The sequence below is a fragment of the Sphaerodactylus townsendi genome, linkage group LG03 (assembly GCF_021028975.2).
Source record: "Sphaerodactylus townsendi isolate TG3544 linkage group LG03, MPM_Stown_v2.3, whole genome shotgun sequence".
Classification (NCBI taxonomy): domain Eukaryota; kingdom Metazoa; phylum Chordata; class Lepidosauria; order Squamata; family Sphaerodactylidae; genus Sphaerodactylus; species Sphaerodactylus townsendi.
Window position 1 is genome coordinate 67,867,042 of NC_059427.1, and position 144,179 is coordinate 68,011,220.

At 42.8% G+C, this 144,179-nt stretch overlaps 2 protein-coding genes across 4 annotated transcripts; one reads left to right on the top strand and one right to left on the bottom strand.

Moving 5' to 3' along the window:
* Positions 1-21,423: 21,423 nt before the first annotated feature.
* On the bottom strand, positions 21,424-74,123 carry HEMK1 (HemK methyltransferase family member 1). Of its 2 annotated transcripts, XM_048490823.1 has the most exons (11): positions 73,788-74,123; positions 70,280-70,732; positions 69,471-69,562; positions 60,904-60,997; positions 47,035-47,196; positions 42,142-42,206; positions 36,500-36,549; positions 34,302-34,407; positions 26,887-26,982; positions 23,020-23,133; positions 21,424-22,480 (listed from the first exon to the last, which is right to left on the bottom strand). In XM_048490823.1, the coding sequence occupies exons 2-11, from the start codon at positions 70,520-70,522 to the stop codon at positions 22,438-22,440; spliced, it is 1,065 nt and encodes a 354-aa protein (XP_048346780.1). In that variant the 5' UTR covers positions 70,523-70,732; positions 73,788-74,123; the 3' UTR covers positions 21,424-22,437. The 2 variants fall into 2 exon arrangements, with proteins under 2 accessions (XP_048346780.1, XP_048346781.1); XM_048490824.1 differs by lacking the exons at positions 34,302-34,407; positions 36,500-36,549.
* Positions 74,124-77,632: 3,509 nt separating this feature from the next.
* LG03H3orf18 (linkage group 03 C3orf18 homolog) lies at positions 77,633-91,275 on the top strand. Of its 2 annotated transcripts, XM_048491012.1 has the most exons (6): positions 77,633-77,741; positions 82,350-82,765; positions 83,634-83,659; positions 85,341-85,470; positions 86,648-86,705; positions 87,002-91,275. In XM_048491012.1, the coding sequence occupies exons 2-6, from the start codon at positions 82,532-82,534 to the stop codon at positions 87,028-87,030; spliced, it is 477 nt and encodes a 158-aa protein (XP_048346969.1). In that variant the 5' UTR covers positions 77,633-77,741; positions 82,350-82,531; the 3' UTR covers positions 87,031-91,275. The 2 variants fall into 2 exon arrangements, with proteins under 2 accessions (XP_048346969.1, XP_048346970.1); XM_048491013.1 differs by lacking the exon at positions 86,648-86,705.
* Positions 91,276-144,179: the final 52,904 nt, after the last annotated feature.

Consider the following 144,179-nt stretch of genomic DNA (forward strand, 5'->3'; position numbering starts at 1 on the left):
CCTCCATTCCTGGATTAACAATTTTGGTCTATCTGATTATTGATAGAGTTTGCCTTGATAATCAGCTCATTGCCCCATAGAATAAAACAGGAGTTGAGTGGCACTCTAAAATCTAACAATAATGCATTTGTTTTTAAGTCTTTATGAGAGATAAGCAGGGATCTTTCAGCGGCTTTTGATATTTTGTGCTTCTAGTGGATCCCACAGAGGTCGAAGAAACCCTCCTGAAGAAAACCTGTTGTTTTGAACAGGAGTCAGAAAGATTTGTCTTTCTTTTCACTTATTTATTCATCATGAGGTTTTTATATCACCCTTCCCTTAATCAGGCTCAGGGTGATTGCTGCTGACATGTTTTTTTCAAAATGAGGGGTTTTTTTTAAAACAATGTGCTTGTATTTTGAAGTGGGCATTTGGGGACAGCCTCAACTGTAATGCTTAAGGAAACAGTAGGCAAATACCACTGGGACTGTACTTAAGTGTTAAAATCAAGATTAAAAAAAGAAGTATGTTAATTTTATTGTTACCTCCATCCTACATATATACATAGCCTTGGAAGGGAACAGAAGAAGAAGAAGAAGAGTTTGGATTTATACCCCCCCCCTTTCTCTCCTGCAGGAGACTCAAAGGGGCTTACAATCTCCTTGCCCTTCCCCCCTCACAACAAACACCCTGTAAGGTAGGTGGGGCTGAGAGAGCTCCGAGAAGCTGTGACTAGCCCAAGGTCACCCAGCTGGCATGTGTGGGAGTGCGCAGGCTAATCTGAATTCCCCAGATAAGCCTCCACAGCTCAGGCGGCAGAGCAGGGAATCAAAACCGGTTCCTCCAGATTAGATACACGAGCTCTTAACCTCCTACGCCACTGCTGCTCCTACTCCTACCTGCAGTGCAAGTAGTTATAACTAGGTAAGTTTAGATCCTGGATTTAATGGTTTCATTAGGGCCTCCCTTTAGATGATAATAGATTCTTCAGATGTGAAGCTACTGCCTGGATTGGACACCTCTAAACACTCCCCCCCCCCCCCATCTCCTTTTGGTGGCCAGGAGGGACTTGGTGACTTATCAATATATTAAAATATTTCCAGAAAAAAGCAGTATAAAAAAAACAGGGCATTGATAAAAAGATATTTTAAAGATACATCAGGAGTCTCCAACCTTTTTCAGCTTGTGGGCCCTTTTGGAATTCTGATGCAGTGTGGTGCTTGCAGTTACAGAATGGCTGCTATAGGAGGCATAGCCAGCTACAAAATGGCTGCCACAGTCACACAGTGAAGATGCTTGTGCTGTAGTGGAAGCTGCTGCCAAAGCAATATTTAAAAAATCTGCCCAGCCAAACAAACTTCAGTGGCTAATCAGATGCTTTTCTGGACAGAAGCCCCACCTGGCCTTACTCATTTTCTAAAAACATTAAGGAAAGATGTTGGTGGGTGCCATGGGGATCCTGGGATACAGGATGACTTTTTAATAGAGTCTATTTTTCTTCTGATTTATTTGTATTTCTACTGTACCATCTGTATGCATAGTACATTACGAACTCCAATACAGGCAGAAGCATATATTCTAAAATTTAACATAAGGGAAGAAAATATAAAAGGAAAAGGATGAAAACTTCTAATTTCCCTTAAATTGGAAGATTTTGAAAACATGGCCCAAACACTTGGCTTCACAGAGCAATATAAGAAAGCAATATAAGAAAAAAGTGATATAAAAATATGAGAATGTAATTATAATTTTAGTTCATTGTGATAAAGCTATAGAAAGGATGTCTGAATAAAAGGCTGTTTTCATATCAAGGTCTAGAGCTCAACCCAGACAAATGGGAGGTAGAACAGGCAAAGGAATTTGCAGTTTATCCAATTTGGACTGTGGTATGCATTAGCAAGGGTGGGAGAGCTTCTGAGCCCTTCTTTCCAGGAATAATATTGTTTATTTCTGTTTTACTTTCCCTGGCTCAAATTACCAAGGTCAGGTTACAACTTGCTTGTTTCTGCCTGCCAGTGAAACCTTGGGAATATTTAAACTACAAGCCTGGGTCTATTTTTTGAATCATAAAGAATGCTGCAACATGTTTGTTTCCTTTTTCCACGTACTCAGTATATGTTTCACAGTATTTGTATTTTACAATGAGTCACTGGTGTTGAAGTGACATTTGGTAAACTGGCCTTTCCAGGTAATGCTGTGGGCTTTTTTTTGGTAATTGCACCAATCTTGCATATTCTGTAGGTGTAGCTCTCTTAGGCTTATTTCATCTGCTCAGTCCCCCAGGTGGTAATAATTTTGTGGGAAAGACAAACATGTAAATGATTCTACCTGTTTTTTCAAGTTATTCACACCATCACCCTAATGTTGTGAGATTGTACCACTTAGTAACCATTCCTATATTGCTTTCTGTGCATCTTAAAGAAGTCTTGAAAATGTAAATGCCACTTTCAGACATTATAAACAAACTTACACCATTTATGCACTATCAACTCCCCAGAGGTTGGTAGTATTTCATTCAGAATCTTTTGAACCCCAGGAGTAGTGATAGGACATAGCTATACTCATGAAACAATTTTGACAGTTTTTGGGGCATGGCTTCTGGCATTCTTTATCTTAAAAGAAGGTGGGGTCTCAAAAGAAAAAGGTCCTTGGCGAGCCGTAGACCTTTTTCTTTTGACACCCATACCTGCATTTAGACACTCAACGATGACTGCTCTTCTTTATTCAAAGCTTTACTTATACAACCGTGAGATATCAGCCCAACCATCTGCTGTTTTTGTGAATTCATACATGTCATGGCTGTAAAACTCCATAACAGTTAATTTTTCCAGGGGATCACCATAACTTCGCGGCCCTGACTTCTGCACGTTTTGGAACACATCAAGGGGGAGTAAAATGAAACTGAGGCAAGCATGGCACACTCGTGCAGGTTCAGATGCCTGGTGAACTGGAGGAAAAGAATACAGTTTGCCTGAATGGGGTAGATTCATGCTTTCGCCCATCAAAAGCACAACAGCACTGGGACCATTGCATAAGTGAAAATCACACCTGAATAATGTAGTGAATAGACTGTGTAATTGAAAACCTGCCCCAATGAGAAGTAGGCTTACCATGTGGACACGTGCTTTGCGTAAATGGCCCCAGATAGTTTTGGATGAGAACAGGTTCTCCCCGGTCACCAGTGGGAGATGTTTTTTTTTTTTTTTTGCCTTATTAAGGTTGCCATATTAAAGCTGGAAAACTCCTGGAGATTTGGGGATCAAGCCAGAAGATGACAGGGACCTCAGGGGAGTACAATACTGTAGAGTCCACCCTCCAAAGCATCGATTTTATCCAGGTGAACTGATGGCTGTAGTCTGGACATTAAGTTGCAATTCCAGGGGAACCCCAGGTCCCACCTGGAGGATGGCATTTCTAGCTTATGCAGTTGCCCCCCTGCCCCCCTGACTGCTACTTTGTAGGGGTGCCAACCTCCAGGTAGTGGCTGGAGATATCCCATTATTGCAACTGATCTCCTGGTGACAGAGATCAGTCCACCTGGACAAAATGGCCATTTGAGAAGGGGGACTCTACGGCAATATCCTGCTGAGATCCTTCCCCTTCCCTTCCCCTCCCCAAACCCTGCCCTCCTCAGGCTCCACCCCAAAATCACCAGATATTTCTCAGTGTGGAACTGGCAATCCTATTCTTTGTGCACATGTAGCCAAAATTGAAGACATCCTAGTTGACCATAATGTGCTATCTGATCTGTGTTCACAAGAGGGACATGGGGGAAGTAGTCTCTTGTAAACACATCAGGCCCCCTCTCTGAGTTTCCAGGGGTTTTTTTCAGTCTCTAGAGATAGAATAGAAAATGTTAAAGTAGTTTTTCACCCAACTGCCTCAAAAGTAAGAATTTACTAGAGACACTTCTGGAGCTCTTGTCCTGATTCAATTGTCCTGTGCTGATCGAATTCATTCTCATCTGCCCTGTTCCATAACCCTTTCCCCTCTTGTCCCTTTAGTTATTTCTTGTTTCCTGTCCTCTACACTGCCTGCAGTGACAAGCAAAAACAGGAAATGAAAATATAAGCGAGATGTATACTGATTTTGGATTGCTTTTTTTCTGTTTGTAGTATAGAATTTAGACTGGAATAGAAAAATATGTGCCCAGCCTCAATCAGACTGGAATCTGTTTTTCATCATTTATTGAAAATCTCTGTGTTGCAATTCTCTGTATGAAAATGAGTGCCTGAGAATCCCTGTGTCGGGATGTCACTTCCAGAAGTGGCATCATCACACCAGCAACATTGAGGCCTAAGCCTCATTTTAAGCCTACTAAGATCATGAGCAGCCAGGTCAATGGTGTGTGAGGCAGGGGGAGGAGCCCCCAAAAGAGGATGCCTCACCCCTGGTGGGGGACTGGCAACCCTAATTTTAGATTTAAAACAGTTATGCTACTCCCAGGGGTTGTCATTCCATTGTCAGTGCAGTCCTAGAGCACTGATTTTATTGCTATAGACCATCATTCCATTTTGGGGGCTGCCATTACTGGCCCAGAACATTCATGCTACTCCCACAGCAGTCTGTGTGGGCCTATAGACCTTTATTCAAAATCCATTCCATATTTTCATTCAACTTCCAGTTGAATTTCAGTGGAGGCCATACAACTTCAATTGGCACTCCTGGCTCCTATTATATCTAAAAGACCTTCAAATCTCTCCTGTTGTTCCAAATGGGCAGTCCTGCATTTCATTTTTGTATTATCTGCTGAAGCTAAAGAATGAAAAGCAGTCACCAATATACTTCATGTGCTTCCTCCCAAGCATGCAAGAACAAATTCTAAGTGAAGATTGCAATAGCTATGTGAAGACAGCAAGGAGAAAGTTCAGGAGAAGAGAGGGGAGGAGACAGGGAGGGATAGAGGGGTGATAGGAAGAAGGTGACCCCTCCCCAAACCTCAGCTGATTTTTCCAGACTCCCACCCTCACTTGCAGAAGCCACCACTATGAGTGGGTCTTTCAACAACTTTCATTGGTCAGCTGCTGCACGCCTAAGCCTAGTCATAACGCTGGCCCACTGTGCTGTGGGCCAGAATCAGGATAAGGCTGTTACAGCATTTTCAAATCCGTCACACCTACTTTGACCCTAAAACCAGGCCTATCCTCTTTTACAAACCACAGAAGCCCTGTTATCACCTCTCTTTGCAAAATGTCTTAAATGTACTCTGTGCAGAATGATAAATGGTACACACTGAATTCTAAACTATAACCAACAAAACAAACAATGCAGAATTGCCTGCACACATCAGGCTAATGGCTGTGAACATGAATTTTCCATTTACTCACCAGTATCATGATTTCAGATTTATAATTTTTTAAGTATCAGGCATCTTGCTGGATATGTGTTTCATTTAATGGGAGGAAGTGTGAAGAAAGGTAGGGTAATATCAGCATTTTCAATGTATGCCCCCTGGTTTTAGTATTGTGAGAAAGAGAGAAAAATTTCTCTTTGTCAACATTTTCTACCCCATGCATAATTTTATAGACTTCAATCATATCCCCCCTCAGACGTCTCCTCTCCAAACTAAAGAGTCCCAAACGCTGCAGCCTCTCCAATCCCTCAATCATCTTCGTTGCCCTTCTCTGCACTTTTTCTATCTCTTCAATATCCCTTTTGAGTTGTGGCAACCAGAACTGAACACAGTACTCCAAGTGCAGTCACACCACTGCTTTATATCAGGGCATGACAATCTTTGCAGTTTTATTCTCAATTCCTTTCCTAATTATCCCCAGCATAGAGTTTGTCTTTTTCACAGCTGCCATGCATTGAGTTGACATTCCCATGGAACTATCAACTAAGACGCCCAAATCCCTTTCCTGGTCTGTGACTGATAGCATTGACCCCTGTAGCATGTATGTAGCGTGTGAATCCGGTTGATTGTGAAAAAAGCTGGAAATAAACAATTTAAATACATAAATAAATAAAATATTATGACATTGAAAATATAAACATGAAAACTGCCTGGACACGCACACATAGGTGATAGCACAAAGAGGGGAAAAAAAGCTATCCCCGTCCCTTATTTAGAGGTCCTCATACTGTAGCTCCTAAGGCATGGCTTTATTCGGCCCAAATTTAACTTTGAGTCTAATAGTATCTTGCAGTGGTCAACACTTTGTCCCTACAAGTAAACTGGGATCAGCCTGCTGCTAAGGACTCCTCAAGACATCGTGGGAATTAAAGCTGATCTGCAAATTCTGCCCATTCACAGCTCACTTGCAGAGCTGCAATCCTTGTAGTTGAAGAGATGGAGGGAAGTGCATGGCAGATATAACCGCCCTCTCCAATACTTAGTTCCCACAGGACAGTGTTACCTGTAGGAGGCTGTGGGCCAAAGTAGACATAAAATCCATGAGGATGTCACTTCCATTTAAACATAATTTTTTTAAAAATGGAGAATCGGGCCTACAGTGCAGAGATGCCAGCCACCAGGTAGGACCTGGGGATCCCCCAGAATCATAATTCATCTCCAGACAACAGAGACCAGTTCCCCATGCTGCTTTGGTGCATGAAGTCTGTGGCATTGTACTCACTGAGGTCTCTATCGTTCTTCCACAGGCTCCACCCTGAAATCTCCAAGTGTTTCCCAATCTGGTGCTGGCAATACAGTACTAACCCCACCCCCCCAGTTGTCAGGAGGGAACTTGCAGCCTACTGCAGCATGGTGCGCTTGCCCCCCCCCCCCCCAACCTGTTTTAGCACTTGAAAAGGTGTGGTAGTAGGCAAAGAGTGCCTCAGCCTGTCATGTAACATGGTGAATCAGAATTTTACCCTTGTGGCATTTTACGACGACTTTAAAATGGCAGCAGTGCTCTCTCTCATGGTGGCCACAAGGATGCCATTCTGTCTAGTTTGGCCCTGAGAAGTAGGATGGACTGAGATGCTTAAAGATGGTCACCTCGTTTTTCAGCAGGGGTTCATATCAGCATAGCTCATAACTCGTCCTTGACAAAGTTTGCTGTTGTTTGCTCCAACTGACAGATCATGAAAATGTCCTGAAATGGCAGAATCAAAAATTGGTAATGCTTTGCTATCAACATGTCTCTGGTCAGGTTGCTGGTTGGGGTAATTTGACATTACTCTTCTCACTCAAAGTGGTGATAGCTTAAACAGCAGAGAGATCTGGGCCACTAACTTTAATTAGAACAGGCTGGCTAGAATTCAAATGTGGCTTAATATTCCTAGCATGAAGAGCTCAAGTTTGAGTTTGGACAGGTCTCTATATTTAATGTACAGTACTCTAAGTGAAGCAATCAAAACAGATCTCTAAATAGATGTGTTGCTCTGCACGTAATGAGGGGTATAGATTGCTTTCTTGGAATTGCAGGCAGACAGATTCATGGGAACAGTCATAGAAGGAGAGGGAAGCAAGATGTTGTAAACAGACTGCCGGCTATATCCTGCAAAGCTTACTTCCTTCATCCCCCCTCGCCTCCCCCCCCCCCCCACCCGTCCCACTACACACACACTTATCCTGTGGCCCAAAGGTCTGGAGGGTTATCGGAAGGTAAAATTTCAGAGATTACAGCTAATGCTAGATGATTTAATGACCAGTCAGGGAGGCAAACTGTACTTGGATTTACAATTAGGTTTGAAGGACACTGATCCATGTTCCCTAGCTCCCCCGGTAGGTTTCTTAGATTACTGCAAAGGCAAAAGGCAAAAAAAAGGCATTGCAAATAATGATTTTCTTCAAATGTATGTTGACATTTCTCAGTCTCTTCTGCAAAACTTCTACAATTCTCAGTTGTAGACTTAGCACAAAGTTAGTCACTGAATGTTCCTTCAGCTTGTTATACCATGTGACCTTGCTGTATGGCTAAGGCAGAGTTGTGCCAGGAAGAGGATGAGTCAGAGAAGAGACTGCTACAGCAGTTCCCTCAGGCACACATCTGTGACAAAGCCCCAAACTCTGCATCATACACAATTCTAGTTTCCATGCTCGACACTTGAACTCTCAAGTCCTGATTTCAATACACATGTTTTACACAGTTTTACAGAAACCAAGTGGGTTGAGGAGCTTTTAAACTGATGGGCTGATATGCCTTTGTCTAAGAATGAATCACACTAGTACAGTGGTGGCGAATGGCACGGGTGCCAGAGGTGGCACTCAGAGCCCTCTCTGTGGGCACGTCTGCACAGAGTTTGTCATGTGATAATAGTGTAATTATTGCAGGGAGATTATTAGCATTTAACCTGAGACCTAGTTTTGGGGAAGCAGTGTAGGTAACCCTGTTGAGCATTGGTAAACCCTACTGATTTTCATGGGAAGAATGAAAGCGTGATCCTTTACCTGAGAGTAAGCTCAGTTGCTGGCAATGGGGTTTGCTTCTGAGTAAACCCTCCTAGGGTCATGATTCACCCATTAGAAGCGTTGCACAGTTGCTTCAAAGCAAAGTCACCGACTACCACCAAGCTTACTCCTGAGTAACGTGCACTTCGGAGCCAACCATTTTTTCTATACTAAAACCTCAGTATTCAGGTTAAATTGCCATGTTGGCACTTTGCGATAAATAAGTGGGTTTTGGGTTGCAGTTTGGGCACTCGGTCTCAAAAAGGTTTGCCATCACTGCACTAGTATGATTTAATTGCAAGTCTATCTTACTTATACTTTCTTATCCTTTGTGATTGATTCATTCATAGTTTTTGCTTCCTTGGGCAAGAAGTGTTCAAAGGATGTTTCAGGAATGCACAGTAGAATGTGCTTTTTATTAGACAATTCCTTTAAAATACAGCTCTTTGGACAGGTGTTTATCTTCCAAAAAACCCCACCTGAAGATAGCAGCTCTCGGACTGCCTGTGAAGAGGATCTGTTCACCCACCTCACAGAGAATTGAGCCTTATGCAGTTTTGAGAAGGATTGTTCTGAGGTATTGGAACCAAAAATGCCAACAAAATCAAACATAGAAAACAGTCCTTCTAAAACTGATTGTAATGGGCATGCTGGATCTGCTGTATGCTTGGTGTGAAGTGCTCTCAAGTCACTTCTGACTCACTGTGACTCTATGAATCAATGTCCTCAAAAATACCCTATTGTTGCTCAGGTCTTGCAAGGGCCATGGTTTCCTTTATAATGTAAATCCATTTCACATTGGCTCTTCCTTTTTTTCTGCTGCTTTCAACTTTTCCTAGCAGTATTATTCCAGTGATTCTTGTCTTCTCATAGTCTCAATTTAATAATTTTAGCTTTCATGGACAATTCAGGCTTAATTTAATCGAGAACCCACCGGGGTGGGGGGGTGTCGTGTCCATGGTATCCGTAATACCCTCTTCCAGTACCACATTTCAAAGGAATCTACTTCCTGTCACCTTTCTTCATTTTCCAGCTTTCACACCCACAAAGTTATAGGGAATACTATGTAATGAACTAACTTGATCTTAGTTGCCAGTGACACATCCTTACACTTCAGAATCTTTTCAAGCTCTTTCTGGATCTGTTAGGACCTATATAATTAAAGCCCTCTAGAGCAAACTGATCCTTGGTAATCTGCCACTAAAAGGAGAAAAAGTATCCCACTTGGATACTGATGGACAGATCCAGGCCTGTCTTGGGAAGGTCTCTGTTCATGGAGCATGCATGCATGAATGTCAGAAGAAACAACAACTCTGCCTGCAAAAGAAGCCTGCAGCCCTTTTCGTGTTTCTGCAAGACTGCAGCATCTCACCTCTCCTATTCCTGGCAGAATGAATTTGGTGACAGGCTCATGTGGAGAAAGTAACACAGCAAGTCCCTCAGAATAAAGATCCAGTTTCAACAAGCTGATTCAAAGCACATGGAGACAGGCAAGTGGAGAGGGGAGGCTGGGGAAGGGAAACGGAGCTTAAAAATGAAACACAGTTTCTGGTTAATTTTACAATGATTCACAATTTTTCTCTAATAATCATATTGCCTTCGCAAAAGGTGAGCAAGCCCTTCACCCTCTCACAGTTGAAAACTGGCAGGTCTCACAACTGGCAGAAAGATGCTGATGACAAAAGGTCACCTTTTTGCTAGCCCTAGCTGATTCGGCATACAATTTGAGAATTATTCTGCCACAAGAGATAAGCAGGGACAAAGAAGCATAAAAAGTTAATCATAGAACATTAGAAGTCACAACCTGTATTTGTGCTATTGCTAGCCCTGGAGATTTGTTGACTACACAGTAGATTTCTAAGAAAAGGTGTGGATGCTAATAGACCACATGATGAACACTTACTAATTAGGCTCCAAGTCTTCAAGAAAGAGAGAATCTGCCCTCTTTGAGTTAGATGAACATTTGATCCTTGAAAGTCGATTCTGGCAATGATCTGTGTAATACAGAAGCTCCCGGCAGTGGTATTATTTAATATGCAAAGGTTTAAAACTGTTCTAGCACAACAGTCTCTCCCCCATTTGAACTGTTGCCAGGTTTGTAGTGGTTGAGCCTGTGAGCAGCAACTGGGAAATTTCTCTACGCCTGCTGCTTTCTCACCGATGCAGGAATGATAAAAGGAGAATTTATTATAATCCCTTCAGGGTGGCTTGCCTTCCATGTATTCGTACTTTTTTCACAGAGCCTCTTGAATTTTGAGGGAGCAGTTGAGAGCAAAAGCAAGCAGGATAGATCCTTAGGATCTCTCTCTCATTCAAGGCTCCCATCTGGGACTGCTTTAGGTGGAATGATGTTTCAGGGCATTCAGTTTGGGGCTCTTAGGTGTTTAGGTAAGTCTGTACAGTGCATTTAAATTAGCATTTGGTTTCCTTAATTTTGATATGAGGAAAGTTAATGTAAAACACCAGGTAGCTTCTTTCACAGATGCCTGAGGAAAGGGGGTGTAGACCTGTGGCCCTTTACAATGCTAAAGGCATCTTAAGATTTGTATTGTTGAAGGCTTTCATGGCCAGAATCAACTGGCTATTGTGGGTTTTCTGGGCTGTGTAGCTGTGGTCTAGTAATTTTTTGCTCCTAATATTTCGCTTACATCTATGGCTGGCATCTTCAGAGGCACGTCATGGTAAGATGGGGATCTCTGTGGCACAGTGACAAGCACATCTTGCCACGACATGCCTCTGAAGATGCTAGTCACAAGTGCAGGCAAAATATTAGGAGCTAAAACTGCCAGACCATGGCCACACTGCACAGAAAACCACAAAAGCCAGGTGATTCTGGCAGTGAAAACCTTCGACAGTACAGCTTAGTAGGTTCATACCATTTTGGTGCAAAATGTAGAATTAAAAGTTATAAAGTTAAAAATTGGCATTGATTGATATGACCTTTATTTTGAAGCTATATGTATACATTATATGTATACCCTATAATATATTCCAAAATTTGACTCACTGCCCAGGTAGGTGCAGTGAGCAGTCTGGAAAGGGGCCTGAAGCCCTTCTGTACAGTGCTTGTTATGTTGGGTTTACTGAAAGCATTTACACTCAGCACTCTTAACTCTGTGGCTCCCAAGATACTTTTTTTTAAAAAGCCACTTAAATAGCAATAACCTCACAGGGAGCAGACCTACAATCAGTAAGATAATCAGGGCAACCTAGAGTCAGTAATTAAAAAGACAGTTGCAACATATTGTAAAAATCCTATAAAACCAACCCCTATAAGGAAGGGTGGGGAAACAAAAAGTTCAACCAAAAGTCGTTGAGAAAAGTTTTTGACTGGCTCAGTACAAGTGCTGTTCTATGCTGGCACCCAGTGACGTAGCTATAGATTTTTTATGGGAGGGGGGTTGGGGGGCAGGTCCACGGCTCCCCAAGCCCTGCCCCCAGCCTCAGTGCTTATAAAAGCAGCTCTCCAAGGCCAGGGATGGCAGACTCACCTGCCCCACCTGCCCCCGCCCCCGCCGGCTGGGCTCCCAGCCAGCAGCCAGCAGTCCCTTCTGCCCTCCCCTCTAGGCAGAGGCGTAGCTAGGGAAAATGGAGCCCGATACAAAATCTGAGGGCCCCCCCCCCCCCACATGGGCAGCCACTGTGATGCTGGAATCCACCACAAAAACAGCATCACTTTCAATGGTGTTTAGACTAGGGAGCCCAGATTCTCCTTTAAAATCCATCTTAAAGGGAGAATCTGGGGTCCCCAATTAAAACAACATTGAAAGTGATGCTGCTGGGGTGGATTATCCCCCACCCTGAAACAGCATCACTTTCAACGTTTAAGCTGGGGACCTCAGATTCTCCCTTTAAATCCACGCCGAAGGGAATGGATTTAAAAAGAGAATATGGGGAAAATTGGGGGGTGCCTGCTGTCAGGGGTGCAATTGTTAAGCTAGCAGAACCAAACTTTCAGGGTATTTTTAGAAGACTCTCCTGATCATATCACCCAGGTTTGGTGAGGTTTGGTTCAGGGGGTCCACAGTTATGGACCCTCAAAGGTGTAGCCTCCATCTCCTATTAGCTCCCATTGAACTCCCTTTGGGAGCCCATAACTTTGGACCCCCTGAACCAAACCTCACCAAACCTGGGTGGTATCATCAGGAGAGTCTCCCAAAAAATCCCTGAAATTGTACTGCTGCTAACCTAAAAACTGCGCCCCCTACAGGCCAAAAACAGAAAAATACAAAAAAATACAAAAAAACCTCAAACGGAGGGCGGAGCTTTGGACATGTAGTGGGGGTGGGTGGGTTTGAACCTGAGGAAAAAAAACCCCTTACCTACATCACAGGGTGTTTGTTGTGAGGGGGAAGGGGAAGGAGATTGTAAGCCCCTTTGAGTCTCCTGTAGGAGAGAAAGGGGGGAATATAAATCCAAACTCTTCTTCTTCTTCATCGTCATTGCTGGCACCCCATCCATCCTTGACCACTATATGCCTTGAACAGCAATTGAAGCACATAATCAGAGGAGGGAGGCTTTGAATTTCTGCAGACTATATAGCTGTTCAAAGCACAGACTACATAGTAACCAATATGCAGTATTTCCCAATATGTCTGAATTCAGATCTTGCCGATATACTTCATTTCACTTGCAAACATCTAGCTATGCACATGCTAATGTGAATTAATGCTAAAGATCCCCCTCCCCCAGTAGTCAAGGGCATCAGGTTGGGCTTCTTACCCTGTTTCCCCGAATATAAGACATCCCCTAAAAATAAGACGTAGCAGAGGTTTTGCTGAAGTGCGAAATGTAAGGCATCCCCCGAAAGTAAGACGTAGCAAAGTTTTGTTAGGAAGCATGCCTGATGAACAGAACACAGAAAAATAAGACATCCCCTGAAAATAAGACATAGCTCATCTTTGGGAGCAAAAATTAATATAAGACACTGTCTTATTTTCGGGAAAACACAGTAGAAGCATCCAGATGACTACTCTGAAAACAGGATGCTGGACTAGATGGACCTCAATGTTCTGATCCAAAAGAGCTCTGTGGTCTTTTACAAGTTTAGATAAATTCATGTCACTCAGTAATTATGAAGTGTAAGAATTAGGAATGGAATCAGTATGTCTAGAAGCATCTGAATTTTGGATCCCATAATAAAACAATTGGGGGACTAGTACTGATTTCATGCCTTGCTTGTGGGCTTCTGGAGTCATCTGGTTGATCACTGTATGGATGAGGATGCTGCATTACTTGAAATTACCTTGGTATAGTCCAGTAGAGCTCTTCTTGAGGTCTGATAATGTGCAGGAAGGAACTGAGCACTTCCTATAGGGGAGCTTAAAACATTTTGAAAAGGAGTCTCGTGTGGCAATTTCAAGATTTCAGAGGTTTCTTGTAACACTTTTGTGGGGGTCTTCTCTGGAAATGTATAAAATATTTGCTTTCATGGGCAGTGACCAAAGTGCAGGGTATATTTTCCAACAATGCAGAAGGATCCCTGCTCAACAATGCTGGAAAGAAAGGGCTAAACATGAAATTTTTGCACACAATAACTTGGACTCTGTCTAAAGGTGCACATGCTAAATAAAAGTAATGAACAAGAATAATTGGTTTATGCCCTGCTTTTCTTAGCTGTAAGAGTCTCAGAGCAGTTTACAAACTCCTTCCCTTCCTCTCCCCACAACAGACACCTTGTGAGGTAGGTGGGGCTGAGTTCGAAGAGAACTGTGACTAGCCCAAGGTCAACCAGCAGGAATGTAGGAGCGGGGAAACAAATCCAGTTCACCAGATAAGATGCGGAAGAATGGGGAATCAAACCCAGTTCTCCAGATCGGAGTCCATCTGCTCTTAACTACTGCATCACACTGGCTCTCTCTAATGATTTCCATGTGCATTCAGTTACAACTAGTGTAACATAATTTAAAATGTTGATTTGTAGTTTGTTGTTCCAAGTATGATCCAGTTTTCTGTGCAGGCTGCAGCTCATGCTTATTAATGTTCGCAAGTAGCTTACTTTGGCCCAAAGAAAATCTCCGAACAAAAGCCATATAAAACCTTTCATGAGGACTAACCCAAAACAGTGTGTGAGTTTGTGAGTCCTCTAGAACTCACAATCAGGTTTCCCATTACAGAACAGACAGGGGAGAGTGGGAGGCAAGAGACAACTGGAATCTTTTTTTCACCATCACCCCTCCCCCAATTTACTTTTTAACTTTCAGCCTAATGAATAGTCTATTCTAAAACAAGGTAACTCAAGGCTTTTATTCGCGTAAATATTTTGGTGAATACTTTTTTTTGCTACTTGTGCTTGATAAATGGGTCAGTATACCCAGCTGTCATATTTTTATTCTGCCTTTCCTCCATGGAGCTTAGCACACAATGTTTCCTTTCTCTTCATTTCATGCTAACAACAAATCTGTGAAGCTGAGAGGGTGAACAGTCCAAGGTCACCCTGTAAACGTCATGACTAAGCAGCAATTTCAGTTCAGGCTTCCTACATACTAGTCCAGCCATGTAAGCACTGTGCTACACCGGCTCTCAGTGCTAACCCAGACATTTACCTTTTTTTTAACCTTGCTGAGACAGCTATTTCCAAAATATGGATGATGAAAAGCAGAAATCAAAACACAGAGTATGCTTTCTGCACCACTGATTTTGTGTCCCAGTACCTATTTCCTATGCTAGAAATAGGCTCAGTTCTGGAATTTATGGAAAGACTACTCAAAAGTGTATTGAGCAGGCAGCTTCCTTTGAATCAAAATGTTTGTTTGAAATCCTCAGTACATGTATATCATATAGGGCTTTCTGTATACTAAGTCTGAACCTCAGGATGTAGAAGAATGATGATTTATACCCTGCTTTTCTAAGCTGTGAGGAGTCTCAAAGCAGCTGTCAAACTCCTGCCCTTTCTCTCCCCACGACATCTTGTGAGGTAGGTGGGGCTGAGAGAGTTTGAAGAGAATTGTGACTAGCCCAACATCACCCAGCATGCGCCATGTGTAGGAGTGGGGAAACAAATCCAGTTCACCAGATTAAGGTCCACCACTCATAACCACTACACCATGCTGGTCCTCAGCATGTATTTAGAATGTAAGCAGAAGAATCGAAGCAATAAGTCATGGGCAGTAGAAGAGTGGAAATCGATGCTGCTTTAAATGGTACAATAGTAACCACACACACACCCCTACACAGACACTCCACACTGTGCCATAGAGAAAAACAATTTTACCATGACATACCTCTGAAGATGCCAGCCATAAATGAAGGTAAAAATTAGGAACTAAAACTGCCAGACCATGCCCACACAACCCGGAGAAACCCCAACAGCCAATAACCACAAATGTATAAAATGGCCTCAATCCACATCTAGCCCAAGAGACAAGTGATAACTGTTCAGATAAGCTTTTTCATCATGTTGTATTTAAAGGCAAAAACCAGGAGCAAGCAAATGTTTAGAATTTCAAATGAGTAAAGATGAGTTACACAGATCTATTACATTTTATTTCCCCACCTTATTCAAGGACCTCAGCACAGTGTACACACTTCTTCCCTCTTCCATTTGATCCTTCCAGCTAACCTGTGATATCGGTTAAGGTGGCTTGCCCAAGGTGACCCAGTGAACTTCATGGCAGAACAGGGGTTTGAATTCAACTCTTTCCTGCTGTAGTCCAACTCATTAATTAATAAACCACACTAGCTCTGTAAGGGCCAGGTAAACGGATGTCTCCAACCAAGTAAATCACCAGTACATGAACCACCATGTGGTATCACGAGGCTTACTTTATACTGCAAAGTTGACGTGGTCTGAAAGTGATTTGGCTACCATGGCTTCTCCAGAAGAATCTTGAAAATTGCAGCTTTGTGAAGAGGATGAGAATTTCTTATAATTGCTAAGCTTGTCAGCAAACTGTAATTCCCAGGGTGGCTGGTCTGGAAGACAACGTATTTGAAAATCATTTACTGTTGTGGTGCAGACAAGTCTTGAGATGAATTGTTGGTCCAACTTCCCCTTCCTAGAAACATCATCTGGTAATGAAAGCTGTTGTGGACTCCATTGTGTGAAGCTTGGACCATTCAGCCCATTACATTAACTGACCCAAGAAACAAAATTATCCAGTTAATCTAAGTTAATGACAAGTGGTTCTACTATCTCCTCATGAGAATATCCTGTTCCTTCCTAGGGCACTATGTTCTTTCCAAAGATACTGGCTGACAGAGAGTCCCTCTATGTTTGTGAGTGGAATTCTATTTCCAAGTGGATTTCTTTCTATTCTCAGAAGTGTTGTTGTTCCTTAAATAGGGGTTTGTCAAGGATAGAATGTACCACTTGAGAAAGTCATGTTCTCCTTCTTAAGAACTCTTAAGGGACATCTGTATGGGAATTAATCTTTTCCTGCATTAAACTGGAAGCATGAGATGAAGGGCACCAAAAAGTCCAGGTTGAGATGGTGTAGGAACACTGAGGACTGACATGCTGGTACTCGTAGATAGCATACATGGTGCTAATTCTACGATTATGCTTGTCTGCAGCACAGGTGGAAAAGGAATTGGTGGAAGTTGAATGTAGTTTCTGTATGCCTTGCAAGGACATTCTCCCACAAAAGCAGGGCTGTTTGGCCAGTCAAAGCAGGGCTGTGGAAGGCTATATATAGCCTCACTCTTTGTCAGAACAATTTTTTTCTGGCAAAAAAATGACCTGCTCTCCTTCATAAAACTGTGCAGGATTAGCTGATTGCTTCAGGCTGAGCAGGATTTTTTTTGAGGGGTGTGTGTGTGTTCTTTCTTTGGCTTCAGAATTTCTCTCTCTCTCTCTTTTTTGCCGAGGGAGGTTGTTGAGGTAAATAGGCCTGGATAGTCTAGTTAGGACTTAGCTAAGGGGTAGGCAGAATTAGCACAGGGTACAGGTTTCCACACAATGAGATTGACAAGCATCTTGAGGCATCAGGGGATGGAAAGAATGACTAAACCAGACACTCTGCCATGAGGAACTTTCTCAGTACTGAACATCGCTGCTGAATCCAGATGCTGGCCAACATATGGGTATGGTGTAGATCCGTGGTGGCGAACCTTTGGCACTCCAGATGTTATGGCCATGCGGGCAGGGGCTGATGGGAATTGTAGTCCATAACATCTGGAGTGCCAAAGGTTCGCCACCACTGGTGTAGATGAACAACTTCTCTCAGCACTTGTTAAGCAGAAAAGGTAAAGTAAGATAGGGTTACATTATTGTGTCAAGCTTTCAGCCAGGGTGGTTCTGGCCATGTACTGGTTAAACAGGTAGTCTCTAAGGAAACACATACAAATAATTAAAATGAAATAAATCGCAGCTAATCTGTTAGAATATTTAATTAACCTTATCTTAACCCATAAATTTGCTATCTGGAATCTTTATTGATGGCATGTGGTAGCAATGTATCTAGATCAGTATCTTCTGCTCTGGTTAACAGCAGCTTTCTAGTGTCTCAGGCAGAGGAAAGCCTTTCTCTATTCTTTCTACTTACGCCTTTTTCTGGTGATGCTAGTGACTGAATGGTGATGCTAGTGACTAAACACACTTGAAGCAAATATTTATTTCAAAGGAGACACCAATCTTGCCTTCATTCTGCTTTGAAGAATAGGAAACCTGCTTTGTGTTATCGAATGTAGTAACAATTACACTCTGGCTATATTTAGTCATGAGCAGTGATAAAAAATTATTGGTAAATTTCAGGTTTTGGTAAAGCTGAATAAAGCTGATATCCATCAGGAATTATCAGGAAGTTGCTACCCTACCACTGAGCCAAGTGGTGCTCCAGGCCTGGCTATAACAGCAGCAGAGTATGAAAGTTGCTCTGGTCCTGGAGTTTGCAGAAAAATTTCTTTTCCATCATTGTGGCCCCAATCCATGACTTTAGATATCTGCAGCTGGGAGGCAGGCCTTGCTATTAGATTCACAGATTTATAAAACACGAGTCAGGAATAATCAGGTCCTTATCACTCTATGGGATTTGAGATCTGTTAAGTCAATGGTGCAAGCTGTTTTTTCTTATTCCCTATGTTGATGGCTCCATATGGCTTTCTGTTGAAACAGCTAAACAAAACAGAGTAAGATAGGGGATCTGTTTTCTGTCTTGCTATGAATATCTTCTGAACAGCAAACTGTTGGGCATAGGTGTGCTTGAACAGATGCTATTCACCAGTGTTGCAGGGAAAATAGGACGGTGGGTGCTTAAACTGGCTAAATGAACTGCAAAGGTAGTCCAAGAACAAGACAACAGAGCAATCGGTCTAAGGAAACATGAAGATAATGTAGCTGAATTCCTGGAATTTTTAAAAGATTGCTTTGAAGTCAAACAACTGCATTCAATTCTTTGAAGAGGGGAAAGTTTCTGTACTTCCTGTTCCTAGTCATGTGAAAACAAATTGTCTCGCTTGGCATACAAAGGACCATAGAAATGTTTCTTAGAAATAACACATTTTTCTTTCCAAACCTCAGGAAAGATGAGCACATTACACAGTTCACGACTCAGGACATGACTGCCTGACTGTGATGGTGGGGGAGGGTTTATTCATACTGTCTGCAGTTACTGAGAACGAATTTGTATATGTCGAGCTATCCAAGTTTGCTTTTTCTCCCGGTAACTTCAGTACACAGTAGTTGCTAGTAAAAGCCTGCTCATCATGATGCCAATCCATTCTCAGAAATCCAAGCCAACTGGGAACAATCCCAGTTTGAATGAAGTCAGTCGCAAGCCTAACACTAACTTGAATTAGGCTGGAATTTCATTCCTAGTTTTGATTCAGAAGGAAGCGAGAGCTTTTCTAAAGCAAAATGCCTTCATCAGTAAAATATACCAGAACACTCACTGCATCATAGCTTTCCTGATGATCTTCTAAAATCTGATCATTATTGTCAGCTGCAGCTGGAACAACTATACCATCTCCTGGCATTTTGGCACAGACCACATTATTTCCAGCTTCTTTTCCAGGAAAGCTAGTCAGATGCCACCTTTTGTTCCCAAAGAAACCCCACCTCCAGCAGCCTCAGAGGAAAACAAAAGCCAGCCTTTACAAACATTATTTCAGAGGAGAAACACCCTCCCCACCTGCTGAGGCTCTGAAGAATTAAAACATTTGTCAATTGACCATATTAATTTACATGGTTATGTAGAACGAGCAGTAAAGCTCAGTGTACAAAGGGCTTGAGAAGACTGTTGATGGGTTAACGGTGCTCACCCAGGAGGCCAACCCCTCCTGCTTTTCTTCCCCCTGGGCCCTGTGTCACCAGCTTCCTCCTTGTCCCCCTCCTTTTCCCAAATGCTTGCATCAGAATGCAATGGTTAATGGCATCCATCAAGGGGGGGGGTGACCCCTCCTGTCTTTCCTCCTCCCTTGGCCCCGTGCCACCAGCTCCCTCCTCCTCCTGTACCAGGTGCCTGCTCCTCTTTCTGGATGCCTGTATTCCCATGCAACAATTAACAGGACAGTTGCAGCTGCCGACAGTTATGATCCTCCCATGGCAATGGTGGTGAACCTATGGCACCCCAGATGTTCATGAACTACAATTCCCATCAGCCCCTGCCAGCATGGCCAATGGCAGGGGCTGATGGGAATTGTAGTCCATGAACATCTGGAGTGCCATAGGTTTGCCACCACGGTCCTATGGGGAGTGGCCAATTGCCTGTGCCTGCTCCTCATCAGTCAGCTGCAGATGGTACAGTAATTGTAATTATTCAGCCGTGGGAGAGAAGGGCAAGCATGCAAGAGAGTGAGTAACTGCCACATTCCACTGTTTTGTTTGTGTTGTTTTTTACCCATTCTGTGTAAGCCCGCACTAAGCCATGTGTGAATGGCGAGTGGCTGGAAGTGAGGGGAATTAACTGGAAACAGAGAGCGAGAGAAGGTAACTGGGTGCCACAATTCAAGAAGGAAACTGACAAGCTGAAGTGTGTCTAGAGGAGTGATGGTGAACCTTTTTGAGATCATATGCCCACACTGCAACCCAAAACCCACTTATTTATCGCAAAGTGCCAATATGGCAATTTAACCTTGGTGTTTGTTTTTTTTAAATCCTAAATGCATCTCAGTTCCTCCACCCTAGGCTTGATCTGCCCAGGTGATCAGCAAAAAAACTTGGGTCTGAGCATTTCCCTGGTGTTTGGAAAGGAACACATTTTGTTTGTTCAACCCCTCGAGCAGCAGCAGCCAGCCTGCTCCAGCAGGTCCTGCATGCACCTGCCACGTGCACGCATGCCCACAGAAAGGGTTCTGAGTCTTTCCTACCACTTTCCTGAGTCTTTCACTACCACTGGTCTAGAGGAAGGTGACCAAAATAGTGAATGGTCTGAAATTCATGCTCTATGAGGAGAGACTTAGGGAGCTAGGTATGTTTAGTATGGAGAAGAAAAGGTTAAGGGGTGACACGACAGCCCGAAAAGTATACATTTTGGTAATTCTAAAGCAGTAATGTTTGGTAAGTGAACTCCAACTCTGTGCCCCCCAAAATCTTTTTAAGGAATCTCAGACTGCTCTGGACAGAAAAACTGAACAAGAGGCTTTTTAATAACAACAATAGAAACACCACTTGTTTCCACCTACCATAATGCGAGATCAGAGCATACAAGGGCATCCCTTAGGATAGTTGACTCATTGCACATTAAATGTGTAAAAACATGCACTGTACATGTTTTCTACTCTCCGAAAGCATTTCAAGGAGATTAGGTTGTGCTTTCTTCTTGTGTTAAGGAGCTGTAAAAAATGCTTCAGGTTATTCCATATAAAAAGCATATTAATGTAGGAATGTGTGTAATTACATGGAAACTAACAGCTGGAATTCTTTCTCTTACTAAACTTGAGCCTTGATTAGGTGAAGAGAAGAGTGGCAGGTCATGCTAAGGGGCAATTAACTAATCAATCTTCAAAATGCACCTCAAAATAGATTTATGTTTACAAATCCAGTATCAAATTCTTCTAAACTCAGAATAATGTTAATTGTAAAAATGCCCTTTCTAAGACTAGTTTACAGCAATCCAGAAAGTATATGCCAGAAACATAGCATGTTCTTGGAAGAGAGATGATGGCTGTTTCCATTCCAAGTATGTGGCTTGTATTCATATTCATGCACATGTGAAAATGAACAGGCAATGTAGAATGAAACCACTCATTTATTTACAATCTGCTTTGGTTCTTTCCTTCAGCAAATTCATCGCTTGCTCCTTCAGACATTCCTCCTGGTTTCTGACTCTTTCCCTCTTTTTCAACAACCACTAGATAAATCATCACAATGAAACTGACCCAAGAGTTAATGCAAATTCACCGCAATCAATTTATACAGAGATAGACATTCATTATAATGCAAAAATTATTACATGCAATGACCTAAACACTTCGTAGTGGTGACCCCAGGCACTTTGCTAACCCATGGGGCTAAACTCCACAGTCCAAGAGTTTCACCCTCACATCCCCAAAAAATCTGAAACATGTTACACACCCACTGAATTGTTCATCTTGCCCTGAACATGCATTTCTGGAAGCATTTACAATGGGTGCTCTAAAAGATCAACAGAAATAAGACTGCTTCCAGTCTTCCTATATTAAACAGAAATAAAGTCAGAAACATGGTAAGGGTAGCCTGCTTCCAGGTATGCACTTGTCAACGCTTCTTCTTCTTAACAAAGCCAGATTTGTAATTGCAAAGTTTAATTCTTCCTCCCATCCCATGCAAACATTCATTTTTTCCCTAAGGCTTACAGTAGAATGTAGTTTTGTGGATCAGACAGTGTGGGATTCATGAAGGTTGTACAGCCAAATTCAGATGTATGTCTTGAACTTGCTCTTGATGTAAAGCACTTGTTAGTAAAAGTCACTGTCAAAAATGGATACAGTTAGGCTAAAAGTAGGAGAAGTATGATAATGTGACAGCCTGATAGTCTGAAACTTTCTTGAGTACTGTCCATTACTGGCAAGGCATTGCCATCCATGAAATGTCAATCAGTTGTAGGCAGCACATGATCTGTTCATCATGAAAGAAGTGGCTGTGTGAAATTATACCCTGGTAGTGAAACAGGAAGTGAAACAGGGGCTCAAATACCTGTTTCAGCATTCAGAATGAAACAACGGACTCATCCAGCAGGACAGCAATAGCGGGAGGACAGAACTATTCATGATCTTCTCTCATATTTTTTGATATGTAAGAACCTTGGCCTGAATGGGAAGACAAAATCACAGGAGAAACTGCAAGAGCTGGAGTTCCCTTCATACGATCACTTTACCAAGCCACACTTGTTATGACAGAACAGAAATGTTACTTCAGCATAGACTACATCTCCGTTTCCCTATCATCGCCAACATGACTGCAAAGGCATTTGCACTTGCAACACATGGGAGCCGGTGGGCACGGCCACCAGAGGCCTTTTTAAATTGGTAATTGCTATTCTTCTGTAGGCAATAATGTTATAATGATCTATTGCCATTATCTACTGGCTGCTTCCAATTCTCAGCTTTCATTAAGAACATTTCTGGTACAATAAGACATGTGAAAAGTGTAACTCAAAGAGACTTTCAGTGGTGCAGCAAGGCAAAAGGCAGCTATGAGCGGCTGCTGGAAAGAAAAGGGCACCAATATGGGCAGGACCTTTGAAACGGCACACTTTCCCTTCTAATACACTTGGTTCTGAAAAAAACTACATTATAGTGTAGTTTTGATAGCAGAACAAAGAAGAATGCTAAAATAAAACTCTTACTTTCCACAGAAGTCCTTGTGGGTGGCAGATACAAAGAGGAATAAGTCAGGGTGACAATGTAGCCAGTTCTTTACCATCTCTGGGTGCCTGGGGTCAACTTCCAAAAATACACTCCTGAAAGCAAAAACAAAATGAGAAACAGCTTGATCTCAAATTCTTTAAAAATGTGGGATTAGTGGATCCACACAGACTGAAGCATTTCCTACTAATCTAATTTTTATACTGCCCTTCCTCAAGTTGGCACATGTTGCTCTCTCTTCCTCCATTTTATATTTACAAGGTTAGAATGACGAACAGTCGCTGGCTCAAGTCACCTAATAAGTTTCATGAAGAGGAGATTTGGATGCAGCTGGCTCAGTCCCAGTCTGACTAGCCATTCCAGCTGAGAGCCAGCTCAGTGCAATAGTTAGTGCTGGATCAGTCCAAAGACATGTATAGTTTAGCACTTTTCTCCATTAGCTGAGAAGCTGATAAGCAGCAGGGGTGAGCAAATAATTCAGGAAAATTCAGATTTGGGCATACTGAACCTGAAAATTTTCAGGATTCCCAAATATTTCTGAGTCCCCATGCCAATATTTTTTTTTGGGGGGGGGGGGGGGTCAGAAAAAATGGCTCCATTATAGCCTATAGGGAATCTGGTCTCTGAGTTATCCGAGCTGTGAGGCCATGGACTTTGTTCCTAACATTGGCCAGCAGCCTGGTTAGAATCTCAGAGGTGTATCACAGAGGGAAGTCTGTTACACAGTGTGTCCAGTCTGTTACACGCTGTTACACACTGGACACTGAAACAGATTTCCCTCTGTGATACACCTCTGAAGATGCCAGCCACAGATGAGGGAAACATTAGGAACAAGATCTACCAGACCACGGCCACACAGCCCGGAAAACCCACAATAGCCATTACTGCTAATCAATTTTGTCAGAACCCTGAAAGTTCTAGTACAGAAAGAGAATTCAGTTTGGACATTTTATATATTCCTAGCAATCATAATCCTTGCTTCCCAAATCATTTCTTTCAATTAACAACAAAAAAAGTCTAAAACTTTACTAGTTTTCTATCTTCCTATATTATGTTGTCTGTTCTGGGAGTACTTGGCCGTTTTCAGTCTAGAGCCTAAGGATTCATCACCTTTATTAGAACTAGTGTCAGTCAGGCAAAGAATCTCAAAACATAAATATCTAGTGCATACTGAAAGCCATCGTAATGACTATGTACCAGAACCAGTGCTTTTCGTTTTTTTTTAAAAAAAAGTGGTGTGGGAGGTGCTGGTACTTCTACATAAAGTTGCCCAGATTTCCTGCAATTCCTCCTCTTCACAGTAGATAGGACAGCCTCTTCAAAAAATTCAAGTATTAAGTACCACCACAAAAAAAACTTTACTCAAACTGATTATGATTCTCAACTAGGTCCTAGTTTATGGTAGTTTTGGAGGCTACAAAATAAACTGACAGAGAAAGAGCCAAACCCCAACAGTAAGTGCATCTCAGAATTCCACATTTTCTGCACGCAAAACACTCCCTTTGAAACAACCAGACACTCAGTCACACTAACAAACGGGTGTGGATCTCATCTGTGATGTTGGCAAAACTGTTTTTCCTCTCAATGCCTCCTCTATTTCTAAGGCAAAAACTCCAAACTAAAAAAACTAGGAAACAGTGGTTATGCTTTTGGGCTAAAAATGAAAAGTGCTAATTTAATCACTGAAGCATGAGGTCTCAAGATTTCACTTCACAGGAATGATTTCAAGTTGCTTTATTCAGGATACTTACAAAGCAGCAATATAATGGCTACAAGTTTTCCTTCTTTTTTGCTTAAAAAGAAACATTGCAATTTCTTGCAGCAGTGGCATAGGAGGTTAAGAGCTCGTGTATCTAATCTGGAGAAACTGGGTTTGATTCCCTGCTCTGCCGCCTGAGCTGTGGAGGCTTATCTGGGGAATTCAGATTAGCCTGTACACTCCCACATAAACCAGCTGGGTGACCTTGGGCTAGTCACAGCTTTCCGGAGCTCTCTCAGCCCCACCCACCTCACAGGGTGTTTGTTGTGAGGGGGGAAGGGCAAGGAGATTGTCAGCCCCTTTGAGTCTCCTGCAGGAGAAGGTTTAACACTTTCATTTGATGTTTTAGATGGTGTGTTTCTAGTCTTTGCTATACCTATTCCCACAAAAAGATGTGGAGGAATGCTCTGCTGGGTCCTAGTGCTTGCCTTCCCCCATCCCCTTCTGATTCTCCGTGAAGGCTAAAGAATCTTATTTAATCACTGGCTTCATCAAAACCATTATCCCTTGCAATGTTAAACACAGCACTTTGTTGAATGAGCATTTATAGTGCTCTGGATGGCTATCAGCGACACTTTCACTTTTGTATGGTTGCGCCCGCCATTTTGTTTCCTGTGGCAGCTCCTTCTAATCCCATTCTAACCCTCCCTAATAAAAGGAGACAGTTTAACTCACATCAACTTATATATATATAAAGAATCAATATTTTTGATACTTTGTGACTTGTTCTTTTGTTCAGTTTTCAGCAAAGTCTGATAAAATCTAGATTGTTGTAGTAATGCAATCAGATGGTGGTTGTTATTCAATCACGATGTTGATGTCATACTTTGCAAGCACCTGTCTTTTGTTTGAATGGAGATTCAGTCAAATCTGAATTTGTAATTATCTGGTTAACAAAGCATATATTTAAGAGAGACTTCTCAGACCTGTTTATCACAACTACTATAATTTCCCTTCTCGCAAGCTTTCTTGGGGACATGCAGAGCTGGTTTGAAGATGTATCCTTAACACCTGCAAGTCACACCTTCTGACATGCATGAGCTGCAGCAGGAATCAATATAATCTTTATAGAGGAGTTTTTCCTATTGCTAGAGGCTCAGGACTCCCAGAGTGATGACCATGCCTCCTTCTCCATCTTTATTTTCTTCAAAGGAACATCTTCAAAAATTTTCAACACAGTATTTTAGGATCACTTAAAAAAATAAGGAACATTGCTCCAACCCCATTTATGTTAATTCACCTTTTAAGTACTCTTTTCACATTTCCTTCTTTTCTTTCACCATTTTTTCCAGTTCTCTCATCTTTTAATTTTAGAAACACAGTGCCATCCTAAACAGAGTAATACCCTTCAAAGTCCATTCACTTCAATGGCACAGAAACACATCTAGAGACCATCAGACATACCAAGCAACGGGGGACACAGACATTTAAGGAGAAAAGCTTGCGTTGCCTTAGGCTAGAGGAAGTTCCTTAAGCCTAAAAAAGCCTTCCTGCAACTTGTGCCTCCTTCATTGGAGGAAAAGTCAAAGGTTTCAAACTTTGTTTAGCTGAGTGGTAGGACACATGACACAATATTTAATCTACAGGAAGGGTGTGTTACTAAATTTACAACCAGTAATTATTAAAAATTGGCATACAGTAATACTTTCGAAAACAAAATTCCGGGAGTAAGACTGTCAGAAAGCGTAACTCCTTTCTTCTCCCTCCAAATACCTGAAGGAGTGAAGCAGGGAAGGAGAAAGAATCTCACAGGAAAAGAGAGCTTTCCTTTTTGTGGTGTGTTCCTGACCTTGATCTTTCTTCCATCCTGCATGATGGAGGAAAGTCAAAATAAACATACAGATGAGAAGAGGTCAGGATGTCCACCTGTGGAAAGGAGGCCAGGGAAAGGAACAGAAAATGAAAGGAATCAGGAAAGACAAAAGCTGCTCTGTCTTGCATCACTCCACCTATTTCTCCCTCTAAGCTTTTTTCTGGCTGCGAAACAGGATAGTAACCCTCAGGTGGCAACATTCCCAGTTCCTGAATCCTACAACAGAGGAAGTATATGGTATCTGTAGTCCGCAAAGAAGCCAGTATGAAATCTCACCCAAAATCTTTGAGGATGTAAGGAGTCAGGTTTAGAATTTCTTTGATAATATTCAGCCCATCATGTCCTCCATCTAGGGCTCCAAGGTCCTCATGGCTAGAAACCAAAGGCAAAGTGTAGGAATTAAAATATCAGCTTCACAAACAGAAACAAAACATATATGTCACTGGAAAACCAGTGCTAAACAGAGATCCTACTAGTAACTCTGCAGGTACTCAACATGGAAAATGGACAGTACTGATAAGGAATTTTCACTCATTCCCTCCCTCAGTTACTCTGTCACCCATTAAACATTTGAGAAGGGGTGGGTGGGAGGGCAAGGCCTTTTTCATCAACTGTGTATCCTCCCTTTCTAGTACTCCCTGTAGCTATTTCATCTGGTCACAGTGTAACATTAAAATATCTGAATTTGTTTGTTTACTGTAATGTATTGATTGTGAGGTACTGTATTGTTTTAAGAGTCTGCAGCTGTTGCACTGGAATTGGTAATCAGTAGGTGTGTTATATTGAGCACAGCTGCAGAGTGATTTTAGGCTATGTGTGAGTAGCAGCTTTGAAATAAAGCACCATGTTTTGTTCCTCCGACTCCTGATTCTTTAAGACATAACATATTGGCGACGAGGATAAACTTATGACGAGTCTAGCAAGTTTTTGTGAAGCAAGGACTGTGAGTAAATTATGGCTTTTCAAGGGCAGCTGGAACAGTTTAATTTGGAGTTTCCTTTGAAGTGGCAGAGTTATGAGGCCCGATTGGAATTTTATCTTCTGGCAAATGGCATAACAGACCCAGAAAGGAAAAGAGCCGTGTTTTTGAGCCTCTGTGGTGAAGGGGTGTTTGACCTCGCCTCAGCATTGATAGCGCCAAGAGACTTATCAGCAATACCGCTTGTAGAGATACTGACTGCATTAAGGAACCATTTCATTCCCCTAACCGTCCAGAAATAGCTAGACGGAGTGTTTTTTTTATAAACGTGATCAGGAGGGGACTGAAAGCATTGCAGATTATGTTGCAGTCTTACGGCGGTTACACAACAATGTAATTTCTCCAATTTGGAAGAAATGTTAAGGGATCGCCTGGTCTGTGGCCTGAGAGGAGCACCATTGCAAAAGTTGCTGCTGGCAAAGACAGACTTGACTTTTCAAACCGCATACCAAGAAGCCTTGAATTTTGAACTTGCTGCAGCCTCTACTCGGGAGGTGCGACAAGCCAGGAGTCCGCAGAGATTGCAAACAGCTGGCAGTGGATCTGTAGACCCGGGTAATGGTGGAAATTCAGAGACTGCAGCATGGTGCAATGAAGATGGGAAGCATCTACCACAACAGAGGGGGAGGATGTTAACAGAGAAATGTATGAGTTGTGGTGGGCCCCATGAGAGAGAAAGGTGTAAATCTTAAAGAGGCACAATGTTTCCTGTTGTAAACGCTAGGGGCATATTGGGAGAGTGTGCAGAGAAAAAAGGCATCAGGGACCAAGAAGACATGTTCCCCGCCCACCTGCTACACACTCTGTGGATGCACCTTGCTGTCCCCATGTAGCTGGCTTGACTGGCCAACCCCTACATGAGCAGTGTGGATGGTGTTTATTTAGCTGATGTAAATTAACCACGCGGCAACCCGGTGATCCAGCGGTAGTTGTCGGTGACTGCGAAGATCCAGGATGTCCCTTGTGTGATGGAAGCGGATTCTGGGTCAGCATTCTCCATCGCTTCATGGGACACTTATAAAACATTTTGCCCACAGGATGATTTTGGACATTCAATCTTGCGGACTTACCACTTCACGGATTATCAAGGACATAGAGTACCTGTGGTTGGCATGTGTAATGTCCATGTGAAATATCATATGTTTGATGGATGTTTGAAATTACATTAGTGGAAGGGAAGGCGGACGAAACGGCTGGGGTTGGACTGGTTTGGGAGGTTGGGAATTGTAATTACTGGGATTCATGAGGTTAGGCAAGTTGACATGGGAGGTGCTAGTGGGAGAATTCTAAGAGCGTGTTTGCTGAGGGACTGGGGCAGTATATGGGTCCACCTATATCATTGCATCTTGATCCTTTAGTACCCCCCCAATATCGTCAAAAATCACGGTAAGGCATTCCATCGGTTTTTCTTTGCGCTCTAAAGTGGATGCAGAACTAGATCGGGTTATTGGAACAGGGAATATTGGAGCCAGTGGTAAATGCAAAATGGGAACTTCCAATTGTGACCCCCCTGAAGGCCAATGGGGATGTGCGCATTTGTGCTGCTTATAAGTGCACAATTAATAAGGCATTGCAGAAACATCCGCACTCCAGTGCCAGTTGTCAGTCAGTTGTTAGCAACATTGGCAGGGGGAAAGGTTTTTGCAAAATTAGATCTAGCGCAGGCATACCAACAGCTGGAAGTGGATGATGCCACTGCAGAAGCCTGTGGACGATAGTGACTCACAGGGGGGCATTCAGAGTAAAGCGGCTGTAATTTGGAGTGAGCGTAGCTTCTGGGATATTCCAGAGCTTGATGGAAGAAATATTAAGAAACTTGCCGGGAGTCATGCTACCCATATTTTGATGATGTCTTGACAGTGGGTGCAACTGAGGAGGAACTGATGACATCGGCATGGAAAGCACTCGCAGCGCTTCTCAGATGTAGGGGTTGCGCTGCTAAGCGCAAAAAAAAATGCGTGTTTGGAGTAGCGCAAGTAGAGCTTTTGGGATACATGGTAGATGCAAGGGGAATCCACCCATTATCAGCAGTTGCGAGGGCCATCCAGGATGCCCCCCAGCACCACAGCTCGTGCCAAGAGTTACAGGCATTTTTGGGATTACTAAACTTTTACCATTCATTTTTAAAGCCATTAAGGCCATTAATGGCGTGAGCCACCGCACCGCTTATTAGATACAAACGGGCAGTGTGGCAGTGGACAAGTCAGCATGAGAAGGCATTCCGAGATGTCAAACGACATTGTTGGTCATCAGAAAGTGTATTGGTTCATTTTGATGAGAGGGAAGCCATTAATTTTGACGCGCGATGCCTCCCCGTGATGGAGTTGGAGCAGTGTTGAGCCACTTCAATTGGAGGATATGTGGGAAGCTCCAATTCGCGTATTATTCTAGGACGCTGTCTGCCAACGGAGCTAAATTACGCGCAAATTGATAAGGAGGCATTAGCAATAGTGGCTGGGGTTAAGAAGTTTCATGATTACGCAGTATGGGCTTACCATTTATGATTGTTGGCAGACCATAAGCCGCTGTTGGGATTATTTTCCTCAGAGCGCGTGACACCACAGATATTGTCCCCTAGAATCGCTGCGGTGGGCAATGTCTCTGAAATGCATATGATTAAGGTCTTGCGGCACCAGTTGGGAAAGAAAAATTGGCCTCGCGTAGATGCGTTGAGTCGCTTGCCAGTACAAAGGGAGGAGGGAAGATCATTCCCCACTTTTGGAGGTTTTGATGTTGGAATCGCTATCAGAGCCTCCAGTGCATGCGGCAGAAATAGCAGAAAGGTCAGCTAAGGACCCAGTGCCGTCTGAAGCCTTTGAATTGGGCATGGAAGGCTTGGCCATTGGGTAAGTTAGGAGGAAAAAAAATTCAGACCATTTGAAATGAGGCAGCACGGTAGATATCTCTGGTCCACAAGGGGTGCTTACTGTGTGGGAAATAGAGTAGTGATCCCAGCAGCTTTAAGGATTATTAGGGGTGCTGGAGGTCTTACATGTAGGGCACCCCGGAATAGTGAGAATGAAGTATCAGCTGGTGAGTTATGCGTGGTGGCCAAAGATGGATAGTGAACAGAAGAATGGGTGGCCAGGTGCAGGGAGTGTCAGATAACGCCGACCTGCCCCACCTCAGGCCCCCCTACCTATCAACAATGGGAGTCCGCCAAAAGACCGTGGGTCAAGGGTACATATTGATTTTGCAGGGCCTTTCCAAGGCCAGGTGTTTCTCATCGTGAAAGTGGACTCCATTCCAAATGGCTAGTGAAGTGCCAGTAATGTCAAGGACATCACAAACAGTTATTAGGGCACTGGGCGTAAGCTATTTTTTGCAACCCATGGCCTCCCCGATAATGGCGGTATCGGATAATGGGACAGCGCTTGTATCCAAGCGCGCGAGCTTTAGGAGTATTCCTGGCCACCGGTAAGCATTCGGCCAGGTTACTTCCCCGCCCCCCCTTTCATCCTAAGCAATAATGGGCAGGCAGAAAGGATGGTGCTGCGACAACGGCGATTTACTGGTGTTTAATAGTAGAGGGGGATTGGCACCGCCGGGTTGGCTTAATTTTTTGTTAACACAGCACATAACACCGCGGCACAGCCACCGGGAGGAGTCCTGCGGAGCTGGGCTAATGAACCGGAAACTTACAACGCTAAGCTGGACCGGTCGCATCCCGGTTCAGTTGATGGTCGTCCACGGAGAGAAGATCAGGGGTTGAAAGCACCTCGGACATTTGATGGGGAGGATACGGTGTATGTCCGAGATTATGGAGCGGGTCCATGTTGGGTCCCAGCAGTTGGGAGGCAGCCGACACAGGCCCCGTCTTATAGGGTGGAAACTGAAGAGGGGCGGGTGATCCGCAGACATGTTGACCAAGTAAGGAAGAGAGTGCCAGGTCCAACAGTAGATCAGGAACCCCAGGTCCTCGAATCTAGGGCGTTAAGGGGGCAGATGGAGCTGCAGGATGAGGAAGCAGTAAATAGTCCAATTGTCCCAGAGGAACCTGGGGCGTTAAGGGCACAGATGGAGATGCAGGATAAGGAAACAGCAAAGGGTCCAATTGTTTTGCAGAACCAGGAACAAACACAGACTCAGGAGCCAGAGCGGGAGCTGAGACGATCTCAGCGAAAGAGAATCCCACCAGATTATTACAGGAGTTTCTTGAAGTCTTTCTAGCAAGGATCCGTCTATTCTATTCTCTTGAACAGTGAGTGCTTAGAAAGCCTTTGAAACCCTTAATCAATACACATTTATTACAAATTTGTTGTTGGATAAAATGAAACTCAATACACTGATTTCATTTTGTGCTGCAGTGCTTGGAAACGAATGCCTGGAAATGCCCTGATGAGATTTAAATATCTCTTGTTTCTTACACTGCAATCTTAAACAAAATTATACCCTTCAATGGTCTTAGAAAAGTATACCGTATATACTCGAGTATAATCGACCTGAATATAAGTCGAGGCACCTAATTTTACCACAAAAAACTGGGAAACTTATTGACTTGAGTATAGGTCTAGGGTGGGAAATGTAGCAGCTACTGGTAAATTTCAAAAATAAAATAGATACCAATAAAATTCATGAAGGTATCTCACTGGTTGTAAGAAAAGTTGACTAAAAGCAATCTTCATGATCAGAGGACAAACAGGATGAAGGCAAGAAGGGAGACTGCCTGGTTGCTTCATGCCAAAGACTGTGAGTACCCACAAGGCCTCCCTCAAAAATGGCTCACTAGAATTTTAAAAATGTCATTAATTGGGTGCTGGATTTTTTGCCCGTAGGGGCAAAAAATCCAAACTTCACATACACGCTACAGGGGTCAGTGCTATCAGTCACAGACCAGGAAAGGGATTTGGGCGTCTTAGTTGATAGTTCCATGGGAATGTCAACTCAATGCATGGCAGCGGTGAAAAAGGCAAACTCTATGCTGGGGATAATTAGGAAAGGAATTGAGAATAAAACTGCAAAGATTGTCATGCCCTTATATATAGTCATTGCAGCGACCAAGACACCTTTGGAGTATCAGTGTTCAGTTCTGGTCACTACATCTCAAAAAGGATATCGAAGAGATAGAAAAAGTGCAGAGAAGGGCAACGAGGATGATTGAAGGATTGGAGCACCTTCCTTATGAGGAGAGGCTGCAGCGCTTTGGGACTCTTTAGTTTGGAGAGGAGACGTCTGAGGGGGGATATGATTGAAGCTCCTTATAAAATTATGCATGGGGTAGAAAATGTTGACAGAGAGAAATTTTTCTCTCTTTCTCACAATACTAGAACCAGGGGGCATTCATTGAAAATGCTGGGGGGAAGAATTAGGACTACTAAAAGGAAACACTTCTTCACGCAACGTGTGATTGGTGTTTGGAATATGCTGCCACAGGAGGTGGTGATGGCCACTAACCTGGATAGCTTTAAAAAGGGCTTGGACAGATTTATGGAGGAGAAGTCAATCTATGGCTACCAATCTTGATCCTCTTTGATCTCAGATTGCTAATGCCTTAGCAGACCAGGTGCTCAGGAGCAGCAGCAGCAGAAGGCCATTGCTTTCACATCCTGCATGTGAGCTCCCAAAGGCACCTGGTGGGCCACTGCGAGTAGCAGAGAGCTGGACTAGATGGACTCTGGTCTGATCCAGCAGGCTAGTTCTTATGTTCTTATGTTCTTAAGCAAGGCAGTTTTTAAAGGAAGCAGATACTGTTTGCTAGCACCACCTTGTGAACAGTGTATGCTTTTATCCTTGCATATTCAGGGACATATTTTATTCAAAGGTAAGATTTAGCCATTAAAAAGATCTACAGTGTCTCTTTGTCTCCTACCACACTTGCTAAATAGCACAGAGGGTATTTCTGTCCCTAGAACTATAAGACCCTCTCTTTTCAGCTTTAATTTGTACTGCTTTACAGATAGGAATTTGCACAAAAACTCAGCTTGACCTGATTTATTAGTAACAAATCCTGACTTGCATTTTGCAGTCTTTAAAAGCTACAAGTGCAATGGAATCTCTCTCCAAGAGGATGTCATGCCTGTCAGAACAAAAATTTCAAGGGCAGAGTAATATCTAACACGGCATTCAGAGCCAATGGAGCAACTCTAATTGCAAAGACTGTGGCTTTATCGAAGCTGGAGTATTTACAAGCCTAGCTTTACATAAAAACACAAAAGGGAATGGTGAATTTAATACTCAAAGTTGGATGCAGGCAAAATGCTTCTGCCACAGCCGGTGTGATCTCCTTTCTCGGTGTGCCACAGTTCCGGCAGCCATCTTGGAATTAGCGTATATACTTGAGTATAAGCCGAGGGGGGCTTTTTCATCATTAAAAATGTGCTGAAAAAGTCGACTTATACTCGAGTATGTACGGTAATTCTTCTTAGGATTGTGCTGATAAGGGAGTGTAAACGATCCACCTAACATACTTTTATCTTCATGGCAGCAGACTATCCTGTCCATTTGTTCTCACAACGACCCTCAAAATTTAAGACAGGCTGAGACAGAATGATCAGCCTAAGACCACCCAATGGCCTTTTTGACAAATATGTGATTTGAAGTCAGGCATTATCCACTCCTATTCTAATCCTTTAACCTTTACAGCACACTGGCTCTTGGGTTTATCAGTGCTAGATCTTAATGGCTGATGGTGATGTAAGAATCCCAAAAATCTTCGAAGGGCAAGAAGGGGAAAAAGCAGCAGCAAGATTAGAAGGAAGAAGCGTTGGACTACCGAAGGATCTCTGCCGCCAAGTGACTCATGTCTTCATGGAAAATGTAAGGTGGATTACTGATTATAGTATCTACCAAACCCCAAGGCAGCAAACATTTCCAGGAACCTGCATCGAAGAAATGACAACAACATGTTTTAAGAATAATACACCTAATGTTACTCATATTAAATCTGCTGACTCTCAAGTATCATATTTCCTAGAACAGGATACATGTTCTAACCCCTCTCCCAATAAACAAGGGCAATTAAAAAATCCCATTTAGCCACTGTAAAAAATGTTTAATGAAGCTAAATGTATTGTATTGGGACGGATTTAAAAATTAGTGCAAGATATGGTAACTTGAGAATAAAGAATAGTTTATGACAACAGCTATTATTTCATATTGGTGGGAGAGGCTAGCAGCTAAGATGCCAGCTTTTAATAAAATGTTGCACACAATAAAGAGCTGATACCAAAGCTCATGTATCCATAAACATGGCTGTATTCCTAACAACACTTTCCAGGGAGCAAGCCCCACTGAATAAAATAGGATTTACTTCTGAGCTGACCTGTTTTAGATTTCTCTGGAAGGTTTTCAACAGCCAAATGGTGGCTGTATCCAACTAAGAACCTTGCAAAATGGCAAATTCTGCTAAGACTTTTCAGCTGATGAACCAGGACAGGAATCACCAGATAATGTCTACTGAATGACTTTATGTTTACCTAATTTCTACCCCACCCTACCCCACCTACCCCAGAGTGGCTTACAACAATATAACATAGATCAGATAAAAACATGGTTAATACAATAAACATTTTAAATGACTCAACAATTAAAGTCCTTAACAATGAACAATTATAGTTCTTGACAATTAAAATATAAATATACCCAGATTTAATACACCATCATTTTCCGTTCTATTTCTCCCAAATGGGGGTATAATCCAATAATTCCAGCTACATTAGATGCAATGCATTCTCCCACTAAACTCTATTTACTCAACAAAAGGGAGGGGAAAGAAACCAAGGGAAGGAGGAAAAAAGTAAAATAAAGGACATGGGGGAAAGGACATAGTGAGAGGAAGGGGGGGGGAAAGAATGGAAGAAGGAATGAGAGGGGACAAGGCAAAGAGGAAGCCAGGACATTGGTACTGCTGACTGCCTCAACCACAGACCTGGTAGAACATATCTGCCTTGCAGGTCCTGTGGAACCAAACCACATCCAGCAATGCTCTGGTCTCAGGTGGCAGAGAGTTCCACCAGGAAGGGGCCAAGTCTGAAAAAGCCCTGGCCCTGGTTGAGGCCAGCTGAATTTTTTCTGGGCTAGAGACCTCCAGAAAATCAATTCTGGAGAAGTGAAATGCCTCCAGGGATGGTATTGGGAGATGCATAGGCAGAGACACTGGAGCTTTTTCAGGCCTTCCTGCTGAAAATGTTGTGGGTGGTTATGTGGGATATGCTTCTTCCAACATCAATCCTGAGTCTTTGGAACTTGCTCCTAAAGGAAGTTCGTTTAGTTCTATCTGTGATGGCATTTGGTCCAAAGCAAATAATGTGCTCTTTAGCAAAGCATTTGTTAGCAAAGTAAATTCTTTTGTTTCAGTAATTTCTGATTTTGTTCATGGCTTCTGTCATCTCTTAAAGCAGTGGTTCTCAACTTTCCTAATGCCACGTCCCTTTAATACCATTCCTCATGTTGTGGTGACCCCCAACCCTAACATTTATCCATTTTACAGATGGAGAACACTGATGCAGAGTGTCTTAAGCGACCCCTGTCCCGACCCCCAGGTTGAGAACCACTGCCTTAAAGCTTGTAGGCTACCGTTGTTCTTTTCGTATAGATTTTAATATTTAACTGTTACTAGCTTTGCTTAGGTATTTTATATAATCAAATGGCAAGTGATACGTGATTAATAAAAATCAATGAAATTAAAAATAAATCTTTGAGGATAGCTACATGAGCTTCTTACTGGAGCTCCTATGCTTTGTCAACATGGATGCCTTGGGGTGACATCATGATGAGGGTGTTCTCAGATGCTCAGAACGTTAAGCAACATTCTTGGGGTCACAGAGTACTGATTATGATGATGGAGATTCAGAAGCCTACTGACAATGGTATGCTGCAAGGTGCTGTATGGTGTTCTATCTCCCTTTCATGTATGACAGATCCCATATCTATCATCCTGTCCTATTACAAAAGAAATATAAAGGGACTTACTTGAAGAGACATCATGATGAATAATTTTTAGCTGCTTCTGCAGCTGTAACCTATGGAGAGGAATTTTGGAACTCATCATAACCCATACAATAGGTACAAAACTGCACAAAACCAGAAGTAAAGCAATCTAAACCTAAAACCATGGACAAACTATCTTGTTTTCTTTTGTATGAACTTGAAACAAAGTAGTCTGTGCAATCAACTTATTTATTTTATTTATTTATTATCGTATTTATATACCGCCCCATCCCCTGAGGGCTCTGGGCGGTGAACAACAAAATGATGTTACATAAATAATCGTAACAATAAATAGGTAATATAAAATACATATTACAATTTGTAATATGTTACGATATGACCAGAATGTAGGTCAAGGGTTTTTTTTAAAGCAATGAACTTTGCAATTAATGCAGCACTTCCCCAATTACTCTAGAAAGTAAATCATTATTATTTCATCTACAAATATAGCACTGAAAAATATGCATCTGCTGAGAACCCAACCAAGTAATTGCTAAATGTGGATGTTGGTCCAGGTCTCACAGGTCCATTTGCCTAAACTGCTAGAGCAGTGATTCTCAACCTGGGGGTTGAGACCCCTTTGGGGTCAAACGACCCTTTCACAGGGGTCGCCTAAGACTCTCTGCATCAGTGTTCTCCATCTGTAAAATGGATAAATGTTAGGGTTGGGGGTCACCCACAACATGAGGAACTGTATTAAAGGGTCACGGCACTAGGAAGGTTGAGAACCACTGTGCTAGAGAGTGAAACCAGCTTCAGTAACACCAAGTGGTCCGCCCACTCTTGAAAAGACCATCATTAGATCCGGGGGATCTGGCCAATTACTGCCCCGTCTCGAATCTTTCGTTTCTGGGGAAGGTAATTGAGAGAGTGGTGTTGGAGCAGCTTCAGGGTTTCCTGGATGACACATCGGCTTTCGACCCCTTCCAGTCCGGCTTCCGTGCTGGGCATGGGACGGAGACAGCTCTTCTCGCCGTCACAGATACGCTCTGTATGCAGCTTGACCGAGGCGGATCGGCGCTGCTGGTTTTGTTAGACCTTACAGCAGCGTTTGATGTGGTCGACCACGACCTTTTGGCCCACCGCCTGGCCGTTTCCGGGGTGCGGGGCATTGTCCTTCAATGAATTGTCTCGTTCCTCCGGGACCGACGCCAGCAAGTGTGGTGCGGGGATCAAGCCTCCCGGAAGTGCCCACTTCATTGTGGTGTACCCCAGGGGGCGCTACTATCCCCGCTATTATTTAACATCTATATGCGACCACTTGCTCAGCTGGTACGGAGCTTTGGGCTGATCTGTCATCAGTATGCTGATGACACTCAGCTCATTCTGTTGATGGAGGGGGGAGCTGTCATGGCCCCTGCAGCTCTACAGCATTGTTTGGAGGCGGTTGCTGGTTGGTTGCGACAGAGCAGGCTGAAACTGAATCCATCGAAGACGGAGATCCTTTGGCTTGGCCGCAGGGGAGGGGTGGAGGATTTCCAGCCGCCGGAGTGGGAGGGGGCCATTTTGGCGCCGGCCTCCTCCGTCCGCAGTCTGGGGGTCCACCTGGATTCGTCTCTTTCAATGGAGACCCAGGTGGCCCTTGTAACTCGGACTGCCTTTTTCCACCTTCGTCAGGCCCGGCGGCTGGCCCCCTTCCTCTCTCAGGCGGACCTCCAGGTTAGACTATTGTAACTCGCTCTACGTGGGCCTTCCCTTGCGGTTGATTCGGAAACTGAAACTGGTCCAGCATGCGGCGGCACGCCTGCTCACAGGGGGCACCTTTCGTGATCATATCCAACCTGTGTTGCACCAGCTGCATTGGCTCCCAGTGGAATCCCGAATCATCTTCAAGGTGTGGGTTTTGACCTTTAAGGCCTTACGCGGCCTGGGACCCTCGTACCTGAGAGACCGCATTACCCCATATGCTCCTACTCGGCCTCTGCGTTCGGCAGAGGCCAATTTGCTGGTGGTTCCTGGCCCCTCAATGATGCGGCTGGCCTCCACACGAGCCAGGACCTTTATGGCCCTGGCTCCGGCCTGGTGGAACACTCTCCCTCCAGTTGTCCGGGCCCTGCGGGACCTTGGTGAATTCCGCAGGGCCTGTAAGACTGAGTTGTTCCGCCGGGCCTTTGGAGTGTCCGGTCGCTGAGGTGCGCCCCCCCCCCCGCCCTCCCCTCCTTTGCTTCACTCCTTGGGCTTTTGTTCACTATTTTATACTTTATTTGTATATTTATTGCTATTTTAAGGAAGCGTTTGGCTGCTCCCTCTCTTTTTTGGGGGTAGTTTAAAGGAATTGGGCTACGGGACGCCATCACCATCATTACTATTGTTATTGTTTCTGTCCGCTGCTTAAATGGTTTTAATTGTTTTAATGGATTTTAGTGTATTTGGTCACTATCGTGACCCTTGTTATGTTTTGCATACATAGTGTTGTATACCGCCCAGAGCCCCTTGGGGATTGGGCGGTTTATAAATCTAAAAAATAAATAAATAAATAAATAAATAAATAAATAGTAAAAGTTATATAACATCTGAAGCTCCATGTAAAGTTGCATTATACCTTTCAGTAGCCACTCTGCACTTATTGCCTCAGTTTTTTTTGCATCAAGTTGGTAGATATTTCTTAGGTATTCACATAAATTATGGATCACATCAAACAGACAGATGCAAATAAATGGACCCTCAAAGGGGTAGGGCCTATCTCCAACTGCCCCCTGAAGTGAAGTTCACCAAACCTCGGTGCTTTTACCAGGAGGGTCTCCTGAAGCCTTCCTGAAATTTTGGTGCCTCTAACTTGAAAAATGTGCAGCCTGCTTGCACACACCAAGAAATGGAGACAGGTCAGTTCAAAAGGAGAATATGGGGAAATTTCTTGGGGTGCCTGTCAGGGGTCCATTTTTTAAGACAGCAACACCAAAATTGCAGGGTGTCCTCAGGAGACTCTCTTGATGATACTACCCAGGCTTGGTGAAGTTTGGTTCAGGGGTGAAATTTTATGGACCCTCAAAGAAGTAGCCCCCATCTCCTATTAGCTCCCATTGGAAACAATGGGAGATGGTGGCACCCACTTTGGGGGTCCATAACATTGGATCCCCAGAACCAAACGTGCCCAAACCTGGGTGATATAATCAAGAGAGTCTCCTCAAGATACCCTGCAAGTTTGGTGCCACTATGTTAAAAATGCACCCTCTACAGACCAAAAACTGTAAAAACACCAAAAATACCTAAAAATTCAAATGGAACAGAATTTTACCAGATTTTTTCAGAAAATCCAAAAATATTCAGATTTACTGAATCATATATTTGGGTTTTTTGGCTTTAACAATAATTTTAAAGCCAAATAAAGCTGAATCCGCATTTTACCAATTTTTTTCAGTATTGCACGAGATTAGAGGTGACTGTGAGTGTAGGGTATGTATAACCTACTTGATGGCAGTGGTGATGAAAATCACCCTGTAAAACTGACTGAGAGACTGATACAGTCCTCACATTGTAGGCCACCCTGACCAGGTCTCTGAAGAAGAAACATAGAAATAAAATAAAATAAATAAAACCTGGCTTTAAGAAAGATACAGTTCTGCCACAACACCTACAGTTGTAGGAATCCCTCTTTTGCTTAAGACAATTCCATCAATTTCCCCCTTCCAATGCAGACCCATCCAGTGCTGATCCTGAGGGCATGCTGATCCCTCGAAACAACATTTCAGGGGACACTCTGGCCTGCAGCGAGATGGGGTAATTGGCAGAAATTGTTGCACCATCTTTAGAAAATGAAAGAACAGTTAAGTTTTCTTAACCACAGGCCACTATGTGATCTTGGCCCACTGCTTTTTGACAGTCTAAGCTTTCTCAGAGGGTTGTTGTAAGGCTAAAATGGAGCAGTAAGTTACCATTAGACTTTTGGAATATGGGCTGGTGAACAAATTACATTCTTGTAGCTGTATAATATTCTGTGGTAGCTACAGAGTATTTATTGTATGAGTGGAAGCAGAGAACAGTTGTTTGGGAAGTACTTCCATGAAAACAAGTCAGTGGCACTATGTAGGAACTAAGAGAAGGAGACACCAAGTCCTATGGGCATGCCCTAGTTCTCACTACCAGCAATCTAAGCAAAGCACAAATCCTGGATAGTAATGGAGCCCTCACAGTTCAACCATACTGCAAACCATATGCCTCTTGGAGAAATGGGTGTGGTTCTCATTTGCAGAGAATAATTTGTATCCCAGCCTTACCTACAGGGGACACTAACATTATAACATGAAGCTTTAAAGGGTGGGTGAGCCCATAACTGGCTTAGATGAGAAGATAACGTGACTTCACATGCTGGTTTTGTGGAAAACAGCCACAGGGATATAAGCTTTGGCAGTTTCTCAAGGCTGCAACCAGAAATGAAACGGTGATTTGCTAAGCGTCATGTTTGCTTCCCACCAGAAGCTCCTTAACTAATCCTGTTGTGTTAGCAGATAGGCAGACAGTATACTTGACCAGGGCATCTAAAAATGTTAATGGGTGGGTGGCTTCTGCTCCATGCAACAGCAGCATAGGCGCTGTGGGTGGGAGCCCCTGGCACCACTACCGCAGGTCACATGGGCCACCCACCTCTTCCTCCCCAGGAGTGAGGAGGTGGAGGAGCACTGCGCTGCCTGATGCCTCCTCCTGCTGTGCCCCCTGCCAATCTTCCCCTTAGTGTCCCCTGACTCTGCCATGTCCCTTCAAGCATGGCTTCCACAGCTCTTCCTCACTGAAGAAGGGCTGCAGAGGCTATGCTAGAGCAGCAGATTCCAGGTGGGTGAATTCTCAGGAGCCATGAAAACCTTGTTAGTCTCTAAGATGCTACTGAACTTGAATCTAGCTGGACACGTGAAAAAGCTATCGGCATTGTTCAAACAAATCAAGAGTCTTACCAGAATTACCTCTGTCTTGTCAGGATTTAGCTTCCATTCGTTTATTTACAGATTGGGGGAGGGGGGAGAAAGGCCATAGGGAATGCAAGAGAGCTACACCAATACATTTGCCTGCTCTAGTGGAGGGGGCAAAAGTGCCAGTGGGCAGCTGCCCCCCAGTTCTAAGGCGGCAAAACCTGGAAGTCCAGGGTATTGTGGGGTGCACCAACCCCTCTTCTCACTCTGAGGAGAGAATAGAGCTTTCAGGAAAACAGAAGGAAACTCTGTTTATGGGGGATGGATTTTCAAACATACAGGCACTACCCCTTTCTGACAATCAGTCACACTGGTACTTGGTAAAGTTTAAAACAAAACTAAATTTTATTTACAGACTGGTTTAGCTTCTCAGATGGAACAGAGAGGTTTCAAAAGCATTTTAGGTTTCACAGGTAGATGTTTCTTTCTTAGATGATACTGCACAGTTTTCAGAACAGACTTATTCACCCACAGGTGCCTCTTGAGGGAAAACTTTCCACCCGCAGTCAAGCACACTCCGCCCTTTATCACCAAAAGGGAATGGTCACTGGCTTTAGGATGGCCCCCATCACAACTAATTTTTATTTCCTGAGTCAATAAACTAGGAGTCAGTAAGATACCCTGTACAGTTGGGTTAGTTGTATTGTATACTAACTTATGCAACTGTAGCAGAGAAGTAACATTTCTTGGTTGAGGTCACTCTTGCTTCATAGATGATCTTACCTTTCAGCATTCTCCTTGGTGAGTTTCACAGCAGCTTCTAATTTATCTATGGCAATTGCCCGGCTCTAAAAAAGAAAAGAAACACAATACAGACACACCTGGTAATGCATCCATCTCCTTGATGCAATTGGAAAATACTGACAAGGGCAACTGAAGTAAGCAATGGTCATACACCGGGGGGTGGGGGTGTGTGTGGCTGGGTGGGTTTAACTTTTCAACAACTATCATCTTGCAGACAAACATGCATGTCTTTCCAGTAAGAATTCTTATATTGAAATACTTTCCTTGCACTTTCTGATAAATCTCCCCTCACATTATGCAGGGTTTGTTATATTTTCAAATGTGACCTTGACCTTTAAGCTCATGTCCCACTGCTAATAACATCATAAATACTCAAGATCATTCCAGAGATAAACCAGTGCTTGTTTAATGATCACCACATCTTGAGCTGTAAGGATTTTACATGCAGGGAGCTGATGAAAGGAAGCTCATTCAAAAAATTCCTAAGCAGCAAAACAGAAACTCCTGTGGTACCTAAAAGACTAACAAAATTTATTCCACCACAAATTATTCTGTCAGACCTCACAAAAATATAAACTGATATCAGTGGTGGGATCCAAAAATTTTAGTAACAGGTTCCCATGGTGGTGGGATTCAAACTGTGGCGTAGTGCCAATGGGGCTGGGCGGGGCACGACGGGGGCGTGGCTGGGCATTCTGGGGGCGGGGCATTCCTGGGCAGAGCTGTGGCAAGGACGCAGCCACTGCGCCAGTCCTTGGGTGGGAAACGAATGCATGCAGGCGCAGGCTGCCATGCACGCCGGTGCACCTCCTGCTAGACTGCTTCAAGTTCTGCGCGCTACTGCTGAGAGGAGGGGCATAACTAAGGCAAAAATCATGTGGCAAAATCACCAATTAGTAACCCCCTCTCGGCACACACAAATAATTAGTAACCTACTCTCGGGAACCTGTGAGAACCTGCTGGATCCCACCTCTGGCTGATATAAACTGTTACGCTTTAGATGTCACTACTGCTTTTGTTTTGCTGCTACAGACTAGCCTATCAACCCATCTGCAATTGCAAGCATCAAGGAGCTGGACACATTACTGGCTGAAAAGTGATGTCACACTCAGATGCCTCCTTCTCCACATAATCATTTCACACCTTGTGACTTGGAGTCAACAGATACATTCCTTTGTTAACACCTCTTTTCACATGGCCTCATTTGATCTGTGATGGTTACTTGTTTTCATTGAATTTCCAGTATTTTCCAAAAGCCAGTCCTTGTGTGCAATCTTTATAACTATTAGTCAAGGGTGGCACCTGTGGGGATAAACATAATCTACAAAATGGGATCAACCCGAGCTACAGTATATAATTATGCAAACCTGAGACAAGCTCCAGGTTTGCAGAAAAATCCAAACAGTTTTTTAAAAGAATTGGAAGGATAACGCCCCCCCTCACTGACACCAGTGAAATTTGAATATGTTCATATATTTAAAAAAAAAAACCTTTAAGGGCATAAAAGATCACCATTAACAGGCCCATATTCCATGTAAAAATATGTGGCAATGGCTAGCAAAGGCATGTGAACAAAGGATGCTAAAGCTGGCTCTTGTTTGGTACCCCTGCCTTCGTCTTCTCTTTCCCCACACATTTACTGTTCTGATGGGGAGTGGAGTGCTCAAGAAGAGGGGGTGGGAAGACCAACTGAACTACTGGGAGAAGTGGTGCCCCAGCTGGAGGGGGTGAATTCTTCTTCCCTCATCATTTAGTAGTCATGCAATAATTATTCTCAACATTTATGTAGCATTTTTCAGGTATGCAAAACACTTTGCACACATTATCCCCGCAGCAATCCTGCAGATCAAGTCAACTTTGCAGACAAAAGACTGTGGTGGAAATACATTAATTTGCCTGAGGTCCCAAGGTATTTTTAGGGGAGGTGAGATTTTGGCTTATGGTCTTACACTCTTAACCATTATCATGGTTTGTGAGGGGGAAATAAGTACTACAGTAACAAGGGTGTGTCTGCAAAAACAAGTTCTTAAAAGATCAACATACTTTGTGGACCACATCCTGAACAGAGATGACAGATTCCCAGGACAGAAATCCCTAGAAAACTTTTTTTCAACAGACATTACAAAATGTTTATCCCAAAATCACCTTTGATTATCCTCATACTGTTTCCAATATATAATACTTACCCAAGCTTCATGCACCACAGGATGAAGGATAAGAAATCGTAATGAAAATACCAAGGCAGTCTAACTGCATCACCAAACCCACTGTATGAGCTAAATGATAGCATTAAACCCTGAAGACTCGTCTTAGCAGTGGTGCAATCTAAGTATCTGGAAACATCTCAATCCCCATCTCCTGCTGTGGTTCAAACCTAGAGTCAAAATCCCAAAGTAGATGGCACCTTTCTTGCAGATGGGTAGTGATGCAATGAGAAGGAACAGATTTGCTGGGAGAGGAGGCTCTGGGAGGCTCTATGGTAAATCATAAACTTATAGAGTTGGAAGAGACCACAAGGGTCATCCACTCCAACCCCATGCCATGCAGGAACACACAATCAAAGCATTCCCACCATATGACCATCTAGCCTCTGTTTACAACCCTCCAATGGAGACTCTACCACCCTCTGAGGCAGCGTATTCCACTGTTGAAGAGTCCTTACCAACAGGAAGTGCTTCCTAATGTTCAAGTGGAAACTCTTTTCTGATAGAGCATTACCCCATATGTCCCTACTCGGCCTCTGCATTCAGCAGAGGCCAATCTGCTGGTGGTCCCCGGCCCCTCAATGATGCGGCTGGCCTCCACACGGGCCAGGACTTTTACAGCACTGGCCCCGGCCTGGTGGAACACCCTCCCTCCAGCTGTCTGGGCCCCGCGGGACCTTGGCGAGTTCCGCAGGGCCTATAAGACTGTGCTGTTCCACCGGGCCTTTGGAGTGTCCAGCCGCTGATATGGTGCCCCCTTACTGCTTTTGCCTTGGTGCTGTTACATCAGGGTCCTCTCATATTGAGGGGCCCGCCGTCCCTCTTTTTGGGGGTAGGCTTTAAATTGGGGTTTCTGGATGCCTCTTGTTTATTTATGTATTAACTGTTATTCGCTGTTTTATATGAGTTTTTAGGTTGTTTTATTGATGATTATGGGATGGAGCCTATGTATTTATATTTTGTGTATGACCTGCTACTGTTTGATGTTTGAATTGTGTTGTTCACTGCCTGGAGCCCTTTGGGGATCGGGCGGTATAAAAATCGAAGAAATAAATAAAAATAAAATAAATAGTTTGAATCCATTACTCAGTGTCCTAGTTCCTGGAGCAGCAGAAAATAAGCTTGCTCCCTCTTCAAAATGACATCTATCATGTCATCCCTTAACCTTCCTCTTCTCCAGACTAAACATACCCAATTCCCTAAATCTGTCCTCAAAGGGCATGGATTCCAGACCTTTTACCATTTTGGTTGCCCTTCTCTGGACATGCTCCAGCTTGCCAATGTCCTTGAATTGTGGCACCCAGAATTGGCACAATATTCCAGGGGAGGTCTGGAATATTACTATTACTCCCCTTGATCTAGACACTATACTCCTATTGATACAGCCCAGAATTGCAAAGGCTTTCTTAGTTGCCACATCACACTGTTGGCTCATGTTCAGCTTGTGGTCTACTAAGACTCCCAGATCCCTTTCACATGTGCTGTTGTCAAGCCAGGTGCTGCCCATCTTATATCTTCATGTTTCATTTTTTCTGCCTAAGTGTAATACCTTGCATTTCTTCCAGTTGAAATTCATTTTGCTAGTTTTGACCCAGCCCTCTAATTGGTCAAGGTCATTTTGAATTACTTTGTCCTGTGAGGTATTAGCTACCCCTCCTAATTTGGTGTCATCTGCAAATTTGATTAGCATGCCTTCTATTCCATCATCTAAGTCATTTATGAAGTGTGGTGTTGCCTCTGCAGAAAGCCATTAAAAAAAACAGCCTGTCAAACACAGTTATGCTATATATTTACTAACAGTAAATTTCAAAAATAGAATAATTGTTTATAACATTTGAATGCCATCTTTCTATGAAAGTTAGGATCCCAGAGGTACCAGACAATTAAAATAATTAAAAACCATTTAGAGAACAGTTAGAGAACAGATTACCTATATATCCAAAAAATTAAAGCAATGAAAGAAAACATAAACACAAACATACATGTACACAAGTAATCACAGAGAACTATAAACTTATTCAGTGTTAACTGATGTGAGAGTCTCATGCTTTATGTCAGGAGAGGGAAACTGAGTTGGAATTACATCAAAAATGAGTTTCAAAAAGTACAGTAAGGCCGATTACCCACTGCTGGAGTTCCCCGGCCTTGAAAAGCTGTGCTAGAAGTGCTCTCATTTTCCCAGGGGGAAAGTGCTCTTGCATTTCCCAGGGGAAAGCAAGCAGCATGCGCGGAGCAAACAGGAAGTGCTTTGGGACAAGATTTCTTGCCCCAATGTGCTTCCTGTCCCACCATGCGCCTCTGCGCCGGTGGGTAATCAGCCTCTTTAGAAGGGCACTTCTATAAGCTTGAGAATCCCTGCCATATTTTTTCACTGTCTTCCCAGAACACAACATTCCCACCACACAGAGCATTTCCCCACCCAATAGGATCTGCCTATAGCAGTTCTGCCAACACAAGTAATCCTGCTGAGCTAGTTCACCCTTTGAAGTTAAAATCAAGTAATTAATTGCAAATTCACATGTGAAAAACAAGTACACTATTTGGTCTTTTATATCAGGCCTCATACCACAAGCTCTTAGAAGTAGCAGTCCGTATTTTTGATTTTTTTTATTTTGTAGTGCACTACTCTTATCATGGTTTTCAGACACATAGTGATAACTTCACTCACCTGGGGCAGCTTTCTCAGGAGACTCAACACAATGGCTCCTGATCCACAGCCAATCTCCAAAATCACAGGGCCAAAAGGATCTGGGGGCTGCTGGATGTTCTTGAGGCATGCTGAAGGCAATATTTTCCTGTATTCATTATCCACGACAAGGGAAACTAGCTCCTAGGAGGCAAGACAAATTATGTGATGGGTAAACTGCCCATTGTGAGCACCATGCTAAATAACTTCAAAGAAAGCTTGCTTTTAATGGCTTACAACAAGATTCTGCACATACAAAACAGGACATTAATAAGTCAAGGATCCAAATAATGACACTAGAAGTTCTAAACAAACATTTCAAAAGGAAGATTTTAGGATTCCATGGTACAGTAAGTCAAAGGACTCTGTGGATCTTTAAAGGAAAGAAAAACCTTCTGTAAGCTCTGACCTTCTCTGAACAAGCTCCAGAAAGCTTCTCAAAAGGTCTTGGATAAAAACAAAACAAAAATTGGTACTGCTGAGATTCTCTACCAGCTGCCTAACTAGCCTAGTACTGAGCTCATCCTGTGAAGGTGCATCACAGCCATATATCTTCAGCACAGTCACAGACAGACTTTCATTTGTTTAGGAAATTGTTATGCTGTCTCTCTAGGAACTAGCCCGAGGCAGTTTATAAAATAAAAATAATACAAACAACACATTACAATATATTAATTAAAATCCAATATTTAATATGTGGCCCAGCATAAAAACAGGACACGGAGGACTTAAAAGTACAATTTCCAAACTAAAATAGTGTTTTAAAAAACAACCCCCTACTTAAAAGCCTGGATAAACAGAAATGTCTTGGCCCAGTGCCTAAAAGAAGGCAATACAGAGGCCAGATGAGACTCAAGGGGAAGGGAAGCACATTCCTCAGTCTTGCCTGGACTGAGCTTCAGTTTACTGACCCTCATCTATCCCCTTAGCATTTCCAAGCACCTGGTCAGGACTTCCACAGATACACTTGACTCATCTGCTGATGTTAAATAGCATGGGGGTCAAGATGAACCTGTGGGATCCCACAGCATAAACATCATAAGACCAACCACCACCCTCTGGGATTGGCCAGTCAAGTAATAGTGGAACAACTGCTCTTTTAACACTGGGTTTGGCAACTTCTCTTTATGTGCACAGGAGGCATCAACCCCTTCTGTGGAAACTGAACCCAAACTGTATCCGTTCCTTAAGGTTGCCAAAAGACTGGGAAAAGTGTCCTATCCCTTATTAGAGGCTTACTGGGTGATTTTACCTGGTGATATTGCTTCACCTGTTTTCAAATGTGTTGCTATGTATGTTTTAATTTGTTAGCTACTGTTGTGGCTCTTATAGGGGTCTAAATTCTGTAAAAGCAGTGGGGACCTGAGATGCTTGTGGGAGTTCCTTTTCAACTCTGGCCTTCATCCTTGCTGAGCCCTCAATTTTTTCTTGTTAAAAATAAGGGCTGTAAGCAGGATTCTCCATTGTCACTTATCCCTTCTCCTTTTTCAAGGATTAGGGGTTTTTGGTATAGGAAGCTGCAGAACTGGTAGAGAAGGTTATATCAGTTTCATCCTTTTGCCTTTTCTTTATATTCTCACAAAAACTTGGAAGGACCCGGGAAAAACTTGGAAATAGGAAACAGATTCAATGATGAGCCAGGCAGATCTCATCCATCACTAGTAATTCTCCACATGGATTCTCAAGTGGTATAGACTCGCAGAGTTGTAAGACATGCTTTTTCTGGAGAGGACAACCTGAGAAAGCTACCTCTCAGCCTATTAAATTTCACACAAAACAGGGATCACTCCTCCAAGTTCTGAAAGCAAAACATGAGACGACACTCATGACCCTCATTTTTCTAATGTTGCAGAAATAACCTAGTAACCACAGACTGAAAATAGCAAAACAAAAGAGCTGCCAGCATGTGTTTTTTTTTTTAGTTCAATTTAGGGAACCAGGCTACATATCCTGCACAACAGTAGTCTTCAGCTGGTGGGTTATGATTCATGACTGTCTGTGTCCCCAGTGTCTTGCTAGCCTTAGTGAGGTACAGGTCACATGAAGGAAAATTAGATGAATTTTAAAGGAACGGTGCCTTTTAAATTCACCTTATTTTCCTCCATCCAAGTGGCAATGACAGGGGTGAAACATTAAGATGAAATGTGTACCTGTCCTTAGAAAACCTGGCCAGAGCAACCACTGGCCAAAAACGTCTAAATGCAAACAGAACCATCAAGCCCAACAGAACCAATTCTAAGACAAGCTGACCGAAGAGAATCTAACACAACAGCACAAGTCTTTTAAAAGCTTTTAAAAACTACGCAAAACAAAATGAAGGAAAACCATTTGTAAAAAAGAACCAGAAAGAAAAAGGCTCCTTTTCTCTACTCCCAACTACAACTCCCCAGGCAAAAACAAACAAACAAAAATAGAAAAATGCCCCTGTTCTAGCTTAAGTTAGTTGGAATACTGAAACCAGTCACAACTAAATGGGTCAGTATGTTTTATGGTAATACTGGACACCTGAGATGCAATCTAGCCTCCACCTAACTCCTACTCATGAACAGCCTACAGCAGAGATTGATAACAGTTCACAAATGGGACTTGGATGAGTCTGAATGAACACAAAAATGTTTGTGTTTGGAAGATCTTGGTTAGTTTACAATGGAACAGCTATAACCTTGTTGGAAAAGCACAAAGATACCAAAAGAGGCTGATAAATTCACTGAAGAATGGATGTTCTAGAATTTTTCAAAGAAATGGTTCAATGATTAGGCATGAGTCATTCCTAGAAGAAAAGATGGGGTGATTTATTTCTAAAAAAATATTTTGCCAAGTTTACATTAACTTCTGTAAAAAGAGAAATACCAAATAAGGAGAAATCAAGGGAAAAGGAAGTACCGGGAAGCATATTAATGCCAGAAGAATAATTTTTGGAAGCCAAACCAAACAAGCATTCTGTCAAGAGGACTGCCCTCTTGTGGCCAGGCTGGATGTTATCCAAACACACACAAGCAACGCAGAAAAAGAAATGAAGGTGGACAAGTGAAGCTTACAGAATTTCAAAAAATGAAATAACCATAACCTCAGAGTTTAATGTAACTTATAGCTATCCAGTCATTTTAGTGATTCACTCAGTTTCTTCACTCAGTTCCTTCTCCTTCTCCTTCTCCTTCTCCTCCTCCCCCTCCCCCTCCTCCCCCTCCCCCTCCTCCGTATCTGATGAACTTGATACAACTACTTTAGCCAATTGTCAAAATTTTCTGTGAAAGGAAAGAATGACAAAACCAAGCCAAGCAATCAATTTAGCAAGGCTTTATGATTTTTTTAATGGACTGATGTTAAAAGAAACCTGGCTGCTATTCTTAGAAGTGTTTCTACCATAGTATATAATATACAAAACACTGGGCAAGCAAGTATTTTTAAGGCTGAATTCAGAGATCTAATCAAATCATCCTCCCACTGTAAAAACCACTTGCCCAAACCTGAATGGCTTCACTTCTCTTTCGCATGTACTCTCAAATAGGTTCTTATTCCTGTCAACAGAAAAGCATATGTTGCACAGCTTCTCACAAAGATGTCCCATGTATAGTCTAACAAATACACACTTGGCTATGTCTGCAAAATCAGACATCTCTTCCCCCAAAATCTCCTGTGGTTTGCAGGACAAGAATGATCCTGAAACCCTGGGTCTTCGCTGTTCCCTCCCCTCTCCCTATAAGCATACAACAGAGACTGATGACCAATCAGTTTAGGAAGTGTTCAAAAGTGCAGGGTGTGTCCAAAGCCATGGACACTGAGCTTCTCGCTTTTGAGTCAACCTACATTTATTTTCTAAATACTTTGGAGTTCCACTATATGTGAGATGCTAATTGGCTGTGGCATAGTCTATACCAGGGGTCTGTAACCTGCAGCTCTCCAGATGTTCATGGACTACAAATCCCATCAGCCCCTGCCAGCATGACCAATTGGCCATGCTGGCTGGGGTTGATGGAAATTGTAGTCCATGAACATCTGGAGAGCCACAGGTTGCAGACCTATGGTCTATACCAGCTAGAGGGTGCTGTGTGGTTTCCGGGCTGTATGGCCGTGTTCTAGCAGCATTCTCTCCTGACGTTTCGCCTGCATCTGTGGCTGGCATCTTCAGAGGATCTGATGTCAGATCAGATCCTCTGAAGTGATTCTGGCCGCGAAAGCCTTCGACTATACCAGCTAGAGTTTCTGAGTTGATTTAAGAGAAGACCCATCTAGAGTGCATTACAATAGTTTCAAGGTAACCATGTAGCCAGATCAGTCAAACCAAGGCAGGGAGCTATATTCAGAGCTAAGTGAAGCTGAAAAAATGGCCCCCACCATTTTGCATCTGAATTAGCTTGCTACTGCTGCAATGAAGCTGGATCTAGTATAACCCCTAAGTTCTTAACTGAGTCTCAGCTGACTCAAAAGTGAGAAGTACAATGTCCTTCCGAACACCGGCCTTCCCAATCAATGCCACATTTGTCTGGTGAGGATTTAGTTTTGACTTATTCCCACTTAACTGTTCAAACACAGGCACCTTAGGGTTGATGAAGAAACTGAAATTGTTAAAGATTTTCTATTTCTTCGTGCCATCATCAACCAAAAGGGAGACAGCAACCAAGAAATCAGAGGGAAATTGAGACTGGGAAGGGCAGCCACAGATTCTTATTTATGTGTAAGGATGGGTTGCTGGTGATCAAAGTAATTCACGGTATAGCATTCTCCATTACTATTTATGGGTATGAAAGTTGGACAATTAAGAAAATCTACAGGAAAAAACTTGATTCATTTGAAACAATGTTGGAATAGAATTTTACAGATATTGATTCATTTGAAACAATGTTGGAATAGAATTTTACAGAATTTGCCAAAAAGACAAATAAATGGGTACTATATCAAATCAAGCCCAAACTCTCCCTAGAAACTAAAGTTACTGAACTAGAAGGTACCAGGAAAAGTGGAAGGCCCAACATGAAATGGACTGACTTGATCTAGAAAGCCATGGTCCTTAATTTGCAAGACTTTGGTGGTTAAAAGGTTGTTAATGCTTGGGAGGTCATTAATTCACAGGGCCGCCTGAAGCAACATGATGGTACTTAACCCACACAGAGTCAGGTAACAGTTCAGAACCTCTATAGAATCACCACACAATTTGGATTACAAGATATAGATCTTTAAATGAAGATTAAATAGCATTGCCGGGGGGGGGGGGGGGGCACACAGGTCTCAGCCTTGAGGAACCTTACAAGACAGATTCCACATTGATAACAGCTGGTCTTCAACTGCAACCCTTTGAGTCCTGCTCGTAAGGAACCATTTCAACCAATCCAAAGCACAGCCCTTAATCCTTTTAGATATACCTCTAAGCATCTCAGTAAGATGGCACGTTTCACAATAAGTAGTCTATATAGTAATGGATTAAGTAGCTCAAGAGGGTGAATTGAGGAGGAAGAATATGTTATCTGATCCTTGTGAAGAATGAAAATAAGGAGACATGCTGAGGTTACCATTTCTTTCATCGCCTACTTTTAAATGAAATTCTTGGCAAAGTGCATGCAAGAGCAATTCTACGTTGATCTCTATGATCCTTGGGTGGTTAAAATAACTGCTCAGCTTATTGTGCAATAAGATTATATATAACTACAGAGCTGGCAATTCTGGGAAGCCACACATTCTTGCAGCATTATCTTACTAGGTACTGCTAGAACAATCTTTATTCATATTCAAGCTTCTATCCCTCAGATGGGCAGCCGAAGATAAATCCTTGTGGTTGCTGTGAGCAATTGTGTTTTCTATGTGTAACAAGAGTTCAGCAAATTGAATGGGTAATCACTAGGTGGTCAAGGAGGAATGAAATATGTGTAAGAGTACCCAGAATGACATTCATTTATCACATTACAAGTGTCAGAAGTGTTAGAACAAGAACTAGCCTGCTGGATCAGACCAGAGTCCATCTAGTCCAGCACTCTGCTACTCGCAGTGGCCCACCAGGTGCCTTTGGGAGCTCACATGCAGGAGGTGAAAGCAATGGCCTTCTGCTGCTGCTGCTCCTGAGCACCTGGTCTACTAAGGCATTTGCAATCTGAGATCAAGGCAGATCAAGATTGGTAGCCGTAGATCGACTTCTCCTCCATAAATCTGTCCAAGCCCTTTTTAAAGCTATCCAGGTTAGTGGCCATCACCACCTCCTGTGGCAGGATATTCCAAACACCAATCACACGTTGCGTGAAGAAGTGTTTCCTTTTATTAGTCCTAATTCTTCCCCCCCCAAACATTTCTTGCAATAGAATGCCCCCTGGTTCTAGTATTGTGAGAAATAGAGAAAAAATTCTCTCTGTCAACATTTTCTACCCCATGCATAATTTTATAGACTTCAATCATATCCCCCCTCAGACATTTCCTCTCCAAACTAAAGAGTCCCAAACGCTGCAGCCTCTCCTCATAGGGAAGGTGCTCCAATCCTTCAATCATCCTCATTGCCCTTCTCTGCACTTTTTCTATCTCTTCAATATCCTTTTTGAGATGTAGCGACCAAGAACTGAACACAGTACTCCAAGTGCGGTCGCACCACTTGTTGTGTGTGTGCTTTATATAAGGGCATGACAATCCTTGCAGTTTTATTGTCAACTCCTTTCCTAATGATCCCCAGCATTGAGTTTGCCTTTTTCACAGCTGCCATGCATTGAGTTGACATTCCCATGGAACTATCAACTAAGATGCCCAAATCCCTTTCCTGGTCTGTGACTGATAGTACTGACCCCTGTTATACATAACGCAGTAACTCTTACAAAATGCTGCCATCTAACATATTCATGGCTGATGTGAGATTTCAACAGAAGATTTCCAAGTTGATCTCTTAAATTTATGGTTTCAACTACACAGTATGATTCACACCCTTCCCTACACAACAAGACTGAGAGACCATGTGGAGTTGTGGTTAACTGGAAGTTGGACAGAACTTAAACTTGAACCCCAAAAATGAACGAGAGAGGTTTTTTCAGTGATCCAGAACCAAACTTGATTGACAACGTTACTATACAGATCCCCCAACACACAGACAAAATACACAGAAGTCATTAATGTTGGATGCAGCAAAGGAACTGAGAAGACCGCCCAGTAAGTGGTCAGCTAGAGAGGGATGTAAGGTGAGTGACCCCTCTGTACTTTTGTGTCTTGTCTGTCCTTAGACAGATATTCTCAGGTCTAATATCCTGCTCCTTCTCAATAGTTAACTGCAGAGACTCTTCCTAGCTAGCAAGATAGCAGCATGCTCTCTTTCCCTCTTTCCTATCCGAAATGTAGTTCCTAACAAACATTTACCATTTACCCTTTTATCAGTGTGTTAGCTGCTTCTTTGTGCGGTAAACTCCAACATTTTTGGTTATGGGCCCAGGACTTAACTGCACTGATTAAAAGAAAATGGAAACCTTTGCCCCAGGCTCAGATAGCTAGGCAACAAAGGTGTGAAGATGGCTGCTTCCTGTGGAGAGAGGTATAACATTTGAACGGAGCAGCTAACAGATGCAAATTTCTCAACATGGAGATTGGGCATGAAAGTGATTCTACAGTAGGAAATTTTATGGAGCTTTCTCTCAACACCGAAACCAGACCAGCTAGATGATGACTGGAACAAATGGAACTCAAAAGCGAAAGGTATTACCCCATGTCCCCAGGGTCTTATATTAATTTTTGCTCCAAAAGATGTATTAGGGCTTATTTTCAGGGGATGTCTTATTTTTTTCCAATAAACAACAATCTACATTTATTCCTGAACACAAAATCACAACTCCTTAGCATGCAGATCACTGAGTCCCTTACCCAAAAAATAGCAAACAGAGAGGCATTTTCCTAATTTTTTAAAAGATTTTCTTTTCTGTGAAAGCAACCCCTCAGTGCACAGACTTGCCCGCCTGTGTGGGTCTGTGTCTTGCTTTGTTGTAGACTACACAAAACACCCTGGTTTTGTTTTTGTTTTGTTTCCAGTGCAGGGCTGGCCGGGGCAACTTAGCCCCTATTTTAGACTGGTGGTTGTAACAGAAGATCAGCTGCAGGGTGTGTATTTTTGTCTTGTTTGGGGTATAGTCCCTCCCGCAGCACTGCTGCTTCTGCTGATCTGGTGTTTCCATGTTGCAGAAAGGGCTGGGAAAGGAGGGCTTCAGGTAGGCTGCAGTTTGTTGTGTTAGGCGTTATTTACATGCACAAATCGCTGTGCGTGGAGCCTGATCCCCTGTAATCCAGGCTGGAGGTTTGCAACCATCCAGGGCTGGAGAGCTGATGAAGAGGGTGGGCATAAGGTCGGCATGAGTTTGAGCACCCGGAGCTGCGTGTGGCTGAGATCTTTGGGAGGTGGTGGTGCTGGCTGCAGAGGGCTCCTCCGGCGAGTCCCGTCCCATCTTGCCCATGTGATGGTTGCGAGTGCTTTACTCCATCATTCCGCATACAACCCTCCATGCAACTTCCAGAGATGGCTTGGGGGGGGGGAGCTCCTCAAGAGTATAGTGACTTCAACTTGATAGGAGGTAAGAAGCATTTTGGCCCTCCTGCAGCCAGTCAGTATGCTGTTAGCAAAGTATATTGGGGGAGGGGGTAACAAAGAGACTTTTTGTAGCTCTGCTCATCTTTTCGAAAATGGATTTAATCCTTATCCCGGTAGACAAATGTTTTTGTTGCTGTGGAATACAATTTGACAGTTCTGTGTGGATCTCCATGTGAGGTTTAGTGCACAGCCATGGAGATGTTGTGGTAGAGACTATTTATAGGCGCTTGGCTGTGTGTGTGTGCGCGCTTGTATGCAACACACTCCAGACATGGTTTACAGAGAGTTGTGTAATTCAACTGTGCCTGTTGCCCCCTCCCTGCCTGCCAGTCTAGGGAATCTGTAACTAGGGCTTCTTTTTGGAGTAGGGCTTATATTTCAAGCATCCTCCAAAAATCCAGAAAAATCATGCTAGGGCTTATTTTCGGGGTAGGTCTTATTTTTGAGGAAACACAGTATCTTTTCAACTTTATCAGATCAATTATTGACTGAGACAGATACTTTTGAAACAGCAGCTAAGAATTGAACAGAGTTAGAAAATTTTTTAGGAAGGAAACCTTGAACAACAATTATGTTACTGCTTTACCAACTGCTTGTTGAACATTTGCCCGAAGAGGGTGATTTAAATCAGAATATCAATGAAATGCTGAAGTTAATTGGTCAGCTGAAGTTAGCCAGGAAGGTTTTGAAAGCTGATGACCTAATTCTATTACTTGTTGATTTCACTGCCAAAAAGCTATGAGAACTTGATGACCATAATTAAAAGTAAAGAAAATTTAACTTTGGCACAAGTTGTCAGTGAACTAAGAGATGACAGCACATGGCAAAAGTCTGTTCAAAGGACAAATGATTTACAAGTGTAAACTATAAGCAACAAGAGATTTTTTAAGATGCCATGTGTGACAGGCACCCACTCAACCTTCTACCACGGCAGGGAAACCACTGACTCTTAATTTTTCCAGTCGTTTCACTTCAGAGACTGAGGTGACTCAAATATGGTAGTGTGAAGAAGATAACTACTCTCCCTCAGCCCTGTTTATCTCACACTAAAAGGCGAAGGGATGCCTGTTGACTTTTATTTTCCGTTTTCCATTCTCAGATTTTCTACACTAGGAACAATAAAATAATATACTGAGGCAGGAATAAAATTAAATAAGAACAAATTTATTTAACAGGCAGAGAAGAGGGGGGAAATTATTTTTAAAACTTGGAGATGGATGGTTGAAGGAGGTTGGAGGCAAGAGAGAATATATTTACACTAATTACAAAAGTGCTTGGCACACAGATTTAAGATTACTTGGTTCAGTTTAGCTTAGATGTTAGAGAGATTGTTTGATAACATGGTTCAGTTCTCTGTATTTCAGATGTTCTCTGGCTAATGGATTTCCCTCAAACACAGAGTCCAACTCATGCTGACACTTAACACTGTGCCAGCATAAGCCTCACATAGTTGGATATCCCTTAAACTAAACATAAAACACCCTCTTCAGAGAAAACTAAAGCAAAACCCCATACAGCAGGCAATCTGGTCTCTAGGAGTCTTCTTCCCTCTTCTGGAAGATCTCTCCTGATGCTGGTTATATGTATAGGTCTCAACCTGAGCTCCTCAATAACCCCAAACCACCCAGATCTCCCAATCTGTGTATATATACTTTAAATACTGCACTCAGAGCTGTCCCAACAGTAGGGCCAGTCAGAATCTCACACTGTCTGCCACTACTTTCCTCAGAGAGGTAATGTTTTGTCACAGCATGGATAGATGTTCCTGTCAGGAACTCAAAATTCCAAAAGCCTCTCGGCTTGTTGAAACAAGGGAGATATCCTCCTGCAGTGACTCGCCCATTCAGAGTGCAGAAGGCCACAGCCAATTAGGTGTCTCCCTTGCTCCTAGGTCTTTCTGCCTCACTCTGAAGGTAAACAACATCTTACTTAGACAGAACTGCATTAAAAATTATATTTTGCAGGCAATCCATCACACCGTGCACGTAATAAAATAGATTATTTTGCAAGTCAAGCACTGAAGGTCTGCTAGGAGGGCGCCACTTGGTTCAGTTTAGCTTAGATGTTAGAGAGACTGTATTTTATTGTGCATTGCCTGTTACTATACACCTCCCAGAGCCCCCCGGGAATTGGGCAGTCTATAAAATCTAATAATAAATAAATTTGCATTTTACAGCAATGATCAATAAAAAACAATATGGTCCTTCTCAGATTAGCTGTGCTGGGACTGCAAGGCAAACAGACTCTATCAAAGAAGTTTTTTGAGGTGAAATCTGGAGAAATAAAACTGAACACATGGAATTTAGATAGTGGAAGCAGTAACCACCTTTATGGAGATAAAAACTTGTTTGAGTTTTTGGATGAGAGCAAGAAAGAATCACTCTACATTACAAATACTTTCAGATGCACTGAGGAAATTTTTCCCTCTGAAAGGTAATCAGCTTATCCCCACAAGAACTGAGTAGCTCTCGTTTTATGAGCATAGTGTGTGAGTGATGTTATATAGGTATACAAATCTTGGCCCACTTTTAATGATAAATAAATAAATAAAATACATTGGGCTCCCCCCCCCCCCCATCCTAAGGACCTTCTCAGAAAGTTGTAGAGTGCCACACTCTATTCCTTGTCAGAAATGATTTGGCATCAAAGGCTACTGAACAGTTTAAAAAGCAGCTAGAAACATTAATTAAAACTAAGTTGTTTGGTGTTTTTGCAAAAAGAAAACAGGTATTTTTTTTTAAAAAAGCAGTTATTTACAGAATGTTGTTGCTGTTTCAGTTTAAATGCTGTTACCAGATTTGGTCATGTTTCTCAGTCCCTGGAAAGAGGTTACAAGTAACTTAATTTACAAAAAGGATTAAAAACTGTCAGTTTTCCTTAGGAATTTATCATTCCAGTTAAGTCTGTCTGCCTCCTGATGGAAGAGTTACTAGAATGACTTCACTTTTAGATAGCTTGAGAGCATACATTTACCCTGAGGTAAAATCTTAGCAATTTGACTTAACACCAGGCTAAGGACAACCTACTGTATGAGTACTCCTTCTCTGCATGGATTATAATCAGGATTTTCCCTTCTGTCCTTTAGAATAATCCTTCCCCTTTTTGGGTAATGAGTGAATTACAAGCCTCACTGCCTCTTCTCTTCAGCATATCTTTCCCAAAAGATAACCAATATCCCAGTGTGTGTCTGTGTTAAACTGCTACCAGGTAATGCAGATCAGACCAGCCATGTCTAACAATTCCCCCAGAAAGCCAAGCTTTCAGGCAAGAGTAAAAGTTGTTCACTCAACCTCTGCTTTTCCAAAACTCTTCTCCAACTCTGTTTTCTGTTCAAATTAACCACCCACTGATTAACTGGCAGGCTGTCTTCCAGCCAAACAGAAGCAATCTTATGTAGTTAACTCTTTATATTCAGGCTGGATCTGCTTAATTACACTTAAGTCCTGGAATCTGTCACAGTAACAACCACTGGCACATTGTTTTTCTATTTGCTGAGCCTGCTCTGAAGTAGATGACTCCTGGGTACCTAACCAGTCCCCTTCATAAGCATGACTCTTCAGCAAGTACACCTGGACCATAAGATTGTATTGCTATTAACCATTTTCAGTGCCTTAATTTGCTCCCTTTTAATACATTTTAATAATGATGCCATTAAACCGTCATGTCTTAAATCATTTACAAGTATTCAAATAGAAGCCATTTCCTAGAACAACTTTGAAATTCATGGAAAGAGTTTAAAAGGGCTTTATTATCCCTTTCATCGCCATCCCTGGCTCAAGGGAGAAAATTACTGCATTCCAGTCTTTGCTTGAAATCTTCTTTGGAGGTCTGATTTAATCTTAACTGTTTGGCTATAACAGGGGTTTCCAGCATAGTGCCCATGGGTGCCAATATGCCCACTGGACCTTTCTAAGTGTCTGTTAAGTATGTCAAGCGAGGCTTCTGATTGGCCATTGGATTGGCAGGGCAGATCTTTAAAAATGCTGCTTTGACATCAGCTTCCACCTCAGTATAAGGATCTTCATTGTGCTACTGAAGGTAAGCTGTGTGTATCGAAGTTGTTTTAAAATATTGTGTTCATTAAAAAAAGGCATCTTGTTAAACAGATCCACCTGAAATGCTGAACGGAAGGTATTTACAGCTACACATAACTGAACTCTCTGACATTTCCTTATTGGCTCCCCACCCTGCATTGGAATGCTAGAAGTGCCTGAAGTCTCAAAAAAGGTGGGGTACCCAAACTACATAATGTAAAGCACTTAAAACATGTGGTGTTGAATTCTAAACCCACCCCCCCACCCCCAATTAAGCACTTCATTCAAGCACTTTCAGCTACTGGAAGAACTTTTAAGGGTTAATTATACAGCATTCAGAATTAATACTGGAAGAGCATGCAGCCAATTCTAGAGACTTGGGGTATACAGATATAAGTATATAAGTGGAGAGAGGGCAGAATTGCAACTGCATTTGGGGTTGAAAAGGTCCATTACTCTCTGTTGTTTATTTAAGACAACATAGTATAGAGCAGGGGTAGGGAACCTGCGGCTCTCCAGATGTTCAGGAACTACAATTCCCATCAGCCTCTGTCAGCATGGCCAATTGGCCATGCTGGTAGGGGCTGATGGGAATTGTAGTTCCTGAACATCTGGAGAGCCGCAGGTTCCCTACCCCTGGTATAGAGGATGGGAGCCAACTGTTGTTTTTTTTCCAAACAGAAAACAGCCCAAGACAGTATTGTAAGCTAAGTCAGCACGATCAGTTACTAATTAAACAAGCATATGGGCTGAGTTAGTAACACTGTGCTGTTTTTACCACCACTGACTGCAGCACACAGTTGGCATTTGCTTAAAGACTGGAGGATAGTGATATCCCAGTGCAAGGTCTCCCTGTTTGGCAATTTCACACACCCATGATCAATGGAAGCTTTGAATATGGGTTAGAATTGTAGATTTACCCAACCATAAGACAGGGCCCATTTTGATAAACTGCAGACATCCAGTCTGGAAAGCCAACAGAGTCTTGAAACCTGTGGTTCACTTTTTGTTTACTCCACAAATCAGAACCACAGAGATACAGAAAAAGATATTTCAACTTGGTTCAAGCAACAGGAAAAGCAACTGAATCCCAAAGGTTTGACTATAATACATGCTAGATAAGGGTCACCCATAAGATTCAATGTGAATAAGTAAAAAGGAATTTCCTGATTGCCATCTCACTCTGCACTTCCTTCAAATCACCGGGATGAAGAACATGGGTCTGTACTCAGCCATTACACCACACTGGAGAAGCAACTCGTTTTGCCTCTTATGTCTTACCTCTGTCTCTGGCCGAGGAATGAAAACTGGAGGTTTCATCTTGAGTGTCAGGTCCAGGAAATCCCACTCACCAAGGATATACTGGACAGGCATTCTGGAGGAGGAGGAGGAGGAAGAGAATTATACTGTGTAACCCACAAGGTCTTATGATCATACTCACTTTATCACACTTCACTGAAGCAAGGAAAACTGTACTAGCAATATCCCTTAAGGTGAAATGGAAGGGGAAGATGAAAAGTCAGTGATGTCCTAAAATTTGAAAATGTTATCTGATGTTAAATTAACTACTGAACAAATTCCTCCAAATTTCCATGGCAGAGCAGCAAACAGTCCATCGAAGAGTACACTGGGAAATCCATATGTCAGGGCTCATTAACTTCTACTTTACTGGAACCCTTCCCAGATAACTGATCAAAGTTAAGCAGTGAGGAGTCAGGTATACCTCCTTTAGGTGACATTGCTATCAACTTGGTGGAAAAAAAAATCTCCTTCCCTGTTGATAGAGGTTTAATGTGGGAAAATGAGCAGGCAAACTTTTCACAGCCTGGAGATAATTACATCAGCTGGTAAGTACCATCCTATGCCTCCATTACTGTGCCTTTTGCCTAGACTAAGGTCACATAGAGGAACTAGCCACAACCTTGGAATTACAGAACATAACACCATGCACAGCCACAGAAATAGTTCTGACATCACACTCAGAAAGAAAGAGTCCCTTGTTTCCCTAAACAAATTATATGGCAGAATGGAAGACAACTTGTTTCCATCAAGTTTCATACGTCAGACCACACAGAAGAAGAGCGGAAAAAGGGGCGTTCTGGTCATATGGACTCCTTCAGCAGACCATATGCTAGACTGTCTTTAACCTGGTTTCTTTAAGATTGCATTGGCCTGACACAGGCTTTGTTGTTGGATATAAGCAACATTTATCCCAGCCACATTGCTTGTTCAAGTCATGACTCACAAAAGGCAAGGTAGGAACAGCTACCTTATTTGAGTATCTTGAGGAATACAGACTGTTCAAGCACAAGACCGGCACACAGGCTTTTAATAATCTAATTCTAATCTGAGAAGACTAGAATTTTTGGGGAACAAAAGAGTTCACCTGAAAAAGTTATGAGGTGGATCAGCTCCCATAATTTTCAAACCATTTTAGCCTGTAATTCCAATTCAACTCGGTGAGACTCACTCCGCATATTTTCTCAGAACAGCGGTGTGCTCATTTCTTAGGATTTACTGCAGCTTTTCTTCTGAAAGTAGGGGCACTTTTATTACTCCACTTAGGAAAAGTTCTATCTGTACTCCCCTTTGCCTGTAAAGCCTGTCCATGTGACTCTTATCTTAGATACTAACATAGAAGTTATTGGTTCAATTTTTGTATCTAATTTCAGTCTCCTGTGAGGAAATCTGAAGACCAGAGGCGTAGCTAGGCCACAGTGCGCCTGGTGCACACTCTGGTTTTTTCACACACACCCCGCGGCACCCCCCTTCCCCGTGGCACCCCCCCCTTACTTTTAGGAAAGGAGCAGGCCAAAGAAGCCTGCCTGCGTTGCCTGGGAAGAAGCCTGCCTGCGTTACCTGGGAAATGTAGTTCCCACCAGGCTCAGGCAACACAGGCAGGGTTCTTCTCTGGGATGTTCCATTCCTAAAAGTAAGTGGGGTGGGGGGCACCATGGGGGGGGGTGGGGGGTGGGGGGCGCAGCGGAAGGGGGGGGCGCCGCAGGGGGATGTTTCTGCTCCCCACGTGACCAGAATCAGTGCGCCTAGTGCATTGCGCACCCCCGCCCCCTGGTGGCTTCGCCACTGCTGCAGACTGTAATTAACAGTTAACCCAACACTTACTTAGGCTAATGAATACTGGTAGGGAGATCAAGAGAAAATCCTATCTGTACAATTCATGGATCAGATTCATAGATATAGAACAGATTGCTTCACCTGACATCACAGCTGGATGGTGCAAGTGACCTCAGCCTGGCATTTGGACATATGAAGGAATTGTACAAATTCTGGCTATGACAAGATCTTAGAATGCATTATCTATGGAGGCAGGCAGCTCAAGGCCATTGCTTTCACCTCCTGCATGTGAGCTCCCAAAGACACCTGGTGGGCCACTGTGAGTAGCAGAGTGCTGGACTAGATGGACTCTGGTCTGATCCAGCAGGCTTTTTCTTATGTTCTTATGATGCTGTGAACTTCGCTTGCTTAACATCTGAGAAATAGTCAAAGACTCGGTTCTCTAAAAAGGACAGCTAAATACTCTGGACTAAACATTTAGATGTTGTAATCTGAAATGGAATGATTTAGGAGCAGAAGGGTTCTGGCATACCTATGAACATTACAGTTTCTTCTTTATGGCATGACTAAGCTTCACATGCGTTGTCTTTTAGTAATTAGCCTTCTGCCATTGACAGCAAATTCAAACCTATTACCTGCCTTGAAGAAGACTGCCTAACTAGCTTCATTTAATTCCTGAAGACTACTTCCTTGTTTCTGGGCACGACTGGAAATGCTGTTTTTGCCAATGAAACCACAGATATCTTGGCCTCTGTCTAGCTTGGAGAGTGCTTCCACCTTCGTAATCCTCGCTATCTTCTACAAGCAGTTAGACAGGTCTTGCCAGGAAGCTTCTCACCACAGAGCAGGGGCTCTTTTTTCTGGTTCTGTATCAAAAGCAGCTATTGAAAATGTACCCGGAAACAAACTGGAAGGCAGGGGAGAGATTTTATCATTGGTATGATATATTTCATGAAGGCAGAAAGCCAGCAGGGGGATGGGGGCCTTCCAGTGTTTTGCACTGAGTGTCACATGTATGACTATCTGCCACTAGGACAGAAGTCATGGGTGTGCCCTCGCTGCAATGAGCTCCTGGCACTCAAGGAACGTGTGCGTTCTCTTGAAGCCAAGGTGGCAGACCTGGAGAAGCTGAAAGAGGCAGAGAAGGTGACAGACGAGGCTTTCAGGGACCTAACAGCCGGGTCCCACTCCCAAGGTGACATCTCTTCAGATGTCATGGAGAATGAAGGCCTTGGGGATGGAGGGTGCCAGTCTGAGGTGGGGAAAGATGCTCCCTTAGATGGGATCCCTTCCTTAACTGGTGATCAGCTATCCTCTCGCACTGAGGATACCCCTACGAGGAGGTGGGGGCTCCTTTGTAGTGGGTGATTCGATCATCATTAGAAATGTAGAGAGTTGGGTTTGTAGAGGCGTGATGACCCCATGGTGACTTGCCTGCCTGAGTGCGAAGGTTCGCGGATGTCAGCGCCGCCTAGATAGGCTTTTAGACAGTGCTGGGGTGGAGTCAGCAGTTGTGGTCCACATTGGCACCAACGACATTGGGAAATGTAGCCGGGAGGTTTTGGAAGCTAAATTTAGGCTGCTAGGAAACAGGTTGAAGTCCAGGACCTCCAAGGTGGCATTCTCAGAAATGCTACCATTCCACGCGCAGGGCGAGCTAGGCAAGCGGAGATACAGGGTCTCAATGCGTGGATGAGAAGGTGGTGTAAGGCAGAGGGTTTCAGATTTGTCAGGAACTGGGGAACCTTTTGGGACAAGGCAGGCCTGTACAAAAGGAAGAGACTTCATCTTAACCAAAGAGGAACCAGGCTGCTGGCTCCAACATTAAAAAAAGGTGGCAGAACAGCTTTTAAACTGATCACTGGGGAAAGCCGACAGGAGCTGAGGTGACTTCGGTTCGAATACAGTATCTATGGGGATGCAGACAGAGAGGGAGGTTTTTCTAAATCAACCACATACAAGCGAGGAACATAGCAATGTGCATGTGACAAGGGATAGAGTCTACAAAAGACTTGAGGGTAAAGCACATAAATCCCAGGTTAAGGACAGAGACAGGGTATACAGGTGTCTCTATGCTAATAGTAGAAGCTTTCGACCTAAAATGTGGAGCTAGAGTACAGAGTTTTGAAGGAGGACTTTGATATAGTGGGCATTACAGAGACATGGTGGAATGAGGAGAACCAGTGGGATGCTGTTATACCAGGCTACAGGCTCTATAGGAAGGATAGGACAGGGCGCATTGGGGGTGGAGTTGCCCTTTACATCAAAGAGAGAATAGTATCACATAAAATAGACAATGCAAGGGGAGCTGGTTCCCCTACAGAATCACTGTGGATATCAATACCAGGTGTGAAGGACAGTTTAATATTAGGAATATATTATCGTCCCCCTGACCAAAATGCACAAGAGGATTCTGAGATGGAAAAAGAAATTAGAGAGGCCAACAAAAACAAAAATGTAGTGGTAATGGGTGATTTTAACTATCCCCATATAAACTGGAAAAATGCATGTTCAGGTCATAGTAAGGAGAGAACATTCCTGGATATGCTAAATGACTGTGGCTTAGAGCAGATGGTTGTGGAACCAACCAGGGGAGAGGTGATCCTAGATCTAATTCTATGTGGGACCCAGGACCTGGTACAGGAAGTCAGTGTTGTTGAGCTGATAGGGAACAGCGACCACAATGCTATCAGATTCAGTATCTCAGCATGCGAACAAGTGGCAACTACTAATGTAGTTACATTCGCCTTCAGAAAGGGAAATTTCTCAAAGATGAGGGGGATAGTGCGCAAAAAGCTGAAATGGAAAATCAAGAGAGTCAAAACTGTCCAGGATGCTTGGAGGTTATTTAAAAACACAGTCATAAAAGCTCAGCTGGAATGTGTTCCACAGGTTAGAAAAGGCAGCACCCAGTCCAAAAGTAAGCCACCATGGTTAACAAGAGAGGTTGAGGAAATTATCAGAAAAAAGAAAATGTCTTTTAGAAAATGGAAGTCCAGTTTGGCTGATGAAGAATATGAGAGGGAACACAAATGGTGGCAAAAGAGAAGCCAAGTTAGCTGTAAGGGGAGGCAAAAAGGATTATGAGGAACGCATGGCTGCGAACATCAAGACCAGCAACAAACAGTTCTTCAAGTACATCAAAAGCAGGAAGCCAGCAAGGGAAGCGGTAGGCCCGTTAGATGACAAAGGAACAAAGGGTGTGCTAAAAGATGGCAGGGAGATTGCAGAGAAGCTGAATGAATTCTTTGCATCTGTCTTCACCCAAGAGGAGGTGAGGAACATTCCTGCACCTGAACCAAGCTTCTTAGGAGGCGAATCCGAGGAACTAGCGAAGATAGTGGTAGACAAGGAAGAAGTTCTGGCAGCCATTGATAAACTAAATGTTACCAAATCCCCTGGCCCAGATTGCATTCACCCAAGAGTTCTTAAAGTGCTCAAGCATGAAATTGCTGATCTTCTCACTTTAATATGCAACTTATCCCTGAAATCAGGCTCCATCCCTGAAGACTGGAAGATGGCCAATGTCACACCAATCTTTTTAAAAGGATCTAGGGGGGACCCGGGAAATTACAGGCCAGTCAGTTTGACATCTGTTCCTGGTAAATTAGTAGAATCTATCATTAAAGATAAAATTATAAAACATGTAGAAAAGCAAGACCTGCTGAGAAAGAGTCAGCATGGCTTTTGCAGAGGCAAATCCTGTCTTACAAACTCACTAGAGTTCTTTGAGGGTGTAAACAGGCATGTGGACAGGGGTGAACCGGTGGACATTGTCTACTTGGATTTCCAAAAGGCTTTTGACAAAGTTCCTCACCAGAGACTGTTGAGAAAACTCAGCAATGAAGGAATAAGAGGGGAAGTCCTCCTATGGATTAAAAACTGGTTGAGAAACAGGAAACAAAGAGTGGGTGTAAATGGGAAGTTCTCACAATGGAGAGATGTCGGGAGTGGGGTCCCCCAAGGATCCGTTTTGGGACCAGTGCTCTTTAACCTATTCATAAATGACCTGGAAGTAGGGGTGGGTAGCGTGGTGGCCAAGTTTGCAGATGATACCAAATTATGTAGGGTGGTGAGAACCACAAAGGATTGCGAAGAGCTCCAAGGGGACCTTGATAAATTAGGTGAGTGGGCTCAGAAATGGCAAATGCAGTTCAATGTAGCAAAATGTAAAGTGATGCACATAGGGGCAAAAAATCCAAACTTCACATACACGCTACAGGGGTCAGTGCTATCAGTCACAGACCAGGAAAGGCATCTTAGTTGATAGTTCCATGGGAATGTCAACTCAATGCATGGCAGCTGTGAAAAAGGCAAACTCTATGCTGGGGATCATTAGAAAAGGAATTGAGAATAAAACTGCAAAGATTGTCATGCCCTTATATAAAGCAGTGGTGCGACCGCACTTGGAGTACTGTGTCCAGTTCTGGTCGCCGCATCTCAAAAAGGATATTGAGGAGATAGAAAAAGTGCAGAGAAGGGCAACAAGGATGATTGAGGGACTGGAGCACCTTCCCTATGAGGAGAGGCTGCAGCGTTTGGGACTCTTTAGTTTGGAGAGGAGGCGGCTGAGGGGGGATATGATTGAAGTCTACAAAATTATGCATGGGGTAGAAAATGTTGACAGAAAGAAATTTTTCTCTCTTTCTCACAATACTAGAACCAGGGGTTTTTCATTATTGAAAATGCTTGGGGGAAGAATTAGGACTAATAAAAGGAAACACTTCTTCACGCAACGTGTGATTCGTGTTTAGAATATGCTGCCACAGGATGCGCGGATCGCCACTAATTTCGATAGCTTTAGAAGGCGCCTGGACAGATTGATGTAGGAGAGAGCGATATATGGCTACCACTCTTGAGCCTCATTGATCTGAGATTGCAAATGCCTTAACAGACCAGGTGATCGGGAGCAACAGCCGCAGAAGGCCATTGCGTTCACATCCTACATGTGAGCTCCCAAAGGCACCTGGTGGGCCACTGCGAGTAGCAGAGAGCTGGACTAGATGGACTTTGGTCTGATCCAGCTGGCTTGTTCTTATGTTCTTATGTTCTTATTTCAGATACCTATAGAGCAATACTAAGCATGATTAAGGCTGTGTATCCAGACAAAAGCTGAGCCAAAAAATAAAGACAAAGTGGCTTCTTTTGGTTTTCTTCGGCAGAAAAAAATAGCAGTAATTTAAGGGAATTGAAAAGCAGATCCCGAAAAATGCTGATTTTTTTCCTGGCATTTTTGGGCCACTTTGGTTCCATTAGCTTTTTTAAAAATGGGAGGGGAAGCCCCTCTCCCCCTCCCTCACCTGGTAAATACTGCCTTCAAAGGTCACATGGGCTTGGAGATGGCAGGCGGCAAAAAGCTGAATTCCATCCACCCCCACTTTGCAACCAGAAACGCTGCTGGCTTGCTCCTGAACTCATGCCATCTTTTTGGTGGTGTAAGTCAATGGAAACCCTATGGAGGTCTTTCTGATGGCAGGCGGCTTCTTTTGCTGTTTTGGCTCCCCATGCTGTCAGAAAGCCCTCCTGGGAACGGTGGGACGGAGCAGCTGCAACACTGTGTCTGGGTGCCCAGCCATGTGATTGGGGCTGCCCAATCCTTTGCGTTGGGCCATGTATACAAATGTCTCATGACTTTTACATCTAAGGGGAATAAACAACTATATATCTCAAACAATTTCATACTTTTCAGCGCATTAGGTACAAAGTAGGTTTGTCTATCACCAAATAATGGACAAGGCTGGCAAAAGCAATCAGTGAAGGAGGTTACAAACCAGCTTAGCCACATGCACGGTAATGATAACAGCCACTCATGTAGTTTTTCTACCTTCTGAAATTTTAATGGGAAGATACTGCCCTCACAAATCTGCATTATTTGAATAGTGAAAATACATTAGTGGTTATGCCAAAGCCAAGATATGCATAATGCAATATACCTGCCAATAATTCAAACTTTGATCATCATCGTATCATCAAACACATCAAATAAGAAGCAGGTTGGGGCAAGAAGTTGTTTTAAGAATCAAAAAGCTCCTCTTCTTCCCAGTGGAAATCTTGTTGAGGCTTCCTTGGAGCTTCTGGACATTTTCTCAGCACCCAAGGATGCTATTGTTTTTTTTTTTTCATCATTCATCATTTAGCCTTTATTTGGCATAAAATTGTTGTTGTTTTTTGATGGGGTTACAATAAATCAACCCTGACATCCCAATGTCTAAGACTTTGCCAGATTCCACAAACTGAAGAAAATAGGACACTAACATGGACCTTTGCTTGTTTTATCTATGCTTTTAATTTTCAAAGCACAAAGGGAATTTTAATACTATGAATGCAGGAATGCATTAAAATCAGGACTAAATTCAACCATCTAATATTAAACAGCATTATTACTGTACCTTAAAGTCATGTTTTCTATTTGTCCCAAACTCAGTAATAATCAATACAAAGAATTTTGTGGTTTTAATCTAAAAGCAATCCCATCCCTCTTAAATAGTAATTCATGAAGACATGAGGGGACCATGCGGTTGGCTTGAAGGTTGCTGCTCCCCATCCCCACTTCCTCCTGGGTGGCAACCAGTGGCTCTCCAAGTGAGTCTGAGCGGTGTTTCTTCCATGATACAAATAACTGCAACCTGATTCAGCCATTTGTTATTCCCCAGGCAACGCCATACAAGCAACTGATCTAAAAGCCTAACTATTTCTCCACTTACTGATTTCCACTCTCCTGTTTCCTCTGAAGTCTTTTGAGAAAGCAAAATATGCTAGCAAAAGGGTCCTACCTTTGTAACCGTTTTGTACATAGCTGCTGGACCTGCTCCCGTTGCCCTGCTGAGAGCGGAGTCGAGATGCTGCTGGCACTCAAGCTGTGGAACTGAAGACAGAGCACATACAAATGAAAACTAAGTTCTCAAGCACTGATGGCCCACAAACAAAAATACACACATTAGCCGATCCAGCCACACATACCTATGTTTTGTCATGTAAAGCACCCTAAAAGTTTAAAACAACAAAAAACCCTTAGCCTGCTCCCATTTACAAAATTTTCCAGTTTGTCCACCCGAAAATAATTCTTACCACAGGTAAGTGGCTATTACTAACCAGGTGATAACCTTCCTGGCCTGATATAGCTGTGAAAAGGCATATTTACACACCAGAGTTCTCTATAGTATTATCTCAAGGCCACAATTCTGAGCTTAGGAAAACTAGTGCAAATGTGGGTGTTATATGCTGAACACACTGCAGCAAAATTAATTTCCCCTAATAGAATGGTATGTGCAACAGCTTAATAATCACAATCTTGGGGAAAAGTTATTCTTTTTTGTCTGGTATCCAAACTAAGAATCTAATGTTATCACTGGAATAAACTGTATTTCAGTGCTACTGCTAACAGTACATCTAAAGCTCACATCCCTGATGAAGTCTGATCAGAGGAAAGCAAAGTACCTTACAGCATAAGGAAAGACGGTTTCTCAAACAACTCTTGCTTATTGAAAGGAACTAACACATATTTTACAAAAGTGTTAGCAGGTCTGTAGACATCCACTACAGTACTCTGCATGTAGTCTCTATTTCAACCACAGCACTTAACTGTTTTTGCTCCCAGGACATGAGAAACAATATACTCAGAAGATGCCTGGGCTTCAGGGATATTGTTTGCTTCAAACACATCTTGCCAGTAGCTGACCAGATCAGCAGCCGTAACCAGATCGTTCTTAGAACAGGAATACTGTCTTCGCAAGTGATGACAAGGATTTAAGCAAGAACCAAGAAGTCCACGATGAGGAAGCAAACACAAAAGCTTTTTGTATAATGCACTGATGAGAACTTTCATACTTCTAGAAGTTGGTTCCAGAGTCCAAGACCCTCGGTTTCTGGCTACCACATCATAATGCAAGCCTTTGCCAGCAGTCTGGCCTAACAGCTCACATTATCCCTGCAGAACACTTTGCAGCCTCAACATTATGTACTCAGCACAGTCTCAAGAGGTGATGTCCCATATCCTTCTGCTCTTGTCCCAGATAATGAATGCATACTGAGGTATCTAGAGAAAAAGAGAGGCAATCAAAACAAAGAATTGGCTCACTTTCACACAAGCTAGAAATTACACATATATTCGAAAGCAAAGTATAGTGTACATGGCCTCCCTATTTGGTCCTCACATCAATGCTGCGAAGTGCTGACTCACAGTTTTCCACTGTGATTTTCCTTTGTAAGGAAATCCACTGTGATTTTCCTTTGTAAAGATTTTCCTTTGTAAGATAGCGATTTTAACTGTATTTCAGTGAAAGTTAAGCTATTGGAATTATTAGAACTTGTATTATCCCAAGGCTATAAGCCATTTCATAGTTACAGATCTCCTACACAAAAGGAACTTCTGCATGCAAGTCACATATACAGTAAGGGGCAATTTCAGGTTTCATATGACAATAAGAAACAGTAAGCATGCTAGAACTGTGCCGTCTGCTTCCATGCCATGACGCTCCACATTCTACTTACCAGCCTCCCTGGCAACAGGAGGGCTTAAATGAGTCAGGAAGTGTTTGCTGCTCTGTCCTCACCAGGCTGTCTCCAATCATGAAGAGGCCAATTGCTCCAGAGGCCTCTGGGGCATTCTTCAGTTTCTGGTTAGAAAGGCATGTGGAGGGAACACAGCTAACCATGAAACCAGAGAGCTCCAGTTCACAGGGCCTCTGAGGTGATTTCCTATTCTTTTGTAGGAGGTGCTCCTGGAGAAAGCTGTTGAGCATGACTCAATTTTATGGAACAGCCCCCAATAGCTCTCTCATCAGGCAATGGCATATTGACCAGGAGGAGCCCCACAATACTTCCAGAAAGAAGTGGGCAGGCCAAGTATCAATGATTTACAGTAAGCCTCTGTTAGGATATGGCCCTCCACAGCTGCCTGAATATGCCAATTGTGGACACCAGCCCTGTGTAATAGTGCCATGGCATTTGCAGAAAGTATACTTGTATTGGAACATGGGGTATCTACCAAAAAATGGTGCCCAGGGCAAGCACTCCCCTGCATTGAGCTATGCATCCCACTCCTGAACACACTGAGGGGCGGGGGAAGAGATGCAGTTCAACACTGGCCTTGGCCAGGTCTAGCTTTAAACTGCAGACTTCACATCTGAAGCCTGTAGTTAAAAGCTGTACCCAGCCAGGCCGAGGCCAGTCTTGAACTTCTCTGTCCTGGCCGGGTCCAGCTTTACCGGGTGGGCTCCACCTCCAAAGCTCTTCCTCCAAAGACATGTGGCCTTCGGAGGCAGAGCCAACAGTATAAAACTGGACTCAGCCAGGTCAAGCCTGCAGTTCAAGGCTGGCCTCTGCCTAGTCAGGTCCAGTTTTAAACTGTGTGCTTCAAGGCAGAGCTCACAGTTTAAAGATGAACCCGCTTGAGCCCAGCCCTCAACTGCATGACCAGCCCCCAAACTCCATGTGGAGCTCAGGGGTAGAGCACACCGTTGAACACTGGACCTGGCAAGCCTCTGAAGATGAGAGATGAATGCTGTTCAATGGGTGGACCTTCCTCTTGTGCCCGAACTGCCACCTGCACTCACCACTTGTCTTTGGAGGCTACAGGGTGCAGGTTGGTACCCCCTTCAATGCAGGAGGGTGAGCTCTCTGCGGGGGGGGGGGGAGGGGGGATGGCTTTTCCTCTTTTGGCCCCCTGCCTGGCCTGTCTCTCTGCACCTGCCAGAAGTGGGCAGGCAGAGGGAGGCATGAAGGAGGTAGCAGCAAGTGCAGGGGAGTGCTTGCCTTAGATGGATCTATCTGAGGTGAGGGGGCTCTGAGCTGCTTGGAACCCCCCTGAAGGAGCACTCAGGGCACCTGCTCCCCAGATCCACCCCAGAATGGGAAATCACTGTGAATTGTGCCCACCCCTACAAGCTCACAGTCACAACTACATATAATATCTTATTAGAAATGCTTTTATGTGTAGAACTTTTGTATTGTGTAAAGCAGTCCATAGCCTGGGACATGGATCCCAAGTATGTTTTACCTCAGGTTTTAATGTTATCTGTGTTTTTAGCTTTTATTGGGTTAATGTTAATTATCTTAAGTGGTTCCTGTGAAGCAGAAAGGAAACATACAAGTTAATGTGGCTTTTTACCAAGAATAAGTATTATTTATGAATTCTAGCACTCTGCAAGGATACAAATCTGATCTGAGTATAAAGTGTGGCTGCTGGATGTGAGGGCGATCTGGCTGCGACATCTGTCTCCCCATTGATCGCCAGGGTTGATTCGACTGATCTGGCTGGCTAGGCGGGTGTCCCCTACCTCCCTCACCGCTCCATGTGCGTCCCTCCAGAAGCTGCGCGCTCGGTGCAAGAGACGACCATCCCAGATAGAAGGAGTGTACCGTTCTTCGGTCAAGGGTATACGATAGCTGCGCTCCCCTGCTAGAACCTCCAAACAACAAGTGTGGCTGCTACTTAAGCCTAAAATTTTATTTTATACCATACATACATTTACAGCACAAGCCTATGCAGAAGTAAGTCCCACTGTATTCTATTGCACTTACTCCCATGTAAGTGTGCATAGTCATCTGAGTCAGTTATAACTAGCCAGGTTCCCTGACTAGCATAGGTAACAAAAGGTAACACACATGACACAGTGAAAGAGATTTGCACAGGGCTGTACTAAAGAGAGAATACAGATTATTTGAAAATTAGAAACAGATTATTAGAACAACAAATTCCCTGGTGTAAGTGAGTGTTTTTAACGCTCTCCTCAGGATCCATGTAAGGCCAGACTATTATCTAGAGCCCACCTAAACGCTTCGGAAATTAGACACAATAAGAAAACACGAGATAGTTCTTAAGAGGTGATAGTTATAACATGCAGCCACGAGAAAGGCGTGACTGGAAAGGACATATATATCCTCCCCTACTCCGTCGCTCCCATCTGGAAACACTAGTAGTATGGCAATGTTAGTAGTAGGATATTGTTACAAGGAATGCCTCTTAAAAAGTATCATCCGCCACTAGCGAAGCAAGTGGGAGTTAACAGAGACAAAGCTATACCAGACACAAGAAAATCAATAGGTCACACACACTTCCACCTACACTCCCCCAGAAAACAGCCACTTACTTTTAAAAAAAAAACGCGGTGGGAACTAACAGGAAATGCTGTTGACTTGGTCAGCCTCCCATTGATCGAATAGTTTACAACGCAGTACCGTTTGTCAGAAGCGAAGAAAGAGAAAGCACGTGGGACCACGGCCAAAAATACGAAATCAAATACATGACTGTATCGAAACTGGGTTACAAAATATTTCCTATTTCTTGCATAATTAACTTGGGAGACTCAGTATATCCAACCAAATGGCTGCTGCAGCTCCTGAAGGGCTTTCCCCTGTCCGTTTAACAAAGGCTCTAGTCTACCACCCGTGTTTCTTCTCCAAACTGCAAACCACGTGAGCATCGGGTAAATTACAACTTCAATAAGCAATACACTTCCGGTTCGAGCTCCGGGCAATTCAGCCGGGCGGGGAACTTCTGACGTCAGCATGAAGTTCCTAGAATACCGAAGCCACGCCCCCTGAAGGCCTCTTAAGGCAATCCAAGCTCGTCAAAAAGATGACGGGGACAAGGGAGACCCCACATGGCAAGGCCGGCAGATTGCAGTTTTCCCCCTGAAGAAACCGCTTATTTCGAGAGCCAAGTTCCTAAAAAGATAGAATGGCATCTTATAGCCTGATCTTATTTATGTACGTTGATTTTCATGTAATTCCTGCTTTCTTCAAATGGGTTTTGTGGGACTGTGCCCTTAGACTTATTAGCGGAAAGGAAGAGTACTTTATTTCCCACCCATTGGATTACGCAGCACATCCCAGGAAATAAAAAACATCAAATAGGGTTGCCAATTTCTGGTTGGGAAATTCCTAGAGATTGGGGAGGTGAAGGACTTCAGCAGGGTATAACACCATAAAGTCCACCCTCCGAAACAGCCATTTCCTCCCGGAGAACTGGTCTCTGAAGTCTGAAGCAGTGGCAGGCAACAAGGACAGCCCTAAATAAGTAGTAGATGGAATAGTTGTACTTCCAGATGACTCAAAATTGTGAAGGATAGTTTTGTTTCCTTGATACAGGCTTGATGGGATGTTATTTACGAAGTGAACATGCCATAAAAAGCTTCAGCTGCCATTGCCACACGTTAAGCCTCTATTAAAGGAGCAGGATTTTTTTTCCTAGTCCAGTTGACAAGCCTGTCAACAAACCTTCATTCTTCATATCTTGCACAGCATAAGTATTTAAAAAAACTGAAAAGGAACCCTCCATATATATCAACAGAACATCACTGTGATATTGGCAGGACGTCATGTCAGTGAGTTAACAGGAAGCACAATCCTAATTCTCGGTAACTACCAGCCACTCCATTCCACCCATTGTTACCATTGCTCAAATACTCATATCTTTTGCCTTGTAAGATTGGGTTGCCAGTGCCCTGAAGGGAAAAAAAATGTCCTGTCCCTTTAATAGAAGTTTAATGCATGGTTATAGGCAGCTGAAACTTTTCACAACACCAGATAAATTTTACCACCTAATAGATAACACCCTATTAGGACTTTGTTAAAAGGACCGGACTCTTTTCTTCTTGCCAGGCAACCCTAGTTGTTGAGCCATCATGAAGCCAAATAGTTTATTGGATTTATATTCAACCCTTTCCCATTTAAATTGATGTTGCCCTCAGGTGGGTAGCAGCAGAGAGATTTGCAGCAGTCAGAATTTGACGTAGAGGTTTCTCTCCCCCAACTTTCTTGTGTAAAGTATATTGTCCTTGCATTTTCCACTGGAAGAGCAGAGGGTCCAGGTTGGTAAGTGTGTCCTGAAGTGAAATCCCTATAAGGATTCTAAGTGGAGCAGTGTTAGCATTACATTGTGACTGTGGTTGTTGCTTTCCTTGGCGGTTCATGAAAGTACTCTTTCTCCCCTGGTGTGTCCTCTAATTGCGCTTAATAATAAAGTCAGAGTAGTAGCACCTCAGAGAGCTAAGTAACATGTGGTTAATGTAGTGGACTGGACCTGAATCCTCACTCATGCCACAGAAGCTGGATGGCCTTGGGCCAGTTGCACACTCTGAGCCCTGTGTGGGAGACCTCTAAGGATTACCAAGGTCTGGAGGCAGACAATGGCAAACCACATCTGAAGATATCTTGCCTTGAAAACCATATGGGTTTGCCATATGTCAGCGGTTGACTTGACAGCAAAAAAAAAAGTATGGTTTCATGCAATGTGCTCTGTCACCTCAGATATGGGTATCCTGGCGGGGACTTTATAATTTTAAAATGGTATTTAGGTTATTTTATAGCTGTGGTTGTAGGTGTAGCAGAAGGCTGCACAGGGTGGACATCCCCCCCCCCCCACCACACACACAGTTGTCAACCTTAATACTAAATCAGTCCACTCTTGCTTTGGTACATTTTGGTTGGTGCCCATTTCTGGTCCCTACACCTGTACAGCCATGCCAGCATTGGGTTTACTTCACTGTGAAGGGTGCTAGAATGATATATCTTTGAGTTAGTTATCTTTGCTGGCGTTGCCAACAATCATGAGAAGAAGCGCCCTGAGCCATCTTGAGATTTATTTATTTCCTATATACCTGGGTGGTATTATTAGAAGAGTCTCCTCAAGATACCCTGAAAGTTTGGTGCTTCTAGCTTAACCATTGCACCCCTGACAGCAGGCACCCCCCAAATTTCCCCAGATTCTCCTTTTAAATCCACCCCCTTCGGCATGGATTGTGTGGGAGTGCACAGGATAATCTGAATTCCCCAGATAAGCCTCCACAGCTCAAGCGGCAGAGCAGGGAATCAAACCCATTTCCTCCAGATTAGAATGCACCTGCTCTTAACCACTATGCCACATTGAAAAGTGATGCTGTTTCAGGGTGGGGGATAATCCACCCCAAAACAGCATCACTTTCAATGTTGTTTAACTGGGGACCCCAGATTCTCCCTTTAAAGTGGATTTAAAGGAGAATTTGGGCTCTCTAGTTTAAACACCATTGAAAGTGATGCTGTTTGGGGGTGGATTCCAGCATCACAGTGGCTGCAGGGGAGGTGGGGGGGGACTCAGATTTTGCACCGGGCTCCATTTTCACTCTATGCCTCTGCCCAGAGGGGAGGGCAGAAGGAACTGCCGGCTGCCGGCTGGAAGCCCAGCTGGTAGGGGACAGGGGAGGGCAGGGCAGGGGAGTGCTGCTTTTATTAGCGCTAGGCCAGGGGCAGGGCTTGGGGAGGGTGGCCATGCCCTAGGGGTGGGTGGGGGTGTGGCCCCCCAACCCCCCCCCCTAAAAATCTATACCTATGTCCCTGGGTGTGATATGTGGAAATTCTTCCTACACTCTGGATCTTCATGTTCACAAACACTAACCCAATTAACATTGTTTCTTTCAATCACTTTATCTTATCACATTGTAATAAGTGCTCATGGTGTGCAAGTGTTGATGATGTTCAGGGTGGCAGACACTGGTCTCTCCCCTACCCATTTTATGTTCACAACTTCCCTGTAAGGTTAAGAGGAGAGAAAACAACCACAGAGGGGTAAAACGGCTCCTGTCTGCTGCGGCTGCACCAAATTTGCACATTTTTCTGGGACGAAACATCCAGATCTGGAACCCACACACCCCGTTATCGCCTGATCCCGCATGTGCGAACTGTAGCCATATTGCAGGGAAAAGCACCTGGCTGCACGTGAAGACGCAAGAGCTGCAGATTTTGCAGAAGCGCAATCCGATTCCTAAGGTTATCCAAGGGCTAAAGTTCCTTCTCCTTCCTGCCGGACACCCGATTGACAGCCGGCCAGCACAAAAGCAAATCCCGGCAGCTCCACAATGCCCGGCTGCCGAGAGTGACAAACGAGCGGTCCAATCGCGAATGAGAGCGCGGCCCTTCGCCATCCAATCCAGGCAAAGGGGAGATCAAAGCGGAACATCAGAGCGCCGACAGGAGTGGGGCGGGCTGCTCCTAGCATCTTGGAAAGCACAATGGCAAGTGAGACCGTGAGAGAAGCAGCGCCGGCAGCTCCTGCCTCTCCGGTGCAGGTAATCTGAGCAGTAGCAAAGAGCCCTGGCTGCAGCAAACCAGCGACATGGCTGAAGTCCCTCCGAGCGGCCACCGAAGCCGGCTTTTGGTGGAGGAGAGGGGGGCAGAATGTATTCACCTCCAGCACACGCAGACACGGTCCACCCTTTCTGCACTAGAATCACTGTCCCACGTTGTGGACAGAAGTGGGGGGTAGGGTGGGGGGTGAAAAGCGAGGGGCAAGAAGGTAGGTCGGCCGGCTAGCGTCTCTCCTCTGCGTGCAAAGACCAGGCGAGGTTGCATCCCATAGTGTGGGGAAGGAGGCTTGTCCTGGCCCAGCCCCAGCGATCTTGGTCTGGGCTGCCTTCCCAGTCCGAGAGGGATCTCTGGGGCTAGTTGGGGACTCCATTGGTCCCGCTGTGAGAATAATATCTGCAAATGCCCATGTCACAGTTTGGTTTATGCTGTTAAAGGGCACACACTACAAGGGGACGAGGGGGATGGGATTGAACTGTTGGAACAAGCCACAGGGGTTGCTGGAGAGCAGGAGCGCCAGCCATCCTGGGGAAACCCTGCAGCCTATCTGCGGCATTGGCCGTGTTGCTTCCCATCTTTCCCCGGTGGGCGTCATTCTCTCCTGGCTGCCTGCCCACCAATGAGGAAATGGGCCAGGCTCAGCAGAGACTCCTTGGAAACATCCTCATGAATGACTAAACGTGTGCCCTATGTCTAGATACAGAGTTCCTCTTCTACTGGAAGCACTTTGTGCACTTTGATGCAAGGCCAGGTCGAGCGAGTGAAAGGACTTGCAGTTTAGCCAGAGCTATGGAGGACATAGCTGGGAGTCCAGGGTCAGTGGATGGTTTGCCACAAAGCATAAACCAGAATATAATTTGGCTGTCTATTAAAAGCTTAATGACTGTCAGTTTGACTGCCTGTTTCAGCCACACTCTTCTGAGGGGATCCCAACACACAGTGACTCAAAAATGAGTACATGAAAGGGAAAAGGGATTGCCTGCCTCCAGAAAGAAAACAGACTTGGCATTTAATATTTCTGACTGCAAAAGTGCCCAGATTGTCTTTCTTTTCCTGTTGCATTTTTCATAGTCATGAAGACTTTTCTCTTCCGGGTAAAGATTTTGCTCTTCAAACTGAAACACTGGTGATGAGGCTCCTTGTAACATTCAGGAGTAAAGTGATGGGAAAAGAATTCAAACTCTGCATGACAGATGCATTGTAAAACCAGTGGGCCTGCTCATGGAAGAAATCTTGTGGCCAGGGTAGAAAATCCTCTGAAAATATCACCTGATTTGAGGATTTGGGAGGTTTTTTTGCAAAAGGGGAGAAAATAAAACAGATTAATCCATCCATCCATCCATCCATCCATCCATCCATCCATCCATCCATCCATCCATCCATCCATCCATCCATCCATCCATCCATCCATCCATCCATCCATCCATCCATCCATCCATCCATCCATCCATCCATCCATCCAAGTGTCTGGGTGGGGTACAGTTATAATGCCATTGTATGTGCTCTATGTTTAGAATCATGTACAATTATAATCTCCCATCTTTTTTAAAAAAAGCATGGTGCCAAAAGAATTAAAAAAAATTAGAATGAAAATACTTATGGGGATGGAAATGTCCTTCTTCCAGGGATTTTTTGGCATACAAAACTGGAACCCAAAGGGAAACTTTTAGATATCTGTAAGGTTATGTATCATAGATGGGGGAGGTGATCAGAGGAAAATATGCAGTTTCTAAATAGAAGAACTTCATGATCATTACTGAAATTCACAGGCAGCAAAAAGAAGTGTGGATGCATTATTTGTCTTTTAATAGATTATTTACACTGCATCCTAATTCACTGATTTCCCTGGTGCTTTAATCTCTAGAACTCACTGGCAAAAATGCTACAATGGCAGTGAGAATAAATATCTTTAAAATAATGTGATTAATATGTTGAAGATTTACTTATGGTCATGTATTTATTTTATTTATATTATGTTTTTATTTTATTTGTATCATTAAGTTCCCCCAATAGGAACCTAAAACAGCTTATCATTTTGTTCTCCCGTTGTCTATCTAACCCTCAAAACAACAATCCTGTGAGGTAGGTAAAGCTAAGAGAATGTGATAGCCTAAGGTTAGCTGGTGAACATCCATGAAAAAGCGTGGATTTGAACTCAATTCCACTTCATAGCCCACCTCTCTAATCTTTGCTGCCTGAAGGAGCAACTTGGCTGGGACAGAGTGAGGGGGGAAGGGAGAGGGGTGGGGGCCTCCTGTCGCACTGAGTATTCAATATTCTGGGAAGGAAGAGTGGCATGGCTTGGCCTCAGTGTGGCATGCACACATTGCGCCAAGACCAGCCACGCCCCTCCTCTTCCCTGGAAGTGTGGGGGCAATTTTTGCGCCCTCCACGTGACTCCCACGGGGGCGCCCGGGGCGTTTGTCCCCGGATGTCCCCGTGGCAGTTACGCCACTGGTCCAGAGCATCTCACTTTGTTGTTAACTTAGGAAGGCACTTTCTATTATGGGTTGCAAACCATCGCTGTAACCATGGGGGGGTGGGGAAGAGGGGAATCTCCTACCTCTATCTCCTGTTGTCTGTCACTGCTTCAGCTGGCAAGAGAAAAAAAATAAAAATTATTGTTGATATGATGGTGTTCACATCATTTTCAGAGAGAACTGAAAGTGACATCATGCTACTCTGGAATCTGTGGTTTTACTATAGTTTCTGATAATCCCTAGAGCGGTGTGACATATGTTTGATTTGGAAGTGATGTAATACTGTTGTGCCAACAGCAACCTCCATGCTCCTGCCAGTTGCCACCTGCTGGCTTACATCACTCTCTCAGATGCTCCCACAAAGAGATGAGAAAGGTCTGCATAGTGCAAAAGAAGGTGGATAGATTTTGGTGAGTGGGCTGCAAATACAAAAAGGCTGCAGCCAGTATGGAGGCCTTTTGTCCCATGGGCCTTGTCTCCTTTTGAGTACCAATGCAATTGTCGTAAGACACTGGTAACAAGCCCACATTTCCTTGTCTATCATTTCAGTTGTTAGGCAGACTCCCCTCTTCCCGATGAAAGGATGTTTTGAGGATGAAGAAAAATGTACTCAGAGGATGTTTCTGCATACTGTTGTCATCAGAGGCAAACTGATGTCCTTGATTCTTTCACTAGTCTAGGGGCCCCAAAGATGCACCCTCACCCAGCCTGGTTGTGTTCCCTCCCCTTCCCCCTGGTATATGGTAATTTTATCAGCATATGGTATTTTATAGGTATTTGCCTATTTAGTGCCATCCTAAACTCAGTTATACCCTTCTAAGCTTATTGACTTTGATAGAAGGGTGTACTTTTCATACGGATGGCACAGATTTTAAAAACAGAACTGTTGGGGAATGGAACAGTCCAGGAAGGCACCTTTCTAATGGAATGGCTTTGTAGTTTACTGCACTGGTTATTGTAGATATTCCCTATTTTACTGTCCTGTCTTCTACTTGTAATCCACCTTCAAGATTGTTTACAGTATGTTTGCCTTCGATAGGGTTATGATTGGGACCCATGGCAAAACTGTTTATTTTCCTAAGTGAGGGGAGGCATGAAAAACAGGAACTTGGTTCAGCAGCAGATCCATCCATTCGGCATACCTGCCAAGCGGGCTGATGGATGGTCATCATAAAAGTCTGAGCTACCTGCCAACTTAGATAGATACATGTTTCCCTTTTAATTCCTTGGATCTCTTGCTGTGATTGCTATTTCCATGTATGCGTTCTAGTCTAATCTTTAGTAATAAAGCTTCTTTCCTGTTGAAGAAAGCAGATTGTGCCTGAAATCCCACCCACACACTAAGGCTGCTCTTACATGCTAAAGGACATATGCCCTGGGGGTAGCTAGTTGGAAGCTCTGCTGTCCGTGCTTGCTCAGTGATAGCCTTTACCAGGGTTTGCTAAGACACTGGTTTGTGGAGGGACTTTGTATTATATCTTGGGGTGGTGTCACAAAGAAGAAATACACTTTTACATGCAGGCAGACATGCAACATGGATGTGAGAGCACACAAACTCAGGGCAGGAATGTAACAGGTATCACATGCTTTTGCTATATTGTCTTATAACTTGTAATCCACTTTTCAATATTGTTTATAGTTTGCCTTAGTTAGTTGTTCACACTCTTTAATTCCACAGTCTTAGTCTTATTGCATTGGTTTATACTGTCCAACTGCATGCACTGTTTTATATCCTGTAATTCATAGGAGAAAAAGTGGGCTACAAATAAAGAACATAAATAAACATTGGGTGCTGTGTGGTTTCCGGGCTGTATGGCCGTGTTCTAGCAGCATTCTCTCCTGACGTTTCGCCTGCATCTGTGGCTGGCATCTTCAGAAGATCCTCTGAAGATGCTAGCCACAGATGGCTGAAATAGCATCAGCGACGAGAATGCTGCTAGAACACTGGCCATGTACCAACCCCGAACTTTCCACACAGCACTCCAATGATCTCAGCCGTGAAAAGCCTTCGACAATACATAAATAAACATTACAAATCAGGAAGGAGTATTGTGTTCCACATAAGAACCGTTTGAAATAATTTATGATTCTATCTGTTCTCTCTGCTGCTAGGGATTAGCCAATGAGGTTTCAGTACAGAAGAGCTACTAAAGAAAATGCAAGAAAAGAGCTTTCTCATCAGGTTTCTTGATAGAAGAGGAATGACCTCATAGATGACATCGCAGTGGAAAATTAAGATCTTCATGAGCTGAAACGCCATTTAAGTGGAAGAGGATAAAAAGCTCTGGTCCATAATGAATTACAGCACATCCACTGTAAACAATTGGTACCACAACAGTGCTACCACTTCTGAACCAGACCGTGGGACAACTGTAGATGGAGCTGGATCAAAAACTGCTGCAGTGACCCCTGAGAGCAGCAGCTTTAACAGCACCAAAATTCCAGATGTGGCCAGCCATGGCCCTGGCATGGGGACCATGCTGCTCTCTTTTGGCATCATCACTGTGATTGGGTTGGCAGTTGCAATGGTAAGCTTCCTACCAGAGGGTAGAAAACAGCAAAGCTCAAAATCCAGTAGATTTTCAGTGTACCCATACACCAATGGTTGGAAACCTCTAAGCATATTTTTAAAATTTGGTTTTATGCTTTTTTAACTGTCATGGTTTTTATCAAAGAATTCCTGGGATTGTAATTTGATAAAGGTCCTTACAATTTGGAGTTAAGAGTTCCCTAGCCATTGCCAACCCCTCATCTTCACCGCATTACTATATCCTAGGAAGAGGGAAATAGTATAAAACCAAATGCAATCTGAAGTGTAAATGTACCATGGTATTTTAATAAGCAGTTTGTATCCAGCCTAGGCAAGATGTCAACCTCTTTAAATACATAATATATCAGGCTATATTATGGAAAATTAACTCACAAGGTAAGATAGTAGTACATAATGTGGTGCATTCAGAACCATTGCATGATGTTTTTGCAGATGTGGAAACTGTAATGGGCACAGAGCTCTTGCCTGCCCAGAGCTGCCTCAGTCATTTCAACAGAGATAGCAGAACCATGTATTTATTCCTTTGTGTGTTGATCTTGTTCTTCTCTCCATTACATGGAAAAGGTGTGTGTGTGTGTGTGCGTGCGCATCAGAGCTGCAAACAATAGCTGTATACTATACAGACTCTCCAATTCAAGGGGGGTATTGTGTATGGGAGTAAAGAAAACTGGTGTTTCAGCTGTACAATTCCCAGAGGCCACTGCTTTTTCCAGGAGTTCATGGGAAGTTTCTGCAACTGTCCTCCTCCCTGCCCCCCCCCCTGCATTTATCCATCAAATATCTGAGGAGAGGTGTTCTGTGTTAAATATGTCTATGTTGACAATATTTGTCTTGTTTTTTTCTAGGTTCTATATATAAGGAAAAGAAAACGGTAAGAGCTCATTGCCCTTGGGTAAAGCAGTGATTTCCCTTCCCCTGGAAAATTGCCCATAAAATCCTCCTCATTTAAGCAATGGAGACTGAGCCAAGATTCCACTTGAAGTACAATTCTGACAGCACCAGAAATGATACCATATAGTTTCAGAGGGCTTAGCAATACTTAGAATTGATAGAGGGCCTTCAATGTTGAAAGCACTTCACATTGATTATTTTGTTGCAGTGCTTACAACAGACATGTAAGGCAGGCCAGTTTTGTTATATCTGTATAAACAGATGGAGGGGCTGAGGTGAGGTGACTGGCTTTAGGTGAGTCTGTGACAGAGGGGATATTTGAACCAGCAGTTGTCCAGACACTTTCTCAACCACTATAGTATTTCTAAGTCCAAAGATATGAACTACCAAAATGAGGAATGAACCACTCATTGAAACAACTGTCATATGAAAAGCAATTAAAACAGCTTGGAAAAGCCTTATTCTGGAACTGAGGTCATGTTATCATACTGCAAGTCCTCAAACTTAGGCTGATTAAGCATAGGATACTTGCCTCAGAACTATTATCTGCCCAGTGGGCTTGCAGTGGGCTCTTCTCACATTTTTCTGCTTACACACGAGGAGGCAGCCTACAGCCTGCATCGCAGTTTGTTCCCGTCTTCTTCTCCTGGTTCTCTTAACTTTGTCCAGCAGCAGTCTTAAAGGCACAGAGCTCATCCCACTGGGAAGAATGTTTTAAAATAAAGGCTTGTACGTTTGCATGTGGGGTTGGATTTCGCTTCCTTCGTTTTATCTTTGCAGTTTTTAGAAGCTCTAACAGGGGAGGGTGTGTGTGCTCTGACTGGCATCCCCTTTCCCTGGGTATCTTTGCCACTCCACAGAGTGCTGTTCATCCTGTAGGAGAGGAAGAAACGGACCTGCCTGGATGGGGCTGACAGCTGGTGTTAGAGAGTGGAGCAGGCTGCTGGGGAGCACAGGAGACCAGCGCCAATGCGCTGTCTGCTGGGCTGGCAACTGGAGGAGCCCAGGCTCCCTCCCAGGCTGTGGAATCTTGTCCTGCCGCTGGAGGGGAGAGGAGGAGAAGGGGGGGGAGCAGCTGCCTGTGGGGTAGATGTGTGCTTCTGATGGAACAGGGTATGTGTGTGTGCACCAGATGCCAGTTCTCTGTTACAATATCGATACATTGATAGGAGCTTTTGGAGAAGCAGGAAGGAGCTGGCAACATGAAACGGGGTGACGGGTAAGGTGTGCAAAGCAGTGCAAGGGAGAGGGAAGACTAGCTGGGGCTGGAGGGAAGAAGTCCGGGGCAAAGTTGTGCTCACTGGCAAATCTGTCCTGCTCCGGCAGTGAAGCAAAATTAAAATTGTGCTAGAAATAGTTTTGTTTGCTGCAAAGAGGGTGGAAAATAAAAGCGAGGCTTGAGGAAATACAGGAAATTTTGCCATGGCAGACATTCACCTCCACCATGCAGCACACACTTTATGTGTAATCGACATAACACTATTAAGTGTTAGGGAATATTTCTAAGGTATAAATTTTGTCTCTTCAGCCACTGTGCTACACCATCACCTCAGGTTTTGGAAATTTTAAATGGCTGCTGAGCAATATTTAAAAGTCAGTGCTTTTGTCCAGTCTGTCATTTTACAGTGATGAGATTTTCATTGCCCATCTTCCATGACTAGGCTAGAGAAATTACGCCATCAGCTCATGCCTATGTACAACTTTGATCCAGCTGAAGAACAGGATGAACTGGAACAGGAACTGCTGGAGCATGGCAGGGATGCTGCTTCTTTGCAAGCCGCCCAGAACAAGGTAATGTTGGTCCTTTGCTCTGTGAGGCACCTGAGCATGAAAGTCTGCTGTACTTCACAGCAGGCGGGTGGGTGGGTGGGTGCGCTCTTCTCTGCTGCAGATCCAGTTGCTCTGCCATGCTCTTTCTCAAAGCACCTACAAGTCTATGTCCAAGCCTGCCACAAGAACAATTTCATCTGCCCATTTCTGCACATTAAGCCTTTGTTAAAGGGACAGGACATTTTTATCCAGGCTGAGTGACAAACCCAACCTCTAGTGCAGGGGTAGGGAACCTGCGGCTCTCCAGATGTTCAGGAACTACAATTCCCATCAGCCCCTACCAGCATGGCCAATTGGCCATGCTGACAGAGGCTGATGGGAATTGTAGTTCCTGAACATCTGGAGAGCCGCAGGTTCCCTACCCCTGCTCTAGTGGGAGCCAGTTTACATTGAGGAAAGGGTTAATCCTCTATCCATCAGTAGGACCTATATGCAAACAAATTTAAGATTGGATCTGAAACATTTCATTTAAAAATCAAGCAATATTAATAGACCCCGAAGAGTTGAGAAATGGTAATGAATGTAATTGTCAAGCCACTTATCCTGGAAGAATATTAATCAGTGGTACCAGTTTCATGGTCTTATGAGGGTTGTCGATCATGACTGTAAAGTCAGAGTTACACCCTTAATAAGCACATTGACTTCAATGAACTTAAGAGAGTGTCACTCTGTTTATGGTAGCACAGGAGCAGTAGTATAGCATGAAGTAGTAACAGCGTACTGAGTTTAAGAGTATATATAAAGTGGAAGTTGTTCTAGGTGTAACTCTCCTACAGTTTTATTTAAAAGATAAGCTTAATAACCCCTGATATTAGAATAGTATTACACACATGCTTAGAACTAATAGTTGCTTCATGGTTATTTGCTCGTTTCACATTGAAACACTGGAGAAGAAGAGGGCAGAATTGGCTATTTTTGGGTTTTCTGTGCTGTGACATGCCTTTGAAGATGTAAACATGTTCAGCCATGTGGGCAAAACATTAAGAGCAAAAACTACCAGACCACAACCACACAGCTCAGAAAATGCACAATAGCCTATTGATTCCGACCATGAAAGCCTTCGACAACAAGGCAAAATCTTTAGGCGGTGTAAGAATCTGGTTCCATGTGTTTTTTGTTTGTTTTTGTTTTGTCACAGCCTTGTCATTCCCAGGATTTTTCCCAGACTAAGAGCTCAACTGTACAAGACACTGGAGGTTTGTCATCAGATCTCCTGTCTCTTTAAACTTCTATTAATACTGGCAGCCAGTGGTTCCATGATTTCCCCACAAGAACGGGAGGAAAAGACACAGGAAGAAAGGGTTAATCCACCTCCTCCCAATGTTGTACTTCAAAGCCTAATCATTCTACTCCTCCCTTTCCAGTGGCTGCTGTGGAGAGAAGTTTTGAGAGACGGGAGATCCAGTCTTAGTTAGTTTCACCCTGACTCAATTAGTAGTTTGAGACACACATTCCTTGCAAATTTGCCTTCTCCAATTTCTCTCTTTTGTAGACAACCCAAGGAGTGCTCCAGAGACCTAGTCGCCTTGTGTTCACAGATGTTGCAAATGCGATCCATGCTTGAACAGTTCTTCAGGAGAATGATGCCAACTGCTCAGTGGCTTGCAGTGGATGGTAACCACTTGTTTCAGCTGGAAAAAAGCACTAGGAGTCAGCATACTGCAAGAATTTAGACTGCTAGTGTGCCATCAAAATGCTCCATACTGTTATGTTCAGAGATTGATTGCTAATGACAATACCAAGTTGTGTAATGGAAGGTTATTTGTAGATAAATTGGTCAGAACACTTACAGTGACATGCTAAAGCAGGGAACTGGGGCATCTGGTTTTAAGGCCTTTTGCCAATAGGTGATTGTCAGAATATCCTAGTATCAAAACCCTGCAGGTTAACCTAAGCCATTTTGTGCAGTAGTAGACTTAAAAGGTGACTCCTCATGCCAATATATGTGGTTGTAACTTCCTAAACTAGGAACCTGGGCAGCTGCTTCTGTTGAGTTGCCATAAGTGTACAGTATTGTTGCAGAGTACATATGAGCACCTGGGTTGTCCCACCTCATGTGTCAGCTGTGTGTAGTATGAACTGACTGCAAACATTAATACAAGGCACAGCATTTTCCTTGTCTTCCATTACATTTCTTTTGTATAGGTGCTCTGCAACCATTAGAGACAGCTGTCTGAAGATCCATAATAAGCAAAAGCATACTCTTGTATGTCAGAAGCACCACCTTTTCTGAGTTATGAATACCTTCAGATGCTAGAGGGAGGAGAGTCTTAGAAATAAGAGCAGCAATATGACTGGATTTTAAGTTAATTCATCCCCTCCCTTTTCAGCCAAAGTTGGTGAAATTTGATGCAGAACAATCACTTCTGGAAGAATATTGTGTGCACATGCATGTTCTAGCATGTACTAAACAGTCAGAAATCAAAACCATACACCTGCTTTCCAGGATCTGCATTTGAGATTCCTTTTTGCCCCTGCTAAAATAGGCAAGAAGTAGTGCAGAATAAATGTTGTGTTTTATATGCTTCCTAGTGTATTGAGCATCTAGTGCTAAAGAAATACCAAATTTTGTTACAAGTAAAGACAATTTATTTGGGGGGAAAACTTACACAGGCTTGACTAGGTACCATGCACTTAATTTGAATACATTTCTGTTGCTATCCAGTTTATTCAGAGGTTGGTGTTTTGGAATGTAGATGGTATTTTGGTCCCATTGTTTTTGCCTGGGGCTGAGAAAGAGGATGAAAGGAGTTCATAGAACATGGGGACTACAGTTGTGATGCTGAGGGGCATGCTGTGCCCTAAGAAAGTTCCACTCCTTGGTTACATTCAGATATTGTGGCGAGCTGTAGCTTATAATCTATGGTTCAACCAAACCCTAGTTGGTTATTAATTCTGAATGTAGATAGTTCAAGAAAATTGAAGTTTGTGGGAATGTTCCAAACTGTGCTTTCAAACTAAGGCCTGTGGCTAGTTTAACTACATTTGTACTGTCTGAAGTTTGCTGTCATGTCTGATTTCACAAATCCAGTTAGTGGAGTAGCACTACCTCTTGAGACTACAAGGCCAGTGAAATGGGGAAGATTCCTTCTCTGTTGGGTGATGGAGAGGTGGCAAAAATCAGATAAACTGAAGTTTATGGAAAAAAACCTAGCATTTGTTATTTAAGTCTGTTTAGTCTGACAGAGCTTACTGTATAGACCACAGTTTAAACAAACTATGGTGTATCTGAATGCAGTCCTTATGTATGGGAAGTTAATTTTTTTAAACAGATACAGTCCACAAGTCTTCAGTTTTTTCTTCACTATCATGAAAGTTATAAAATTGCCCCCCCCCCCCCCCCCGGAAAACCAATTATAGTGTAGGAACTCCAGAATCTACAGTAGCAACCAGTTTTAGCTTTGCAAATCTATTTCATGCTCTGTGGCATGTTTATGGCTGGGCCTGCTTTGAAGCCCTCCAGCTATTTATTATTTACAAATTGATTAGATTTTTTTAAATCTTGCATTTCATTTCCATGCTCAAGCAGGCACACAAAATCACCCTTACGCAAAACAATTGCAACAAATGAGTGTACAATTATAGCACACCCGGAGAATCATTACATGGACAATGATGCTTGATGGCAAGTGGAAAGGGAAAAGGCTACTTTTTACTTCCCTGCTGGCATTTGGAGTTGTCTGATTATGTCACCCCCATGCAAAGAGTAATATAGAAGCTCAGACTTGGCTCAAAACCCCTTCACCAACATCACTGTGAAAATCAGCACATTACTCACCCTTGGTCAAGATTGCTAAGTGCATTCTTTTATAATTCTTGGTAAAAATGTTGGGACAGAGGTGGGGGGGGGGGCGCTGATATATTGGACTGCAGCTAACTATCCTAGCCGTATAGCCCTTGTTGAAGACATAATATAAGTCAAGAAATCTATTCTGTTTGTTCCAGGAGAAAACAAGCACAGCAGGTGTAGTAGTGGAGCTCTAATGCCCCACAGGTTCAAGCAGCAAGAATAAAATCACAAAGCAATATGAAAATCCAAAATAAAATGTGGTGCCTGTTTAGACATTTGTGGACCCTTATGTATTATTATTGAATGCCACTGGGGGAGCTCTTTTGCATTCATGTGCTGCTCATCAGAACAATTGATATTATAGTATGTATACCATGCCAAAATGTTCAAAGTGTCTGCTGATGGAAACTATCCTGCTTATTCTCTTTTACTCAAGACAACTACGTCAGAACAGGACTATTTCCATTTCTTCTTTCAAAGCATATTCTTGAAATGCCAATTGGAAAGAAAGGAAAATATAGCAGGTCTCTTCCACATTCATGTTCTAAATTTATTCTCGCCTTTTTCTTGCCTGAGTAGATTTTTGTGTGTGTATGAGTCAGTAGTTCTGTGTAAGAGGGGGATTGTAATTCATGCAAGACTGAATCTGTATGGAAAACATTCAACAGCTATACTGATAAGTTTGTGGTGTGATATATACAATGCATGCATCTGTATATTGGCACTATCTATGCACTGTTTTCCCACCCAATGTATGTGGTTCACCAGTCAAAAATGGGATGCTGGGTCTACAGAAAAGTGGTATGGGGTATGTGTGTGGTGGTGGGGAAGAGGAACTGTTATGCATATAATTGACTGTCCAAGTAAACAGTGCCTGACTCCAGTTTGACTGTTTCCTACACATTTACCTTCCCCTTTGTGAAGTAGATAATCACCTGGGTATCATCCCAATGTCCTTTGTCAGAAAAAATATTTATTCCTAAGGGCATTTGCATAAGCTGCGGTTCACTTCTTTAGATCTATATAATACCCCCTCCAATTATTCCAAGGGCTCTTTTGATTCTGCAGTTCACAGTTGACCTTAATTCAACTTCTCATACAACCCAAGCAACTGCTGCTTTTGAAATCTGTTTTGAAGGCTGTTTTTAAGGCTATTCCATAGCGGTTGCCAATAATGAGATGAACTATATGGAAATGGGGCAAGATTCTAGACCAGTGTAAAATAGATTTGCTTTATTGATTTCAGAGATCACAATACATAGACAGCAGTCCCATTCACACCAGGCAACTATCAGACTGAAACCACTTTCAATGCCTTTTTGGCAATACTGTTTGGTCACACATGATCTCTACCATGGAGCTGTCAAGAATGCCACTTAGTGGGTGACAGCGATGCCCATTCTCCAGAACCTTTACACTTTATAGGACTGCCTTTATTACCCAATTTCTTTTTCTGTTCTCTCCTCCTTTCAGTGGCAGCATTGGTTCTTAAGCATCCTCATTACTGAAGCAAAAAAAAAATAATAGCAAGAAAATGCAGTATGTTTTCCAGAGGCAGCAATATGCACCATGAAGTGCCATTAACTGAAATCCGTTTAATTCTCCAGCACTTGAATGCATGGAGGCTGACTGATAAACTTACTGCATATATGGGGCAAATGTGCACTTTAATTTTGTGCTGTTTTTGAAATGTATACTATAATATAAATGAAGCCAAGAAGGAAGTGGGGTAACCCCCCTGCAAGCTCCACCTTGCATTGTGTGTGTGTGTGTGTGTGTGTGTGTGTGTGGTGTCCTCTAATAATGCTGGCTGAATGATGACTGAAAGAGGGGAACAGTTATTTGCTTGGCTTGTACAGTAGTATTCTTCTAATGCAATAGCCCTTTGTTACTTGGAAATGTCTGCATAATGTATGATAATCATTACAATGTGTACCTATGTCTGAGACATCATTAAAGTATTTATGTGAAAATAAGTGTGGGTTGTTCTTGCTTCCTTTCCCCCTTGCTTCTCCTCAGGAGTTATTCCAAATAAACGGATACCAGTTTTGGTTGGGTAAATAGTTGTCTAAAGTAAGCCCATCCACGGTGTTGTGAAGAGCAGAATCTCCATGGTCCAGTGGAGCCACAGCTATAGCAGATGGTAGAGGTTCAACTGAGGAGACATTTTGGAGCATCCCTGATTCTTTCCCTATTGTTCTACCATCCACTTCTGTCAGCTTTGTGTTCCTTCTGCACAGAGTGTGTGGACAACTGCACAGAGTGTCAGTGAAATAGCAAACCCCAAGAAAATGGGCATAATTTTGTGGGTCCTCTTTCGATTCTGATTGATGAGGGGAGGCTGAAATCATTTAGGGATCTTGACACCGGATGAGGTGCTGGATGTACACATATGGGCACCTGACCTTTTTCCTTTTTAAATGGCTGGCACTTAAAACTTCAATTTCTGTCAGGCATGCAGCATAGGGGGGGATTAACCCCCCCCCCCTAAAACACCACTTCCCATGCCTGACACATCCTTATGGAGCTACTGCTTGCCTCACTGGCAAACCTAATGTATACTCAACAGGAAAGTTTCAACTGATTCCTGTTGAATGTACCTATATGATGTGTGTCACATTTACATTTCTACTTTGTTAAAGTCTACGCTGAAAACATCTCAGATGTACACTTAAAAGGTAGTATTTGAAGACTGGCTTGCCAAATCTGTATGTTTCATGATGCCTGTTTATTTGGCACTGTCATTTTAATCTGTGCCTTCTTCATACTGTCCTCATCTTCATTGTATAATCTCATATTTTTGTTGACAATCAAAGCACAGTTACTTTATGATGTGGAAATATCCTGCATGCCTACTGTGCTTATCACATCTAGCATGAAAGTACAAAGCCCAAGACAACTGGGAACCAAAAAGGTGCTGTTGGAGATACAGGCTTATTAACAGTGAAATCAAAGGATAACACCCCCCACCCAAAAAGCATTATTTTAATGGACCAGGATCCGTTATCAGGACCTGACAAACCTTCAGCCCTCAGATAAAAAGGCTCTGAATTCTTTTCTGCATCAGCTCAAACAGTGATCTTTTCAATGTTATAAGCCCATTTATCTCTCTGCTGTTTTTGTGCACTGCTTCTCAAAGATTTCAACTTCAGAAAAAAGTCCAGGGGTTGGGGAATGCAAGACTTTAGCCCAGGCCCACTGGAATGTTTGATACATGAATTGTGATAATCAGAATTTTTTAAAGCCAGTTTTTTTAAACTTGCAGTCTTGGCATTCAAAGAAATGAATGCAAGTCATTCACAGAAAGAAATGCCTAAACAAAGGAACATATGGATTTGGGGACTGTTTTTATTTGTTAGGTGATGGCACAATTTAAGGAGTTGTACAGAGACGATTGTGGTTGCAAGAGGCATCAATGAAGAGTGTCATAAACTTAGAATAATCAAAGTTCTGAATTTATATATTTTCTTATATGGTTATGCATCACTAAGTTTGAGTTACTCAGACTACATCAAATGCGCCCATGAGATGCCTGAACACAAACCAATAAAGTACATAGGTCTTTATTCAAAACATTTATAAGAAACATGTATCTCTGGTTTCAAATATCATCAACTAGGATACTGGTGGTGTAATTCAAGAGCAAAAACCATGTTGCAGCAAAATCAAACAAACCCCCAGAGGCAGTTTAAAGAATATGGAAATAAATTCCTGCACAAGTTTTTGTGGATAAGAGCTCATGTCAGTTTCACAAGAGTGTGTATCCATCCAGATACATATATGCAAAGTTGCTAGCAACAGAAAGGTGGGAATGGAGAGATGTTTTGAATAGAGGGTAGTTAGAAGCAAGCTTTAAGTATAAATCTGTCTCCTATGGCTATGCATTCCAAACATCTGTTGGTGAGATCTAACTCACAACAGTTTTTAAAGCCCCACTGGTCTTCTGTTTGATATTTTGTAAAGGGCACACTAGAAATAGCAGGCCTGAAGATGCTGTTGAACCATTAAAAATAGTGAAGTACAGAAAATATTTTTTTTCTGTTCAAATGGATTACGGGTGCAATTCCAAAGCATCAGAAATTGCTTTTAAAGGAGTTTAAATCATGGAAGATAGGTTCATCAGTGGCTACTAGCCACTGTAATTGGGAATTGGGAACATCTCTGTTTAGAAGAAGTAAACCTCTGAAATCCAGCGTTAGGAAGCAATGTCAAGGAAAGGCCTCAGCTTCTATGCCCTGTTGACCCTAGAGCCATGGTGGCGAACCTTTGGCACTCCAGATGTTATAGACTACAATTCCCATCAGCCCCTGCCAGCATATTTTGGGACCCCTTTATTTCTCCACAGTGAAAGGTACTGGAGCAAAAGCTGAGGCTGATTCCGCATGGGCCAAAAACAGTGGTGTGAAAATGGTGTGAAAACAGTATAAACCCTTTTACACTATTTAAAATCCTTTTACACCGTTTTCACACAGTTTTCACACTGCTGTTTTTGGCCCATGCGGAATCAGCCTGAGATACTATGGCTTATCATCACAGCAATTCCTTCAATCTATGGACTATACTCAAGCTAAAATACTAGTTAAACAAGTTTTAGATGTGGAGAGACAATATGATATTAATAGAACTAGCAGAGCCCCTGTGCTTCGCTACACATACTTCATAACAGGCTCTCTATGAATTTTGGGGTGACATTCAACATACTTCTTTACAGCCTGTTTGTGAACTTTGGGGTGACATGCAGCATATTTCCTCACAGCCTGTCTGTGGACTGATGGGTTTTGCATATTTTGCAGCAGCTTCCTGTAGTTGTCTTTTTCTAATCCAATGTGTTATTGCTGTCTTTCACCTGGTGGGCTCCAAAAGATGTCATGTGGAAGCAGCCGTTGTATTTTCGGGATGCAGAAAGGAAGTGTTCTGCCATTGGATGCTGATGAGTGAGAAGGCTGTGAAGAGGTTCAGGGTAAGGTTGAAGGGCAGGGAGCTGGACTGTACTGCCACTGCAGCACATTCCTGAGGACTCATCCCGCCACTTCAGAGCATGACACCAAGCACAGGCTGATCGGAGGCCGAGAGCACTAAACTTGTCTCCACAGTAATCAATCTGATGTCCATATGCAAAACCCGACAAATGTTTAGTAGTCCAAGGTGATAGTAATGTAATGTGGTTTGTAATGTATGTTGATAGTATTTGGCTGTAGCGGTGTTGTTAATGTGAGGGTGGGTGGAGAAGTACTTTTTCACAGCCTGTCTGTTAACTTTGGGGTGACATTCAGCATACTTCTTTGCAGCCTGTTTGTGAACTTTGGGGTGACATGCAGCATATTTCCTCACAGCCTGTCTGTGGACTGATGGTTTGTTTTCTGTCTGTGGACTGATGGTGTTTAACTGTCACCCTTTGAATGTTCATGCAGCATGTCTGTGGACTGAGCGGTTGGTTTGCCCTTAGAACGTTCACACAGATGGCCAGAGATGAGCAGTGAAAACAGTAAATAGGTAATAAATAAAGTGGAAGTGAATATTTTGGGAAATCCTTTCTTAATGAGCATCTGGAGTACATAAGGAACAGGTGTGCCAAATTTCATGTGCATGGCTTTGGTGGTTTTTGAGTTCTGTTGATGAGTCAGTCAGTCAGTGAGTGGTATTTCGCATTTCTATGTATAGATTAGGAGCCCCCTTCACGATACAAGTGTATTAAATGAGACTGAGATGATGCCTTAATGTTAAATGGCTGGAAAATCCACATAGGAGAATATTTGCTTCATTAATACTTGATGTTTTTTCCTTTGCTGTACTTGAGGGCAGATACAGAAGATGATCTCTTAAAGAGTGTGTCTGTCCCTGTGGTGATGGGAGAATCAAGACACTGGAGCATATCCTGTTTGATTGTAAGATCTATAATAATATTTGGGAAGTTTTTATTAATACTATAATTGCTGGTTTTCCGGGGAGAAAAAGGAAGACTCTTCTTTCACTTATCCTTGCCGGTAGGAATTGTGAGCTTACTTTTAAGGTCACTAAATTTGGATGGATAGTGTATAATATTAGAAAAACTGGTGAAAATCATACCAAAGGTTTTTTTAAACAAATTCTATAAGATCTTTTGAAGATATTTTTTACATAATCATTTGGAATTGTCTTTGGGTGGTTTTATTTATATTTCTGAGATATAGGAACCCTCTATATGTTTTATTCAACAGTATTTCACAATTGTTATGAGCTATTTATTTATATTTTGTGGGTCAGAGTCTGAGACAATAAATAAAATAGCAAGACAGATAGGGGCACAGGGTCAGTACAGATACTGCCACTGTGAATGATGATCTTGCATTGTCTAGTATACTACTGAACATTATGCCGTCTTTACATCTGCACTTTTTATGTTTTGTACCTTCATGCACCGCTGTTGATGTTTTCTGATGTTTTCTGAAACCCATGCTGAGCACTTATTTATTGGCCCAAGGACTTAAGCATTCCTTATCACAGTTCCTTTGGTCAGTTTATTCCAGAGACGTAGATGCAATGGGGACATCTGGGGTGGCTCGCCCCGGGCACCACCATTGAAGTCCCCTGTCGGGGGCGGGAGGGGCGTGTCGGGGCAGGAGGGGGCACACAGGCAGTTCATGCCCTGGGTGCAGTTTCCCCTCCCTTCGTCACTGGCTTAGTCCCTTCTTGTTCAGGTTCTAATTCCTACAAATTCCCAGTTGTTTTTAGAAACACGTTTGCACCTTTCTTCTACATTTATAATTTTGTACCCAAACACCCACAGAGATTTGATCCATTCTATTAGAAAAGAAGCTTTGAGGCAGAACTTCAGGCAAGATTGGGCAAAAGGGCTAAAAAACTTCTCCCCTCCTCAAGAAGTTAGCAAAATATGTTGAATAAGTGTTTGTGTGGGAAAACTGGTTTACTTTAAACAAGAGAAAGAGCTTCTTACTAATGGAGGAAGAATAGAACAAGTTAGGAAAAGGGGCATTGTGAGAATATTACCTAAAATAATAATAGAAGCCTATAAATTCTAATCTATAAACTCTTGCATGAAAATATTGAAAGAGTGAAATATTAGCTAGTGCCTGAACTCAGGATGAGTTGACAACAGATAATCTGAAAATTTCATGCTCGTCACAAGAAACCTTTAAGGTGACGTCATACATACCTGTTCCCCACTCTGTGATTTGCAACATTAACGGTCCAATAAGGGGGGGGAGGTGAAGGGAGTTGTGCAGGCGGTGATGTAATAAACATTAGAAAAAGATGCCAGATCTCATGTTTCAGGATGTATATTGATCATTCATTGAGGAAAACATATTCTCATAATATAATGCAATACACCAAGCATATGTTTGTTCACAGTTGCCCTTATCACTAAGCATATGCTGTGCAAGTAACAGGAAGGAACTCCACAGTGGCATGGCAGTTTGTATATTCATAGTAATTAATGAAAAAGAATAATTGCAATTCATTGCATTGAAGTAAGGGACTGAAGACATATCCTTTGAAAAATAGACTTCTTTTGTGCTTTCTTCTATACACAGACATCAACAGTGGAAGTGTAGCTATATATTGGCAATAATCATACTGGGGCGAGTGGAATAAACCTCCCCTTGATGTGTGGCACTGACTAACTGATACAGCATCAATAGCTTGATAACAAGTGAATTTTAGCTGGCAGAAGCAAAGCGAGGAGGAGTCTTATTGGCTATTTGTTTCCTTTTTCAAATAACAGCCATTCATGCCACACCAGCTGCATATAATTCAAAGGAGATTTCAAATTGACTGACCAGGTCAGGTCACAAGTAGTTTCTAGTATAGTTAATTTCTGTCCTAAGGGAAAATGATACACTTCCCATATTTTTTTCAAAGGAAGAATAATCAGTACACACATGGGCATGAATTCATCTTCACACAAATTAAATGACTTAATTTATCAAAATGTACTGAAAGTTCTCCAGTTATGGATGGAGGGGTGAGAATGCATAATTCCTCTTGGCTGCTGTCTAACAAGTGTCCATGATAACCACAGCAAAATGTACCTCTCTTTCTGTTGCAGATGTACTGGTCATGTTTCTGGGAACTGATTTCAATTTATTCAGGGTACAGCATAAGGAACATTGAACAAAGTACCCATCTTGGGAGAATCTTCCAGTTTTAGCTTCCTGCAAGCTTGGCCAGGTGCAAGGTGTGCCCCCCCCCCCCCAATATGGCTTATTTTCACGGACATGTTCTCAGGCTGGTTCTTATTAAGAACATTTTATGCAGCTGAGAAAGTTCCAGTTGGGAGGGGGCAACGTGCTCCAAGCCTGGAAGGTTCGGTGATGGCAGCCCCAGTATTGGCCGACAGTAGTCACGAGACTGTGGCCAATGTTTTCCATAAAAAGTCTTCAACACGACCATTAATCATTCCTTCTTACCCTGCCCCCTTTGTTACTGCCAGAGATAACTTTGCTGTATGCGTTGAAATCTAAGGCCTCAAAAACAACTATGCTGCGAAAGACTTCGGTGAATATTTAGAGTGCTAGGTTTGTTATTTTCTGTGCACCTGTTATTGCCAAGCTATACTTCTGTTTATTTTTTTAAAAAAATGTTTCTAATTTTCTCAATAAAGCTCTATTTTAGTTTTTAAATGGTGTGAGTTTACTGGCCAGAGTGCTGAGTTATGTTACTGACAGTGGCCGGCCTCTTGCCACTACAGGAACTATGGAACCAACAATTCTAGTCTGACAGTGTGTAATGAGATTAAGTAGATACAAACAAATTCTACAACATAGCCTTCATATCTCTGTAACATGATTCTTAGCGCAGACACTAAGCTAAATTTTCACTGAGGTCAATAGGGTATGCTTCTGAAAAAAAATTGTTTCGAATGGAACTATTCATGGTTTAGATTTTGCTCAATTATTAATGTGGACATCCGTCACAAAAGCCATAAATGCATTCAAAGAATATAATATAACTTTAACTTCATGCAAATGCTGATAAGATCTAAGAATGATCTTGAAAGGTCATTTTTGAAAGTGAACGCCTGGAGTTTGTACTAATCACACGTTAAGCTTGGCAAAACGACAATTAATTAAAAAACAAGTAAAGGAATTATCTGAAAATATCTGAAAAAATGACTTTTGTTATTACTTTTGTTTATGCCACACTGACACATCAACAAGCAGACTGCTGGTGAATCTCAGCTGAGGAGATGTTTGATGATCATCTGAATCCTTTAGTTTTGTGACATTCCTTCACTGATGTGCCTAAAGAGAGGATAAGATGAAGAGTGTTTAAGAGCGCTATTGTGGAGAAATGGCTCCTTCCCCCCCCTTCCCCCCCTTCCGTTTCCTTTTTCTTTCATCCTCTCCTTCTCCAACCAGGTACCAGAGATTTGGAGGACTTAGAAATCTCAGAGAAACATCAGGAAATGCTACCTGACCTAGGGGGAAATGATATCTTGACCCAGCCTGACCTGGTCAAAGGAGCGTGGGGTCTGGGATCTGATAAATTGAGGGGAAGAGAGGGGCGAGGTCTCTTGGCTCAGGTCTCTCTGGAGGGGAGCAGAGCTCTTGCCTGAACTGGGAAGGCAGCAGCCATTTTCTGGACCATGTGCTCAGCCAGGTAATGTGAGCTCTTTGCCAATGGCAACATTTTAAGCTTTAAGGACCTACCCTGCTTTCTACCATCTTTAGCCAGGGTATGTATTAGTGATAGGAAAAGAGGATTTGCATTTTATCTCCTTTTATTTTGTAACCCTTGCTAAATCTGGTGTGTGCTAAAACATATGGTAATCATTTTCTTTTTAATAAATACTTTTTAAAACCTTAGCTGTGGAGGAAAGTTCTCTGTACCACTTATGCCCTACTGTCTTGGACACGCTATTTAAACAGGAGGTAGAGGAAGGCTGAGGAGCTTTTCCTCCAGGATCTCCAGTCTACCCTGTGGAACCCAGGAGAGGGGAACCAAGGGGAAACTGAGGCAGGGGCCTCGCAGTTGGAAAGGAAGCTGGGAAATCCTGATCTTCCCCAGCAGGCAGTCCTCAAATGATCAGGTGGTGGCAGCATACCCAAAGAGAAAGTTAGCCCTCCCCAGGAAAAGTCGGTAACTCCTGGGGGTGTGCAGAGTGCGAAATAGGGCCTGCCAGCCAAAAGCAAGCCTGTTTCGCCACAGCTATCATTCACACTTTTGTTTGACTTGTCTGCTGAAAAGCTGTAATTATAATTCCTACATAATAAGGATTCTGATGCATGTTCTCAGAAGCACATTCAGTTCTTATGGAGAATTAGCAAGGACTATTTAACATGCAGACTGAAATCACATGTGTGAACATTCTTCACACCCTCCATTAGTGGAGGACAAACTGTCTGCCATTAGTCTGCTATTTCTTAATGAGAAAACAAAGAGAAGATTCTCAGACGACTGCCCTCTAACTAAACAGGACTGAAGATTCTGAGAACAAGGGTAGAAACTATATTAAAAAGTGATGGTTTATCTTGGGATTACTTCCACCATGACAATTTCCATTTGCCACCATTTCCCCATAAACCATTCCTTTGACAAAAATATAAACATGGGTAAGTTTTTCTACCTGAATCTAAAATGAGCTATTGGTTAACCAAACATTTTGAGCAATACCTATAAAAGGCGCTGATGCGGTTATTGTTTTTTTAAAAATTAAACAGCAGCTTCAGAGGAGAGGATTTACAGAAACAGTGGTGGGGGAAAGAATTCTCATTTCTGCTCCAAATACTCACACCAAGAGGTTTTTACTCTTGTTAAGTTAACAAAGGTCGATTCCCCATTCATGATTAAATGCGTGCTCGTCACTCCAAATATCAAGATTTCCAGCCGAACTCCCCGAAGCAGCGCCGAAAACGCTTTCATCCCGTTTCCGGCTCCCTCCCCCCCCCCCCCCCCCGCACGCTTTTTTAAGAACCTGGAAGAAAGTGGACCTTTTAAAAAAACATGTGGTCAATCTGGAGTGTTGGGGAAGTTGTGTGTGTGTGTGTGTGAATCCAGACTCAAACTACCCGCCCTTGCGAGTGACGTGGAGCCTTCCATCCAATCAGGATGCAGTGGGCTGTGTGCGATGCGTGCGTAGCCCTTAAAAATTTTTTTTTTGCGGACCAGAGATCTACGTGGATACGAAGCTACATAGGGTCGGTTTTGACTGATTGACTGAATAGAAGGCAATACAAAGCTGTGCTACACTTCGTATCCACATGGATCCGAGTACATGGAGGTGCTTTGCTTTAATCGCCCATTTCTTCGTCTCCATGTAGAGTCGTTCTGCACATGCAGACGTGAATCCGTCAGTTTGACAATATTAAAAAATTCCTGCCCCAGCACAACGCAGCAGCCAGTCAGGATAGCCCCGCCGACAGTGGGGAGTCCTGCAAGGCTGCAGCATTTCTGGGAACAAGGGGGCAGAAGGTGCAGCGGGGACCATGAAACCGTGCTCAAAAGGTCCCAAATCTAACCAAACCAGCTTGAATCTACTTTCATTTTTGAAGTGGGGAATCGACCAAATATGAATAAAAAGCACAGAGGCAAAAGCTTCATGTGGATGATTTGAAAAAGAGATGTGGTTGGCAGGAAAAGGATTAAGCAGTTAATCACTTCTCCACTCAACCCTGCTTTAAAAAAAAAAGACTTTGGAGCTCTATCACACATGCTTGCATATAACATGTGCCCACGCATGTCAAACCACTTCTGATGTTTCCCAAATACCCATCTCTAGTTTGCTAGCAAACACAGATGCTTTCATGAGAGTTACTTGCGGGAGCACTTATATGGACAAAAGCGGAAAACTATTCAAACCATGTAAATAGGTATCCTACATAAAGGCAGACTTTGGGCTTTCACTTTGCTCCCTCTGTATGCATATGTCGGAAGAGAGCCAGATGGCTGAGAAAAAAAATCTCCACGAGTCATTCAGGATTGCTGCTGTAGCATATGTGAGGAAAATGATGTAATGGTTAGAATGTTGGGGCAGGATTCCTATCTCCTAACTTAAAAGGATGTTTTTTATGCAGGAAGGATGGAAAAACAATATTTTAAGTTGATTTGGGTTCTCATTGAAGAGAAAAGCAGGGTTTAAATAAATAACTAAATCCACACACCAGAACATAAAAGGAATCAGTTTTGGACTGATTTTTCAGTATCCTCTAATGGTCTTGAGGAGCCATGTGTTTAACCACTGGACAGCAATTCAGTTGCTATAAATCCTGGTCTTTTCACATAGGGCATCTTATAATAAAGTGTCTGAAGTTTGTATTAAGGCACAGAGGGATGCATCTGACCATAATCTAAGTAAGTACCCATCCTCCAGTTTAATTGGCACTTCCTCCAACAGGAAAAAAAATTAAGTTGGAAGAAGATGCCTTAGATTGGAAGACTGCTTCAAACTTGAGCCTAAAAGAAAGATGGGGTATAAATATTTTAATAAATAAACAAATAAACAAATAATAAATAAACAAATTGCTGAGTAGAGTGGTAGAATACAGGGAGGATCCACTCTAATGAGTTACACAGATACATTCCAACTTTCACCTAATCTCTGTGTCTGTTCACACTGATGTTTCTCTTACTGGGTAGTACAGAAGAGGTGATTGAGCCTGGGGTATCTGAAGGACTGACTTCTCTTATATATTCCTGTCTGGGAATTGAAAGGACAGAGGAAGTAATGGGAGACAGACCCATCCATGGCTGCTAGCCAAGGTGGGTAAAGGGAAGGGATCCTCCTTATTCAGAGGTAGCAAACCTCTGAATACCCATCTGGGAGGCAATATCAGAGAGAGGGCTTCACTTCTATTCCCTGTTTGTTGGTTGTCTGGTGCAATTGGCTGGGCAATGTGAGAAACACAAGATGGAACAGTGGTTTATCCAGCAGGCTTCTTATGTTTGTGCATGTGTATATGTATATATGAATGCTTTCTAAGCAGAAGAGAAAGTCCAAGATGTAGTAGTTTTAAGTGGTATGAAGGAGCTACGTAAAACAGAAATCTGGTAGAGCACTAGGTGGGAGGTGAGACCATCACAAAGGAGTTTGTGGCTGTGCTGATGTCACCATGCACCTCAGAGGCAGGAAGTGATACGACTGCAGAAGTCAAAGAGGAAATGAACTTGAAGAAATGAGGTTAAACAAACTGGAATTTATCAAGTGCCATCTATGCTCACTTTCTTAGAAATCAAGGCAATGCTTGGTTGCTTGAGTCACCAGTTTATATTCCACACGATGAAATAACCAAACAGTGAGGAAGGCAAAGATACAATCAAGCAGACAATAAAAAATTAGTGAGGCCTTTTCTGTTTTTCAGAATACCAGTTCCTCTTATAAACTTAATTCATTTTAAAATAAATAAAATAAAATGTTTATTGTGTGTTTATCAGCACCTTGTTATGGTGTACTCCCCATGTTTTCCTACAGTTCATTGTTTTTGATGCTACTTTTACAAACTGCACACTGATTCCACTGACCTGCTGTGGCAGGCTGTGCACTAGAACTTGGCTGGTTGCTTCCTTGACCACTAGTTTTCTGACATTCTTCTTCCTGTTTGACGAGCTAGAAGAAAAAAGGTGAACATCTAGTAAACATCTAGGTAAACATTCAAAAAGTCCATGCACCAAGATTTAAAACAACCACATTTCAGTCTAGTAAATTCTTCTTAAAGAATCCTTTTCCAGGTGTTCTGCAAAAGTAGTACACATCTGCACTCCCAAGGTTCTTGTACATCTTACTGCTCTATCTTAGTTATTAACACTTGGGTAAAAAAGGACATACTTGTTAATGTGTGTAAAGCAGAGCAATTGTATGCTGCTCTTTGCCATTTACACTCTGTATGTGTATCAAGTGCTATTGTCACAGTCAACTTATGGCAACCCCAGCCAGGGGCTTTCAAGGCAAGTGAGAAGCAGATCATTTGCCATGCAAACCTGTTGAGTTCAACTTCCAAACAAGTCCCCAGTTTTTGAGGGGACTTTTAGGAGGGGACTTTTATGACCTATCCACAGGGATAGGTCAGTGGCAATACTGTGGGGACTAGCCTGAATACTCAGCAGCATTTCAGCAAGTGACAAGCAACTGAAAAACGGCATGGCTCAATTACTATAATAGGCTTGGACGAGTAAATTTGACTTTGAGTCCATCCTTAGAGTGGTTTTGGGTGTTTTGTTGTAATGCAGAAGGAGGATGTTGCATTATAATCGAGCCCTTCGGGGATGAGGCGGCCTATAAATTTAATAAATAAATAAATAATAAATAAATTATAATAATCTTCTGACATTTGTCTGTTTTTCTATCTATTTAATAGAATTTATTCCACACCTTTCTGTTCACGTAAGGTCCAGTAGGATGGCACATAGTAGCGCTAGCAGAACAGGGGAGCTGCTGCCTCTGGACTTTGAGCAAGTGGGGAAAGTCAAAATGTATAGATTCTGTCAAGAGTGTCAATAGGTCACATCTAGGGTTTCATAGTATTGTGCAATAGAAGAAGAAGAAGAAGAAGAAGAAGAAGAAGAAGAAGAAGAAGAAGAAGAAGAAGAAGTTGTTTTTGGATTCATATCCCCCCTTTCTCTCCTGCAGGAGACTCCAAGGGGCTTACAATCTCCTTGCCCTTCCCCCCTCACAACAAACACCCTGTGAGGTAGGTGGGGCTGAGAGAGCTCTGAGAAGCTGTGACTAGCCCAAGGTCACCCAGCTGGCATGTGTGGGATTGTACAGGCTAATCTGAATTCCCCAGATAAGCCTCCACAGCTCAGGTGGCAGAGCTGGGAATCAAACCCGGTTCCTCCAGATTAGATACACGAGCTCTTAACCTCCTACTCCACTGCTGCTCCAACACATGCCAGCTGTAGAATGTCATGCTTATCCGACTGATAAATGAACAAAGCTAAACTGGGATGTATGGATGAGAACTATACAATTAAACAAAACCAAAGTTGCTTTGTAGTCTCCTGAAGAGTGCTCAACTTAAATCTGAGTGCTCAAACTATAAAGAATGTCACTTTTTGGTTTGTGATTGAAACTTCAGACTTCTGCTTCAATGGCATTCATCTTGATTATTTGCATTGTGGCCTCATGAATAATCTAAAAGTGCATCAAGGAGCAGAGGTGGTCCCTTCATATAGTTTTGGAACATGTCAGGACTAGAGTTTATATTCCAGCCACATATTAGCCATGTAGTAGAGCCAAATTATTTATTTATTTATTTTAAATAAAAAATCTGTGCTGCTTTTCTGAATGATATACATACAAAATAAAGTACAATAACTAAATAAATAATTCAATGTGAATAAATTAAATATTAAAGAAAACATCACAATTCACTAACGATATAACAATTAACTTTCTTTTAATATTTGCTGTCCTTTAATATTAACTTTTTATCTGCTTTTGATGATTTGATGAGTTTATGGTTTTTACTGTCTTGGATTGTTTACGGCTACATATTGTTTTATGTTGCTTTACTGATTATTGTTTTATGTTGCTTTACTGCGTGTTCACTTTACAATGAGACTTACTTGGAAACTATCTTGAGTGCTGTTTTATTAGTAGAAAGGCTGATTAGTAGAAATAGTTGATAAATAAAAATGCAGACACGTGAAATAGTTGCAAAGTTTTGTTGTGAGTCATGGCTGAAGGTTTTTTCCTTCTGTGTAGCTGGCTGTTTAACCACAGGCTAGCCTATATCAGCAGGTGTCTCACTGCTCCCCTCTGTGGCACTGTGGCAGTTCTGAACACTGTACTCAAGACGCTTAGTAAGCAATCTTCTTTTGCATTTTTAGAGTGGAGTGTTTAATTTTTTTTTTAAAAAATGTGATCTTTCTAGTATATCCTGGTCTAGTTAGATATAAATATTTTAAATCAATTTAACCATGTTAAAATTCAGTTACTGAAGCACAAGAGATCACTCACTGCAGGTAATATGAACCAACTATTTAATATTTATGTATTTGGAAAATTTCCACCCCACCTTTCAGCCTTGAAGAGTCTAACAATTAGAAGTTTACAGTAAGATTAAATCAAACACTCCTGTCACAAAGCAAAGCATGTGATAAACAAGAAAGGTAGAAAATTATGTGGCACAAGAAGTCATAAACTCACAGTGTAGGGAAAGAGAGAGTCTGCCTTTGCAATACCATCTCCTGTCTTTTTAAGCCACCATAACTATACTTTTACAAAGCCAAGGAGAAAAGACTAACAGTGCAATCCCAAAAACACTTTTTAGGGACTAAGCCCTGTTGAGTAGACTTCAGTGGGATTCTGAGTAGATCACACTATAAAATTACCAGGAAGCATGGATAATGACTACACAAACTGACAGAAGACCTACTTTCCTTGCTAAGGATAGGTGCTAAAAATGAGTGTCATACTTCATAAATATATGTCAAGGTTAAATTGTCAAGGGGCAGGATTGCTGGTCTTCTTGTTGGCAAGATCTGAGAAATCCTGGTGGATCAATCTCTCTGCTGGTTGCTACCAAAGTTTACTCCTTAAAATTGCAGGGGAAGAAGGAGTGCTACAAATCTGACAATGCCATTGTTGGTGAACAAGTTTAGACTTTCTCAAGAAGTCATGGGAATGCAAACCCCCAATATAAACTATGTGCCAAATGTCACTTCAGAAGTACAGTGAGAGGGTTCGTGCAACCACTTGCAGTTTCATTAGCAAGTCAGAAATCAGTTTGGGGAAGAACTACAAAATGAGCTTGATTCCACACAACTCACCCATTTTCGTGGTCTTCCTCTGGGCTTTTTTTCAGCTGGAGCTTGTACCTTTAATGAAAAAAGCAAAAACCAAGTTCCCTCTTAGGTAACATATGCTCTTGACCATCAAGGCAACAAACACTGTTCGATGTTTCCTGATGGGCACTGCCAACTACCAAATGACTCTATAAAGAGCCTTCTTGATAGAGGGAAACAAAATTAAAGTCCAATACCACCTTAAAATCAACAAAATGTTTCACAGCATCAACTTTCATGTCAAAGTGAGCCATGATTCATGAAAGTTTATAATCTGGAACGCTTTGTTGATCTTTAACGGGCAATTAGACTTTAATTTTGTTCTGTTAATACAAAATAATATGCCTGCCCATCTGAGACTATGTTCTTAATACAGGGGACTAAGTGATAGATCATGCTTCACAGTTGACATATGAGGACTGATGCAAGAAAACAATCAAATCAGAAGACTAAAAAATAGCTATTTGCAGTGAATGTAAGAGACTGAAGAAAGAATAATTATGAGAAAAAAGCAGTGGATAAGAAAGGTATAGTATAGGAAATATGGGAACATACCAACCAACATTATAAAATGCTAGATGGAGATCAATTTAATCGTAAGTACAAAGATGAGGAGATAGAAGCTTTAAGTGAAAACAAATGACTCAACTAAGAGCCAGCATGGTGAAATGATTAAGAGCAATGCACTCTAATCTGGAGAATTGGCTTTGATTCTCCACTCCACTGCTTGAGTAGTAAACTCTTATTTGATGAACTAGATTTGTTTCCCTGCTCCTCCACATGAAGCCTTCTGGGTGAACTTGGGCTAGTCACAGTTCTCTGAGAACTCTCTCAGCCCCATTTACCTCAGAAGGTGTCTGTTGTAGAGAGAAGAAGGGAAGGAGTTTTCTAAGCCACTTTGAGACTCCTTACTGGAGATAAAGGCAGGGTATACATCCAAACTCTCCTTCTTTTGCTTCTAAATGGTCACTAAATAATCCAACAACAACATCATGGAATCAGACACAATACAGGTATGTTAGCATGAAGCCTCGCATCAAACAGAATCAGGTTGATAAGTCTGATAAGGGACAGTCAGGGACTAAACTAGTTCCTCCTCTATTGATTCAGGTGCAAGAAGAATGGAATGAATCCTGCTTTTGTTTCTGCTCATCTTTCAAATTCCTCATGATAAAGGCAGGTAAGCAGAATGGAAGAGAAAGAGGAGGCTGACAGCAAAACCTGGGTTTGGGTGTCAGGACAGAGGCAGAAAAAGTAAATAATGAGAACAGATTAGGGATGAAGACAGGAAAATATGTTGAGGAGAAAAGCAGCAATGTTCAAGCCATGGGTGGCACTTGATGCAACAACGCTTTCGCACATGCAGAATAATGCAATTTCAATCCACTTTCAGTGCACATTAACAATCATTTGCAAATGGATTTTGCTATTTCGCACAGTGAAATCCAGTGGCAAAGTGCATTGAAAGTGGATTGAAAGTGCATTATTCTGCATGTGCGAAAGTGCCCAAAGAAAGGTGTGTGATATTAGGCTGGAAACATTTATAAGACCTAGGCAGTGAATGATAACAGTGGAGAGTAAGGGAGAGACAATGAATAGACAATAGCAGTTGTCAAATGGAGAGGATAATGACCAATTCGAAGTTGGGTTATGCTTGAATGGAACTGAGAGATAAAGGGAGGCTTCTAGGTGCATGAGGTATGTGAAGTTTACTAATTTTAAAACTTTAACCAAACCTAGCAATGAAAGGATGCCAAGAATTCAAAGTTACTGAGAACCCACTTCACTCTCTCCATTTCCTTCAAATGTCTAAGAGGATGTGGGTAGAATGCTGAACTATTGAAAAGAGCTACTGGTTTTTTACCTTCTGTCTACTACTGGCACTGAGCTCTTTGCTTCCCTTTGGCCTCCCCCGAGGTTTCTTTGGTGGCAATGGTACAGAAAACTCCTGTTTGAACAGACAACAGGGGAGAAGGGAACATTCAAACAATAGACACGGGATACTAGAAAGTGGGGATTTCATTTGTTAAAATTCAGATCAAATCTTGATTTTTTGCATTACTCCCAAACATATTTTTTTTAAAAAATTGTTCAGTGGAAGAATGATGAATGGCTCTAACTAATAAACAAAACCCTATAATCCTTTTTTTTAAAAAAGAAGGCATAAAGAAAGGTAGCACACAAACCATCTGAAAAGCAGCAAATTAACATAAAACACAACTGAAATGAGTACTCACTAAAGTTTAAAATTAATCAAGTATTCTAATTATATAATATAGATTTCTTTGAAGAGGACATTTCTAAGTAAAGTACACATTTGCATTGATGGTGCACATTTTAAAATACAAAATTGGATCTACACTATCAGCTGAGTGCTAAGATTTAAAAAATCCCATTGCTTATTAACCACTGAATGTTATTTAATAGTTAAATACCTTGGCATATGAACAGTCAAATACTTTCAAAAAATCAGTTGGGTTAAAAATTTTTCCAGGGACACTTGGCATTCTCTTGAAGTTTATCAAAGGTAATAAGAAGTATGACCACAGAACTTTCTCCATGCTCTACAGGCATATGAGTAGACTGGATTTATCCTAGGTCCTAGGACATCGTCTGCATTCCTAGGGAGTGATGATGAGTCCCAGCATCAGCCCACGTAAAATGATCAGGCACTCCAAAACATGTCTCAAAGGGTCAAGCTACATATTATGTATTTTGCTGAGTTGCACTGGAGCCAATTAGCTTCCCCTGCAATCATACAGACACTTGGGAAAGGCATTTTTGGTGGGGACTGGAGTCCCCCGGAGCCCAATTCAACTCAAAACTATGGTATGAGAAGTTGAGATACTCTTTCCTTCCCCTCCATGCCATTTTCCTGAGCCAAAACAGCTTCAGCAATAAATTATTTGCACAACTTTGGGAGAAGCAAGTGTTTAGAATCCCCCACATATAGCCTCAAAGTTAAGCAAATAAATCCCTTGGGTAGTTTTGGGCTTCCAGGGATTTTTAAAAATGTCTTTCTTTATATCTGCTGTGTGATTGTAACGAAAGTGAGATGGATCCATGGAACACCAGCCCAACTTGTGAAAAAAAATGCAATGCATAGTTTAGCTCCCAATTGTCTACAGATGCACAGGGGATCTCTGGCGGAATTCAGTATGGAAAGTCTTTTCTTAAGGTAGAAATTTTCAGAACTATTGTGATACACTAGTGTAATCCTAACCAGAGTTACCACCTCCTAAGGCCATTGACAGACCTAATTCCATTTAGGATTACACTGATATTGCTATGTTTAAATGTATATTTCTGGATACTAGCGAGCATACTTGCCTCATCAAGACCAAAATACATACTCATGTGTTACACTATTAATGCTTGCTCATGTGCAAATTGGAATCTGTAATAGGAAATGTGAAAATTATGCCTATAAATAAAGACACAGTTATATAATATGAATATCCTGTACAGAGTTGACACAAAATTCATTTCCTTCTTGTAGGAAAGCATGGGTTGGGTATACTTATCTATTTACTTCATGTATAGTTCCCTTTTCTTGCTGAAACAATCAAATCAACACAATAGACAGTATAACAATTGACAGTGAAATAAAACAGGAAAACATAAATGAAACAAAACAAAAATGAGAAAAACAAAGCAGTAAAACCAGTATTATAATACAACACAGTACTACCAATGCAACAAAACTGGATTGCAAAATTAGAGAACAATGCAATAAAACAGCATAATAGATGCAATGGAACCATGAAAACTGCCTACAATTTCAGACTTTAATGACAACCCTATTCCTAAGCCCTCTTCTTCAGACTCTTCACCTCTTCTGTCAAGTCTTGAGCCACTGTTGAATCTATGAAACTGCCTAATATGGAGTCAAATCAAATCATCTAACTCAAGAGTGTTGACTGTGAATGGCAGCAGCTGTCCATGGTCTCAGGCAGAGAAGACTCCTTTGAAACATATGTTTCCTGAAGCTTAACTGGCAATGGAAAGGTATCAGAAACTGAACTTTGGGCTTTCAGCTTGCAAAAAAAGTGCTTTCGCTGAGCCACCAAGTCTCTAAAGGTACTGAGCCCTCTGCAGTATGATGATGGTGACAAAGAAACATGCTCTTCAGTTCTTTCAGCCATGTCCTAACAATCTCAAAGAAAGCAAATGCTGATCCTTGGAATAATATCCATGGCATCTGTGTTAGTTATGTCAGCTTAGATGAAGCCACAATGATAAAATAACTTATGATAGGTGGAAAAAAAAGTTTCTTGAACAAATTAAAGCAATCAGGACATGGTCGAAACAGTTCCAGAGTAACAACTAAGTTATTCTAAGAACAACACTGTCTTTGTGGCCAAAAACCAGCCATCAGTTCAGTTCTTATTTATCTAAAAAGGACATGCACAAAGACTGCTATCTAAGAGGACAGTCATTTACCTGTGGCAGCTTCCTTGGCCGTCCCCTCTTTCTTTTTGGCTGCTCAGTCAGAGAGGCTGATTCTAGTTTTGCAGCAGTGCTCATAGTGGACCTCCACTGATCTTCTCTAGGATGAACTGGAACAAGTATGAAAGGTGTCTCTTCTTCACAGCTTATTCCTTGCTGCTAGTAGTAGATACCCTTCACTGCAAGCCAGAATGAGCTGAAATGATGACGTAGTCCTATCTCCCTAAGCATTACCTTTCAGAAAGGGCTTCCTAGAGAACAAGCAGAAAAATGTCTTATTGCTCAGAGAAGCCCTGTGGTGCCTTAAACTTGGTAATTCATTCTTTCAGTTTATTGCCAATAAAAAGACTTTGAAACAATTTAACTATCTGACGATTCCCCCTCCCTTCAGAAAGTAATGTTTTTGAATAGAATAGGTTTGTAAGTGAAAGCAGAAACCTTCCATCTAATTCAGCAGCATTCAATATGCCACCGGACCAGTTGATGGAAAAAATGCCTTTCTTGCCCTCCCTATGGAATGTCTAAAGTCTTTCTAAAGAACCCTTAAGAGCACAACAATGCTGATTAAACCTAAAGAGCATGGGATGTTCTATTGCATGCTTCCCAGTGATGCCAGAACATTTGAGCACTCTTGACCAGTGTCTGGTCAATGGGGCTGGTGTAGAAGATCTATCCAGCTAATTGCTCCCAGTTGCCGGGATCCCACCAAAAACTCACTTCCTTCTTTGCCATTAAGTCAAAGAGCAATAGCCTCTGAAACAGAGAAAGAACCTGCTGCTTCTTATCAACCTTCCCCTCATTGTGCCAAAAAAATTATTAAGAATTCTGACAGCCTTGGGGCAAACTTTTATAGGTATTGCAAATGCAGACTCAAGAATGTGATAAGGAAGGAGCAACCCTCTTTTACACCTTGTTCCTCAGATGTGGTTGGAAGGTACAAGATGCTGCCTGCTTGCTGAACCTGAGCAGGTCTGGGGCTAATTAGTAGCATTCCTTCTGGAAACTGAAGGTACACTGACAAATTCTATGACAGAAGAGAGGTGGAATGTAAATGTAATGATAAGAAAATCTTACCAGTTGAGAACTTAGAACACTCCTCTGGCCTTAGCACACGCAACTGAGAGAGAGAGAGAGGGAGAAAGAGAGATTCGGTGAGTCATCCTCTTCCTGCCCTTGGGGGGAAGTTTGTTTTGAAAGCGACACATCTTCATTTCAGGAACTTTCATCATTTGCTGTATAGTCTTTATTTCACTCCCATCTCATGGTAAGGAAATCAGGTTGAGCGCTGCTTGACTGCGATCTTATGATTGCAGTCCTGAGTTGTGACACCAAGTGAAACTTTGCTTTTTAACTTGGTACTAAACCAACAAGAAAAAAACTATCCCACTGAAGATAGCCTGTTCTTTAAACAGTTGTGTTTATGCTAAATAAAGCCACTTTCCAAAAGAGAGTAGAGCAATTTGTTAAAGAAATTTCATACATCTGATAGGGGATAGAGAGCCCTATGGATGGCAATCTCATTTCACTCAGGTTTTTTTCTTGTTCGAAGAATTGAAACTTCCATCTGGTGCAACAAAGAAACACTGTTATGGGACTACTGTGCAAAATACGGTGCAGAAGTGTGGTGGGGGCATTCTGGGGCGTTTGGGGCACAGTTCCCCCTCGCTCTGGCCCTGGCTAGAGGCCTGGTTGGTGCGAAACAAGAGGGAAACTGAACTCATGGGAAACACTCCTAAGCCCACACAGAGTGCTTGGCATGTGTCTCATGAAGAGACAACATCCAGATAAAGGGCCAGAGAGCTATTGAGGGTGTTTAGCTTAACTGGTAGAGTTAAGAGTGGGTTTAGTGAAACCCCAAAGCTTATTTTGCCCCAGGGCAGTGTGAGTTCCCTTTGGTGTAAGGGTGGGAATTTTAGGAGAGTGTTCAGAACTGTGGTGTAAAGGTTTGCCATAAATAAAGATACCTGTGCCTGTGGGAAACTATAGGTGAAGTAATCTGTAAACTGAAACAGCCATCTTAAATGAAGCAAAAATGTTGTAACTGAAAAAGTCATTAAGTGAACCTGCATTAACTCTGGCCGTTTCCGCACGGGCATTAAATGGCGGCCTGGAGACGGTAAAAACGCTGTCTCCAGGCCGCCATTCGCACGGGGGGCCTGAAGCCGGCGTTTCCCCAGAGCGCTTCCCAGCGCTCTTTTTGGGGGAAACGCCGCCGTGAAGCCGCTGCCGAGCGAACAGCAGCAGCTTCGCTGCGACTCCCACCCGGCATCTTACCTCCGAACCTGGCGTCATCGCCGAGGCCTGGGGACACGCCCCCCTGCCCTGCACTGCTGGAGCAGGCGCGCAGGGCCAGGGGGGCGTGTCCCCAGGCCTCGGCGATGCGCCAGAGGCCCGGGGACATGCCGGGTCGGCCGGGCGCCGACGCTCCGCAGCGCCGGCTGCCCGGCTGTTTCCAGGACCATCCGTGAGGACGGTCCCAGCGTCGTCGGGTCGGCATCGTAAACGCCGACCCAGCCGTTTCCGCCTTCGTGCGGAAACGGCCTCTGTAACCTCTAAGAAATATCTGCCTAAAGAAACCACTAACACTTAAGTGCCTCACTGTAGCAACAACCTGAGAAATTTGTGAAATAAAATTTAGTTTTCTTTTATATTTCAAAAGCCTCTCTATAAATTCCATTTGTTTTAGCTCAGGATTTGGTAGCAGCTTTTTATATGTCAATTTTCCTGACAGGATTTTTGACAGAAAAGGTCGAGGGGTGTGTGTGTGCGTGAGTGAGGGAGTGCCACCCTAGGCCAATAAACAGCTTCCAAACATCTATTGTCAGCAACACGCTCCCCTCCCTTTTGGGCCTCTGCCTTCCCTCAGGGAGTGGGTGCTGTTATAGTGGGCATCTCCTTCTCCTAAGGACTGCTCAGTAACCAGAACAATCTGTTCTACCCATCCAGTTGGTGCTTTAACTGTTCACTAATAATTAGCCAGTATTGTCCTAATATAGTTTCCTTAATTGGCTTTGTTATATATTTTAAAAAAAGTTTTCTATGCTGCTTTTGCACCAAAACAGTGTTTCCAAGGTAGCATATGCCAAAAATATAAAATATTTAAACATTAAAACATTTAAGACAGTAAAGCAGCATTTAATAAATGTATATATAAAATATTTCAAGAAATTAAAAATATATAAATAAGACAAACACAAGCACTATGTTATTTTAGATGTAATGATTTTAGATGTAATGAATTTACTTGTTGTGGTTTTAATAGCTTTATGTTCTATTGCTGCTGCTGCTGTGTTTGTTTTTAGCAGTCCTGAGCCCTGCTAAGTGGGATACAACTGAAAACAAAACAAACAACCAGGAAGAAAGACCAATAACAGTTATTTAGACTCCCAGTTGTCTTTCTTTCATAAATTTAATTGTGTTTTGAAGCCAGAGTGGGCAGATTTGCTAGTGGGCACAACTTTGTCCTGGACCTCTTCCCTCTGCCTGCCCACCTAGTCTCCCCTCCCCTCTCCCTCACACTGCTTTGTATGCTTCCCCCTCACCCTCCTCCCTGTTGCTGACTCCTTCCTGCTTCTCTAAATGCTTGTGTTGATACAATGATACAGTAATAACAGAGAGTTGGCATTGGCAAAGGGGGGAAACGTTCAACAGGTTTGAAAAGGAGCACATCCATCTTACCATCTGACCTGGAGCAGCAAGCAGTGAAGGGCAGCATTGCCTTGCCCCATTCATGGCAGGCTAGGTGGAGAAAGCCCCTCATGCCTGTTCCATGTGGACCCAGGGTCATGTGTGCATAAAGAAAGAGAGCTTCAGAAGTTGGTGGCACTACTCATGCAGGATTGTTGCTGCTGGTGCCACCACCACTGTGGTAGTTACTACTGCTTCTGGCCATGGCCCAAAGAAAAAGCTCTTCCACATCCCCCACTCTGCTTCTGCCCTCCCTGATGATTGGGACGGCATTTTTTAAACTTTCTTTCAGACAAGCTTCCATTTTAAAAAGAAGCCTATCTCTTGCAGCACCATCAAAAGAGTGAGTAGGAGTATGTGTGTAGGGGAAGCGAGAGGGAGAACTATACCTTTAAGGCTCTTGATGGACAGAGTTAAGAATATCAGCTTAAGGAGAGGCTGGGTGAGATTTCAAGAAGCAGCTGTGGGGTAGGCACTGGACTGCCTCTTCATGTGTAAACAGAGAAATGAGAGGAGAGCCCTCTGCAAGACCACAGTGCAGAGATGAGTCACAAGGTAAGTGTTCCCTGCATAATCGGCCAATATTTCAGCCCCACTGATTTTGTGTGTAGACATGCCTAAATTTTTCAGGATTATACACCATGGACATTATTTTTATTTTTTCATTTTTTTAAAGAATAGCCTAATATGTGCAATTCAAGAAGTACAATTACAAATTACTCTCCACAGGCCAGTTTTAATGTGGCCAGATGCAATACTCGATAGGTCCCTGGTAGCTGGGTGCACAAATGTAAGATGACTGCTTAAGTTGGAGATGCACCACAGAGCTTTTGACTGCACTTGTCTCAGAAATGGTGCAAAAAAGGGGGGGGGGGTTGCAGAGCCTTAGGGGGAGGTACTGGTATCCTATCCACAGCTTGTGACTAGGCTACCACTAATGACAGACAATTTTGGGAGTTGAGGGTGAGTAGGTTGGAGAATGTGAGAATGAGCCTAGAGATAGCAATAGAAGACTAGTGTGAGCCCCTTGTTTTCCAGTTTGATTTAGGAAATTCGTCAGCTTGCCTGCTGGAGGCGGGGGACTGCCCCTCCAAGTGACAAACAGTTTAGCCAGCACATTTTATTATGGAGTGGTGAGAAAAACTGTATTTTCTAAAGTTCCTTCTTCTACACATCTGTGTGGTCTAGAATCCTTTAGATGTAGCAGAGAGATCAGAACAAGGGAAAAGGTGGAGAACTGGTAACTAAGACTGACTCACGTCTTTTGACTGGGAGAAAAGAGATAAAATTATGTGAAGTTCAACATTTGTCCACAGGATGGTGCCCTTCCACCATGTTTGTCAAATGAATGTTTTCCTCTTGCAAATTTTCCAGCAAGACAGCGGTAAATATTAAGATGATCAAAGCAGGAAGATGTTCAGAAATATCTATGATGGAAGTTATTGCATTATTCAGGAGGGGTGTTTAGTCTAAGGGTATCTGTCTGGCTTTGTTTTAAAATAATAGTTAATCTACTTCTGTTCAAATGGGCTCCAAATTTAGTTTAGTTTTTGTTGAGTGAATTGACACATGCCCATGAGCAATAATCTTCATTTTCCTGTGACAGCCCTAACCAGACTACTCCTGGAATATGAAAAACACAGATAACTGGACCATTTTGGTGCTGGTTCATATATGGATGTTTAACTGTAGCCGATAAGTTGCATATGAGAATGCTCCACCACAAATCAAATAAAACTTGTATTCATTATAACATCTGGGGTTGGGGGCATGACAGACAGCTGAAATGGTCAGTGGAATGGTTAGTCTCCCCCCCCCCCCCACCCCAGCAAGAAGCAAAAACAACAGTGTACTTCAAATATAGGCTGTACAACTTTTCCTATGTGGTGAATCTCTCCATATGAACCAAGCCCAAATGCCTTGGAAATGTGTCTACAGCTGTCAGATTGTACTTCCCATTCACTTTCTGTCCCAAATTCTGTCCCTGGTCATTATTAATTCAGCACTTTTCCTCAGAACTTATAGGAAAAGATGGAGACATCAGTGAGTTGCACTGGGTTTGTGAGAGGTGAACCTAGATGTCCTTTACTTTCCTTTTCCTGTGTGACAACTCCATCATTTGGAGTTCTTACCAATCGCACTCCATATGCCCAAGTGCTATGTCATATGCATCACTGACTCATGCAGCATTGCCTTCCTTCTGCATTCCCACACCGCAGCCCATTGTAAAAGAGCAATAATGTGAAAAATAAGCTCGTTTTTCTTAATGACATTACTGCATGCTAATGGGTATCTGAAGAAGAATTTACATCAATATAGGACAGGCAGCAGTGGCATAGGAGGTTAAGAGCTTGTGTATCTAATCTGGAGGAACTGGGTTTGATTCTCTGCTCTGCCGCCTGAGCTGTGGAGGCTTATCTGGGGAATTCAGATTAGCCTGTACACTCCCACACACGCCAGCTGGGTGACCTTGGGTTAGTCACAGCTTCTCGGAGCTCTCTTAGCCCCCCCCCCCACCTCCCAGGGTGTTTGTTGTGAGGGGGGAAGGGCAAGGAGATTGTAAGCCCCTTCAAGTCTCCTGCAGGAGAGAAAGAGGGGATATAAATCCAAACTCCTACTCCTCCTCCTCCTCTTCTTCATCATCAAAGGGAAGATATGTGAAAGAAGTAACAGCCTCGGGAAGTGAGGAAACCAGTGCAACAGGCATGCTCCAACTGCTTTACACAGAGGAAGCACTGGCACATCAGAGCCATATGTTCTGATCCCAAGCTTACTTCCATGGATGTATGTGCAACTGAAATCAGTGGGACCTTCTCCCAACTAAAAGATTAAGTTGCCACTTTCTGTTTTCTTACTGGCAGAAGTCTCAGTAGAGAGACAGATCCCTGTGTCTGTTTTGGCAAAGGATCCAAGGACTTAAAGTGATAACTTTTAAGATGTGTTTTGTGCAACTGAATGAGTCTCAAAGCAGGAACTCACTCCCTGTAGAACCATATCAATGTGCCCAAGAAAGGGCTACTGGTGCTGTCAGCCTGTTATCCATTCCTCTTGAGGCACTGCCCATGCTATTCCATAGGATGATGTTCTCCAGTCTGCTGCACAATGCATTCCAGATCTGGTCAGGCTTTTGTTCATTTTGAGAGATTTGTTTGCATAATAAGGAATTGAGCCTGCCTCCGAGTTGGCATCTAGGGCTGGTGTCGCAGTGCATTTTCTGCAGATCATAGCATGGCAGAAACCCCACCACTGAACAAGGAAACTTGGCAGGAATGGCAGATTTTCCCAAAGCCCCTGTGATCTTTGAGGAATATCCAGGGCAATCTCTCTCTTCATTCCAGGAGAGGGGGTACTCTTTCATGCTTATTTAGGATTTGTCAGCACCGATGCTTAAAGGAGCAAGTGTCACTTCGCACTTTCTCCTCTAGAAAGGGGTGTGTGTGTGTGTGACAACTGGAAGGCATCTTGCTTGAACCTGCCCAAAATCTGGAATTATCCCTGGCCTGGCTAATCATCCTACAATGGCTGCCTGCCTTTCCTATACCTGCCCAGAATTGCTTTCCCTTGACTCATTCTGCATATACAACATATCACTTGCCTCCTGATTAAGCCTTAAATGGCACCTTCAGCCTGTTTGGTGGGCCTGGTGGGATTTTTTTTGCTGCAGGTGTTGATTGGGCTTTGTTGAGAAGACTGTATAGCAAATGGTGTGTCCTTAGTCCTCAATGAAGGCTTCCAGCTGGGGCCCTCGTTCTAAGCAGTGCTTCGGTTTAACTCTTCTTCATGTCACTCCTTCCACAAGCTAGCTTCCGCCAAGTCCAGAGACAGAATGAAGAATTTATGGCCTGCACATAAAAGCAGTACAAGCCAGTCTAGCCCCTGCACATATGGTAGGCCTTGTAATTATATAAGTTACACTTGAACTATGGCATGGACTGCTCATCAGTTTACAGGCACACGTTAAAGTGCTATTTTTCATCTATAAAATCATAACTAGTTTAAGACTTGTATTCCTTGTGAAGCACTCATGTTCTATTTTTTTATTGTGATCCCCCCCACCCCCATTAAGAGTTTTAGTATATTGTGAACTGCTTTGAGGCCTCCATTTAAGTTGTAAGATAGTGCATACTGATATTACTATTATTAACAACAACTATAACAAAGATGACAACTTCAAAATGTCTTTATAAACTTTAGGCCAGTAGTATGGGATTGTGGAAAGGGGAGAGCTCTTGACCTTAGGTTTGCCATCTTTTTTTTTCTGGGAAGGCCTTATTTTCAGCCTGTAGGAGTCCTCTTGGAATGCAAGGGGCCAAATACTCATCAGAACACCTTCACAGAAGCCAATGCAGTTGCATTGGAGAGCAGAGTCACCACTCGTTTTTCTTCACTGGTCCTACTCCAGCGCTATTAAACATAGTTTGACATACACAGATTATCAAGTGCAATGCTTCCTGGTGTAAAAGAACAGGAGACCAGTTCTTTACTTTGTTATGCTGATGTTAGTGACAAACAAGCAGGGCCAGTAAATAAAATGGAGACTCTAGTCTAGTATGCAACTCCATTGACTTATCTGATGTTATTCATTCTAGTATTCTGGCCCCATCATTTCCCAGGAAGCAGAGTATATCCCTTGGGAAACTGTTCTAGACACTGAGGGTCAAATTACACCAGTTCTTCAAAGGTCAATGTCCTTGAACGCTTGTTATTGCAAATGCCTGATAATATTTTAGGCAGCTGTATCTCTGCCAAAGGCAAGTATTATACCTTGTTTTGGTACTGAGTCAAACTCAGTCCTACTTGTTTGTTAGCAGAGTCAGTGGATGCGGCTGGCATGCTGAAACTTCACAGTTAGCACACTGACCTTGCCTGACAAGAGTCCACCATAATCTCCTATTTGATGGACATCAGCTGTATTGGAGAACTCTTTGGATTGAATGGCTTTAAAGAAATGGAGAAGAGCAGCACTAAAGAGAGTTTCCCCACTAGTAGCAGTGGCTTGGGGTGGGGGTGGGGGGGGAGAGATTATGCTGTGGAGACATGGGAGACACTCTTGTTTCCAAGGACTGTACGCTACAGTGACCTGGAAGAGAACAGCAGAGCATTTAGGATAGAATGGATGAGTGACGTTTAGCAGGACTGTGAAGCTTTTGTTTGCTGTAGGCTGAGAATGGCTGCCACAGAAGCTATCATAATAAGCAAGCCAAGGTTACTGTCTTAAAATAAATTGCCGAAGTTATTACTGCAACAACTGCAGTTAAATATAGAAGAGCCATAAAAAGTAGCAATTAAATAAAATTACCTTTAAATAGCTATTTCAGAGCTAGTCACATGAAAGGAGAATGAGAGACAGAAATGCTGTTGTTTTTAATGTGCATCTTCTCAGACTGGAATCTCCACCAAATCTATCGGCAGAACTAAACAACAAGACATTAAACAGAATTGGCATGAGATGCTACAGTTATTTTAAATCTGAAAATGTTCAAACTTTGACATTCAGTTTTTAAGGTTTGAAGTGCCAGCTTTTAAGGCAGATTTTTTAGTTTCTCATATATTTTCAGAGGATAGGTATGATGATCTGTAGTAGAAGAATTGGATTTAAATTCAGTAGTACCTTAAAGATCAACAAGATTTTTGAAGGTATAGGTTTTTGATAGTCAAAGCTTTCATATTGGATGAAGGGAAATTTGACTCTTGAAAGTGTATTCTACCAAAATCTTGTTTCTCAAAGTGCTGCTGGATTCAAATTGAGCTTTCCCACATATTTTGCTTCATAAAATGTGTTAGGATATTGGAATACTCAAGCTTAAATGAATTATTAAAAACTCATATGTATTATTTATAAGAACAATGTCTGAAAATATGTTATATAAGTATACCTGTTGCAATATATGTTTGGGATATTTTGCTTTTTGAAATGGTCTCTTACTGAAATTCAGATTATATTACAAAATTTGAATATGTAGTCATGTGTCAAACCTGAAATTCCAGCCACCACCCCATGTTTCAATTAGCATTGATGCAGATCAAATATTGTGCTGAATTCCAAACCTTGAATTGCATATTTTCGTATGCAAATTTATATTATGATAAACTGTCCACAACATTCAACTTGTCCAACTAAATCCCAGACATCAGTGTATTTGGGATACTGCTTCTATTATTCCAGCATATATTGAAACTATAGCACATTTCACAGTTTTTGATCCTACCTACTTGAATTAAAAGTTAAGGTATAATCAATGACAGAAAATATGCATATGAAATTTAGAAACAAGTGGAGGACCCATGAGGACTTGTGGGGGACTCATTTCCCCAGTCCCTCTCTCCCTCTTGCTCATCCTTTCCTCCACTCCTCACAGAGCTTGCAGCTTCTCCCTTTCCCTTCTCTCTCACCCAGCTACTGACATATCTACCAGGACTGCTTCTTAGAGCCACCAGAGCTAGTCAACAAAGGGTGGAGGCAATCAATTCTGACAGATAACAGAAACCTAACAGTGAAAGGTCATTGAGTATTCAGAACAGTGCATCAATGTCAATAGTTCATTCCTCAGGAATAACCATGTGTAGATGGCAACATCACTAGCAAAAATGACTGTTTCTGTAACATTTCTCTTTCCCTAAAGAGCACCTATACAATTTTGCTTCAATCTGCATTTACACCAAGGATGAGAGAGTAACCAATGTGGCTATCACGACCATCTCTAAGTTAAACAAGCCACTTTGAGGTGTTGTTACAGTATTAACTTAGAATGGTAAAGTGGACTTGGTGTGAACACAACATCCTATGTTAAAACCATAAGATAACATTTCCTAAAAATGATTACAAAACCATTGTGGGGCTACTTTCACAAGATGACTTTATCACACAAGTACACAACAACTAAATGGAGAAAGTACACTGGGGAAAGTAATTACATGCATCAGTTTCTAATTATTTTTGAGAGGGCTCAACGGTTAAATGAGTCCCATAGCAGAGTGGTAAGCTGCAGTAGCGCAGTCAAAAGGTCTGCTCAGGACCTGAATTTGATCATGATGGCAGTCAGTTTCAGGTAGCCAGCTCAGGACTGACTCAGCCTTCCATCCTTCTGAGGTTGGTAAAATGATTACCCAGCTTGCTGGAGGCCAAGTGTAGATGACTGGGGAAGACACTTGCAAACTACCTGGTAAACAGCCTGCCTATGGATGCTTGCACAGGGGACTACCTTTACCGCCGCCCCCCCCCCCCAACACACCAAAGAGGAAGCGTTTCTCCAGACCAGTCGACAACCCTGTCTAAAATACACTGTCTTCTGGGAAGGAGAAACAGTGTTCTGGGGTCCTTGGGAGGTTGGTAAAATGAGTACTAAGCTTGTTGGAGGTAAATTGTAGACAACTGGGCAAGGCAATGGCAAACCACCCCATAAACATAGTCTGCCTAAGTAAATGTCATGATTTGATGTCACCCCATAGGTCAGTAACAACCTGGTATTTGCACAGTGGACTACCAACAGTTTTTTTTTCTCATGAAGGGAGGTTTAAAGAAGAAAATGTTTGAAAAGCTCTTTCTAGCACATTTCATAGCAGTGCTAATTGCACTGTTTTGTTCAAAAGCCTTTGCTCTAGCTCATTCCATAGGCTAATTACATAAACATGTGGAAATGTATTTTATCAGCTTTGATTTAGCTGACTAAATCTAGGACAGATTCGGCCTCTTATCTAGTTACCACTGCTGCTTTATACTGTCTTTGTAATATACTGTTAATTCCATCATGAAATCTGCCTCTATCTTGTGCCAAATGAATCATGCCTTCATTGTTAACATCTCACATATGGATCAAACATTCTCTAGCAGGGCCCCAATACTGCTGTTGCACCTCCCTGCAAAGCTCTATTCCCTAGTATGTTTTGCAGGCTGCTTGGGTAGGAGTCTTTCTATGTCTGAGTAAGTGAACTCAATCTTGAGTGTTCTGATTTCTCCCCCTGTTGTCTCCTTATTAGACTGACCCCTTGTGAACTCAGCGGCTCTCACTCTTCTGCAGTGCCAAGTGTAAAATTAATATTGACTTGAAAATCTGGGCACTGCTTTCAGGAATTTAGAGATTTTGCTTGGAGTTAATAGGAATGCAACAGTGTTTCACACTCGCTGCCAGTTATTCAGTGACTTTAAATGCTTGCAGCTCATTTATAATTGCAATTATTAACTCTTAATGGGTTTCAGCATTTTAAGATGGTCAAGTATTTTTCCCCAGAAAGCTCCTTCTAGAGGTTTTTCAAAACAAAGATCAAGATTCTCTTGACGTTGGTTCTAGAGATTCCAGCAGTTAACATTGTAATTATTCTTCAGAAAGGCCCTCGGGAGATGCCTTTTGTGAATTCAGAAGAAAGGGAAAAAATTATCAAGAGACTTTTGGAGAGAAACCCGGCTTTGAGAATTCCGATCTGCCAATTAGCAGTTGGAAGAGGGGCCCTTCTTAGCGTTCAAGTCATCTATACACAAATTGCAAACTAGCATTTAAAAGTAAGCAAGACATCAAGACATTTGGGTTAGAACTTTTCGGGGAATTTCCATGGCAAATCAGGATTAATCACCAAAGCAAATTACCAAGAGGAAAAAATAGGAGACATGCACACAAGAACGCTTATGGTAGATTCCCCCATCTACATATATTTAATGCATTATCCACAATTTTCATGGCCAGAATCAACTGGGTATTGTGGGTTTCTGGGCTGTGTGGCCATGGTCTGGTAATCTTTCATTCGCACTTATGGCTGGCATCTTCGCACTTATGGCTGTCATGGAAAGATGCGTTTCTCTCTGTGGCATACCTCTGAAGATGCCAGTCATAAGTGCGAATGAAAGATTACCAGACCATGGCCACACAGCCCAGAAAACCTACATATATTTTCCTCCTACATATAGCTTTGTTTTATTTATTTAAAACATTTATTGTATGAGGGTGATTGCTTATGCAGTCAATGTATATTCATAAAAAGAACAGAAGCACGAAGCACAAAACATAGATGTGTGGCATTTATTGTGAAGTTGCACACATGCATTATTAACTGTTTTTATTAGCTGTTCTTTAAAGGCTTGAAAGTGGGGCTCAATCCTGTCCCATTTTCTTCCTCTCTGCATAATTTCTGTGTATATTAAAATGAATACTTTTCATCAGATCCAGGCAAATAAAAAAATAAAAACATCAAATTTTCAAATTAAACTGTCTGTTCTACACTGGAAAGGAAAGCTTTTTGGAATGTGTCAGATCCCAATGAAACAAATCCGATGGAATTCACATTCTGAAGGAGCAAAGTTGTACAGTGTGGCAGACCCATATATCTTGTTACCTGCTCTAAGAGAAATGTGCTTAGCTGTACTGCAATGCACTGAACAAATTGGTTCTTTTCGGAAATAAGTGTAAACAGCAGTTATCAAGCCTCACAAAAGCACTAGACGGGGCAGTCTGGTTCAAGTTTGGATGCCAAGATGTTGTGCCAGCAATTTTCCACTTTTGTCTGTCCTTTCAACCTATTTCCACCATGTTGTCGCTATTTATTCTTGTGTTTCAGTATTGCATGCCAAAGAGGCAAGCCCAGACCAGAGAGAGTTAGCAGGCCATACTGAAAGGTATGCCTTTCCTCCTTCAAAGACTCTATAAACAGTTATCCTGGTGTTAGTTTTTTATAAATATTCATCAGCATTACAAACTGCACTCTTGGACCACTTAGTATGACATTCAAAACTTACAGCACAAGGAGACAGAGTAATGAACCAGCTCAAGTACTAAAAAGTGACCTCAACAGGATTTGTTCTCACTTAATAATAAACTTTTACATAAGATGTATGCTACATGCCCAAAGTTGTTCTCACCAACAATATTCTTAAATCCCTTTGAGAAACTGCTGCCTGAATTAAATGTGAGTTTAGGTTAAGGAATACTGGCTACAAACTTAAGTGGTCATTTTGCTTCTTCTTGGCATTTGATGAATACAATCAACCTTAATTCATATTTCACACAGGCCCCCTATTAATTTAGACACAGTACATCTGTATGTGCTGATAGTTTTCTAATTGTGGGGCTTAGAATCTTAATGAAGAATGGTCACTGATTGCCTCCATTTATCATGTTTTCCATCTAATCAAAAATGTGAAAAGTGCATATTATTCAGTGGACTATGTGGCAACCCCCCCCAACAAAACAAGGTAGGAACCTCTGGGGATGCTTTTAAGATACTTCAAACATTTTAATATTTGGAATAGGGTCTTTTAAGTAATGTAAGGAGCTTGGGGTTATTTTTCCCCCCTCATGGTGTCACTCCAGATAAAATTGTTCAATATCTCCAAAGCAGAATTTCAGCTGAAAATTTCCACAGTTCCTGTTGTGGTCCCTGGGAAAAATTTCATGACCTTTTTTGTAATTCAGTTATTAATTACTATCCCCGTAAATCACTTTCAGTTGTTGAAAGTGATTCATGTGCATTATTTTTAACCCTTTCTATGAAACCTGTAAGACTGGCCAATATTATCCTCATATTGAAAAGAGAGAAGGGTGGGCTAAGGGTTGTCGTTTACTTAAGGCAGCCTGATGAGTTCATGGTAGAGGCAAAATTTCACCTAGGAACATTCTAAATTTGTATGGAACAGCACTGTCAACACTCCTAGCCTCTACAGTGACATCACTGACAAAGGTTTATCCAGTCGTGGCTTACATATCACCCACTAGGGCTGCACATTTGGATAAAGCTGACCTGAACCTCCCCCCCCACCCACAAAAGCAATTTCATTTCTTTCCAGGTTTTTTTTGCCCTCTCTCCCCCCAAAGGCAATCTGAGCAGAGTCAAAAAGCCAGTCTAAAAAAGCTGAAAAGAGTGTTGCTTTTTCAGTGTTTGGCTATCTTGTTGGATGCATCTAATTTTCTTCTCCCCACTTGCCTCTTTCCTTTTCCTGAAAGACTCCATAGCCTTCCCCCTTTTCCCTTCCTCCTCACCATCCACCAGCCAACCTACCTTTATCTGTCCCATCTTCAGCTTTTATATATTTAATTTTACAAAATGTATATCCTGCCTTTCTGCCCTCACAAAAGCCACCAAGGCAGCTAACACATTAAAACATATGTAGGGTGGTGAGAACCACAAAGGATTGCGAAGAGCTCCAAGCGGACCTTGATAAATTAGGTGAGTGGGCTCAGAAATGGCAAATGCAGTTCAATGTAGCAAAATGTAAAGTGATGCACATAGGGGCAAAAAAATCCAAACTTCACATACACGCTACAGGAGTCAGTGCTATCAGTCACAGACCAGGAAAGGGATTTGGGCGTCTTAGTTGATAGTTCCATGGGAATGTCAACTCAATGCATGGCAGCCGTGAAAAAGGCAAACCCTATGCTGGGGATCATTAGGAAAGGAATTGAGACTAAAACTGCAAAGATTGTCATGCCCTTATATAAAGCCGTGGTGCGACTGCACTTGGAGAATTGTAACCGGGTTCTGGTCAACACCGTGATCTCAAAAAGGATATTGAGGAGATAGAAAAAGTGCAGAGAAGGGCAACAAGGATGATTGAGGGACTGGAGCACCTTTCCTATGAGGAGAGGCTGCAGCGTTTGGGACTCTTTAGTTTGGAGAGGAGGCGGCTGAGGGGGGATATGATTGAAGTCTACAAAATTATGCATGGGGTAGAAAATGCTGACAGAGAGAAATTTTTCTCTCTTTCTCACAATACTAGAACCAGGGGGCATTCATTGAAAATGCTGGGGGGAAGAATTAGGACTAATAAAAGGAAACACTTCTTCACGCAACGTGTGATTGGTGTTTGGAATATGCTGCCACAGGAGGTGGTGATGGCCACTAACCTGGATAGCTTTAAAAGGGGCTTGGACAGATTTATGGAGGAGAAGTCGATTTATGGCTACCAGTCTTGATCCTCCTTGATCTGAGATTGCAAATGCCTTAACAGACCAGGTGATCGGGAGCAACAGCCGCAGAAGGCCATTGCGTTCACATCCTACATGTGAGCTTCCAAAGGCACCTGGTGGGCCACTGCGAGTAGCAGAGAGCTGGACTAGATGGACTTTGGTCTGATCCAGCTGGCTTGTTCTTATGTTCTTATGTTATATGTAATGACATCATATTTTAAAACATCAACATCTCCCAAACTACACATCACTAAAACAACAACAAAGAGCTAAAACACATACAAATCCCATAAAACAACTGTTAAAACATTGGTCAGGAAGGAAGAGTTTGTCTTCTTTCCCTCCTCCTGGCAGCCTCTGCTTAGGAAACGTTTTGTCAAGTTACATGGTGCCAGCCCAGTCATGCAATGGGGAATTCTTGGAGACCTCACTTTCTCCTGAATCCCCTCCCAACTATTTCCTTTCCCCCTCCTCCTAGCAATGTCCATATCCTTATCTTTCTTTGCTTCCTACCCACCCACCCCTCTACCCTTTATCTGCCACCCCATCTTCAGCCATGTTTATCATATATTTGCTTCACTTACACCCTACCTTTCTTCACAACGGTGACCCAAAGTAGCTTGCAGCATTCTTCTCTCTTCCATTTTATCCTCAAAATAAGTGAAAAAGTTTAGACTGACAGAGAATTACTAGACTGGCCCAAGGTCACCCAAGGTTATATCAGAATAAGGATTTACACCTGGTCTCTAGTTAGAAACCCTAACCAATTACACCACACTGGCTTTTATAGGGGAGCTACTGTTGAACAGTAGTAGGCAGTCAGGCCTGATTGAGTCATGAAAGTCACATAGTAGCAAGGTGCATGGTTGTTGTTGTCCCTGTCCAAAGACTGAAACCGCCCTGCTCCCTTCTCTTGCCTTCTACTGACAAAAATCAAGCATTGAAGACTGGCAGTTCTGTGGTTGCCAGGAACCTCCACATCTAATCTGAAGAAGAATTATGATGAGCTTCAACCAGCATGGTATAGTGGCTAAGAGCAGTGGACTCTAATCTGGAGAACAGTTTCCCCTCTCTTCCAAATGAAGCCTGCTGGGTGACCTTGGCCTTCTCACAGTTCTCTCCCAACTCTCTCATCCTCATCTACCTCACAAGGTGTTTGTTGTTAAGAGGGGAACGGAATCTGCTTTGAGACTCCTTAAAGGTAGAGAAAAGTGGGTTATAAAAACCAGCTCCTCTTCCTCTTGAAGCTATTTGAGGACTTTTGCTGCTCCATTTTACACGTAATCCTAAAAGCACTTTCTTGGATGGGGTAGTCTTGAGTAGGATTGTACTTCAGATGGATTATCCTACTATTCAACAGTTAACAAATGTGTTCCTTTATTTCAATGCATACAAATTCGGAATTACCTGTTAGCTAGCTATGAAGATAAGCTAAATAGAAAAATGAAACCTGACAAAGAAGCACAAAAATGTGGGGTTGAAAGTAACCAAGCACTACCGTAGATGACACCGCCTGACAAGTAATTGGGCTAAATGCTGACTCTTTCTCTATCAGCAGCTGTCACTTTGAGACCAGAATATTGTTCCACAACACTCATTGTCAGTTTGTTATGGATAAACTGAGCATCTTTTTCCTCTCTACCGCCTAGCCTGCATAGAGCTGGAACCAGCATTTGACAGGTTTCATGAAGTCACGCAGCCCTTGGAATTTGCATCTTATTCCCTGAAAGATTCAAGCCTAAGGAAAGTAGATGCTAATGTAGGAGCTCGTGTTTGGACTGGTGAAGCAGATAATCTACGATTAATTTCATCCGACAATTAGAAAAAGCAACTCTACAATTCCAGCGTCAAACTCTGGTGCAGCACCACTAGCTCTGAGCTAGAGTAGAAATGCAATTTAATGTCTTTGCTTTTGTATGCACGTGCTGTTCAGCACCAATGGCAAGGAGGTAAGGAAAACCCTTCGGGGGTTGGACGAGATATAAATTTGAAAAATAAATAAAAAATAAAAATAAATAAATAAAAGGGGCCCCTCCATGTGTCATAATACTGACATGCCCACCTTATTCAGCACAGGCCTGTGACAGAACACAAGCTTGGCATTCAAATGGCTCCAAGTTCAATGGTCCCTAACATATCCAGTTAAAGGAGGTCAAGTAGCTGATGGGAAAGACCTTGCTCTCCTTGAGCTCCCATGGAATCACTGCCAGACAGAATAAACAATATTGAGCCTGGTGGATTTATAACACCTCATAGTAAAGGCAGGTTCATAGATTTGTGTATGGTGAAAACATGTGATCTGCTGACACAATATGAAATACAGGCTGATTTCAGCCTTGCAGTTTTCCCTTTTTGCTAGAACCTCTGTGATGCATCAATAGGATCTACACTTACAAAGCAAGAGTCCACACTTAAAAACATTTGACAGTACAACTATATGATCCTGTGTATGTACTGTTGTCAACTTCCAGCGTTACCTACCCCAAGGTGGGGCCTAAAGTTTTCCTGGAATTATAACTGATCTCCAGATGATAGAGATGAGTTCTCCTCTGATCTCCAGATGACAGAGATCAGTAAATGACATTATACCTTGTGGAGGTCCCACCTATCTCAGCCCTGTTTCTACTGGCTCCGTTTCCCAAATCTCCAGGAATTTAAAAAACCTTGAGTTAGCAACTCCAGTTATTTAAAGAACGAAGTGCTTTGCTGGATTAAATCAAAATAGCGTCACCAACTGGCCTGGCTTAATAGGACACTATTAAGGACACTACCCCCCCCTCCAGGCAGGACACTACCCCCCCCCCCCTCCAGGCAGTTGGCAGCCCTAAATCAAAATCTGCCCTATCAACACTTCAGCAACCAGCACTGGGTCCCCAGTAACTGGAAAGGCTCCACGCATTACCTGCTGCTCACCCTAACTATATGAGATGGATGTCTTATGTTACTTGAGAAACATGGCAGTAATAACAGAACTGCAGCAACAATGCCCGCATTTAAGTAACATTTATATGGGATCCAAGTCTGCCAAGGAACCATATTCTGTTTCATATGCTGTGTGAGACCATTGGACAAACTGGCTAAGCAATTTCTACCTTGACTGGTACTGAGATCCCTAGCAAAACTCATTCCTTACTCTGATACCTGAGTTCTTTTGTACAGGAAATGTTATAAACTGGGGTGTTACACGTGAGTACCATATATTGTAGCACTGATCAATAGAACCTTCCCAGGGCTCCATAGAGCGGAGGAACCAATTAGAGAAACCTAAGATTTCACAGGTCTACTGTTTCATTGCAGTTCTTGTTCAACTCAGCTAGTTCTCTCTTTATTTCTTCTGTAGCATTGTATTAGTCTCAGCCTCAACTAAGATAGATCTTGGGTGTTATTGGTCGGTATTTATTTATTTAAAACACTTCTTTGCTACCTGAAATAGGGTCCCCAAAGTGGTGAACATGATAAAATTTCAACATTAAAGCAACATTTAAAACAAACCATTTATAAAAGTTGCAAGACCTGAGAAAGGCTGTTAATGATAAAACATTTTGGGCTCAAGGATTGCTGTAAGTCAAAAGTGACTTGACAACACTAACATGCACATAAACAAAATCATCCACTTAAAACACAAATAACACCAAAATAGAAATGAGAACCAATAACAGTTATAGGGGGAATGCCAACTAAAACAAAAAGTTATGAGGGAAATGCCAACCAAAATCAAAACAAAATGGCACTCCTGAACACAAGAGGCATGCGGTGGTGGTGGTGGTGGTGGTGGGGTGAGCATTCTCCCCAAGTGCCATTCACCTTGGTAACATGGGAGGCATTTTTTGGACACCCTTCCCCTCTCACAGGCCAGGAAGGCAGCTCTTTGCTCACAGCCTTGGAGGAGGAGAAGGAAGGAAGAAGCACACAAAAAATCTTTAAAACTTAGGCTCATTCCACACATGCAGAATAATGAACTTTCAAACTGCTTTCAGTGCTCTTTGAAGCTGTGCAGAATGGCAAAATCCACTTGCAAACAGTTGTGAAAGTGGTTTGAAAATGCATTATTTTGCGTGTGCGGAAGGGGCCCTAGAAAGAGAAAAAAACCTGAAGAAAAAAACCCTCTCCTGATGATCCAGGAGGAGATGGGTAACAGACAGTGGAGCGTAGGAGGGAGGGAAGGGGGAGAGGCTGACTGAGGTGCTTTCATCTTCTACACCTTGTTCATGCCTAGCCTGGCTTCTCTTCATATACTGAAGATCACAGTTTGTATCTCCCTCCCCTTAAAAGGAGCCCATTAATCTTCCCTCATCTTGAATGTTTAACTGCCCCTTTGGTCTTTGTTGCCCTTTGTGTGTGGCTTGAGTCATGCCCCCTATTCGGTTTTGCCTTAGGTTGTTTGCCAGCCCCCACCCCAGTTTAGGTTATAGAATCTGCCCCGTGATAATCTGTTTATCTGTCCTCCCCCTGCTTCATCAGCCCAATCCCCGCCCCCCATTTTGGTCCTCATTTTTCTGTTTGTCTATTTTCCAACCTCCTCTCTGGCCTGATCTACAGTTTCAGCTTCTTTGTCACCCCCTTCCCTTCTGGGCTCCCTTTTTAGGCTCTTTAGTCCTCTTGGCGATCTCACTGGCCATTTTAGTTTTAAGATATTTCCCCTCCTGGGCAAGAACAGGAAACTTTGCTATACCCAAGATGAGCTGGGATTTATTTAATGTATGTTGCATAAATAAGTCTTATAAGACAAACAGCACCACAAGATGTTTAAGATAGCATAGTTTTTGTTTTCCAGATTTTGAATTGCTAGTACTTTGGAGAGGTAATCTTTGGTTATGCTTTTCCTTCCTCCCCCTCCCCGGGGTACAATTTTGAAAGGTGCAATTTGGGGGGGGGGTGCAATTTGGAGGGGGTGCAATTTCAATACTTGCCCTGGGCATCATCTTCTTCAAGTATGCCACTGCTGAACACCACTGCCTCTTGTATATCCAACTGGAGGCCTGGATTCAGGATCATCGCCAAGCTATGAACTTGCTCCCTTAGGGAAAGTGCAACCCCTGTCCAAAATCTTCATTTTTTCAGCCTTACGTTTCAGCTTGTTAGCAATAGCACCTCCATTATATCAGTATTCCATTCCAAAACTGCCTCCAAGCACCTATTCACAGATTCCAAAGTCTCTTTGCAATCTGCCAGTAGTGTAGAGTGACAGCTTAGTGCAGTGGTGGCGAACCTTTGGCACTCCAGATGTTCTTTGGCACTCCAGATGTTATGGACTACAATTCCCATCAGCCCCTCCCAGCATGACCAATTGGCCATGCTGGCAGGGGCTGATGGGAATTGTAGTCCATAACATCTGGAGTGCCAAAGGTTCACCACCACGGGCTTAGTGTCATCCATATATTAATGGCAATGGCAACTTAGCCCAGATCTCCTAATGATCTCTCCCAAATGCATTACATAGATGTTGAAAAGCATGGGGACAAGATACAACCTTGTGGAACCTTGCAGACCAGAGGACAAGGAGCAGAGCAGCAGTGCCCAACACCACACTCTGAAATCTATCTGTTTCATGTTGCCATGCTGATATTCTGGGGGGAAAAACAAGGAATGATATTGCTAATCTACTACAGAGGCGTACCTAGGCAAACCTGAGCCCCGGGGCAAAACCTGAGTTTGGTGCCCCCCCCCCATGGGCGGACAGCTCCACAGGCCGCAGCGCCAAGTCCACACCGCCGGGCAGGAGGCGGTGGAAGCGAGCGGTGGCCTCACAGTTCTCAGAGCGTCGCCGGAGGGAAGGCAATATGGTATAGCCCAACTTTGACATTATCTTGGAAGTTAAGAAAGGTCAGTACTTGGGAGACCACCAAGGAAGACTCTGCAAAGGGAGGCAATGGCAAACCTCCTCTCCTTCTGACTTGCCTTGAAAGCCTCTTGCTGGGATTGTCACATCCAAGTCATAATGTAAAGTACCCATAGTATACAAGAGCAAGTGTGGTATAGTGGTTACAGTGTTGGACTAGGATCTGGGAAATGCAGGTTTGAATCCCCACTAGGAGACAAACAAAGTACACATTCAGGTGATTAATTAGTTCAATCCAGGTTCCCTGCAGCAGATACATAGCAATTTACTTTGTGTTAGCAGTTTTCCACAAGATGTGACCTGAAGCGGTGTACTGGATTTTGCCTAATGGGAGGTTACTTTGCTGCGCTTCATGTCAATTGTGAAAACAACATTAACTCTTCCTAAAAGTTGCCAACTGAATGTTCTTATTATTTGTTATGGGTTCCAAATCCTCTTTTCGCGTAAAACTTCTAGAAAATCAGGCAGGCCGGTTCTGTTTTAGCAGGAGTAAGAAAGAAATAGCCTGCTATCTGAAACCCGGCAAGGAGCATTTCAGATGCCAAGGCAGAAAGCAGTTGCGTGGCGAGGGAGAGAGACATTCTGTTGAAATGACTGTGGTGAACTTCAACGCGCAGAGGCGCTAACAGAGTTTGCAATGTTCCCGAGCAAACACTCGCAACGTTCACCATAGCAAGTGCCTTTTTTCCTGTTTTCCCTCCAACAAACACAGGTGCGATCCCAGAAATAGGACTCGGACCAGCCCTTGGCTTTCTACCTCTGCAGCAGATCTCCAGTTCTTCCTGCCCTCCGGGACAAGAAGTCCCCGGTCGGAAAGAGGTGGAAGGCAGACTCCTGCATTAACGGAAACAACTTTTCTTTGAAACACTTTGTACTAGTTGGGAGCGGCTGCCTGATCACGGAACTCGGAGTTCGCCGCATGGTTTTTAAAGGGTCCATTTTTTGATTAATCCCGAAATAACACAGTATAAAGCAGTTCCCTTTGCTCTCGCCTTCTCAAGAGAAAAGGCAACCGCCCAGCCCAGTGCCATATCCTCTCCGGCTGACCTGGGCTTCCCTCCGCACTCTGTCTTCTGGGGGAGAGGGAAAGAGACGGCCTCCTTGCAGATTAAGAGAGGGTTAGGAGTAGTTTACGGAGCCGGGCTGTTGGACTGTTCCCGCTCCAGGCGGGTCTCCTCCCAGGTGCCATCGTGCGCCGGCCCAAGGACCGTGCAGCAGAGGGCAACCCCGACCGGAGAGGAAGCTGGTGGGTCGTCTTCGGCTGGCAGAGGCGGCAGCATGTGTTGTGAGGGATCCCCAGGGGGAGGCTGGCGGTGGCGGCTGCTGCTCTGGGGCAGGGGCCTGAGTGGTTGCTGGGTCAGGCAGGCCTTTGAGAGGAAGTGCCTCGGGCGAGCGCTGCGGCGGCATGGACGTGGGGGACGGGGCGTGGCTGCAATGGCTGCCTGTGGGCAGGGGCCGTGAGTGGCCGTTGGCCAGGCAGGCCTCAGGGGACTGGAGTGATCCTTGCGCTGCCTTCTGGGCTAAGGGGCTGGCCGGCCGGGCAGGGAAAAATGGTGGGCGGGGTCAGGGCAGCCGCGCTGAACTGCGGAGACAGAGCTCTCCCCCATCCAGAGTTTGACTTCCGGTTAGCCGGCTGGGCGGGTGGCTTGTGGGCCGGTCGGCCGGATCCAGAGTGGGCGGGGCCGCTCGGACATTTTGTCGCCTCATCGCGTGACTCCATGCGATTGTTAATACCAAGGTAGCGTCTTCTTCTGCCCGCGGTGGTCCGCCTCTGATCTACTAGGTCAGCAGTGTCTCACGATAATGCAGAAAAATGCTACTTTGGTACTCCATCTTGGATGACATCCATGGAGTCCCTACCTATACCAATATTCATGACTGGGTAGTCAAATGTCATGGCATCACAGACAGACAATCAATTTCCAATTCTGAATTTTCACTCAGGGTTACATTGTTTAAAAGGGTCCAAGTCAGAACCTCCTGTCTCCCCAGCACCAGTGCTGGAGTATATCTTGTTAAAGGGACAGAACAGTGCTGAAGAATATTCTTTACATCTACTTCCAAGGTAAGACTGAAGGCACCATAGACAAAGCCTTTCAGTCCCAATCCCGAAAGGCCATACAAAAGAATACCCTGATAGATAGTATCAAAAACTGTTAAAAGGGGCTGGAGAATTAACAGGGTCGTATACCTCCTGTCTATCTTCCAGTGTGTATCATCTACCAGGGCTACCGAAACTGTGTCAGTCTTATAACAAGGGATATATCCATCTCTACTTTTATATTGGATAAGAAATAAATGAGTCTGGAATCTTGAAGCAGGTCTGAATTAGAGCAGCACCAAAAAGGTCTCCCAGTTCAGTTTTAATGGTAAAAGTCATGCTTTAAGAAGGGCAGAAATATTTCACATAAACCTCTTAATTGTGAAGCTGTTCATCTTTTCTTGATTTTGTCCATTGATATCCTTCACCTTGTCTTCCACTTTTCCAGAGATGCTTTACCTTTTAATTTTCAGGGTTGTTAACAGTTTGGAAAAAAAAGTTCTGTCCCTTTAATAAAGGTTAAATGCATGGCAAACAGGCAGCTGAAACTTTTCATGGCATGGAAGTCAATGACATTTCTTTAAACCTTTGTTAAAGGGACAGGACTTTTTTTCTCCAGGCAGTGGACAGCGCTACTAATTATTACACTAGCTTGTTCCTCAGTCACATGTGGGATCCCAATCAGAAATCACACTGTGAACTAAATGATGTCACAATTCTAGCTAGTTAATCATCTTGGGCTCTGTATCCAGGACAAAATCAATTCAGAGTGAAGGCAATATTCCTTAAATAGGTAAGCAGTTAGTTTCAAAGCAATTACTGAAAAGGTGTGAAAGATTTATTTCTTATGGTTTTTATCCCAGCTTTTCTTCTAGGTTGACTGAGACTCTGCAAAGAGCTCTAAGCTGTTAACACTGAACCCATACGTTGCTAAGAAAGCAGTCCTCTCAACTATTTTTTACATATATTTGAACCCAGGAAGATGAATTAAAGCAGCTTGGGGATGAAATATTTTTAAGGTCTTCTAACCAGTAAATACCAACTAAAACATGCGTAATTGTCTCTCAAATGTAAAAACATTTCAGTCACATATTAGATCCAAGCATAATTATAAGGGGGAAAAAATCACTATTAGGAATGCTATCAAATAAAGAAAAACAAATAAGAAATACCAGACCAGTGAAGTCAGGATTTGTGTTATTTGCATTCTATGATGGCTCAATGGAACACATTTATTTTATGTAGATATTTATATGCTACTTTTCTCCCCAGTGGGGCTCCAAAGTGCCTCACAACATTCTCCCATCCTTCATTATGACATCCTCTCTTCATCCCCATGAGGCAGGTTAGGCTGAAAGAGTGTGAAAGGCCCAAAGTCATTAAGTGAGCTTTATGGCAGAGGACCCAAGTACACAATATCAATACTGGTGAGTAGGATCTGGGTTCCTGAGCAGCTTAGAAATGCACAGAGATCTGATTTGGCTCAGGATGATGGCACAGGGCTAAAAAGGGGCTCTACATTTAGGTTTGCCAACCTCCTGGTGGCACCTGGAGATCTCCTGCTGTTACAATTGCTTTTCAGATGACCAAGAGCAGTTCCCCTGGAAAGAAATGTCTGCTTTGAAAGGTGGATTGTATGGCAGCTCCCTCCCCTCCCCTAACTGTTGTCCCTGGATCCACCCCCAAACCTCCAATAATTTCCCAAGCTGGACTGGCAACCCTGTGACCCTGCAGCAGCTGTGTTATAAGCTGTCAGACCCCTCCTCATAGTGAGGGGTGCCACGAAGGCACAGGGGCCAATGACTTGCATAAGACCATAGAACGGATGCCTCTCTTAGAGTTTTGGAATCAATCTTATGTTTCAAGCCTGGGCAGGAGGGCTGTTAGCAGTTGAACTTTTCTCTGGCCCTTTCCTGCCAACTTATCTTAGGATACATTTTGGGGTATGAATAGTGATCCTTTGGTCATTCATAGGGTGTGTGTTCTGGGTCCATGTATGCATGTATAAATTGGTGGAGATTCCTTACCTGCCTCTCATATTTCAGGTCTCTTCCCAGTGACTTCCCCCAATCATAAAAGGGAACAGATCAGACCAATACAAGTAGCTGTTGAATCAAGCGATAAAATGACTTGGTGAATCCATTCTTATGGTCAGCTGGCAACTGTAGTGTTGAGAACTACTTTGGTGCAATGGTTAAAGTATCAGAGTAGGATCTGGGAGACCCATATGTGAATCCCCACTCTGCCATGGGACTCACTGAATCACCTTGGCCCAATCAGTCTCTCTCAGTCTAACCTACCTCATACAGTTGTGAGTATAAAATGGAGAAAGCAAAAGCCAATAAATCACAGCTGAGAACTCATACCATGGCTACACAAAGCCTTCAGATGGTTGCCAACCCCCAGCTGTTATCTGAAGATCTCCTGCTATTACAACTGATCTCCACATGACAGAGATCAGGTCAGCTGGAGAAAATGGCTGCTTTGGAAGGTGGACTCTATGGCATTATACCCCATTTGAGTCTCTCCCCTCACCAAACTCTGCCCTCTGGCTCCATCTCTAAAATATCCAGGTAGTTCCCAACCTGGAACTGTCATCCCTAGCTTTATATAGGGATGAAATAATAAATGTTGCAGTGATGCTGAGGCTCATATATAATCTCCAGAATCTTTTAACATACTAGCAATTTAATAATGTGTAGCCCAATTGTATCCATTTCACTCAGGAAAAAAGAGGTCTTTGTTTCATAGGGCATATTTTTCAGTAAGCATGCCTAGGATTATAGCGGTAGAATCATCCCAGTTAAATGAAGACTAGATTTAAGGCAGTTTCCCCCCCGAACAACTTTGAAAGGTTTGATGGACATACATTTGAATGTAATTGAATTGGAGATCAGGCACTGGAAGATCATGGCTTGGAAATCCTGGAGGAACGGATCTTGTTCTAGTCCTCTCTGCTCCTGTAAAACCAGTGTCTTTAGAAGTGACCCACAAATGAAAAATTGATATTGGAGTTTGATAGAGGAACTTGTCCTTCCCATGTTTAACTTCAGTGTCACATTAGCTCAGCTCCTTGTCAAAACAAGTTCTCTTTTGCTGCTGTCAGCACAGTGGGTTTAACGTAGCTTAAGAAAAACATCACAGAATTCTTTATACTTCATACATCATATCCAACAAGCCAGATAGCAGAAAACAAGCTGCTGGTGTGCAGATGATTATTGGTGATCATGAATGCAGGCAGGGCTGACGATGGAAGAATAATGCTTGATTTTCTTAAGATCCATTTTTAGCAGCTTGGAGAAGCAGTGAATAATGGTTCTTGGTTGGGGGTGTGGCATATGTGAAATGTACAGAACTCTTGTCAATTATCTAAACATGACCTAGAATTTCTACTGCGAAAAGAAAACTGTACCAGAAAAGCAGCTTTTGAATGTTGCCATTTCTCTGCTCAGTACAAATGGATTTCAGGCCGTGCAACTCAGCTTCCTATTGGATAGATTAGTGATGCACTCTGTGTTTCCTTTTGTAGAATTTTATTTTTAAAAAATAACACTGTTTACATCAGTTCTGGAACTGAGATGTCAGAAATCGTATGCCAAAAAACCCTGCACAAGAAATCTCATTTCACACACCACTGCTGACTCTTTAGAGTAATTCAAAAGACAGAGTATATAAACTCTAATTCACATCTACAGTGGCAGAATGTTCCCATTAAAACAATAAAGGAAAGAGGCCTTTCCTTGCACACAGAGAAAACAAATGGTACATTGAATTGCTATATAAAGCCTCCAATCAAAAAAAGTTCAGCATCACAGTTTTGGGCTATAATATTATAACTAATTCTTAAGGACCCCGGTAGCTTTTAATATTTATTCACTTTTTTTTTTCAGGAAGCATTTTTTGTCTTCTTGAACATAGTGAAAAATTATTATATTAAACATGTAATAAGCATATATGGAAAAGCCAAGGATAGAATTCCCATTTTTCAGTTCAGAAAACCTGGCTGGCCGCATGAACACATAGTTGTAGATTATTTTGGTAGATTAGATGAGATTGGATTATTCTACTAGACACAGATGTAGATACCATGGTTCAGATATACCATCAGGCCTCAGTGGTGTTGCATAAATTGTTAGATATATACTAATTGTTTATGGACAAGTATGAAAACCCCAAATTTTGGAAGTAACCAAGGCAACAGCCCTGGACATGCTAGTACAGAAAGAGCAGATTGTAGTCTTGGTACATTACAAGTTACTAAATGATACAATTGTCTTATTAAACATATTCATAATTTATCTTATCAGTTCATTTCAATCAATTTCCCCTGCACTTCATTTACTAAACAGAGGCAGTTAACCACTCCATCTGCCTTGATCAATCCCTGTTCCTATAAGCATTGTTTCTTGCAGCAACTTTAGACATTCCCTTGTGCCAGATGTGCTTTGAGAAACTGGCTATTAAGTTTTATTTAAAAGAAAAGAAATTGTGCCCACTGTTTGCTTGGCTGAAAGGCACTTGATTGCCCAAACGTTTGCTGGCACTATTAATTATAATAGCTGAAGACACTATACACTGAATTCAGGGGATTCCTCTAAGACCACAGTTTCAGATGGTTGGATAGGTCCTTAGAATAACCTGTGCATCCTTTTTCTAATTACATCCCTTTTACTTGCCAGTCTAGGATAATTGGAAGATCTGTGCTGCACAAATAAAATTGCTACTGGCAATCCATCTATAAGGAGCATTTCAGCTGGGCCTTCCCAGCAAGCGTGAAAAGGCTGGTCTTCCTGATACTTGCCCTTTTGCTCTTTTTGTCTGGCCATCTGTTCAGTTCAAAACCTGTCTCATAACTTCACCCACATGGAAAATTGCATCTATCCATTTGTTAGTGTTGAACAATTGATGGCATGGTTCTTGTCAATCTCAACCCCTCCTTATGTGTTATCTCCCTGAAAAAAGCTGCCACTGAAACTTATGTGGCATTTTACACATTGTCAGCTTGACAACAGCACCTACTAATCTACACAACCAGCCTCTAAAGAAATGCTAATTTATCCTGCAGAACAAACAAGGACAGCTCCATTCAGTTCTCACCTCTGAGTGGCATCAACAACTATTTCTTAATGGATTCCCTGTACTCACCTCTTGCCAAACATGTCCTAGCTCCATCTATACAAAAACAAGTGTGTTGCTATTAGATATCTCTGAAATATCTCTCATTAGAAGGCATTTCTCACCCTTTTTTTTGGAAAATTTTAAATCTGCCATTTTAATACTGTTCCTTTTTGTCTTCACAACAGTTGATTTTCAGTTCATACCAATTCAATGTCAAATCCTTCCAGTGCCAGAAACCGAGAGTATTTGGGATGGCCTTCACTCTGAGGGAGGAAGATGAGGAGGAGTTAGGTGTAAGGAGTCACAAACTTCTTCCCTTCCTCTCCCCACAACAGCCACCTAGTGAGGTAGGTGTAACTGAGAAAGGTCTGAACGAACTATGACCCAAGGTCACCTAGCAGGGTTCATGTTTAGATGTTGGGGAACAAATCTGGTTTACCAGATGAGAGTCTGCTGTTCTTAACAACTTCACTATGGCCGTTTCCGCATGGAGGCAGAAGCGGCTAGGTCGGCGCATTTCGCGCCCACCCGACGATGCTGGGACTGTCCACATGGCCCACATGGACGGTCCTGGAAAGAGCCGGGGCGCCGCAGAGCGCTGGCGCCCGGCCGCCCCAGCGTGTCCCTGGGCCTCCGGCATGTCGCTGAGGCCTGGGGACACGCCCCCCGGCCCTGCACGCCTGCTCCAGCGGCGCAGGGGAGAGGGGGCGTGTCCCCAGGCCTCAGCGATGCGCCGGAGGCCCGGGGACAAGGTAAGTGCCGGGAGGGAGTGGGGGGGGGAGGCGTCTTGAAGCCGCTGCCATTCGCTTGGCAGCGGCTTCAAGGCGGCGTTTCCCCAACAAGTGTGCTTCCGAGCGCACTGGGGAAACGCCGGCTTCGCGGCGATCGGGCGGCGATCGGGCGGCGCGGCTGGATGCAGCTGGGCCCCCTGTGCGAATGGCAGCCTGGAGACGACATTTTTGCCGTCTCCTGGCCACCATTAAATGCCTGTGCGGAAACGGCCTATGCTAAAACCTGAGATGTATTGAGTATGCTCAATTTCATATCAATTTCTTCAGTTTGCTTTGTCCATAAAAGACCTCTGTAGCTCATAATCCTCTCTAAATTGAACCACAGATGACAGAGAAACATTGTGATCTAGTCCTTTAGAATCATGCTTATGGTTTTGTGGAAACCTAAGGTTTACTTTTGTGGTTTAGGAGATATACCAGACTGTTGGAGACAGGGGTAAAACATTATTGAACTTGGTTCCTACCAGAAGGCTGTGTTTGATCCTGTTCAAATTGCTGATAGTATGATAGGCCCAGCATACCATAGGTTAGGTTTTCTTTCTCAGAGGAGAAGCCAAGCCATGTACCACAGTCAGTTTGCAATGGGATTCTCCAAAAGCTCTCCCACTGCTGAATGATTTACTGGTTGTGCATGTAATCAACTTTTTTGCCACCAAGTTGTTGCTGACTCAGGGTAATCCCACAGGGTTTTCAAGACAAGAAACATTCAGAGGTAGTTTGCCATTGCCTACCTCCATCTTGCACCCCTTTATTGCTTGGAGGTCTCCCATCCAAATATTTGCCAGGGTCAAGGCTGAGTGTGTGACTAGGCCAAGGTCATCCAGCAAGTTCCCATGGCAGAATGGGGATTTGAACCTCAGTTTCCCAGATCCTAGCCCAGCACCTTAACTACTATGCCATGTTGGCTCTCATTCATCAACTTGTACTACATGAAAAAGGATCTGGGATCCTGTAAGAGCTCTCTGAGATAGATTTAGGAAGAATACGTTGCCACTCTGCAATACAGCAGAATTGAGTTTCTTTTGCTTCATTCTTGAAGCTGTGGGAAGGTTCCTTAGCAGATACAAGATCTTAGACTAGGGATTTTTCTGCACAAGTCAGAATGTTCTCAGAACATTTTCAATCCCCCACCCCTTTACCACAATTCTTGTCCACACTCACCTCCTTCATAGGTCTCATGGTTGCTGTGAGGTTTTAAAAAATATTTTTGCTTATTTGTTGAAATGGTGCTTCATTGCTTTGATGCTCTGGAGATCTGTTTAATCAATGCTTCATTGAGTCACCACAAACAGCAAAAAGTCTCACACATGAAATGGTGAAAATGAAGTGAGGGGGAGAGGAGAGGTGAGGAATGAGAAGACAATGGCAGAGTGGGTAACAAGGGGGAAATTGGGCAACAGCACAGATGTGTGGAAAATGGCCAGACTTTTTGGCGAGAATGATAATATTTTCAAATATGACCCCACTTTGAGGAAGCTGACTTGGAAACATTTCAGCAAAAAACAACATGGTAAAAGTGTTTTCAAAAACAATGGAGAAAAGGTGTTTGGGAAACACTTCTAAAACCAAAGGGGGAAAACAATGTGGAACTCCATGGAGGACACATTTTATTTCCAGCCTGAAAATATTGTAAATGGCATATGTGGAAAAGGCCTTACAGCACTTTAAAGAGCCCTTCGGGGGTTGGGCGGGATATAAATTTGAAAAATAAATAAAAATAAATAAATAAAAGAGCAACAAGATTTCCAGGGCACAAGTTTTTGAGTGTCAAAGCTTAAACCCTAGAAGTCTTGCTGGTCTTTGAGGCACTACTGGACTCTGATCTTGTTCTTTTTCTTCAGACCTACATCACTACCTGCCTGAAACTATTTCCAAGTACAGTTTTCTTTGCAGGACAGAGCCATCAAAAGATAACAGTTCTTACTTTAAATCTATTTCCTTAAAGGTGCAAAATTATTCAGATGCACAATAGGGCTGCCAGCACTGGCGTGGGAAATCCCTGGAGATTTGGAAATTGTGCTGGCAAAGGATGGAGTTTGAGGAGGCGAGGCAGTGGGAGTGTGATGCTATAGAGTATGGGTGGCCAACCTATGGTGCTCCAGATGTTCATGGAATACAATTCCCATCAGTCCCTGCCAGCATGACCAATTGACAGGCAGGAGTCCATGAACATCTGGAGCACCATAGGTTGGCCACCCCTGCCATAGAGTCTGCCCTCTGAAACTGCCATTTCCTCCAGGAGACTGTTCTGGAGATCATTTGTAGCTCTCAGAGAACTCCAGGGCCTACCTGGGGGTTGGAACCCTAAATCATATGGACAAAGGCTACACCAGAGCATTGCACAGCGCAGGCTTCCTAGCTGCATAGTTCTAGAGGGGGCTAAACTAGGCTTTTCCTTCCAAGTCTCTCTTTTTCAGGCATTTTATGCAGCCATGGACATACTTTCTCCCTTCTATCCTCCCATCTTCCTCCTCCTATATGGTGATGCGCAGAAGTAAACACACATGTTTTAAAAGCTTCTTGATCATTGAGAATAGACCATTTAATCAACTTAAATTGGTTCTATTATGTGGGTTTCCAGGCTGTGTCAACAAGACAGTGATTCCCCAAAGGGTTTGTCCAGACAAGCACACACTTCATTTTGGGCAAATGAGGACAGTTATTTTAAAGCATGGTAAAAGGAGGTTTGACACATAATCTCTTGGAATACAGTAAATGTGTATAATGTATCTTCAACCTTCATGTGGTCCAGATCGACATATATTGCCCATGCACACACATTTTTTCCTCTTGGAATTCTGAAATCAATTTTTTAAAAATTATTTCTCCGTCCATGAAATATTCTGAATTTCCACAGTTGTGCAAATGCACATCTCAGTACATTCACTAAAATAAAAATTATGTGCCTGGAGTGAGACCAAAGCTTATGCGGGATGGTAAAACATTATTTTAAATGAAGCAAGTTAAACTTTTGCTAAACAAATTAGCAAAGTGTTGAAGGAGTGTTGGGGGGGGGGGGCAGTTTGAGGGAGGCTGCAAAAGTCTCCACTGCTCAAAGAAACATTGGTTGTTTGTTAATAACAGAAGCCTTTCTATCAGAAAATCTGAAAGCTCTAAACCACAACAGATCATGAGATACAGCTCAGACTGCCGTTACTTTAATTATCAGTCGGAGATCACACAAAGAACTTCCTATAATCTGAACAAAACAAACCAAGAGTTATAATAACACATCTTGGCTTTGGTTGTATAGACAGCATGATGCAATGTGAAAAGAAGTCCTATTTAATCCACAAAAATCACTTAACAGCCTCTCAGTTTTTCATCTTTATTAACAAATTCTGAAGCACAGCATTCTGCTTTGTACAAACAATGCTGAACCTGGCTAGTATGTTCTTTGTGTCATGCCAGGGAAGAAGCATCGAAGAAACATCTACACAAAGCTTTGAATTCTCATTGTGATTCATCCCTTTTATATGAAGGGAATGTGTAGAGGAGATTTTTCTTTTTGGTATGGGGGAATATTTGGTAATTCCCTCATACAAATGATCTCCATCTCACCTCCTCTTGTTTTTTTTTTGTGCAAATAAACCAATTATCTCATGGTATTTTATTGTTATCTTTCTAGCATTGGAAAGAAAACAAACATTTGTTTGAACCCCACTGAGCTAAAAGTCAGCTTGCCAACTTCCAGGTGGGGTCTGGAGATCTTATGAAATTACAACTGATCTCCAGACTATAGAGATCAGCTCCCTGGGAGAAAATGGCAGCTTTAGAGGGTGGGCTCTTATACCCTTGCTGAATATACCCCTCCCCTAAACATTCTTCTCTCCAGTTTCACCCCCAACTCTCCACTAAGTTCTCAACTCTTGGAAAAGGCAGGGTTTGGGGAGGGGGGAGACCTCAGTAGGGTACAATCAATAAAGCCCAGCCTCAAGGCAGCCATTTTCTCCAAGAAAACTGACATCTGCAGTCTGGAGTTTATTTGTAATTCCATGAGCTCTCCAGGCTCCACCTAGAAGTCAACAACCCAAAGTCAAGCTGTCAGCACAAGACAGTGTCACTGAAGCATACATTACTAGTCGAGTGCAGTCCACATGTTAAATGTGCTTTTGCCTGTAATCTCCTGAGCTGTGGAGCAGACAACAGAGTAGTGTCAAAGAGGCAGGCAGGAGCGTAGGCGAGATTCCTGCTGCCTCTTCCACATAGCACCCATGTTAAGAGATGATCACCCACAATTTTATATTAAAGACAGGTTTTGAAGGCTTCTCTCAGCAGACTAGACCCTTCCTGTAGCCCATTTTGATTACTTCATGAAACGTTTAAAAATAATTAGTGTATA

Excerpts from the sequence above, each read along its gene's own strand:
- HEMK1 (XM_048490823.1), bottom strand. The coding sequence starts at position 70,522 with ATGAAAGTTCTCATCAGTGCATTATACAAAAAGCTTTTGTGTTTGCTT. Across the intron at positions 47,197-60,903 it reads TTCCTCGGCCAGAGACAGAG|GAGCTAGTTTCCCTTGTCGT; the intron begins GTAAGACATAAG and ends CTTGCCTCCTAG. Across the intron at positions 26,983-34,301 it reads TTGGCGGCAGAGATCCTTCG|CCATGAGGACCTTGGAGCCC; the intron begins GTAGTCCAACGC and ends TTTGGTTTCTAG.
- LG03H3orf18 (XM_048491012.1), top strand. The coding sequence starts at position 82,532 with ATGAATTACAGCACATCCACTGTAAACAATTGGTACCACAACAGTGCT. Across the intron at positions 83,660-85,340 it reads TATATAAGGAAAAGAAAACG|GCTAGAGAAATTACGCCATC; the intron begins GTAAGAGCTCAT and ends TTCCATGACTAG. Across the intron at positions 85,471-86,647 it reads TGCAAGCCGCCCAGAACAAG|CCTTGTCATTCCCAGGATTT; the intron begins GTAATGTTGGTC and ends GTTTTGTCACAG.